Raw genomic sequence first — 144,179 nt, 5'->3', positions numbered from 1 at the left:
CTAATTACTTTGTTCTAACCTCAAATTTACTTCCTCATGCAAAGATTTTATAAAATTAGAAAAAACTTCACCTTAAACACTTCTCTTCACTAGCAACATCCCTCAAATCTGATATACCTCTTGGTACTATTCTTGTAACAATCTAAAAAGGTGTTTTCCATGTACTCCTATTCACATAATTACTATATGAAAACTCGGGTTGTGCTAATACCATATCCCAATTACTCAATTTTTCTCCAACTAAATATCTCAAAAAATCACCAAGATTATATTCGCAACCTTTATCCATCTTATTCCACAAAGTCCTCCAAGGGGAACCAACAAACTTATTGAATCTATTAGAAATGATACTTTTTGGTAATCTATGTAATCTAACAATCTCTTTAAAGAAAATATCAGTAACATGCACAAGATTTGATTTTTTTTTACACGGTAAGAAATGTGACATCTTAGAAAAACTATCGACAACAAAAAATATGGAATCATACCCTCTTGTTGTCTTAGGTAATCCAATAAAAAAATCCATACCGAAGTCACTCCAAGGTTTCTTAGGAACAAAAATAGGTGTATACAATCTAGTATTCAGACTTACACCTTTTTTAACTTGATGTATTCCACAACTCCTTACAAACTTCTCAACATCCTTATACATTAATGGCCAATATTACTTATCCTTAAGCAAACTCAATGTCTTGTCGATTCAAAAATGTCCAACAAAACCATCAAAATGCTTTTCATTAATCAAATTAACTACGTAAAACTTATTTCTATACACAATTGAGTTTCTTTGAGCAACATACCTTATCTAATGAAATACTTATCATACTTACTCATTTGTCTTCATAGATTTGGTCCTCTGCATTCTCTCCATGCCTAAAAAAAAATTAGGGTCAGTATCATACAACTCCTTCATTTCATCAAAACCAAGAACTTCATCCTTCATCTCGATCAAGAAATAAAATCTTATGCTCAATGCATCAACAACTTGGTAACTCCACTTTTATGCTTTATCACAAATGTGAAACTCTGCAAGTACTCAACCTACTTCATATGTGTCTAATTCAACTTATGTTGACTTCCCAAATATTGTAAAGCTTTGTGATTAGTATACAACACAAAATCCTTAGGAATGAAAGAATATCTCTATTTCTTCAAGGCTTGAACAATAGTATAAAAATATTGATCATATACATAATACTTCCTTTTAGCATCATTCAACTTCTCACTAATGAAAGCAACACGTTTATCTTCTTGACTCAACACAACTGCTACTACACTGCCACTTTCATTACATTCAACTTGAAATACCTTATTGTAATCAAGAAAAGCTAATATAGGTAACTCAACAACCTTTTGTGATCATGCAAAGCTAATGTAACTAACCTAAACCAAAATAGAAAGAGGATGCTAATGTGAGAATAGAGGAGAACATAATTAAGGATAAAGTAGAGAGTAGAAAGGAAAGTGAACAACCTATAGTTCCCTCTACTAGTCAAAGTGAAGATATCCACCTAGATTTATCATTCTGCTCCTCAAAACCAATTTTATTATCCAAGGCCATACAACTAAGGAGGAGGACATGCACCACCATGGAGATTTTTGATATGCTCTTGTTGGGTCAATATTTTACAATTCCATGTTGCTAATATAGAAGCCCAAAGAATTTCATGTGTGATACAACATCTAGTCAAAATTTAGAAGGCACAAATTGTGGTTCCTTCTATTTAGGCAAAAAATTTCCCCATCACTTAAAAGGACTATAAAATTGAAGAGATCAATTTTAGGAAGGACCAATGAGAGGGAGGTAAATATTTTGCATCTATGGGCATAAAGAGATTATTTAAGTACATGGATTTTGATAAAAATGAGATCCAAGCCCTACGGAAGAAGAATGAATCTTTAAGGAATTTTATCACTAAGATAGAAGGTCTAATTGACCTAACTAATCTAGATGCAGCACTAAAGTTTTTTTCAAAATGTAAGACCCATCATTATTTCTAAGAACCATTTCACAATGAAGGAAATAATTTCCTATTTTTGGATAGAGTGTATAGGAGAGACTATGTAGCTATTACAGTCCATTTTTGAGAATTTGGCTAAACTAGGAGCATTAGTTGATGGAAAAGATAGTATTATGGACGAAAATAGTGACTATGACATAAAAAGGTCCAACCTGATGGGGACACGACCCAAGCACAAAATGGACACAATAGGAAAGGGAAAATTTTATTAACTATGAAAATATGCTAGTACACTTAGTGCAAAGAAATAGTTTCATGTCCCCTTTTCAAATAATTAAAAAATAATAATCTTTGCTAAGGCAGGTAGGCCCAAGAAAGTGAAGTTTCAGAAAAAGGGGGTTAATCTTTGGAAACCGTTGGACTAATAAATAAAAATTATTATTAAAATATGTTTCATTAACCTCTCTTGGACATGAGTTATGGTTATGCCCTCTTTTAAAGGGTTTGGAGGCATTTTGGGCTGATTCCAGAACTTGATTTTGCTCATTTCTTTGTTATTCTTCAGAGGCTGCCAAACTTGTGGAGAAGGAGACCCAAGAATGGGAGTTTACAGGTTTCCAGGGAGACCCAAGAATGGGAGTTTGTAGGTTTCCAAGAAGGCTAAAGATGGGAGTTTGAAGCCATTCCATGTGCATGCTCATACAGAGTTTGCCTTTGTGCTGAACAGTGCAGATTTGTGAGTTTTCGGGTGTGTTTTTTGTATGAGTTTGGTGTTTTCAGTTGAGTATTTCATATCAGTTTGGGTTGCTGCTATATTTTAGACTTTAAGGTGTTAAAATAGAGCTGAATATATGTATTGGGACTTGATTAAACTTTTGAGATAGATTATTAGTGTTTTTGTGGTGTTTTCGAGCATTTTTGTGTTAATTTCGAGAGCCCGATGAGCATAGTTTTTGTCCTACATTTGAGAAATGTTGTGTAAAGGCTATATGGATCTGGAAATGTCATTTTTTAGGCTGTTATGATACTGAAATTTCTATAAAAATTTCCACTTTCAGATTTATTAATAATAGGTGAAGCTGTGAAGCTTTTGGCACAATTTCTGGCATACCCGATTTGGGGTTTCTTGAGAAATTTGGTGGATCTTTGTGATATTAGTTGTTTGATATTGAAAATTTGATTAGAGGTTGGAAATATCATACAAAATAAGAAAAGGGAAATTTTAGTGGTATCAGAGCCATGATCTTGCCAGCCTGAGGGTTTGTAGAAGCTTGCATGTCAGTTTTGACAACTACCCATATCTTGCATGTCATAATTTATGATTGCATGTTGCTTCTAATTAGCTACATGCCAAAATTTATGGTTGCATGCCACTTCTAATCATTTTCATGTTAGTTCTTAGTGAATTTGGTGGTTGTAGAAGTTTGCATGTCAGTTTTGACAACTACCCAGATCTTGCATGTCATAATTTATGATTGCATGTTGCTTCTAATTAGTTGCATGTCAAAATTTATGGTTGCATGCTACTTCTAATAATTTTCATGTTAGTTCTTGGTGAATTTGGTGGTTGCATGTTGCTTCTAATCAGTTGCATGTCAAAATCTATGGTTGCATGCTACTTCTAATCATTTGCATGTTAGTTCTTGGTGTTTGAAGAAGTTATATCCTATTGGGGTTACACTCTACTTTATCTAGAATGGATAGGTATAGTACAGAGTCTCAGAGGACATGATCTTGGAAAATTGATATCCAGAGTCAAAATAGTAGAAAGGATGGTTATTTAGACATTCGAGATAAATTTATGAAAATAAGCCATGACATGTTTGAACAATTGATTGAGCACCACCGTATAATGAATGACATGTTGTCCAACCCAGGTAAGGTGGATAAGTTGACTGGATTTCTATTTGGCAGATTTTTTTCACAGGACAGATGACACAATTCCCAAGAACTTGCATGAGGAGTTTGAGAAACTAGCTGATAGCCAGGTAGAGATATCAGATTCTACTCTGCCACAGGAGGTGGTGGGAAAGGATATTATACAGATTGATAGTAACGGTCAACTTGATACTCAAATTGAGACAATTGTTTATAGGTCGTCAAAGGGTGATGCCACAGGTATTTAGGATGGTATAGTTACAATAGGCAGTGACTACAATGTAGTGGGTTCAGATGATGATTATGAGGATGTTGTTGTGTAGGATGGTGAGATACCTGGTAGAGATGAGCAAACATTGAGCATTCATGATTTTGCTGAGAAAGAGTACCAGGCACAGTTAGATGCTTCATCACATGAGGTTGAGGCTGGTAGTACTTCACATGATTTGTCCAGCCAGCTGAAGGTGAGTGAAGATAGTATTGTGACTACATTATCTCATCATGACAGGTATGTGAAATTAGTTGGTATTGGTCATATTACTCAAGTGAAGATTTTTCTTGAGTTACCAACTAATTATAGTTTAAGGATATGGACTCAAGATTGTTATATTGGCATTTGCGATTCAGTTGACTAGAAATATTTAACACTTTTTGGTAGCAATGATTGTTTGGGTGCTATCATGGATTTGATTAGCAGATTGCACGGTGTTGTCTTTTCTTGTACCAGGAGCTTATCCGATATTGGTATTAGTTTTTATACACTTGTGTTGGGCTTTGTTCATATATCTAGTCGACCATACTTGCTGGAATGTGTTGATGATATTTCATATTTGGCAGTGTGTATAGATGAGTCCCAGGATCATATTGGCATTGATGACATCTAGGAGGATGCAGTGGGTAGTTTTGAAGACTTAGTTTCCTTGGGTATAGAGGAGTTGGACAGCAATGCTAATGTTTTTGATACTCCGTATGTGGATATGAGCTTTAGATTTGATTCACAAGATATGGATGGTAATACCCTAGAGACTAGTAACTTTGAGGATACTCCTTCAGACAGTGCATCAGAGGAGGTTTGTAGGAGACAGTCAAACCAGCGCCATCATGTGTCTAATCAGTTGAGAGTTAGTGACCAAGACATTGCTATCACTTGCCAGCATTTCGATGCTACTCGTTAGTTGTTAGCAGTTTATGGATGGGGTTCTCCTACTAGTGATGAGCAGGGAGGCAGTTATCTTTCCTTGACAGAGTTCCACTCTTTATGGGAGGCTATTTGGATTTTGAGACAGAATTATATGCAGTTGGTAGCTAACAGAGATTATCTTATGGAGTGGGGCAGTACAACATATGATGCATTTTTGGCCAAGGAAGATGAGGTGAGTGAGCTTACTGAGCAACTTGAGGTGATTTCTAAGATTCTTGAGAGTACACAGTTGGCTTTCAACGAGTCACAATTTCATTTGGCTAAGGTGACCATGGAGTTAGAGCGACTACAGTCTTTACCTGATTCTATACAGTCACAAGCTGTGGTGTTTGGTGATCCGAGGATGTCCATGGCCAAGATTGTCAAAGATAGTGGAGATGGGGATGCATCCATCCTTGGTACTAACATTGTCATATCAGGTTCATTCCCAGTAGAGTTAGGTTCAGTTGATTTGGGTGTTGTAGCAAATTGTTGTATGCTTGACATGGTGGTGGCCTCTAGTATTGATGGCATGAAGACTAGAGATGTATCAAAGATCATGTGTGATGTTGGTGAGTCGGCAGTTGGCATGGTTCCTACTAGTAATACTACTCCCTTGGTGATATCTTCGGAGGTAGTAGTCAGTTCCAACATGGTTAATGATCAATTGTAGTTAGTTTCATCTAGATTATAGTCTGAACCACTGACTGAGATTGGCAAATTATATCGGCATTACACTGTGAGGTACGCTCATCAATTTACCTTTGATGACCATGTTGATGAGATGATGATACAGAGATGTACTTTGGTTCCTAGTGCTTATCATCAATTATGGGACTGTTTGATGCCTCAAGATGAGAGTTGTGATGGGCATGACATGGTGATAGGTTCTGCAGTTGACAGCTTGATAATATGTGACTTAGAGCAGGAGTTTGGGAGTGATGCTTTAGTGGGTGTTGTTATTGATTCTACTCCTTTGGCTATGACATCTCCTGACTTAGCTAGTGATCAGTCACAGTGGGTTGTATCACTTATTCATGGTGAGTTATTGACTGAGGTTGGTTTTTTTAATCAACATTATATTGTAGGGTATGTACATCAGTTAGCATTTGATCCTTGTTTTGAGGAGTTGATGGAAAGAAAATTTGGTTTGGATTCCATTTCTTACTCTTTATCTTGTAATGTATTTTCACCATCAGCAGTGCATGGGAGTTATGGTTATGAGATAGTGGCCAGTGATTTGTAGAGTTGTGTTGACTGTAGGAGTTGTATAGTGTGTGGATTCTCCATACTTGGTACAGTTTCATTCGAGAGCATTCACCATTGTTGCAGAGTTGGATTGTACATTCCATATAGGCCAGTGGGATGCATTGATGGTATTTACTATGTTGGTAGTTTGATTTGTCCACTTTACTTGGGTTCTAATGTTCTAAGAGTTTGTGTCTCATGGGTTTTTGACTATGGTAGTGGTGATTTTGGAGTTTGGTTGAGCTATAATTGTCAGTTTGATTATGGATTCCTCTTGGTCATATTGCAGAGGATATTGCAGGAGCCTGTGTTAATTGGTAGTAGTATAGTTCATGACTACATTTGGGATCCAGGTGGATTGATTGGTTTATTGTTCAGCCATTGCTTGAGGAAAAGAAATGTTTGGGAGGGGAGGACTTGTCATGTCCCCTTTTCAAATAATTAAAAAATAATAATCTTTGCTAAGGCAGGCAGGCCCAGGAAAGTGAAGTTTCAGAAAAAGGGGGTTAATCTTTGGAAACCGTTGGACTAATAAATGAAAATTATTATTAAAATATGTTTCATTAACCTCTCTTGGATGTGAGTTACGTTTATGCCCTCTTTTAAGGGGTTTGGAGGATTTTGGGCTGATTCCAGAACTTGATTTTGCTCATTTCTTTGTTATTCTTCAGAGGCTGCCAAACCTGTGGAGAAGGAGACCCAAGAACGGGAGTTTATAGGTTTTCAGGGAGAGCCAAGAATGGAATTTTGCAGCTTTCCAAGAAGGCTAAGGATAGGATTTTGAATCCATTCCATGTGCATGCTCATACAGAGTTTGCCTTTGTGCTGAACAGTGCAGATTTGTGGGTTTTCGGGTGTGTTTTTTGTATGAGTTTGATGTTTTCAGTTGAGTATTTCATATCAGTTTGGGTTGCTTCTGTATTTCAGACTTTAAAGTGTTAAAATAGAGCTTAATATATGTATTGGGACGTGATTAAACTTCTGAGATAGATTATTAGTGTTTTTGTGGTATTTCCGAGCATTTTTGTGTTAATTTCGAGAGCCTGATGAGCATAGTTTTTGTCCTACATTTGAGAACTATTGTGTAAAGGCTATACATATATGGAAATTTAATTTTTTAGGCTGTTATGCTGCTGAAATTTTTATAAAAATTTCCACTTTCAGATTTATTAATAATAGGTGAAGCTGTGAAGCTTTTGGCACAATTTCTGGCATACCCGATTTGGGGTTTCTTGAGAAATTTGGTGGATCTTTGTGATATTAGTTGTTTGATCTTGAAAATCTGATTAGAGGTTGGAAATATCATATAAAATCAGAAAAGGGACATTTCAAATAGACTCCAAAAAATGCCCTATGGGCTTACAATAGCATAAATCTGGAGATAAATTCTTCTCCCAGTACCTTCTCTCAAACTCCACTCTAAACTGCCTTTTACAATGCTAGAAATGTTCTTAAATAGACCCCAGAGGGTTAAGGATTAGGAATACATTCTAAAAAATTCTAGTTAGCATCCACCGACAGATGAGAAGGCTCTAGAAGTTGCATTAGAAGTTAGCACAAAGTTAGAAGAATCCAGAAACGGTAACCAAACTTTCGGGAGGCATAACTTTTGAACCGTAGCTTCGATTGACGAACCATTTACATTTTCGAAAAGCTCTCAAAGTTCTCTACAGCCCTATGGAAAATCTTTGCTCATCCCCCATTTTGGCCCTTTTTTAAGGTCATTTAATGCCCCTAACCTGACTTTGAAGCATTCTTAGGAGGTCTCCAAAAATTGAAAAACTACAATAACTTTCAAACCGTGGGGCCTTTTGACCTGATTCTTTTTCTGGAATGCTCTAAATTACAATTACATTCATCTGGCCAATTTACACCTTCTAGTTCACCAAAATGATGGCTCAATTACATACTCCTTTTTTTTGACATTTACACATATCCCAAGGTGATTAAAAACTCTAACCTAGAACACTAATAGTGGAACTGTGAGAGTTGGAACCTTTATTTGACCCAAATGGGTATCTAGAAATGAAAACACATGAAACTAAAACTAAGTCTAACTACTTTTTTTTGGATGACACAGGATTGCCCTTATACCTCTGGATGCTCCTACATTACAACCTCTAGACAATCAAGAAATTTATTTATAGTAGGCTTCTAACATTGTATGATGGAGCTAAGATTGATAAGTTTAATGAGTGAATTTGGGTTATATTTATTAGATCTAAGAAGCTACTAGAGACATTTACAAGGATAAATGTTACTAAGAAATAAGTAGCAGAGAAGTTGATTAAGAGAGATCACCTTTCTAGTAAGGTGAGTCATGAAATGTTTAAAGATGATTAAAGTACTTGATTATACTTAGCAGGGATATTAGATCAAAATTTCCAAGTCTCATTCAAATCCATCATCACTAAGGATAAATTTTTAGATGATATTCAAGAATGCATAAGTATTCAAAAAGTTTGACCCCCAAATCAAAAGCTTCAAGGTTTTTACAAAATGAGTGTGATAATTTCACAAGGAATAAGAGAAGGAACTTTACAAGTTGGATATTCTAGAAAAAAATTATTTAATTAGGATGATAAAAATATTCAAGTTTGAGTATTTGGGGATGCTTTTGGAGGCATATGTAATAAAACCCAAATGCTAATTTTTGAATTTTGATGATGGAGTCAAACTTTTCTAGTTTTGTGAAAAAATAGTGGAGCTCCACAACTCTGCAACTCTACAATCTCCATAACTCTACAAGATTTCAAATTTGATGGATAATCCACACATAGAAGAATTTCAAGGCTAGAATTATAGATGCAAAATTAAGTTCTAATGATTTTTGTTGATGATGTGTTTACACATTTTTCATCGCCTATTTTTAGAAGCCTTCTCATAGTTTTTTGAGGAGATAAGGCCTATTGGAGTTAAATTATGAGTTTCTCATGGGTAGATCATGTTTTCTCTATAAAAAGAAGTCATATTTTGGGAAGTGGAGTTTGAATAACACCTTGAATAATAGTTTCAACTAGAGTCTATTCTAGTTTCTTCAATGTTTAAAGGAATCATGCACATACTGAATGTATAAAAAAATAAGTGCAAGATATTTAGCAACATTGCAGGACTTAGGCACTACTAGTAAAGAACTAACTAATGCAATGAAAGAGCTAGTGTAAGTTTACTATGTTTTATTGTAGGTTTTGGTTTCCAATTGGGGTTATTCACTTTGGTTTTTTTGCTAGATGTTTGGCAATTTTTCTTTTCTATCCTTTTTACTATATGTTTGAGTGTATTTAGGTTCTAGGTCCTTGTAAAACCCAGTGGGATTTTTTCTCATTTATCTAGCTTTTTTTTGGGTTGTATGGGGTTTTAGGTCCTCTAACAACCTATTTTTACCATAATACAAAACATTATAGGATTTAGTTTAGCATAAGTTATATTTAATTACAATATTTCTCATATTATCTACATGGGAGAAACCCTACCTCAACTAATCACAAATTTGACTTTGGTTCTCTATATAGGCATGACTGTATATTGTAATAAGGATTGACATTTTATATAATATATATATATATATATAATTGAGTTGAATACAATTATTTAATTTTATGTTGTCTTTGATATTGCACTTGAATGTCAAGCCTTTACCAAGCAATCAATGTCAACCATTCTCACTTGGGCATTGAAGGAAGTTTCATGTGTATGCCAAATGTTCTAAGAAAGTTTCTAGGTAAACAATGTTAACTAAGTTCACTCGATTACCAAAGGAAAGTTGGCATGAAACTAGTGTTAACCGAACTTACTTGGTTACCAAAGGAAGTCTAAAGGAAAGTCTTTTATGAGTTAGTGTTGACCAGTTGGGTTAGCTAATGAGGGATTTTCCTATATCAGCATATTGGATTTGATAGTTTTGTTGGTTAGTTTTAGCCAACTCAATGAATGAATATTATTTTTTTGAAAGTGTATTCAAGGTGAATTGATAAGCTAAATCATATAAATATAAGGTTAAGTTGAGGATTGAATTATAAGAAGCATGAGATTGAAGAAGATAAATTAAGGAAGTGAATTGGAAGGATATCAGAGTATTTGAGTTGATTGAGCTACAAAGAACATTATAATCAATGAGGATCAACTATTCAAGACAAAACTAGGATTTGAAATTAGAAAAGTTAGTTGCATCAATAATTAGGTCAAGTCATTATTACTCTCTAATAATTGCAGAAGTGAATCAAATCTCTTAACAGAGTTAGCCTAATAAAAATTTTGTAAATCATATAACAAGGTGGCATTTCTAGATTGAAGTGTCTGAAGGCCTCTAACAAGACCACTCCTAATAGGGTGAATTAAATCATTTAATAGGGCCACAACTAACAGTGCATTCTATAACCCTTTAATAGTATTGGCTCCTAATAGGGCTCAATTCAGAAGAGTGAAAAATAGTAACTAGTTGCAATTGGTGGTTTTTCCAAATTGGGTTTCCCCATTAAATCTTGGTGTCTCTTGTGTTTATGTTATTTTCTTTATGTTTCTATAACTAAGTTAATTAAGGTTAAACACACTAAAAATCTTAAGAAGTGATTATTTTAGTGTTTATTGAGTGACAGTAATCTATAGTGTAAACTAAGTGTTCCTGTGTTAACCAAGTTGCAATACTATTTTAGCTTCAGTGGAGTTTTAGTTTCCTATTGTATTGACATCTTAAGGGATCTTGGATTTATTTTTTTGGTAACTGATTCACCCCACCCCTCTTAGTTACTCCTCTTATATTTCCAACAAATTGGTGCCCCTATTTTGGGTCTAGTTATTCCTACTAGAGTATCTTCATGAATGAGTGATTCATATTTATAAATGATGATAGAACTAGTTGGTTATTACATGTGATTCTTGTTTATTTTAGATTTTTGGATTTTGTTATATTTTTTGTGAATTCCTTTTTTGTAGAAAATTGGAAAGGAAATTTTTATTAGCATGTTCATAGTAATTTGTCTCATATGTGCATAAATATGAGCGGCTACACAATTCAATGAGTTACAAAAAAATAATAATCCTCTAAAATGTTCATTTGATGATTGCATTTATGAAGTTCTGGTCATAATGCTTTGGCCTATGTGGGTTTCTCCTCTTTCCCTCAAAAAATTAATTCACAGTGTTTTAGTAATGACTTATATCCATTCAAGTTTTATCAACTTTTACAAATTTTCTTATGCCTCTCGTTACCCTACTCCCTTTGCATTTTTTTAGATAATTTGGTTAATTAGGAAATTCAATATGTTTGCACATCATAAATTTCATTCATAAAGAATAGAAAAATACAAAACATTTGAAATTGTTATCTTCTCATTGTTTACAAGTTTCATGATTTTAGTTTCTACAAACTAGCAAAGGCTTCCCAAGGAAAAACCATATTTATCTCATATTGAGCTACCTAGGTAGTTGAAAAATAACCTAAAGTAACCTTGGCATTGATTTAAAATATCTTTTCAGTAGAGAAATTTGCATCAAATTTCATTCATTATCATTGCATAAAATTGATCCTCAACAAGATTGTTGGCAAAATAGGGTTAGTTGTATCTCATAAAAAATAAGGGGATTTTAATGTTATATGAATTATATCATTCCATCACAAAATCAAACCTTTTTGTTGAGTGGGGTTTTATTACATTTTAGATCCTCTATATGTGGGATAGAGTAAGATGATGACTCAACAATGATGTGTTGAGAAAAAATGAGACTTAAAGGAACATGACAAAGAAATATACCATTCTTTTTTTTATATGATAGGAAAGTGGTATGAAAAAGTGACATTAGTAAAGAATACAATTGGAAAAGATCGATCAATCCCAAAAGAGAAAACAATATTGAGAGGATATCATGGCATGATTAAGATGTTTAAATAATCTATCAAAGACAACTCAAAAATTCTCAAAGTATGCCAAACTATGTGCAAAAGGGAACCATTGGTATTAGGGTAAAAAGGCCTAATTTATTGTACATATGAAACCAAGCCTCTCACTCACTAGATATCAATTTCAATGGTAAAATTCCTTTCTTGTAAGAAGTCACATCAAGTATATTGAAGTCTCCATACAAAACCCAAGTGGTTGGAGGAAATGAATCAAATATCCACCACCAAAGGTAAGCTCTTTCCACTAAATCAATATGAATATAAACATTAATAATTCCAATATAATGATTGGTAACTTGCATAAGGAACCAAAATAATTTATGCATGGGGCCATCACCATGACTACCAATATCATCTTTCCAATGTGACAAAATAAGGGTAACCATCCTTCCATGACCAACTTCCTTGTTGGAAGAAAAAATAGGATTTCTTGGCCAAATTACGCAACATATTGCAATGAGACAAAAATAGCTATTTTGAGCTCTTAGAGGGAAAAACATCAGTATGAGGAATTTTATGATGACAATATTGCATCAAATACTTACATGAGATGTCTATGATACCTTAAACATTTCAAGAGATGAAATTTATTGTAAGTTATCATTCATGATATCCTCATCCCAAGAGAGGAGAAACTAATTTGAAAAAATGAGAATTGAAGTGAAAAATAAGATTCAAGTCCCTTGGGCTCACTTTTATTTTACTAGGCCCTTCATATTTAATGGCATCCCTCCAATGAGGGATGGTATAATGACACAAGGAAGTTGAAGAACCAAAAACCAAAGAAGTTGGATGCGGAGAGTAAACTTCTTGTGAGTGCAAAACCAAATCATTATAGTTTTTGGGAAGAGATTCACTAGCTAGTGACAAATTCCCCTAAGAAAAAGGTTTTAAACATCACCATAGGGAGAAACGCTCTTAAACACTTGAGATGATATTGAATCTATTGGAACTCAAAATTCAAGCACTGATTTTGAGTACCATTCTAAAAAGTAAGTCAAATTAAGCCCCTATAAGTGATTTTCATGTATATGTACTCGACTTTAATTTTGAGGCCTATGATGTGTTTCATATTTTTAACACCTTTTATTTAGTACATGCATGCATCTTATGATGATAACTTGTCATTCTGAGTCATTTTGTGAAGTTTTATTTTGAGCATTAATCATATCTGCATTTTTGCCTAAGTGTCAAATAGTGATAGGAAGCCTAGTTTACAACTAAATATCCTACATGCGGTTAAATTTTATGACTTGAAACTTTGGGTATTTTTATTATACATATCATATAGCCTATGTTTTAGATTTTAATTCATTTTGATATGTTTTGACCAGGTTTTGAATCACTCAAAGTTGGTTGTTTATTGTTGTCATGCTCATGCATATTGTTCATAATTTTGAGTAGCCCTATTTGAACATTCATAGCTTTGACACAATTGACCAAATTCTGAAAATTATCATTCCATTGAAATATAGGGATCAAATACATGCTATGTGCTAGATTAGATCATATGACAAATTTGTTTGACAAGTTTTCAAATGTGATTCCAAATGCAATTTTTGAAGTTTTACTAGTATCTAAAAGTATAGATTGGTTAGTAATCATGTTTGGGATTTTATGACTTTGAAAATATAATATATTGAGCCAAATGGATTGTACCACTATGTTCTACTCTAAAAAATACTTCAAGTGTTCCAATTTTCAAGTCACGATGAATCCGTCAGGACACTTTCCCAGGTCTATTCTGTTTGTGAAAATTGTTATTCTGCTAGTGTTTCTAGTTCTGTAATTTCAAAGAGCCAACTTTGAACACCTACCAAATTTTCCTAGATATCAGTCATGTTTCCAAATCATGGATTCACACTCTTCACATGACAATAAACTAGTGCCCCAAATTTCGTGCCTCCAAGTGATCATACGATCTATTTTCAAAGCCAAAAGCGAATGCACTTTTATGTTTCTAATATGTTTACCTGTAGGATGGTTCAAAGATGAAAAATTTGATGGTCAATGTCTTTTTACTTAGATTTAATCATAAGGTAAAATCTAATAGGGTGAAGGTGTATGGATTAGGAAATATGAATGCAAAGTTTTAGGGTTAGATTGCTCAATTTCATTAGTTTTTAAAGATAGCTTGGATGCCTCCTAGCACAAAAGTCTCAATTTGGAAAATGGTTAGAAGTGAGTTCTAATTCATCAACCAGTGCTTGAATTTGAATCTAATTAGTGTAACAAGATCATTTGATCTTTTTGAGTGCAATTGTTTGAAATGAATTTTTTTTAGCTAGACCCAATTTGGGGGCTAACTAATTCCATCAGAAAAATAAAGTTTTGAAGGTGGAAGAATATTCTATTGTATTGGAAGATGGATACATAGTGGAGACTATTCTTGATGGCCATAAGATGGATATGCATCAATATACAATTCTTCCAAGGGAGGATGACATTTTGTTAGACTCATTTAACAAAAGTTTCTTGAGAGTTGGTCTACCTCTCTTCCTAGAATCAATAGATAATGTGGTTAAACTATTCTCTAGAATGGAAATTGATTTTTTAGATTTGAAAATGGCAAGTTCACAAAAGATAAGTTTAAACATATGATGCTAAGGGAAATATTTATGTGGTTGGTCAGGAAAACTTTGTGATTCATAAAAATCAACAAATTAGGAGTTAGTAGAATTTTTGGAGGCAAATCAAACAACTCTGGTCATTTTGATGGACCAAGTCAAAAGGTAATGTTTTTTGACAACTTCGATCTCACTTTTATACCTAGTATATGTGCATTATTAGTTAGTGATAGGGGAAACTTGATGATTTGTTAGATTAAATTGTTGCATAGTGAATGCATTCAACATTTTGGATTAGGAACGCATTGGATGATACCAATCACATAATGTTTGATTTCATTTCTCCTTGGTCTCATTGTCATGTTCTTTCTATAGCCCTATTTTATTGCTTGAATAAGAAGGTTCCATTTTTGAACATTCACCAGATACAATTATTTGCAAGTTATTGTAAAACTTTGAAATGGGCATGGAGTGTAGATTTTTCATGTGCAGAGCCTATAATTCTTGTCTTAGGTAGTGATGATGGCAAGGTTGAAGTATGGTGCATGAATAAAGATGCAAGTGTTCTCAACATAGATTATTGTAAACATCCACTCGTATGGGCCATAAATTTTGATAAAATGGTGAAATCGAAGGGATGCATTGTCCCACATTGATAAGGTGTTGATTTTCTTAGTTTTTTTTATGTGAAAGAACACAAAACTACTGTTTCAAAAGCTTTATGTCTTATGAAAAAAGAGACAACTCATGTTTGGGCCCCAACTCAATTCGGCACCTAATTAATTTTGAACAAACCATGGAAATGACATCAATAGTGATTGGACCAACCAATATATGAGAACATGAGACATGGATACCTAGTGACCAATGATAGAGTGCCATGTGAAACACACTTCAAGACATTGCATAGATTTTGAGGCATGTGATGCAGTAGAAGAGCGCACGTGTCACAATGTTGCTATGTGATGATGATGTGGTAGGATTGTTGAATGACATAGTGACATAGAAATAGGTCTCCATGTGTAGGGGTACTAAGGTGGAAAAACTCAAAATGAATGCACCATATTGTGCAACATGGCATAAATCAACGATTGTCACTAAGTCACCATGGGAAGTTGTTCACTAGTTAAGGGTAGAGACATGGTGACCCAATTAGAGGTTGCCATGTTGTAGTGGGCCTAGTCAAAGGTGGTGATTTGTGGACCAATCAAGTGGTGTCATGTGGTTCCTAGGTGGTGGAGGTGTCTAGCATGTCTGATAGAGTAGGTGATTGTGTAAGGACCAACAAATAGAATTATGACACATGTCACAGGTTGGTCAACTCATGTTTGACCCAAGTAGAAAAGAGAGAAAATTCAAAGCTTTCAATAAAATAATTTATTATTATTCTCCTTTTTGAACATAAATGTATTTTAAATGAAAATAATTTTTATTTTATAGTTCAAACTTTGTCATAAAGGGAAACATATGCAAGAAATCGGGCTTGTGAATTAGTCTTAAACCTAGAACTTCTTGTAGTGTTCCTAGGCATCTTTTAAGAAAGTATAGGCTTATCTTATATCAATGGAAACTTGTCAGAGTCTAATTTCTATATTTTCCATTAGTTTTTTCACAAGTTTTAGTGGGTAAAATCTATACTAGGTTTTTTCTGAAGTTCTTATTATGCAACTACATTCTAGTAGGGGTAGTTCAAAATCAATTTCTTGAAAATTTGTGAAATGGATATTCACCAAATTTGGAGAAGTTGTTAGTAGTAGTATTATTTTGTCTCCAAACTATTTCAATGTGGATTTTGGAAAGTTTTGACATCAAATATAATAGTTCATTAGAAAGGAGCTTTCTCATAATTCTGGAGATATTTTAAGACCTGGTTGGGCAAAATGATGGATTTGATCTAGTTTTCATTTTTAGAGAGAAGAGAGAGACTTTGGAACAACATTAGAGGGAGAATCAAGTGGAAAAGTTGTTGATTCTAGATCAGATCCAAGATTCCTTCCTCATCCATATCTTTCTTTCTTCTTTCATTGTACAAGAGGTTGGCCCCAAAAATTTTGAACAAGTTCTCAACTGGGTTTCCACCATTCTTTCAACATTTCTCTCTTGTATGAACAACGGAAATAAAATTTTAGTGAAATTTTTGATTAATGAATACAAAGAGTAGAAAAATATTTACTTTCATTCTAAGTCTTATCTCCCACCTCTGTTATTTGCAAAAATTTTTGTTATGTGGACAAACAACATAGGTCCAATTACATCTCATTTCGAGTTGTATATCTTGATGTATTTCAATTTTTTTTTAAAGAATTAAGTAAATGCTTGATAAATTTTTATAGGGTTGCATATTTCATGAGAAGGGTGTTTGATATGTATGAGGTTCAATATGAACGTTGATGTCTAATTCACAAAGTGATGGGATAGATCTAATATCTTGATGTATGTGGTAGATCATTGATATCCAAGATGCATGTTGTGATTTGTAGAATACCCAATGGATAGGGCACTGATTAGCTACATGATCAATTTAGTTTGCTGTTGCACATGGGGTTTTGTAAATTTCTATTACATACCTTTTTTATTGCATAAGTATAGGAGAAATGAGGGTTTAATCTGCATTGTATAGATTCATATGTATTCTTTGAACTGGTACCATGTGTATGAATCTAAAGGTCTACCCACCTAGGTTTTACATAGCCTAAAGTAGAAGAAGGAGTTCAGCCTTATAGTTGGCTCAGGTTCTTGACTAATTGTGTCCATCATAAGAGATGGCTACCCTTAGATGCAATCTTTTCTTGGCTACCTAATAGTTAAAATTGATGTTATATCAGGAGCAAACATAATCCTTGGGTGGCAAGGTAGAGGAAGGTGAATCCTTCTTAGGTTGAAGGGCATATGTGTGGTTTCATTTTCATACTATGGTTGTCCAAATGACATCTTCTTGAAAGAAACAGCATCCAACAACCAAAATATCAAAAAAATTATTGACATAAAATTTTACACCCTTACCTAAAGTTTTTACCTAAAGGAAACCTTGTGTGACATGGAAATAATCTATAAAGTGTGGGAATTTGCAATTGGAGATTGAGTCTTCGGAAAAGGCTAACTTCCTTAGTATTAGGGTGCATCTAACTATTTCTTGAGAGGAAAAGAGAGAAGGAATGTATGAAAGAAAACTACCTATTCTAATCTAAGAAGGGGTAATACACCAAATAGTATTTTTTAATCTTGTCCCTACCTAAGGAAACATAGTTCATCAATATGATCCTTAGATATATAGATTCTATATTAAGTTTGGATCAATGATCATACACAAATCAGAACTCAATGAAATGATTTAAGGAAGAAACTTCAGTCTATATCATTCAAAGATAGACATATACAACATATAACCACATAATGAAAGTGATATATTGATATAAGGAAATAATTTTTTGCACAATATATTAATGGAAGAAGGAGATACAATTGAGAATTATATCCATACACAAGAAAAAGGAAATTATAGTAACAGAGCATAAAATACTACTACTACAAGAAAGAGTAAAGATCAACACTTGGAAGAGTCACAAAAATTTCTTTTATAGTTCAAGCATATTTGAGATAGCTTCTACCCTAAGACTTAGCTCAACTACTATCATTAAAGTTACAAAGAACAATCACTACAAATATGGGAAAATATGATCATGGTGCACATATAAATGCAGGAAAATCATATCTTTCATCAAAAAGAACCCCGAGAAGATAGAAATGATGGCCATTAGTACATGGTTGAGTAGATGGATAACTCAAGGTAGTAATGGAGTATCCTTTTCATTTACTAGGTGTGAAGAATATCAGAAAAAGGTGGTAAATGATTGAGAAGATTTGATTTTCTACTAAAGAACTTCTTGCTTCCTTCTCGACACACCAAATTAGATAAAAGAGAAAGTCAATAATTTTCAACCTCTACCCTGTACCTTTCTTGATATCTCATTGGTTGAAGGTGTCATTTATATTTTCCATCTTAGAAGGTGAAAAGTCTCTTTCATATTTTGACTTTAGTATTACGATCTTATTATTGCCACCCTATCATATGGTTGAGGGACCCTTTAAATTCTTTTATGATATCACAAACATAGGGTTGTCATAACATGGGAAGAATTTCTTGCTTGCCTTTTTAGTGGAATGAATGTTAGTTGAATGAGTCAAAGTTAATCTGATGAATTACCCCTTAGAAACTAGCTCTTGTGATGCTATGACAATAGGAACTAAGATACTAGGCCCACCTAGACATGTGATTGCTTGTCGTATTCTCACTTTGGCTAAAGACTTTGCAACTTAAATATAAGAGAATACAAAAATCATTGATCTCCCAAGATCTAATGATTTTAAGAAAACTAAAGTCCCCCTACATATTTTAGACTTTGGCAAATCAAGAACTACCAACATATCAACCATTGAATATCCTTTTCTTTTGTAGCTTCACCACCTAGGCCTGCAAGGATACGTGTCCTTGCATCCTATTCTCACATTGGCTAAAAACCTTGCAACTTAAATATGGGAGAATATGACAATAATTGACCTCCCAAGATCTGATGATTAAGGTTAACTCATACCATACTCATGTCCCTATATTGGTAACCAATGAAAACCCACTAGCTGGAAACTGACAGTGTCAATACTCCCTTTGATACTTTTTGTTATGGATAGGGCCCAACATGACATGTGGAATTATGTCACTTTCTCGCATTGTTTAAACTTCTTCCATATCTAGAAATGGAGAAAGAAAAAACCCTCTAATCTTGGAGAATTTAATGGTGAAGATCAAAACTGAAACTGGTCCACTTTGAACCTTATGAACATGGCCCACCTTGACATGCGATAGCTCGTCATACTCTTGCTTTGGCTAAAGAGCTTGCAACTCAAATATGCAAGAATATGACTATCATTGATCTCTTAAGATTTGAGGATTAGGAAGATTGTGTACCCTTTGAGATTTAGACTCAGGAATATAAAAGATATGCTAAGGTTTTTTGTCATATTCTTATTATGCATGCATGTTGATTTATATTTGAACAAGTCAAACTTGACCATTAGAGATGTTCTCCACTCTAACATTCAAATTTTGGTGGGGGGGAGGGGGTGGTGGGTGCCAAAAGTGGCTAACAATATTGGTGACTCTAAGGGGATGCTATCCTGCTAAGCATGAGATCAATGGCCTTAAATATCTATTGGGCTGCAGAGTCACAAAGAATGGAACACTCTCCACACAGCTAGAAAGACTGCAACCTCTGCAACTACAAAAAATTTGCTTCCTCTACAAGTGAAAAACTCAAAACTTTCTATCTCATAGAGAAACAACCTATTATTATGCACTTCTTTGAAAATTGGAAAGAATTAGAAAAACATCTACTCCACTATGTACAAAAAATTACAAATAGAAGGTCAAACAAACCCATTGGTTGGTTTGTTGAAATAGTTTCCTTTCCTCACTAATTGGTTTCTCCTTTAATGAATGTGGGAAGATAAAAATGAAAGAAAGAATGACAAGCATACTACTACATGGAAAACCTCCTTCCTAATGCTGAAGATGATAAAGCTCTCCATCATTGGGACACCTTGTTGAGCAAGACTTACTTGCTCCTCCTTGTGATTTTCATCCTCATTTTATGGAATGAACTATTGGAACCATGAATTCTAATGATATTCTTATGGGGAAGTATTGTAGATATGTTACTATGATGATATGTTACATTCATCACTAATTTTGTCATTGATGTCAACATTGTAGTCTTTTGTGGTATCTAACAGAAGAACAATGAAAAGATCAAGTTGGTACGAATGAGTAGTTGGGCATTTTAACTACCCAAGGTTATGGGAGATACTTTTGAGTATCTAGTATATGTAGTTAAGGTTGGAAGAAGAAATGATAATTCTAGAAGAAGTTATGTAAGTTTTGGTGATGTCTATTCTAAGATAGAGTTTACAAAGGCATGTTTTGATAAACTTGTTATATCTCTTACTAGAATTGTTATTTTGAGAATCAACGTAAAAGATATGAAGAAGACATGTTGGTGATGACATGGCTAATTTCAATAATCATAATATTAAGTGTATAGAAAGATATTTGAGTTGCAAGGTAGAATATTAATGTTATTGCTAAGTATAAATGTGTTCTTAATGTGGTCTTATAATGATTAATTGAGAAGGTCTAATAGTCAACTCAAGGAATTTTTTTATGGAATTGGTATAAAGGATGGAAATTTTGCTTTATCATGAGGTATGGAATTTTATTGATGTGAAGTGATTGCAAGAAGTAGAGAGAGCAGAATGTGAAGTTGAGTAGAGTAGAGTGAAAGTGAAGGAAACCTCATTGTCGAGGTTTCCTTGAGTGATCCAAGATTTGATATTTGGATCTAATGTTCATGGCCGAGTCTACAAGGTATAACAATGACTGGTTCTATTTACATAACAAAGGAAAGAAGAACATAATAATAAATTGCATGTTTGAGTAGTGAGCTCTTCTTGTAGTTGAAATTGCATATTTGGGCAATGGGTACTTCTTGCATACATTGTACCACAACTCCTAGTAGTGTTGGAACAACTCCTAATAGGGTTGGATTCTCTTAATAGGGACTCATATGTACTAAATTGTGTAATAGACTCCTAATAGGGCCCATCTTCTAACACAGAATATTTATATTAGTACATCATCTTGTGGGCATCATTTCCACTGGGGTTTTCTCTCTAATCAAGGGTTTCCCTAGTCAACATATCTAGTCTAATTGTCTATGTGCATCTTATTATGGTTGTTGTTTACTTTGGTTCAATGGTTAAGTTTGTTTAAAGAAGATAATTTTTTTAATTTTTGGATAAATGATTCACCCCTATAGTTATCTTGGTGGACTATTCTTTCTAGCAATTGGTATCAGAGCATCAAGTCCTTGAAGATAAAGTTTAACAACTTTGGGAGATCCATGGCAAGCATATTCAGGAAAGATAGTCCAAAGTTTGATAAAAAAAACTATGATAGCTAGAAAGAAAAGATGAAGACACATCTATTATGTATGGGTCTAGGATATTGGATCTTGACAAAATTAGCAAAGATAATAATTGCTAAAAAGGATTTGGAAACTTGTACCAAGGCAGAAAGAGATCCTTTTATGTGTGACATGAGAGCTAGAGAAGCATTGTTGATTGCACTTCCTGAAATTGAATACAATTAGTTAAAATAACTTGCTACTTGTCATTTTATTTGGAAATATTTGGAAAATAGTTTTGAAGGAGATGAACACTCTAAGAAATTGAGGCTACAAAGTTAGATTTGTGCATTTCAAGATGCTAAAATGATGGAAGATGAATCTGTAACATGTGTAGGTAGAATATCAGAAATTATTGTAGGTATTAGATCTCAAGAAGGAACCAAAGAAGATGACAAGGTTATATGGAGGATATTGAAGAGCTTAACACCACCATTTATGCCATCAGTTCAAATGATATAGTTGTTTATATCTTGTACCAAAGATTTCACAAAGTAAACATTGCTTGGAAGACTTGAAGTAATTGAGAATGAGCTTAGATAGTCCAAAGAATTGACCATTAAAAAAACATCTTTTAGTGCCTTGAACATTCAACCTAGTTTATCAAGAAGCACAAGTGCTAGAGGAGACATTGCTAGCAGTAGTAGATCCAAGGAGGATATAAATATTGAAGGAGTAGCCCTTTTGGTAATAAGAGAAAAATGAGGTAAGAAAATCTTTAAATGTTAGACTTGTGATGAATATGGTCATCATGGATCTAAGTGTCCTAAAAGAGAGAAAAAGTATAAAGGAAATTACAAACCTAGAAAAGATAGAGAGTGTTTATATGCAAATGAAGAAAATAATTCTAATGAGAAAGTAGTGAGTTCTAGTGATGATGAAATAGGATTTTTGGAAATTAAAGAAGCAAGTCCAAAAAAAGTAGCATTGGTGTCATAGGTTGAAAATAAATCTAATTGGATAATTGAAAATGGTTGTTTAAATTATATGACTAGTGATATGAACAAGTTTGTTGACTTCAAAAGTCAAGGAGGCATTCTTAGAGTTGGAAACAATGTAGTATGCCAAGTTAAAGGTATTAGATCTATAAATCTTGATGGTAAAACTAATAGTGTGGATGTATAATTTAATGATGGTTTGAAGCACAATCTTTTGAGTGCTGGACAACTAGTGGACAAAGGTTATCAATTGTAGTTCATAGAGAAGACATGCATGATTAGAGACAAAGATGGAAATGTAACTAGAACGAGAACCAGATCTAGAGGCAATGTATTTTAGTTGAATCCTATTGAAATGGCATGTTTGGTTGTAAAGGTAGATGATAGTTGGTTATGGCATAAGATATTTTTTCATCTAAACTTTGACAATATTGTGAAGACTATTAGTACGTTTGTAGTTAGAGATTTACCTAAGATTGTAAAGCCTACCAACACAATTTGCAAGGAATGTGTGTTGGAAAAGCATAATAGAAATTCTTTTGCCTACAAGAAGTTTACTACTATAGTAAAATTAGAGATTGTACACACAGATTTTAGTGGTCCTACAAAGACTAAGGGATTCTATGGTGAAAGGTATTTTATGATTCTATTTGATGACTTTTCTAGAATGATGTGGGTTGAATTTCTTAAAGAGAAATTTGAGGCATTTGATAAGTTCAAGATATTAAAGAATAGATTTGAGAATGAATCTGGTATGAAGATTAAATGTCTAAGATCAGATAGAGGAGGAGAATTTACATCAAATGAGTTTAACATGTTTTGTGAAGAAAATGGAATCAAAAGATAGTTATTAGCTCTAAGAAACCCTAAACAAAATGGCATTGCAAAGAGAAGGAACATGTCAGTTACAGAAGTAGAAAGAGCTATGTTATTTGAGAATGATGTAAATAAGATATTTTGAAGAGAAGCTATGAATACAATAGTCTACAACATGAACAAGATGCAAGTCAGGAAAGACACAAACAAGACCCCTTATGAAATGTGGTTTGGTCACTCACCTATAGTTAAGTATTTCAGAATTTTTAGTAGTAAGTGTTATATCCAAAAGATGATGATATTGGTAAGTTTAATGCTAGAAGTGATGAAGGTATGTTTCTTGGTTATTCATTGAAAGTAGGGCTTATAGATGCTATAATCTAAGAACTAAGACTATTGTGGAAAGTAAAAATATGAGAATTGATGAGAAATTTAGGATACAAGAAAGAATAGTTGATTAGAATTTTGATGATGATGTTGTTACTAAGCCAAGGAATGATGAGGTATTTCTTGAGACTAAAAATGATTTAAAAAATGAAGGAGGGTTGAGGTAGAAACAAAGCTTGGAACCTTCAATAGGACTAAGAGTTGAGATAGAAACTCCTACTCTAGGAATGAATATGATAAAGAATCACCCATCTGAGAAAATAATCAGAAGAAGAGATAGAGGAGTGATGACAAGAAGGGAGTTAATAACTATGTTTGATATCTCAAGTTGAACCTAAGAATGCAGATGAAGCGTTTAAAAATGATCATTGGAAAGAAGCTATGAAAGAGGAATTAGATCATATAATAAAGAATGAGACATTGGAATTGGTCCCTAGACTAGCTAACAAGAATGTGATAGAAACTAAATGTGTATTCAGGAACACGATGAATGAACAAGGTGAAGTTGTAAGGAATAAAGTAAGATTGGTATGTAAAGGTTACTCACAGCAAGAAGGAATAGACTATGATGAGACCTATGCTCTAGTGGCTATAATAGATGTAGTAAGATTATTCTTAGCCTATGAAGCACAAAAGAAATTCAAAGTGTATCAGATGGATGTTAAGTCAACATTTCTGAATGGACAACTTGAAGAAGAAGTGTACATTGAGTAGCCTAAAGGTTCTCCTTTGATAGATGATAAGGAAATAGTATACAAACTAAAGAAAACATTGTATGGCTTGAAGCAAGCACCCAGAACCTAGTATGCAAGGTTGGAAAAGAATTTGACAATGCTTGGATATAGAAAAGGTATGGCATATACTAATCTATATTTGAAAGTGTTGGTGTAAATAAGTATTTACTATTTACACTTACTTAAGTTTGCTTAGTTTAATGCATTATTTAATTATTTTGCATTATTTTATTATTTTTATTTGTGAGACACTTAGGAGTTTGCACACCTTTTGAGTTGTCATGTTGACAACACAGGAGTATGCAAATTTATTTGAGCACATGGTGTCTACAACACTATTTTGCATGTCCCACCCTTGTAGGCTTATCCTCACATCACTGCATGTACTTCCATGCTTAATGGAGGATAATCCATATCTAGTCGACATGTGCTTGGTTATATGACACTTCATGGTGCTAACTTCTATGCATTCTAGAAGCTCTCCTGAGGCCTTTATATTCAGGTACTCCTAGTGTACTTTTTGTATCAAGTTATTGAATACATTGTTATTCTGATCATACTCTCTCCATTTTTGGTCTACAGTTGTGCTTGTGTTTGAGTTCTTAGTTCTTGGGTGAATTTTTCCCTTAGGAAAATTCTTACATGGTATCAGAGCAACTTGGAGACTTTCTCATCATAAGCCATTTGAGACCTCTTGCTTGCTTCATCACCTCAGCCTGAATCCAAAGTGCAGCAAAAATTGGGAGAGTCTAGCACTAGATCTGACCTCACCATTGCATCCATAATGCCGAATCATTGAAAATCAACTATAAGCGTGCCTACCTTGGCTCAAAGTCGACCATGAGGAAATTTTTTTTTGCAAATCAGAACTCAGAGGCCCTGATTTGCAATAGGGGTATGGTCCTATACATAGATCTATGATTTAATTTTATTTCAGATCTAAATTTTCTTTGCATTTCCATCATATTTTTTGGTCAAATTTTTGAAAATTATTTCGCTTGTTGGGCACACGGTAGAGGAAATATTTTTTTGATAGACCTGAGCAATGATGTCCCAGATCTGCCATTATTGGAGATATTTTATTTAATTGCAGGGTGTTTATACATATTCTGTGGGCTCTTTGATAAATCGGGGTCATACTGCGTTTGCGCATTCTGGTGAGCATTACACTGGTGGCATCAATTTTTGGCATCGATTACCAAAATTGACGACCCAAGTACCCTCACAGCAGACTTGTTTGGTTGTAAAACTCTATGACATTACTTTTAAACAACCTTTGTAGCACCCACCCACCGAATGTGGGACTAAAGACATTGAAACTCGGTGAGAGATTTTGGTTTCTGAAAGCAGCTCGTAGACTTTGGCGATCTTAGTTTCTGGCCCCATTCTATGCTTACCTTCCTGTGCATACACAGAATCTTCATGTTTCAGCATCATTTTTGGCATTTACAGTTTTAAGGCCGCGCGAATTCCTGTTACTGGAACCGACTATCTGTTTAACTCCGATGGGTTTCGGATCTCTGCCTGCGTTGGAGGTTTTCGGCCTATGAGACATTTTTTGGCTAACATTTGCAATCTCTGGTGCTCGATCTCTAAACATTTTGACCCCCGCACATCCAAAGATTTCTGATCACCGCTGATCATATCTTTCGGCACAAGATTGTACTTTTTGGGCATTGTCAACGCAGAAGAAAATCTCATGCATCCACCGCATTTCCAGTGCGAAAGTCTTCTTGTGTTGGAAGTCTCCAGAAATGACAATATTCTTTCCAATAGTCTATTTTAAAACCTCCTGCCTAGCCGTGTGGAGCAGACTACTGCCCCACCATGCGGCAGTATGAGGGACCCGTCAGCTCACTAACACGACTGCCCATTCAGACCTATCTTTTAACACCGACATGCAGGACTCATCCAAGTTTGCCAAAATTGCCACATAAGCCTAGTGGATAGCTGGTTTTGCAATGTCAATCATAAAATTTTTTTCCACGTGTATAGTTTCGTATAGTACATACTGCGACACATCTTGCCATGTCAGCACTGGGCATAGTTTTCTTGTTGATGTCATCTTTTTGCTTGCTTAAATTTAACACCCATCTGAACGTCATTCTTAGGCATTTTTGAACTGCTTTGATGGCCATTTGAGCATCAAATTTAAACTCATAGTTTCTCCTCGAGACCCCTCTCCAGATTGCTCTTGAGTTTGGCGGCCTGACTTTGTGAGCTCATATCTTGGATATCCAAACTTTGATTTAGGTGCAATTTTTATTGAAATTAGGTAAAATTTCTTGAATTTTTTAGTGGTGGTGTTTTTTTTTTGGTTTTGATGCACAAATTTTGTAAAAGTTACATTTTTCAGTGACTATACCTACATAATCTTGCATTTTGCAACTTCAAAAGTTCCATACAGGCACATTTGATCACTTTTTCAAGTTTCATTTTTTTTGAAAGTGCATGGTTTTTTGTCTACTTTCCATATCTAAAGTTAGATTCTAGGGTTGTGTTGACCAATTTCTCACTTTTAGAATTAGGCCTTCTTTGGCATTGCAAACCTTTGGTTCTTTTTCAAAATTGTTGTAAAACTAAGCTATAGTGCTTAAGTGATAGATTTAAGCCTCATAAGGTAGTTGTAAAAGAAAAATCAAAAAGTTCACTTTGTTCATTTTGACAAGTGGCCCATTATAAACGCACTACTTATAAAGTGCCAATAGCATCTTTTTTGGGGGTGTTTTTTGATTGAGTGAAAAGGGGGAGTGTGTATTGGGTTTTTGTGTCTCTATTTTGTGCTCTTTCATTTCTAAATCATGGGTTTTAAATGTCCTCCTCTAACTTCATGCAACTATTCTACATGGAAAGATATTGCATGGAGTAGATTAATGGAAAAAGGACATAGTTTATATGTTGACAGTACTATTACCAAACGTACTGATGCTAAAGAACTCACTGATTGGACAAATCAAGACCAACAATCTTTAGGTATAATTAGAAGTTGTGTACATAGCGATCTTCTCTTCCAGATTAAAAATTGTTCAGAATCTAAGGAAGCTTGGGATAAACTTGAACAGTTATATGGTAAAGTGGATGAAGAAAAGAGATTTCAGATTGAGGATGATCTACTTCTCTTAGATCCTAAAAATTATGACACAATTCAGGATTATATCATCAAAGTCAATGAGTATAGGGCACTTCTAAAAGATTGTGGAAATCCCATTAAGGATGATAGGTTGATACATCACATCCTAAAGTGGCTACCTTCTAAGTATGCTAACTTTGTTTCAAGTTTTAATACTCACAAGTTGACCATGGGATCTACTTACCAGAAGCCTTCCTTTGATGGATTTGCAGACATGTTGATTGTTGAACAATCTCACTTGGTGGATTTTGGACTTCTCAAGTCATCTAAGACCAAAGCCTTAGTGGCTAGTGATAATTAGAAAACTAGTCAAGGGGGAAAAGGCAACAAGAAGAAGAAGTAGTGGAAGTAGAAAACACAATCTGAGACACAACATGACTCCTCTCAACAAGGTGTTTCTTCTTCAAACAAGAAAGGAAGTAATGAAAAGAAGGACAAACTCTTTTGTGCATACTACAAAAATCCAAATCATGACGAGCGTCATTGCAAGACAAAAAGAATCAATGAGTTAGAAAATCTACTCAAGAAGAACAAGATTCAAGTGCTAGGTACTTCCAAGGATTCTACTCCTAACTCTTCAAAGGGAAAAGGTCAAGCACTTATGGCCAACACAAATTCTTCTTCGAAATGGATACTTGACTCAGGTGCCTCTTACCACATGGGTTCTTCAAAGTAAGATTTTTCTTCATTGAAGCAATCAAAGGTACCACACATCTTTAGGGGAGATGATTGTAAGATGGAAGTTGAAGGGAAAGGGCATGTAGAAATGGAAGATGGGGAATTCAAAGATGTTCTCTATGTTCTAAATCTAAGTTCCAATCTACTATTAGTTTACCAAATCACTCACCTTGGAGATGGTCATAAGGTTGAGTTCCTTCCCGATTCAGTGATGGTGCGCAGTCTAAAGGATGATTCATTGGTAGCAGTGGGGAAAGTCAATGGTGTCAGGAGGCTTTATTCCTTATTCCATTTTGTGCCTAAGAGTTCTTCTCAAGCCTTGTTAACTAACTTTAATTCAAACATCAACTTATGGCATGAGCAGTTTAGTCACCTTGACTTCCGCTCTCTTCAGAAACTTTTCTCAAAACACATGGTCAAAGGTCTACCTAACATTAACTTTTCTAAGGGAGATTGTTCATCTTGTTCAATGGATATGAATCTCAAGGAGAAGTATGATAAAGGGAAGTCTTCTCAAGCTCTAGTTGTTCTTCAGCTTGTTCACATGGTATTAGTAGGACCATTTGCAGTGACTTCAGTTAGCCAAGGCCACTACATACTCACATTTGTTGATGACTTTTCAAGATTCACTTGGGTCTTCTTCCTTCATCACAAGAATGAAGTAGTTCATAAGCTTCAAGCCTTCAAGACTCATGTTGAACACAAGTCAAGGAAAGCCATCAAAGTATTAAGAGTGGACAATAAGAATAGATATGTTGACAAAAGACTTAAGAACTTTTGCAAAATTGAGGGGATTGATCTTTAGAACTCACCAGCATTCAGTCCGCACAAGATAGATGTTGTAGGTATAAGGATTAGGACTCTCAAGACCATGGAAAGTTGCATGATAAAGGCCAAGTCTCTTGATCCTACACTTGAAGTTGAAGCCATTAGTAGTGCTACTTACATACTTAATAGGTCTCCTCATCTAGCCTTAGATGGCAAGACTCCTTTTGAGGCATGGTGCGGTAGAAAACTATTTATGAGTCACCTTAGATTCTTCGGTTCTTCATCATGGGAAAACCTATCTTCCAAGAGTTGCAAGGAACCATCACCTAGGCCTTGTACCTTTATTGGTTATGAAGACAATGCAAAAGCTTACAGATTGATGGATCCAGAGACACATGAGATTTTTGTGGAGAAGGATGTTCACTTTGAGGAAAGTTCTCCCAGCTTGTCCTCTACACCTCTCTACACTTCATACATAGTGGAAATGGATAGCGACACCAGCGATAGTGCTTCAACAGGTTCAAACATGTGGGGTTTTTTTGACAGTTGTAGTGAGAGGTCACATTAGTCTAGTCTACATGCTTATATTGTCACAGTGAAAGGTCCATCTCAGCATGGTACATCTTGTCTTCTAGCTCTAGCTTTAGTTGACTTGGGAGACAGACTTGAGGACTTACATCTTCTCATTGATGATGATACTTCTACAGTTGTTGTGAGGGCTCACTCTGACCCTCATGTCCATTCTCTACATGATCAATCTGTACAGGTTGGCATGATTGTGGATCCTTATGAACAATAATTAGTGGATGTCTCTTTTTTAGTTGAGGAGACAGATGGTTCAATGGAACAGGTTCAACAAACATCTTTGACAAATCTGCATTCATTCTTTTTAGCACAGTTGGAAGGGGTGAACTTCAGCATCAGCACAGGGATACTTGAGCAAGTTTTTGGGCCAGCACACATCTTCAAGATAGTACCTTGGGTATTTTTTCTTCCTAAGAGGAGGAACACCTTTCTGCATTCATGGACCAACTTCTTCATTGGAGGAGTTTTCACTTGTTGGCATTCTTCTTTTGGGGGGGGGGGGGGGGAGCCTATTCTGTCTCTCTTCCTTCTTTCATTCTCTTATGTATATACTGGATGTATATCATAATTGGGGGGGGGGTCTTGATTACTCCATCCATCGATGCATCCTCTTTCATCTCTCTTTTTGGGGGAGGGTTTTTCCCATGAGGTTTTCCCTCTTTCCCCGCTTTATGGGAGATTGCATTTTCATTATGTACATGGGTACCTCATATGGCCTAGTAGTTGGGACCCATCCTGCATCTTCATCCTAGTTTGTAAGATTAAGGACATTCCCCTAACTTGCACTTAAGGGGGGATGTTGGTGTAAATAAGTATTTACTATTTAAACTTACTTAAGTTTACTTAGGTTAATGCATTATTTAATTATTTTGCATTATTTTATTATTTTTATTTGTGAGACACTTAGGAGTTTGCACACCTTTTGAGTTGTCATGTTGACAACATAGGAGTATGCAACTTTATTTGAGTACATGGTGTCTACAACATTGTTTTGCATGTCCCACCCTTGTAGGCTTATCCTCACATCACTACACTTACTTCCGTGCTTAATGAAGGATAATCCATATCTGGTGGACATGTTCTTGGTTGTATGACACTTTATGGTGCTAACTTCTATGAATTCTAGAAGCTCTCTTGAGGCCTTTATATTTAGGCACTCCTAGTGTACTCTGTGTATCAAGTTATTGAATACATTGTTATTCTGATCATACTCTCTCCATTTTTAGTCTACAGTTGTGCTTGTGTTTGAGTTCTTAGTTCTTGGGTGAATTTTTCCCTTAGGTAAATTCTTACAGAAAGAAACTGATGATGGTTTGATATTTTGATGATATTTATTGATGATATCATATTTGGAGGAAATGATGATGAAAGTGAAAAATTTGCTGAAGAGATGAAGAAAGAATTAAAAATGAGTATTATAGGAGAAATGAAATATTTTTGAGGATTATAGATTATACAAAATAAAGAAGCAATCTTTATTTCTCAAATTGAAAGATCTATTTGTTGGATACAATTCTCTAATTCTGTGTTGTCTTTGATGTTACACAAATGTCATATCAATTGCCAGTTAGTGCTTACCAAGATCACTTGGTTAGCAAGACAATTTTCCTTTTCTACCAAGCATTATTGAAGATTACTCTATGAAGACAGTGTCTACTGAGCTCACTCAGGTGTTGAAGGAATTTAGGCAAGAAACAGTGTTAATTGAGTTCACATGGTTAGCAAAGAAAAGTTAGATAGAGTTAGTATTCATTGAGTTCACTCAATTTCTAAAGGATATTTTTGTAAGTTTGCAATGTTAACCAAGCTTCTATTGGTTAACATAGGAAATCATCTCAGAACTAGTGTTTACCAAGCAAGGTCGCCCAATGAAGGATTTTGTTGTTTTGGCATAAGAAGCTTAATTATTGTAAGTATTATTTCTAGCTAACTATGGTGATGATTATTGGTTATTTTACTTTGAATTTGAGCTGACTTGACAATCTAGATGGTATAAATAAAAGCTCAAGTTGAGATTTTTAGTGTGTGTGCAAGTGTGTTGAGTGAATTGAGAAGAAAAGAGTGAGAGAGAACTTGAAGGATAAGTAGGTATCCTTGTGGAGAAAAAAAGTGTTATTTGATCAAGAAGGATCAAGTATGAAGAAAAATAGAGATCTACAATTATCAATTTAGTTGCATCACAATTAGGTTATTTCATTGTTACTCTCTAACCATTGTAGCAATGATCTAAAATCTCTGAATAGAGTTGGTTTAACAACTAGTTGTAAATCCTCTAACAAGGTGGAAGTTCTATTGAATTTTTTTAAGACCTATTGCAAGGCCACTCCTAACAAGATGATCAAATCCTCTAACAAGGTCGCACCTACCAGTGTGTTTTGTAACCTTTAACTAGGTTTGTTCCTAACAGAGCTCGCTTCAAAAGAGTGAAAAATAGTAACTAGTTACATTGATTTTTTTTTCCATATTGACTTTCCACATTAAATCTTGGTGTCTCATGTGTTCATGTTATTTCTCTTATGCTTTTAAATTAATCACTATTAATGTCTAAGATTAGCTAAAAGTAAATCACACTATGCATTTACCAAGTTACAACATTTTTTGTATGTTTACCAAATAACAATAGCAGTCAAATTTCTCAATTTAAATTTTATTGATGACATCTAAGAGATCTGAGATATATTTTAGTGGTAATTGATTCACCCCCCCTCTAAGATACTCCTCCTATATATCCAAAAATTGGTATTAGAGATTTTGGTGCTTCCAACAAAGGTTTCAAGGACCTAAGCTAAAGATCAAGATGCCTTACAAGAGAGAGATTCCAAAGCTAAATAGAGTCAACTATTCAACTTGGTAGGGACTAATGAGACTTCATCTGGCCTCCATTAGTGATTTAAGATTGAAATAACTTGATGAAGAATCAACAACCCCTACTAGTACATTATCTGTTGGATATATTGGTAAGAAAAAGAACCATAACATCATGATGATTGATATTGCATCTTCTCTTAGATATGATGAATTTGATAAGATCAAGGACTGCAAAACTACTTTTGATATGTGGAACAAGCTAAAGGATATCTAAGATAGTGATGAAAATGTGAGGAGAGCCAAAGTAGGAAGTCTTAGAGGATAGTTTGATCAAATGAGAATAAGAGAAGATGAAAATGTTGCCAAGTATGTGGAAAGAATCAAAGCTAGTGTTAGTGCAATCAGAGCTTCTAGAGGAGAAATCAAGGAAGAAACTATTGTACGTAAAGTTATCAGAACATTGCTTCTATCTATGCAGTTATAGTATTTTTTATTCAAGAAAAGAGGTGTGAGCCAAATCACAAGATAATTTTGGATACCTTAATAGGAAGATTGACATCTTTTGAGCTAGACAACTATGACAATTATGTTCCAACTTCCAAGAATATTGAATCTATATTTGAGGCCAAACTTTTACTCAAAGAGAAAGGCAAGAAATTAAAGGACATTAAGTCAGAAAGTGAAGAGGAAATAGAGGAAAGTTCTGATAGTGATCTTGAATTTGTTGAAGCTTTACTTGCAAAGAAATGTTCTAGAAAGAAAGGAAAATACAAAGGTAAAGTTCCCCTAGTCTATTTTTCATGTGAAGAAATTGGTCATATTTTTGCTAGGTGCCCAAACAAAGAAAGCAAGGATCAAAACAAAATTCACAAGTACAATGGCAAGAAGGATTTCAAAAAATCACAAATTATTCAAGGACAAAGATAAGAAGACTTTTTTTATGGATAAAGATTCTAATAACAGTGAAGAGGAAATAGTATATACTGTTGTGAAAGATGAATTTGATGGAGAAGAAGATAGGATGGCACTTATCTCTTATATTAGTAAAAATGATACATGGATCATAGATAGTGGATGTTCACATCATTTGACTAGAGACAAAATAAAGTTTGAACACTTTAAAGACTATGATGGAGGTAGTGGTTTGGAAACAATGAACCTTGTTGCATAAAAGCGAAAGGTTGAATCTCATTAACTAAAAAACTTGTATGTGATAATGCCTATTGGGTTGAAAGACTAAAACATAATCTGCTGAGTGTGGCATAGCTAATCAACATTGGATTCAAGGTAGAATTCATGCATGGCAAGGCAAGACTACTAGATGACAAAGGTAATCTGATTGGATCAAACAAACAAACAAGAGGTAACCTATTTTATCTTGATCTTGGTGATTGTTCATGTTTTATTGCTCAAATGAAAGAAAGTTGGTCATCGCATAGAGAATTATGTTATGTAAACTTTGATAATAAGGTCAAGATAAGAAAATTCAAAAAATTAAGAGGTATTACTAGTTTGAAGAAACCAGATGTTGGTTTATGCAAGAATTTTTAGATTGGCAAGATGGGAAAGACTAGTTTTAAGAGCAAAAACTATCAGTCTGAGGATGTCTTGGAAATTGTGCATACTGACCTATGTGGACCCATTGGAATAGAAAGCTATAGTGGATAAAAATTATTTATTCTTTTTGTTGATGACTATTCTAGAATGATGATTGTTATGTATCTTAAAGAAAATTCAGAAGGATTTGAGAAATTCAAATGGTATCTAGAGAGAATAGAGAAGGAAACATGAAAAATATTGAAATGCTTAAGATCAGACAAAGGTGGTGAATTCATCTCTGATGAATTCAATAACTTTTGCATTGAAAGAGGAATTAAAAGATAGGCATCAGCCCCTAGTACTCCCAAGCAGAATGGAATAGTTGAAAGAAGAAATAGATCCATCATGGATTGTGCAAGAACTCTAATAATTGAAAAGAATGTTGCTATCAAATACTGGAAGGAAGCCATTAGTATTGTAGTTCATACTTTGAACTGAGTATAGTTGAAGAAGGATTCATATAAAACTCCCTATGAATTATGTTATGGCTACAAACCCAACGTAAGTTACCTAAAAGTATGTGGAAGTAAATGTTATATCTTGAAAGAGTCTAGAAAAGGCAAGTTTGATGTGGAAGGTGATGAAGGTATATTCTTAGGATATTCTTGCAGAAGTAAGGCATATAGATATTTGAATTTGTCTACTCATAAAATCATAGAAAGTGCACATGTGAGAATTGATGAGTTTGTAGAAAGGACTAAACAAGAAAGAAAAAAGGAACCAGAAGGTTTTGTTGATCCAGACAAAAGGGACATGGTCTACAAATTACTCAAGGCACTATATGGTCTAAAAAAAGCTCCTAGAGCATGGTATGAAAGGTTGTACAACTACCTTATACAGGTTGATTTTCAGAGAACTAATGATAACATTAGTTTGTATATCAAGGAAGAACCAAATAACAAGATTGTATTGGCAGAAATATTTATGGATGACACTTTATATACAGGGAATGATGATCCATGCAAAGAATTTTTAGAACAAATGAACAAAGAGTTTGAAATGTCCATGTTTAGTGAGATAAAATTATATGTTGGACTATAAATATAGAAAAGAAAGAATGGTATCTGTTGGTGTTTGAAAATGTTACCCATTTCCAATTACCTTGATGAGAACAAAATGCATCTAGGGGTAGCTAACTCCCATTATCAACAAATCCATTCAGACACCAGGCCAACTATAAGGCATGACCCTTCTTCTACTTCAGGCTCTGCAAAACCTAGGTGGGTAGACCTGTAGATTCTTTATATGGTACTAGTTGTCAAAGCATACACTGAATCTAATATGAAGCAGATAAAACCCTTATTTCTCCTGATAACTTATGAAATAACATATATCTGCAGTAGCTAGATGCAAAACCATAAAATTCATAAGCTGAGTGAGGGCATTCTGTTTATAGCTCTTCAACATGAAAGGGAAATTAATTTGATTAAAGATGTTGATTCAACAAAACCTCAAAGATGCAACAGTATAACCAGTGATCCTATAAATGATCAGTGCCTAATCCATTGGGCAATTCCATGAATTCAAAACATACATCTATGACATCAGGACGTATCTCATATACCCAGACATCATATCTATCCAACCACCTTGTGATTCAGACATCAATGTTCATTCAGGTCTCATTCTCACAAAATATCCTTCTCAAACAACCAGTAACCTTTTTTAAACATATCGAGCATTTACTTGGCCCTTTGGTCCAACAACAAGATACATTAAACATACAACCTAAAAGGGATGCAAATGGGTCTCAAATCTTTGTTCCAAAACCACATAAGACTTACAGATTGTTGAGACAGGAGACAAGAACCATAACAAAACTAGTGAGATTGTTGCTCATATGTATTCATTTCCTTGAAACTATACATTCAGATGCATAAAATTAAAACATGAAACAACCTAATATCTCAGAACTATCTTTATTATCTCTACAATGCTGTTCACATGAGAGTTCTGCTGAAGAAAAATGGTGTCACAGTCATGGAAACATGTCAAAATACTGGAACCAATGGTCTCACAGTGCAAAAACTAGGATCCCAAATGGTATCACAGCAATGAACTTTTTTCTTCCCAGAAACTGGAACCAACTGGTTTCTCAGTGACCAAAACTGGAACCTCTAAAAACAATGAAAGATAAAAAGATATAGCAAGAAATGAATTCTCGGATCTGATATGCAATTGCCAGGTGTCCACTTGAAATCCAATCCTCTGTAACTGAAAAACCTCTTTCTTCTTTCATCCCACCTGATCTGATTTTGTTTCATCATTAATCTGTAACAAACTTGCAAAATATCCTTACTTAATGATGAAAACCCTTTACTTGCCAAAATATCTGATTACCCCATGAAAAAGCCAGTGAAATTGAGTTTTTACTGAGTAAATCAGAACAAATTTGACCCTAACTGCATTTCCATTGCCTTCTACTAATATCCAGGTCATTATCTTGACAAAAAACAAATTTGAACTTCCTGGTATGAATATGGTTGCACTTTAGGTACCTGATAGAAAACCTCGTGTAGCTCAAACTAACTGATACCTGTGCAAAAATTGACTCCAGAATTGAAAATTTCGTCTTCTCCCGATTTCGGCGATATATAACATCGCCTATTTTGCCTCCAGGAAACCCCGAAAAAATCATTTTGAAAATGACTCCTCTGACTGAAAGTTATGTTTGCCATTTGATTTTTTATAAAACTTGACGTGGGCATTTTTAATCAAAAAATAACAATAAAATATTATTATTTTTAACTCTACAAATTTTCCTGACCCTTTGAATCCGTGGTCAACCTTGGTTTGACCAGTACCACGTGTCACTTGCTGATTGGTCTGCCTGATTTGCACCATTCGCCACATGTTGTCTTCTCGCTAACTCGCTATGTTAATTGTTGTGCATCTTCCACTTGGCGAGTAAGCGAGGACTGCTGGATGCACCACGTGTCGCGATCTCCTTGAATTGCTCTAAACTTGATACATCCCCTCTTGCTCGCTGCCACTTGTCATGATCTAATTCGGTGACAGAACTAACATGGACTCCACGGTACATTTTGGATCTCGCCAAATTTTACGTTTTTCTGGCGACCTCGCTACTTCGCTAGCCGAAATTCTGAGAAATTTCTAGCTAGCAAGGTAGCAACTAGCCGAATTCCTTATTTTCTCGATCTCCACTCCTGTTGATGTCATTGGCCTCCTTTGAATTGTGTGGTACTTCAAAATTATGCTTTGTTTGAAACTAGCTGACATCATCACCTTTTTAGGTTGGATAGGAGTCCACGGCACGCGGTTGCCTTTACAAAAGCCTTTTTGTCTTAAGACATGTTAAAGTAGAGGCGTTGGAGTATTTCAAGAACTAAATGTTCCCCACCACAGTACATGTGGGAAAAAACTTTATAACACTTCTGCCCTGTGCAAAAAAGACAACGACTTTAATTTTAACTTCAATGGCGGCAGATTTCCTTGTCTTCAGCGTGTTCTTCTTGTCCATGTGGGTGTTCTGCAGGTTTGTTTACATGGCATGAGAGCTGATTTGAAATGTGTGTTGCTCTTTGATTGGCATCGACTCCTACTTTGTTTGTGCTGCTGGCGTTTCTTTGAAACGCTTGCTACTTTTTTGGGTTGAAATGCATGCGTGGGATCTTCTTATATGATGGCGCCTCCTTAAGTGTGGGCTACTTCCTTTTACCTATCGCTGCCTCTACAGCTTGGCTTAGTGTGGAGAGTCCGTTTCAAATCAAAACATTGGTCTCTGCATTTTCATAGCTGAAACCTCCTCCTTTAACTGGCCGGCCCCCTTTGGAAAACGTGGGCACTTTAACTTATTCTAGAAGCTCTTTCTTTTCATCTCCCTACTACTTTTAATGAAGACGGGTCCTCCATCTTTATACACTGCCATTTACTCCACATCTGCCTACTCTGCCTTCTTTACTGTGGACCTCAAAATTATGAAAGAACCTTTAACTCTGAGCATTATAGGCTCCAATATCACTGACTTTTCCTTTGAATAGCATAATCTGAAGGCATATAATGATGCAAACTTGAATGCAAGTTCACTAGAGTCTATAGTAGGGTTGCCCCATCTATAAAAATTGCTCTTATATTCTCAACTGGATAATTAATCAATGAACTTAAGTTGCATGGCTCTTTAAACCCTTTCTCACTGGCTGAGATAAAACCTGAAGGTATTGCTTGTCCAACCATGATGTTTTTAAATAGGAATGTCCGGTTACAACCCTTTGATAATGGTTCAATACATTCAACAACCCTCCCACATTGACCTTGACCACCACTTCATTTCTTATGAAGATAGTCAAATTCAACATGTTTTGTGATAGTTCGACAAAAGTTGAGTTGAAGTTCAATAACTACAGCTTAAACTTTATATCCCCTTTTAATGCACTCCACATAAATGCCCGAATGGAGCTCTCCTATGCCAAAAATGATTGTCCCAAATCTTACCTCTTCTAGCTTGAATGCCAGGGCAACCGGACTGTAGGAATTTTCAAATCCCAATGTCTTTATCAATTTGATACTAGCCAGGCCCCAAAGCGGGTCCGGCTTTGAAAATTTATTTTCAAACAACTGATATATCAAATTGATCTTCTGAACGCCTGATACTAATTCAAATCAAATTTGACCACAAACAATCAAATTTAAAAACTCATTTAAACTCTCTTTTGCAAACTGTCAATTTGGTGTTCGGAGGTCTATTAACTACCTTTAAAAATTGACCCGAACACCCAATCAGGATCTAAAAATTGACACATTGAATCTTTTCTCTGCATACTTCTACCCTATCAGATCTCGTCTCATGACGAATTCCTAGTCAAAAGATATTCGCTATTAAAGTTGACCTTTCAGAATTGCCTACAAGCAAACATGTTAGAAAACACTAAACTGGCTTTGGATTCAGCTCGGAAAACTGGGTAAACTGACACTTGGGAAGACAAAAATTGGGGCATTGGTTCTCTGTCATCAGGACAATGTACTTCTGTGATTTGGGCTCATGACGAATCACGAGGCTCAAATGGTGATCAGTCAAAATTGGCTACCTGGATTTTGCAAATTGGAAACACTGACTGAAAGTGATTTTTACAAAAGGACTGACCTTGGAAAAGTGTGAAGACGGATTCATCAAGACTTGAAAACTGGCACACTTATAGTATTTTCAAAGGATAATACAGTGGTATAATCCATTCGATCTTACCAATCATGGGTTAGGAGTTATGACACCACGAACAGGGCTACTAATCAATCTGTAAATGCTGACACCAGTAAAAAGTCAAGAAATTGCGTTTGGAATTGCGTTTGAAAACCACTCAAACGGATTCGTCAAGAGTTGAAACTTGAAACATAATAGGTCTCTGATGTTGAAAATATAATGCAATAGGAATTTCAACGCTTTGGTCAATTGGTCAAAATTTATAGTACGTCAAACAGGCCTACCCAGAAATATGCGCAAAGTGCAAAATCATGAAAAAAGGAACTGACCAACTTCAAGGGATTCAAAACCTAATCAAATGGATTTGAAATGATTCAAAATCTGAAATATAGGTTCTCAGGTATGGAAACTAGACACTCTCAAAGTGGAAAGTCACAAAAACTTTTTTGGATGCGAAATATTCAATGGCAAACACAGCCTCCTGTCGCTGTTTGACACTTGGGGAAAAATGCAGATTTGAAATGCACTCAAAACAAGACTTCGCAGAATGGTTCAAAATGATTCTTTAACTTCATGGAACACTTAGACGCACTAAATGAAAGTTGCTAGAAGCATAAAACACCTCATGGGGTTCAAAGGTATAGCTAGGTACATAGGCTTCACAAAGCATTTATAGGCCTCAAAATTTGGACTACAATTTTGAGCGCCAACAGTGGCTCTGTCTGGGGATGCATGCCCCTTGCGGGAATGACAAGGATTCAAGTCTCTGGGAGAAGCAGACCATTCAAAACTCCCTTGAACAGCAAAACTTTCTCGAACAACTTTATTGAAAATAGGAAACTACTCTTAACTATGTACAAGTGATGGCTGCAGGCCACCAAAAAGTTTCAGAACTTTTTACCTCTGTCAAACACCTTATTTTCATTTACGTTCTCCTGAGGCAAACTGAAACTCTCATCCTTATTTGCTTCACCCATCATATCAATAGTTTCAATTACTTTGTTAGGCAAAACAAAATTGCTAATACCATCTTCATAGTGCATATAAAAATCAGACAAACTTTCTACACCTTGCTCACTATGAAAATATGAATTAGTGTGATCATAATAACTGACATCAGACTGAAAGTGAAACTGATCACTACTGATTGAGTCATGGATTCCTTCAATCGGAAACACAAAAGCTTGATATTCTACTTCATTGAACGAGTTACATGAATCCGATGGTAACTCACCTTGTGCCTCTAGCTGTGAAGAGTATTTGGAATCCGATTGTTGCCTACTTGCAGTCTTATCATTTACTAAATCAGATTCATCTTTCACTGTAACCTCTTCACATTCAAAACATTGATTAGTCACCATACATGAAAATTCATTCTGAAAGTGTTGTTCCAAACTATGCTGATCATTATCATTTTCTTCATTAGATTGAATGTCGGAATAGACCTTGAACTCATCTTTACAAGACCTATCAGCATATAAAGAAAATTTATAATCGGATTGACAACACTCACTATTTTCCACTTCACCATATGAAACATCAAAACAATGTTCAGCAAGATCAACATTAAAAGAATCTGAAACAGCATTAACCTTCCCTTCATTAACATTCCCTACATCCAACAAATCGTCATGTGCAAAAACATTTGAGGTTCGGTTATATACACCTCCAAAGTCCAACAAAGATTGTTCGGATTCTACCTCCTTTCCCACATCAAACTTTGGCGAAATGATTTGACTGAATGAGAAAGTATTATGATAGAACATATGAAAATCCTTAGAGATACTTATGTGCTTTTCAAACTCACAAGCCAACAAAATAGAGATTTCATCAGAGCTCAAGAAGATTGCCTCACAAATCTTCTCCTGGCTGTGATTGTCATCTGGATAACATGAAGAACTTACAATAGGCAGATGATTAGTATAACAATCTGGAAAATCAGAATTATTACAATATTCTTTCTTATCATGGCAATCATCCCCCTTACTGCTGTTACAACTTTCTTCAACTTCATATGTACTGTAACTTAATTTATTTTCTCTTTTATATTCATCTTTTTTATGCTGATTGCTATTACCTGATTCATTAACATTTGAATCCACCTCTTCACAATCGGAAGACATATTATCTTGCTCTACAGACTCATTGTATTCATTACTACCTTGGCTTTCAGCACACTCATTATCATTAGGAGATATTTCATGAAATCTGTAATCACCACTTTCCATCTCATCAATGAACTTTTCAGTCCACAAAATTATTTGTAACCTTATAGGTGCTGGCCAATCGACTGAATCGGGTACTAGAACATCAAGGAAAAAATTAGGCAGTGAAGATTCCTCAGGTCTACAATGAAAAGGCATCTTACTGATTACTTACTTAAGCCTTAAATAACATTGTTCGACACTTAAACCTTGAGTACTGCCTACCTCAATTCTTATAAGATTTACAATCCTTTTGTAAACCATTGTATTCAACATAGTAATGTTATTATTCACGATTTCAAACTCTCAGAATTCGACAACCTAATCTCAGATCTGAGATCTGACTCCATTATAAAACAAAATTTCTACCTCTTCTTTCTAGTGCTGAAAATCACTGAATAGAGGCAACTTTTTTAAACACTTGACTTGCATGAAAAGAAGCATGAAAATCAAAATACCTCCAATGCTGATGTTGAACTTCGATCTGCTGATTTGGCACAGGTGTAAGACTAGAATTCCTTCACACCACTGATCAAACTTTGTAGAGTCGCCACCTCTTTGCAAGAGGAATAAAAATAATCACTGCTGTGATCTACTTTTACATTTCAATTATTTATAACAGCAGATAGCAACCAGCACTTAAAAACTTATCAAGAATTTGAAACTCCTTTTCAAGAAATTACCAAAAGCTTCAGATCTGCCCATACAACTGAAAGTCTTTCAAAATTTTGCAATGAAATCAACTAGGAAAAAACTGGTACAGAGATTTGAGAGTCGCCACTCACACTTGGTGAGAAATAAAACATAATTTTTCACTTGACAAATCTGAACCAGACCTTCAATGTAGGAGAAACTTGCAGATCACTGACATCCTGAAAATAATTTACACTTTATAAATGAATTCTTGACTCTGAAACTTTCTCAACAGTATTGGAAAACTAGACTGATTGAAGATAGACCTATGACAGTCATAGAACACAATTTTCATCTAGTTTCAACATACTGCTGATAATGAATAAAGCTTAACTTGGGGACATGAAACTTCAGCAAGGAAAAGGAACACATCTTGCTACTGATATGATATATCCAATCTGTTTCATGGCAGAAATTTTTATTCTTTCTATATGCAAATCCCTAGCAGAGTCACCATTTTTTTGGTGACACGGATGGGCCAAACCCAACTGAGAGTAGGACTGAAATATTCAACTTACACCAGAGAGTCTTGTCCTTCTAACAATGAATTTCTTCACTATCATTCCCCAACAGAGTCGCCATTTTGTTGGTGTTTGAAAATGTTACCCATTTCCAATTACCCTAATGAGAAAAAAATGCATCTAGGGGCAGCTAACTCCCATTATCAACACATCCATTCAGACACCAGGCCAACTATAAGGCATGACCCTTCTTCTACTTCAGGCTCTGTAAAACCTAGGCGGGTAGACCTATAGATTCTTTATATGATACCAGTTGTCAAAGCATACATTGAATCTAATATGAAGCAGATAAAACCCTTATTTCTCCTGATAACTTATGAAATAACATATATCTGCAGTAGCTAGATGCAAAACCATGAAATTCGTAAGCTGAGTGAGGGCATTCTGTTTATAGCTCTTCAACATGAAAGGGAAATTCATTTGATTAAAGATGTTGATTCAACAAAACCTTAAAGATGCAACAGTATAACTAGTGATCCTATAAATGATCAGTGCCTAATCCATTGGGCAATTCCATGAATTCAAAACATACATCTGTGACATCAGGACGTATCTCATATACCCAGACATCAGATCTATCCAACCACCTTGTGATTCAGACATCAATGTTCATTCAGGTCTCATTCTCACAAAATATCCTTCTCAAACAACTAGTAACCTTGTTTAAACATATCGAGCATTTACTTGGCCCTTTGGTCCAACAACAAGATACATTAAACATACAACCTGAAAGGGATGCAAATGGGTCTCAAATCTTTGTTCCAAAACCACATAAGACTTACAGATTGTTGAGACAAGAGACAAGAACCAGAACAAAACTAGTGAGATTGTTGCTCATATGTATTCATTTCCTTGAAACTATACATTCAAATGCATAAAATTAAAACATGAAACAACCTAATATCTCAGAACTATCTTTATTATCTCTACAATGTTGTTCACATGAGAGTTCTGCTGAAGAAAAATGGTGTCGCAGTCATGGAAACATGTCAAAATACTAGAACCAATGGTCTCACAGTGCAAAAACTGGGATCCCAAATGGTATCACAGCAATGAAATTTTTTCTTCCCAGAAACTAGAACCAACTGGTTTCTCAATGACCAAAACTGGAACCTCTAAAAAAAATGAAAGATAAAAAGATATAGCAAGAAATGAATTCCTGGATCTGATATGCAATTGCCAGGTGTCCACTTGAAATCCAATCCTCTGTAACTGAAAAACCTCTTTCCTCTTTCATCCCACCTGATCTGATTTTGTTTCATCATTAATCTATAACAAACTTGCAAAATATCCTTGCCTAATGATGAAAACCCTTTACTTGCCAAAATATCTGATTGCCCCATGAAAAAGCCAGTGAAAATGAGTTTTTACTGAGTAAATCAGAAAAAATTCAACCCTAACTGCATTTCCATTGCCTTCTACTAATATCCAGGTCATTATCTTGACAAAAAAAAAATCTAAACTTCCTGGTATGAATATGGTTGCACTTTAGGTACCTGATAGAAAACCTTGTGTAGCTCAAACTAACTGATACCTATGCAAAAAATGACTCTAGAAATTGAAAGTTCGTCTTCTCCCGATTCTGGCGATATATAACATCGCCTATTTTACCTCCAGGAAACCCCAAAAAAATCATTTTGAAAATGACTCCTCTGACTGAAAGTTATGTCTGCCATTTGATTTTTTATAAAACTTGACGTGGGCATTTTTAATCAAAAAGTAACAATAAAATATTATTATTTTTAACTCTACAAATTTTCCTGACCCTTTGAATCTGTGGTCAACCTTGGTTTGACTGGTACCACGTGTCACTTGCTGATTGGTCTGCCTGATTTGCACCATCCACCACGTGTCATCTTCTCGCTAACTTGCTATGTTAATTGTCATGCATCTTCTGCTTGGCAAGTAAGCGAGGACCGCTGGATGCGCCACATGTCGTGATCTCCTTCAACTGCTCTAAACTTGATACATCCCCTCTTGCTCGCTACCACTTGTCATGATCTAATTCGGTGACAGCACTAACATGGACTCCATGGTACATTTTGGATCTTGCCAAATTTTACATTTTTCCGGTGACCTCGCTACTTCGCTAGCCGAAATTCTGAGAAATTTTTGGCTAGCGAGGTAGCAACTAGCTGGATTCCTTATTTTCTTGATCTCCACTCCTGCTGATGTCATTGGCCTCCTTTGAATTCCGTGGTACTTCAAAATTACGCTTTGTTTGAAACTAGCTGACATCATCACCTTTTTGGGTCGGATAGGAGTCCACGGCACACGGTTGCCTTTACAAAAGCCTTTTTGTCTTAAGACATGTTAAAGTAGAGGCGTTGGTGCATTTGAAGAACTAAATGTTCCCCACCACAGTACATGTGGGACAAAACTTTATAACACTTCTGCCTTGTGCAAAACAGACAACGACTTTAATTTTAACTTCAATGGCGGCAGATTTCCTTGTCTTCGGCGTGTTCTTCTTGTCCATGTGAGGGTTATGCAGGTTTGTTTAAATGGCATGAGAGCTGATTTGAAACATGTGTTGCTCTTTGATTGGCATCGACTCCTACTTTGTTTGTGCTGCTGGCGTTTCTTTCAAACGCTTGCTACTTTTTTGGGTTGAAATGCATGCATGGGGTCTTCTTATATGATGTTGCCTCCTTAAGTGCGGGCTACTTCCTTTTACATATCACTGCCTCTACAGCTTGGCCCAGTGTGGAGAGTTCGTTTCAAATCAAAACATTCGTCTCTGCATTTTCATAGCCGAAACCTCCTCCTTTAAATGGCCGGCCCCCTTTGGAAAACGTGGGCACTTTAACTTATTCTAGTAGCTCTTTCTTTTCATCTCCCTACTACTTTTAATGAAGACGGGTCCTCCATCTTTATACACTGCCATTTACTCCACAGCTGCCTACTCTGCCTTCTTTAGTGAGGACCTCAAAATTATGAAAGAACCTTTAACTCTGAGCATTATAGTCTACAATATCACTGACTTTTCCTTTGAATAGCATAATCTGAAGGCATATAATGATGCAAACTTGAAAGAAAGTTCACTAGAGTCTATAGTAGGGTTGCCCCATCTGTAAAAATTGCTCTTATATTCTCAACTGGATAATTAATCAATGAACTTAAGTTGCATGGCTCTTTAAACACTTTCTCACTGGCTGAGATAAAACCTGAAGGTATTGCTCTTCTAACCATTATGTTTTTAAATAGGAATGTCGGGTTACGACCCTCTGATAATGGTTCAATATATTCAACAACCCTCCCACATTGACCTTGACCACCACTTCATTTCTTATGAAGATAGTCAAATTCAACATGTTTTGTGATAGTCCGACAAAAGTTGACTTGAAGTTCATAACTACAGCTTAAACTTTATATCCCCTTTTAATGCACTCCACATAAATGCCCGAATGGAGCTCTCCTATGCCATAAATTATTGTCCCAAATCTTCCCTCTTCTAGCTTGAATGCTAGGGCAACCGGACTGTAGGAATTTTCAAATCCAAATGTCTTTATCAATCTGATACTAGTCAGGCCCCAAAGCGGGTCCGGCTTTGAAAATTTATTTTCAAACAACTGATATATCAAATTGATCTTCTGAATGCCTAATACTAATTCAAATCAAATTTGACCACAGACAATCAAATTTAAAAACTCATTTAAACTCTCTTTTGCAAACTGTCAATTTGGTGTTCAGAGGTCTATTAATTGCCTTTAAAAATTGACCCGAACACCCAATCAAGATCTAAAAACTGACACATTGAATCTTTTCTCTGCATACTTCTACCCTGTCAGATCTCGTCTCATGACGAATTCCTAGTCAAAAGATATTCGCTATTAAAGTTGACCTTTTAGAATTGCCTGCAAGCAAACATGTGAGAAAACACTAAACTAGCTTTGGATTCAGCTCGGAAAACTGGGTAAACTGACACTTGGGAAGACAAAAATTGTCGCATTGGTTCTCTGTCATAAGGATAATGTACTTCTATGATTTGGGCTCATGACAAATCACGGGGCGCAAATGGCGATCAGTCAAAGTTGGCTACCTGGATTTTGCAGATTGGAAACACTGACTGAAAGTGATTTTTACAAAAGGACTGACCTTGGAAAAGTGTGAAGACGGATTCATCAAGACTTGAAAACTGGCACACTTACAGTATTTTCAGCAGTGGTATAATCCATTCGATCTTACCAATCACGGGTTAGGAGTTATGACACCACGAACAGGGCTGCTAATCAATCTGTAAATGCTGACACCAGTAAAAAGTCAAGAAATTGCGTTTGGAATTGCATTTGTAAACCACTCAAACGGATTCGTCAAGAGTTGAAACTTGAAACATAACAAGTCTCTGACGTCAAAAACATAATGCAACAAGAATTTCAACACTTTGGTCAACTGGTCAAAATTTATAGTACGTCAAACAGGCCTACCCAGAAATATGCGCAAAGTGCAAAATCATGAAAACAGGAACTGACCAACTTTGAGGGATTCAAAACCTAATCAAATGGATTTGAAATGATTCAAAATCTAAAATATAGGTTCTCAGGTATGGAAACTAGACACTCTCAAAGTGGAAAGTCACAAAAACTTTTTTGGGTGCGAAATATTCAATGGCAAACACAGCCTCCTGTCGTTGTTTGACACTTGGGGAAAAATGTAGATTTGAAATGCACTCAAAAAAAGACTTCGCAGAATGGTTCAAAATGATGCTTTAACTTCATGGAACACTTAGACGCACTAAATGAAAGTTGCTAGAAGCATAAAACACCTCATGGGGTTCAAAGGTACAGCTAGGTACATAGGCTTCACAAAGTATTTATAGGCCTCAAAATTCGGACTACAATTTTGAGCACCAACAGTATCTACATTACTCAATCTATGTTTATCAAAGAGATAATCGAGTAATTTGGAATGGAAGATTCTAAACCAGTTGGAACCCCCATGTGTACTGGATTAAATATTACCAAAGATGATGATTCAAAAGAGGTAGATCAGACCTTATATAGATCAATGAACAATAAAATTACAATATGTAGTTCATACAAGGCTTGATATTGCTTTAGTGGTTGGGGTAGTGGAAAGACTCTTAGCTAAACCCAGAGAAAATCATATGATGTCAATCAAAAGAATTTTGAGATATCTAAAATGTACTAAAGACTATGGTTTATGGTGCAAACTTGGAGGAAACTTAGACCTAAAGGCATTCACTGATGCTGATTGGGCAAAAAATCTTGATGATAGAAAAAGTACAAGTGGTGGAGCATTATTTCATGGAAAAAGATTGGTATTTTGGACAAGCAAGAAACAAAACTACACATCCCAATCTATAGTAGAAGCAGAATATGTTGCAAGAGTAGTAAATTATTCTAACAGTTTTTGGTTTAAACAATTGTTAGAAGGCATGAAGGTTGAGATCAAAGAACCAATGGTCATGTATTGTGATAACACTAGCACAATTAACATATCAAAGAATTCAACGATGCATTCCAAAACTAAGCACATTGCTATAAAATTTCATTTTGTCAAAGAATTGGTAAAGGACAAAGAAATCAGATTGGAATATATTCACATAAAAGAATAGATTGTAGACATATTCACCAGGCCATTACCTAAGGATGCATTCCTATATCTAAGAGATAAGTTAGGGGTCATTTCCCTAGCTAAAGCTCACTAAATAAATTTTTAGTGATGCATCAATAGGAGCCAAGTTGAAGATCAATTAGTTGATGCAATATAGTCAAAGGGAATATTGCATATGAATCATTACTCAAGGCAAAATGATACTAATTTGGTATGTGTTGTCAAAGAGGGAGAAGATTACTATCATATCTTTCTAAAATTTGTTTATATCTTTTTGATGAGAGGTATACTATCATATAAGTTATGTAATTCCTTCATAGAAGAAAATTTTACATGAAAGAGAAGAAGATTTTGTTGAAAATCTAAGAGGGAGAAACTTTCTATCAGAGAAATTTTTGCTCTCAAATTTCATTATGCTATGACATGTTGTGTTGCCATCAATGCCAAAGAGGGAGATTATTGGATACAATTATCTAATTATGTAAATTAATCACTATGAATGTTTAAGATCAGCTAAAAGTAAATAATGCCGCATTTATCAAATTATAGCATTTTCTATGTGTTTATTGAATAATAACAACAATTTGATTTCTCAGTTTAAATTTTATTGTTGACATCTAAGAGATTTTGGATATATTTTAGTGGTAACTAATTCACCCCCCCTTAGTTAGTCCTTCTATATTTCCAACACTATTGAAAAGGTTTGGTTTGGAAACATGCAAACCCATTGGAACACCTATGGTAACTGGACACAAATTATCTACAAAGGATGAGCAAAAGAAGTATAGATCTATGATTGGAGGATTGCAATATCTTACTCACACAAGGTTAGATATAGCAAATGTAGTTGGAATTATTTCAAGATTCTAAGTTGATCCCAAAGAAGCACATTATGCCGCAGTCAAAAGGATATTTAGATATCTAAAAGGAACATTAGAGTTTGGATTGTGATATGACCGATCTAATGATTTTACTCAAAGTGCTTATACTGCTGTTGATTGGATAGGCAATATGGATGATAGAAAAAGCACTAGTGGTGGAGCCTTCTTTCTTAGAGGAATATTGATTTCTTGGTTAAGCAAGAAGAAAGATTGTACATCACAAAGTATAGTGAAAGAAAAATATGTTGCAGCAGCAAACAATTGCAATCAAGTTGTTTGGATGAAGCAAATATTAAAAGGATATAAGGATAGAAAATAGTGAACCTATTATCATACATTGTGACAACACAAGTATAGTAAATATGTCTAAGAATCTAGTCTTTCTTTCAAAGACCAAGCACATTTCTATTAAGTATCACATGTTGAGAGAGAAAGTTGCAAAAAAGAAAATTAGATTGGAGTACGTGAGCACTAAAAGTAGATTGTAGATATATTCACTAAGTCACTTCCCAAAGAGACTTTAGGGTATTTGTGAGGTATGATATGTTGGAATGTCTTAATGGAAAGAATGCTTCTGAAAGGGGGGGGGGGGGGGGGGGGTGAATCAGAAGTATTAGCTTTTGCCTATTTTTAAACCCTTTAATAACATATTATTGAAATGAACATGCATGCATATCAACATTAAGAAATTATGAGAAACACATATGCATCATCACATAACACTTGAGATTTTGGTAACTCAAAAACCCTCTAGGAATAAGAAGGTAAAATTGGGGTGGGGATGATACCCACAAAATCACTGTAGCAATAATGTTTGACCACGTCTGATGGTCTGCCCTGTTAAAGGCTTTACACTGTATCAATAGTGACCTAGTTAAATGATTTACAAAAACTTTACATGAAGTGTTACCCTATTAAAGGATTTAATCACCTATTTAAAGGATCTAAAAAATAGCTATTAAGCTAACCTATCTCCATAGGGTTTCGTTTTCTAATACAATTGCTAGAGAGTATTAGGTATAATAAACCTGATGGCTTACAATCCTTGATTGCTGAATTCAAGCACTTGATCTGCTTTCTCTGATCTTGATTCTATGAAATATGATGTCTATTTGTATATCTTGCTTAGTTCTGATCAACTAAATATTTAATTGCTGCTCTCTTCCTCTAAGTCTTTTATTCTTAATTCTGAACTCTACTTGATTTTTCCATTCATTCCTTCATCCATCTATATATGATTCAATGAAATTTCATCTTCCTTATAAAGACATTCAAAGACTTAGGGTTAGACATTGATCTACGATCCATATTGTATCTTAGTTTCCTGCTCCTTCTTTGCACTTATTAATATTGGTTGCATGCCTTCTCCATTTTTCTTATTGGCTGCATGTGGATTGCATAGGAAATATAAAAGATTCAATCTTATCACTTAAATCTTTTGAGATTTGTCATATGTTGGCCATGAAAATGGTTTACATCTTAATTAGTGAAGTTACAAACTCATATGTGCATTCTGTGTTACTTGGCACTTACTGATTTATGATGCTCGACATCGTCTATGACTCAGCACCTAAACGTTACTCAGTACTTGTATCATGCTCAATGCCTGAAGTCACTTGGCACTTGATCTTCACTTAGCACCTAAAGTCTGCTTAGCACCTGAAGATCACTCGGCACCTAATGGATTTCCTGACTTGACACAAGCTGTGACTAGGCATACATAGTGTACTTGGCTTCAATGTAGAAATTGGTTAAGTTTTGTTGGCACTCAAATGTCAAAACCATTCTGAGACTAACAATCTCCGCCTTTGACATGAGTGGAAAAAACACTTAATTAAGCATTATTCATCTGACCTTGTGAGTACATTCACTAATCTACTCGGTATATATAGAGGTTAAAGAAAACTTGATCAAAATTTTGTAATAATATATAAACCTCAAAATTATTGTAACTCCCCCTGAGTTGATTGTGCCATTATATGTGTTATCTTGGTAACCAAAATTTTATGCTATGTTGTATATCATGCTCCTCTTTTTATCTTGTCTCCCCCTATTAACTTGTCTCCCACATTCATCTATACTATCTCCCCTTTTTTGACACTTATGTCAAAGGGCACTAAGGGTTAAGACCATATTTTGCCAAAAATGTACTATTTACATCCATAATCATTTTGAGAGCTTCATCCCAATTATTAAAAGCAATTTCTAATGCCTTGTGCTGAATGGCAGTCTCTGCAGCAAGGTGAACAAGTCTGTCTAAGGTAGAAAGATTAGGATCTTTCTTGAGAATAGTTTCAGCATAGACATAATGGAAGATTGGAGCTGCATCAGTTTGGCCTTGATGTTAGCCTCTTTTGTTGTTATTATAGCTATTTCCCTTTAGGTGTGAAGCATTTGAGCAAAATGCTTCTCACTTTGAGCTAGATCATCTGGTAGCTACATGCTTGAAATATTCAGATTCCTCTCCATGCTCATTATTTTTTGGCTTGTCTCCTGTGTGAAGTATGAAAAGTCACACAACTTTTTGTATAATGAGAATATATTCTCAAGTACCTTTTTCACTTTGTCTATTACCTTGGCCAATTCAACCTACGAAAGTGCAATTTGACTAGATATTTTCTCATTTACTTTTCCTTGGAATTTTCTTTCAGACCATTCCATAAGTTTTGCATTTGTCTCCTGGTCTAGATTTTTCACCTAGTCAACAATATTTGTCAATTGTTCCATTATATGCTTGGACTCATTTGGTGACTACTAACTAAAGGCATCCATAAAGATGTCTTTAATCTCATGTAATGTTTTCTTTTGTTTGTACTCCTTCCTTAGTATCTCCTACCTCTTTCTTTTGTTCAATGCTTCCTGCACCTCATTGATTTGATCAATGGTTATTGTTTTTGAGTCATAAATTGGTATGACTATTTCCTCATCTAATTTAGGTTCTCCATAATGAAGCACCCTTGCAACTTTTTTAGTACTTAACTCTGGTGCTGACATTTGTAGTGGCATTGGAACATTTCTAGGCTATTTAGGAGGAGTCTCAGAGGTAGGAAAATTTACCAATGTTTGTATAGCCTCTCGCTCTTTGGGGCTTTTCTCTTCTTCCTTCTCCTCCTATCAGCTACTTTGATCAATAATAAGAATGTGAGGAGGTACACCTTGTGTTTGTGCTATAGGATCATAAACAACAGTCTGTCCTATTTGTGCTATATTTTTGTCTCCTTCTGCACTCGGCTTCTACACTGTAGTGTCAATTGTTCCTGATTCAACTTCTGTTGGCATTTGAAGTTGACCACTAGTAGCTATAGAGATGATGGAAGATGTTTCTTGTGGTTTCACCTTATCTCTAACTATTTTTTCTACTAACTTTTGTAAGTCATCCACACTGACCAAAATTGGACTTGTACATAATTTTGCTTGTAGAGTTGTTTGGTCAAGGATCTTAGCGAGATCTTCTGTAGTTAATGGGTTGATGTTCTAACATGAGGTTTCAACAAAATCCTTAATTTTAATGAATTTTGTAGGTGTGGCAGTAGAGTGAGGAGGACTAGGAGGTGGAAGTTGTGTGTCTTGCACATTTTGAGCTTCTTGCTACTCACCAGTACCCCTGTCTTCATCTTTTCCTTCCTCCTCTTCAATCTTTTTCTCTACTTCTATCTTCTCTTCTCTCCTTTTTCTTCTCTCTTATGGTGGAGTAGTGGCTTCTTCCTTGTATTCTTCTTCAAGAAAATATTCAACCTTTTTGTACAAATTCTTCCATGATTTTGTTGTTCTTTGTACAATTTCTTCCATTTTGTTTTGGAGAATGAAGAATGCCTTGTACTTAGGTGTAAACCTAGTGTTATGCCTTTTGACTACTTTCTCTATTTTATCCTTAGTCAAATCAGGCAGTATGCTTGCTAGGGTTGATTCTCTCATCTCCTTCTCCATTTTCAAACAAAAGTGCCATCTGTCTTCTACAATTTTAGACGGTTCCTTTGGCAATTGTCCATCTAGTTCAAGAGGAGTATACTTGAACTGTGCCACCATTCCATAAATTGATTCTTCTATTTTATTTTGTTCCTCTTTAGTGAACTTATTGAAATCAACTTTATTCATGTTACTTAAGTCTCCATTACCAATCTTTTCACATAGTGTATCAACTGAAGACTTAGGAGAATGGCTTACCTTTTCAGATTGATCTTCCTCATCAGTATCAGGTTGAGCCACATATTTTCTTCTTTTCTTTGGCTCTTCCTATCTTGTCTTGATTGTTTTCTTCTTTGTAGCCTCCTCTTTAGCCTTTTGTGTGGAGTCCCTTGTTGCAGCTTTGGTTGTTGGCTTTTGAGGTGATGGCATGGCAGTTTTCTTTGGTTTGGTCTAAGCTAGAGGCTATTCTGTTGCCTTTCTTTTGTTTGGCTCGGCTTGAGTTGGTGTTTTCTTGGCTTCTTCTTCCTCAGCACCTTCCTCCTTGTCTTTACACAGACCCTGAGTTAATTCCATTGGGCCTTGTTCTTGTTCATCCTCATTGTCATCATCATCTTCTTCATCTTCTTCTTCTGCATCAATTCCTTTACCAAACTTCTTTATTTTCTTCACCATTTTATCTTTCTTCTTGATTACAGAGGCAATCTTTAATTCTATTTCAAGCTTGGATTTAACCATATCATATGTGCCAAAAGATTCGGTAGACTTGTTTATTTCCTCTGTAAGCAAAGCAGTGATAGCTGCAGATGCTTCATCCACATCTAGTTCATAACCAAATGGCCTTAGCCATCTCACCCTTGGAGTTGCTACTTGGATATAGGTGAAATCTATATCAACTAGGAAACATATGTCATTGATGTGTTTTTCCACTAAGGAAACTGGTATTCTTACCCTTTTCCTTATAGATTTCTTGAAATCCTCAAAATAGCTTGTCATTTGGGCTTCAAAGTTATCACCCATCTGATCAATGAAATCATTAATTTGTGTTATTGCAATTTTGTTAGGGTCCCAATTCACCTTTCCTATAGAAGGAAACTCTTTCATAACATAAAATAATATACACAAAAGAACTAAACCAAATTTGCATTGAGCACCTTTTGATCTCCTTATAGCTCCTAGGTTTTCATTTATCTGTTGCAAGATAAGTTCTAACAAATCATATGTGTGATCTTTCTTTACCAATTTGTATGCTACATCAATAGCTATGCATGGCACACTGTTCAATTGGCTGGATTGGTAGAATTTTTGGGCAATGATTCTAATAGAAAATTCAACAAGAGGATCCTAGATGGTGTGAATTGTGATCCCTCTTTTATTCCATTGGGCAACTGTGTTTTTCTCAATAACCTCCTTGGATTCATTGCACAGGGTCTTAGTTCGATATAGAGTTGGGAAACCTGTAACCCTATGTACTATCCCTTTTGTAATATTAACTAGACCTATTTCCAACCATAAACATCCATTATGGATTCTGCTTAAAATAATTCATATCCATTCAATTTTGAATACTATAGGATAAACTAGGGCATTGGTCAAACCCTTTCTCTCGACTATCTTGTATCCATCCTTCAAAATCTTATTCTCGCATAGTTTGTCATAGGCATGGAAAATTTCAAGATCACCTATGGTGCCAATTTTACATGTATAACACTTCCTTACATCCTGCACCATAACTACTTTGGATGGGATAATGGATAATGCACTGGTAGGGTTGTTTTTGTACTTAACTTTTGGAATGGGCTTGAATATAGGTTGTTTGACTTCATTACTGACTAGTTATAATTCATGACTTTCCTTCCCTTTAGTGGTTCTTGACCTAGATGCCATTGTTTTCCAAACTAGGGTTTTAAAATATAAACAAGCTTTCAAACTCTATGTAGCTTGGCTCTTGAATGAAATACCTTTGATCGATGAGATTTATGCTTAATCATTGTTGAAAGAAGTTAAAATTTATTTGGAACATTGGATTCTCTACTATGAAGTTGCTTTTCTCTTTTCTTCTCCTTTGCTTCTGGTTCATGATGAAGAAAAGTGATTAAAATCATGATAATATACCCTATTTCCATCACATTAAATGCTCAACTGCACACTCAGCCTTTGAAGGAACATTACTCGGCTTGCACTACAATTCCACTTCATTCGACTTCTATTGGAGTTATTTAACTTGGCATTGGTTATCAACTCGATCGCTGATAAGAACTCAACATTCACTAAAATTTTACTCAGCATCTAAAGACAACTTGGCATGATCATTTTAAAAATTTTTTTGGCATCTTGTTTCATTCTTATTTCTTCTTTTCAGTACTTCTTTGTCTCGGGACTGATGTATGATGTAACTTTGCATATCAGTCCCATACACCTCTCTTATGCTTAGTTTGATGAAGTGTGATCACTTAACCCATTGGGTGAAGTGATCCCTCCACTTGATGTGTTGCACTCATCTTTATTATTCCAAGTCTTATTCATTTGTCTTCTTATTTTCTCGACATCAATATTTTCTTTTCCTTTGTTGGATTCAATTTTTGGTGCATTGGACCTTGTAGGACAGTTTCTGCTGATATGACCAATTTTCAAGCAACTAAAACAAATGGTTTGACTTAGCCACCTTCTATAATTCCCTCTTAAGTGTGTCCTTATACAATTTTTAGGGATATGTCCATATTCCTAACAATAATGAGAGCTATATCTGGTGTTATAATCCTAATGATAGTGACTTTCATTCCCTTTTTTTTTTGCTGGTTGATTTGATGTCCACATAGGCTTTGATCTGCATTCAAATGCTTTATGTCCATACTTCTTACAATTATGATAATGTCCATCAAATATTTGTGTCTTGGTGACTTTGGATCTACAATCTTGTGTCATATGTCCTTGCATGTTACACTTGTGACAATAACTCTTGCTTTTGGGTGTGTTTAGCTGATTGATTCTTCTATTCTTGCAAACATTAGCAGTATGCCCCTTTTTATTATAGTAATGACAAGTGGGTTTAGAATCCTTACCTTTGTCACTTCTTTGTTAAACACTCTTTGATGATTCCCCAACTTTAGTGCTATTGTATCCAAGTCCTGATGTATCATGGGTTGATCTTGGAAATTTCATCAACTGTTCAAAGTACTTGATGGCTTCACTTGACTTGTTGAGATTCTTTGCTATTCTTTTTCTCTATTCAATTCATTTTTCAATTTTTCATTTTTTATCCTCAAAGTAGAGATCTCAATATGAAGGTTCATCATTTGGGCAAGTGTATCCATCTGCATGTTTGAGATCCTTGTTAGTTCAATACATTTTCTTCAAGTTTGTTTGCAAGATTTCTTTTGTCATCTTCCATCATGACTCTATCCTCAACTGCTCTTTTCTTTTTTTCAGTGATTTCTTATAACATTATGGCCTATGGTTCATGTTCCATCTTGAGAGATCTTATCTCATCTGCTTGAACTTTGTTTTTCTCCATCAGTTTTGCTATTGCTGCATCAAATTCTTTAGTATCTCCATTGGCAAACAATTTTGTGGTATCAATCTCCTTATAGTTTATATCATTTTCAGCTATGTCTATATCCTTCCTTCTTTTCAAAGATTTTCTTAGTTCCTCCCTTGCTTCCTCTACTTTGTGTAGAGCCAATTGCACATCAATCACTTGATTGTCAATAATATTCCCAAGTTTGAAGACTTCCATATTTAGATCTTTTTCTCCAAGCTATTAGACTTCTCCTTGTGAGAACCTTACTGCTCTAATACCAATTTTTGGAATGTCTTAATGGAAAGAATGCTTCTGAGAGGTGGGGGGGGTGAATCAGAAGTATTAGCTTTTGTCTATTTTTAAACCCTTTGATAACATATTATTGAAATTAACATGCATGCATATCAACATTAACCAATCATGAGAAACACATATGCATCATCACATAACACTTGAGATTTTGGTAACCCAAAAACCCTCCAAGAATAAGAAGGTAAAACTGGGGTGGGGATGATACTCAAAAAATCACTACAGTAATAATGTTTGACCACTTCTGATGGTCTGTCCTATTAAAGGTTATACATTGTATCAATAGTGGCTTGGTTAAAGGATTTACAAACACTTTACATGAAGTGTTACCCTGTTAAAGGATTTAATCACCTATTTAAAGGATCTATAAAATAGCTGTTAAGCTAACCTATCTCCATAGGGTTTCCTTTTCTAATACAATTTCTAGAGAGTATTAGGTATAATAAACCTGATGGCTTACAATTCTTGATTGCTAAATTTAGGCACTTGATCTTCTTTCTCTAATCTTGATTCTATGAAATCTGATGTATGTTCATATATCTTGCTTAGTTTTGATCAACTGAATATTTAACTATTGCTCTCTTCCTCTCAGTCTTTTACTCTTCACTCTGAACTCTACTTGAGTTTTCCATTCACTCCTTCATCCATCTATATATGATTCAATGAAATTTCATCTTCCTTATAAAGACATTCAAAGACTTAGGGTTAGACATGGATCTATGATCCATATTGAATCTTAGTTTCCTGCTCCTTCCTTGCACTTTTTATTAGTGGTTGCATGCCTTCTCCATTTTTCTTATTGGCTACATGTAGATTGCATAGGAAATATAAAAGATTCAATCTTATCACTTAAATATTTTGAGATTCATCATATGTTAGCCATGAAAATGGTTTACATTTGAATTAGTGAAGTTACAAACTCATATGCGCATTCTATGTTACTTGGCACAACTGATTTATGATGTTTAGCACCATCTATGACTCGGCACCTAAATGTTACTCGACACTTGTATCATGCTCAGCACCTAAAGTCACTCGACACTTGATCTTTACACAACACCTGAAGATCACTCAGCACCTGATGGATTTCGTGACTTGACACAAGCTGTGGCTCGACATACATAGTGTACTCGGCTTCAATGTAGAAAGTGGTTAAGTTGTGTTGCACTAAAATGTCAAAACCATTCTAAGACTAACATGATAAGGGTTATGCCCCTTCTTGCATCAGAGTAAATGATGCAAGAGTGCATCAATCCAGTGTAGCAAAGCACCATTATTGTTTGAATTGAATGTTGATGCTTCCTGTATGGGGAAGTATTTGTGATGGACAAAGTCATCTAGGACTCTTGTTGGATGTTGTTTTGAATAGTGTATATGGACACTAGAGCTAAGTAAGAATCAATTGTTGCTGAGTTTGATGGTTGCTAAAACCTTTGACATTGATGTCAGTGGGGGAGAAGTTCGACATGAAAAAAATCATGAGGAAAACCATCATGAGAGAATATCATGAGGAAGAACATCATGGGAAAAAAAAAGACAAGCAAGAATAGATACAACATGTTTTAAGAAGTACAACATGGAATGATAGTTCAATAGAATGTACGAGGTATATCAATGGGGGAGAATGATAAATGAAGAGGATTTGAAAAATAATATTAACAGTCTTGTTGGTATTCTTAGAACTAGATGTTTTTAATCTATGTTTCCATCAATGCCAAAGGGAAGATTGCTAGAAGCATGAATGCTGATGATATTTCTATGGGAGATTATTGTAGATATGGTATTATGATGAGTCTTCTATGGTAACTAACAGAAAAAAAATGAAAAGATCAAGTTGGTATGGATGACTAGTTAAGCATTCTAACTATCCAAGGTTATGGGAGATACTTCTAAGTACCTAGTATATGTAGTTAACATCAAAAGAAGAAATGATAAGTTTGAAAGAAGTTATGTAAGTTTTGGTGATGTGTATTCTAAGATAGAGTTTATAGAGGCATGTTTTGGTAAACCTATTATATCTCTTATTAGGATTAATATTTTGAGAATCAAGGTTGAGGATGTGAATAAAACATGTTGGTGATGATTTGGCTAAGATAACTTGCCATAATACTAAGTGTACAAAAAGATATTGAGTTGCAAGGCAGAAGATTAATGTTATAGCTATGTGTAAACATGTTCTTAATGTGGTCCTATAATGATTAATTGAGAAGGTCTAATAGTCAACTCAAGGGATTATTTTATGGAATTAGTATAAAGGACAAACATTTTCCTTTATCATGAGGTATGGAATTTTATTGATACAAAGTGATTGCAAGCAACAAAGAGAGAAAAAGTGAAGGAAACTTCATTGCCAAGGTTTTGTTGAGTGATCCAAGGTTTGATATTTTGATCTAAGGTTCATAACCTGGTCTACAAGGTCAAAAAGTGATTGGTTTAGTTGACAAAACAAAGGAAATAAGACATAACAATAAATTGCATGTTTGAGCAGTGAGCTCTTCTTGTATTTGAAATTGCATTTTTGGGTAGTGGGCTCTTCTTGCATACATTGTACCAAAACTTGTAACAGGGTTGGCATAGCTCCAAATAGGGTTGGAACAACTCCTAATAGGGTTGGAATCTCCTAATAGGGACTCATATTTACTAAGTGTTGTAATAGACTCCTAACAGGGTCCATCCTCTAACAAGGAATATTTATATCAGTACATCATCTTGTGGACATCATTCCCACTGAGGTTTTCCCTCTAATCAAGGGTTTCCCTACTCAACATATTTGGTGTAATTATCTATGTAACTAATTCACCCCCCCTCGTTATCTTGGTGGACTATCTTGGTTTCTAACATGAACATGACTAGGGGAAACTTGTACTGCTATCGATCTAGATTCCTAATGGGGCATCCTCTTGATAGTTTTACATCTAATCAATTAGCCTCAACCACTTGGTTGTGTTCTACAACCTCTAAATCCTCTTGGCTTGTGGGAGCTAGCTTTGATGGTATGGCTAGTGGTGTGTTTTTTTCTTCATTTTTTAGTTGCAACATGTATTCCTCCTCAAGCCCCTATGAACCCTTGTAAACAAGAGGATCCACCTCTTTCACTTGTGTAGGATCTCATGGTGTGGGAGGGAGGGATGGTCATATCCCTTCCATCTCTAATGTATGACTTATCATGCTCATTAGCCTCTCTTGTAGCTCCTTCTCACACTATTCCTTTTGTGCAACCAACTCCCTTGCAAGAACTACTTCATGCTCTTGTTGTTGTCCCTCAAGCCTTCTTGCAAAATCTACCTCAAGATTCCTTGAAAGCTTTGTTTCTAGTTATTGTAACCTCATCTCTCCCTCTAGGGTGTGTGCTAGTTCCTAAGAAGCATCTCTTTAACTTGAGGCAATAGAGGCAAGGCTTCTTTCTTCATCATATTATTGGAGGCCTCCTAGTGCAACACATGATCTAGCTTTTCCTCCTTTTGCAGCAGGTCCTTAAGATCCATCTTAGGATCATAAGCTAATTTTTTTTCCTCATGAATAGGAACAACCTCTTCATTCGCCTCTTTCTTCTCCACCCTGTACAACAACTCAACATCAAACTAAGGAGTTGCAACCTTGTGATCTCCTTAGTAAGGAACATGAGTCTAAGGGGGTCTTTTGAAGCTAGGAATGGCATATTTTCTTATTGAGGGCTCCCTTGCTTCATTAGCAAAAAATTGGGAAAGCTTGAACTTTGTCTCTTGCTGATTTGTAGCCAACCATTATGCAAGATCCTCCTCAATCTAGGCCTTTCTCATATCCTACTCTAGAGTGTGAAGCAGAGTCAAAAAATTTGGCTCTATCTTATTATTCTGTAGAGCAGGAAGGATGATCTGCAAGAAGTGAAAAAACTTTCTCTTTGGAGGCTCTTGTGATGTAGCATCCTACATCATCATAGCTCTCCATATTTGGGAAACCCTAAGTCTTTTCTCTTTATATTTCTTCTATTGTCTTAATTCTTCCTCCTATTCCTACTGCAAATAGAGAATAACCTCTTGAGCCTCATTCAAAATACCAAATGCTTCAAACACTAAGGTGTGAACAACAGGATCATTCTCCCACATCATCATATCATCATTCAACTCCTTAAGCCAAGAATTCACAAAGAGCCTAACATAGGAAAAGTTTCCATAATCTTTCTTTGGGTATGGATTTTCCACATAGTTAAAAAACTTGGAAGATTCAGCAAACCTAGATTCTAAAACAATCAAATGATCCTGAAGTTCTAAAAGCTTTGAGTTGAGTCTAAGTAATTAAGTTGTGGCTGACATATGGGATGGTAGGGCTAAGGAATAGAATTTAATGATATGGGGGGAAATGGGAAGCATTTCTATGAAGGGGATCCATCATAAAGCATTTAGGGAAATAACTTCATAGACATATTGAGGAAAAATAAGAACTAAAAATTATACCAACACTCAGTCTATATGAAACCAAAAGATGCATATATTCACCATGGTGTTAGATGGAATGCCTCCAAAGTCTGATTTCACTGAGAATGACACCCAAATTCTTAATGAATGGACTTCAAAATGGCTTCCAATAGACTTGAATAATTGAAATAAATGTCCCACCGAGTGTGCCAAAAATTGTTGACATGAAAGTATGCACCCTTTCCTAATGTTTTTACCTAAAGGAAACCTTGTGTAACATAGAAAAAATCTCTAAAGTGTGAGACTTAACAATTGGAGGAAGGCCAAATTCCTTACTATCAGGTTGCACCTAACTATTTCTTAAGAGGAAAAGGGAGAAGGAATGTAGGAAAGAAAACTACCTATTCTGATCTAAGAGGGGGTGATACACCAAATAGTATTGTTCAATCATATCCATGACCAAGGAAGCATAGTTCATCAATCTGATACATAGATATATAGATTCTATCTTAAATTTGACTCAACAATCATATACATATCAGAACTTAATGAAATGATTTAAGGAAGGGACTTCACTCTATATCATTCAAAGATAGACAAATATGACATATAACCAAAGAATGAAAGTGATACATTAATATAAGGTAAGAAGGTGTTGCACAATATATTAATGGAAGAAGGAGATACAATTGAGAATTATATTCATTCACATGCAAAAAGAAATTATAGTAACAAAGCATAAAATACTACTGCTATATAATCAAAGAAAAGACTGACCCTTGGAAGAGTCACAAAACTTTCTTTTATAGTCCAATCATAACTAAGATAGTTTCTATCCTAAGGCTTAGCTCAACTACTATCATTAAAGTTACACAGAATAATCACTGCAAATCTGGCAAAAATTTGATCATGGTGTACATTGAGATGTAGGAAAATCATATCTTTCATCAAACAAAACCCTAAGAAGAGAAAAATAGTGGTCATTAATGCATGGTTGAGTAGATGGATAACTCAAGGCAATTATGGAGTATCCTTTTCATTTACCAGATGTGGAGGATATCAGAAAAAGGTGGCAAACGATTGAGAAGATTTGATTTTCCATTAAAGAGCTTCTTGCTTCCTTCATAACACACTAAATTAGATAAAACAACAAGTCAACAATTTTCAACCTCCACCCTGTACCTTTCCTGATATCTCATTGGTCAAAGATGTTTATATTTTCCAACTTAGAAGGTGAAAAGTCTCTTTCATACTTTGATTTATGTCTTAAGATCGCCACCATGTCATATGGCTAAGGGACCCTTTAAATTCTTTTATGATATCACAAACATAGCCATTTTGTAACATCAAAGACTTCCTTGCTTTCCTTTTCGGTGGAACATTTTTCAGTTGAATGAGTCAACCTTCATTCAATGAATTACCCCTTAGAAACTAACTCTTGCAATGCTACAATAATAGGAACTAATAGATTAGGCCCACCCGAACATGCGATAGCTCATTGTATTCTTGCTTTGGCTAAAGAACTTGCAACTTAAATATGCAAGAATACAACAATCATCGATCTCCCAAGATTTGACAATTGTAATAAAACTGAAGCCCCCTTGCATAGTTTAGACTTTGGCCAGTCAATAACTAACAACCTATCAACCATTGATTATCCTTTTCTATTCTAGCTTCACCACCTGGGCTTGTAAGGACATGTGTCCTCATGTCATATTCTCACATTGGCTAAAAACCTTACAACTTAAATATGCGAGAATAAAACAATCATCGATCGCCCAAGATCTAACAATTAGGAGTAACTCACACCATACTCAGGTCCCTATATCAATAACCAATGAAAACCCACCATTTGGAAACCTACAATATTAGTACTCCCTTTGCTACTTTTTGTTATGGATGGGGCCCACCATGACATGTGGCATTATGTTTCTTTCTCGCATTGTTTAAACTTCTTGTATCTCTAGAAAGCGAGAAGGCAATAACCCTCTAATCTTGGAGAATCTAATGATGAAGATCAAAACTGAAACTAGTCCACCTTGAACCTTATGAACCTGGCCACCTTGACATGTGGTAACTCATTGTATTCTCTCTTTGGCTAAAGACCTTGAAACTCAAATATGTGAGAATACAATAATTGGTGATCTCCCAAGATTTGACAATTAGGAAGATTGTGGGTCCTTTGAGATTTGGACTTAGGAATATAAAATATATGCTAAGGTTTTTTGTTGTATTCCTATTATGCATGCATGTCAATTTGTATTTGAACAAGTCAAACTTGACTGTTAGACATGTTTGCCACTAAAATTCAAATTTTGATGGTGGGAGGGGGTGCAAAAATGGCTAATAGTTTCCTTGAGTTCATTAGCAAGATCAATTTCCACACAAACCCTTTTAAATCAAAAACATGGAAAAAATACTATGCCTCCATGCAAACTACTTAACTAAGGGTTTGGGCAATATTTTATAGAAATAAACAACACAATAAGGGAAAATTGGGAAACTTAATCCAAATGGGACCTTAAGCTTCTTCTTGTTAGAGATGGAGATATCCCAAGACCAAGGTTGAAAAATGGAGAAATGAATGGACAAACAAGGGGTTATTTATTATGAAACTCTATACATGAGACGAGTTCCTAAATGAGAACAAGAAAAAGCCCTTGGTTAGATTTTGCACATCATCTAGGTGGATACTATAAGGGGTCCAAGCCTTGCAGACCCATTCCTGTAACACACTTACATAAGGAACATGCCCAATAAAATATCTTATCAAAGTAAAATTTTCAAGCCAATCAAAAACATTACCAAAATCTGACATTAGAAAAACCACATCAAGGTTAGCAAAACCCTTACCTCATGGAACACCTACATGAAAAATTTGTGGGGACACTTGCTCAAAGGAACCATGATCTCTCGATGCCAATACTTTAGCACTAGTAGCAATTGTGGTGGTAAAGCTAGCCAGAGCCATAAAAAAGTTATATAGATTTCCCACAACAAATGTAGTAACTTATTGGACAATGAATAATATAGAAACCCTAACAACAACCTAACAAGGAAACACTACCATAGACTTGGAGCGACAATTTTAAATTTATAATTTCATAAAAAATTAATAAAATTCTAAAATAATTCTTTAAAAATTAATTGAAATTAACATTTATTAGTTTTAAGTCTCTTATTTTTTTAAAGTGTCAAAGTTAAGTGAATACAATTTTGTAATTTATTTATTTAAGCAACTAGAAAATATAATATAATTCTAAAAGAACTGGTCTGATCATTATCTTTAAGAAGCATTAGGAAAATATTGAAAATGATATACATTTTAAAAGTTACTTTTGTGAAATATCTAAATTTATTAGGATGACAAATACAATATAGGAAAAAATTAAAGTAATATCATATTTTAGAAAATAGAAATATGGTTGTTAGATGGTGGACTCAAACAATATATTACTATAATTAATATTTAATTGAAATCAATTTAAATTGCAATCTTCCAATCACTTTATCATAGTTGAAACAATATAATAATAAAAAGAAATAAAATAATTGTGTATTCATGATATTATATGTTGTTATATAAAATAAAATAAATATTATTATTTATATAAAGAATTTAATTATATTTTCACAATATTATAGTTTATTATATAAAAATAATAAGATTGATATCTATACAAGTCAATTATGTCTATTTTAAGAAATGCATCTTAGCTTACATGTTAGTTAAGACAATATTTTAGCTGCCCTTAACATTGTCTCTAACACGTAGTTGAATCCTACCAAAAATAAATAAATTGATGACCAAAAAACATCAAACCCATTGCCAAATTATATGAATCAGCCAAGAAAATGGTTAACACACAAAAAAATAAAAATTTAATTATACTTTGAATAAAGTAATAATAAAAATAAATTCAAGCTTTTGGAAGACATTGGACAAGTGTATGAACAAGAGCTCTTAGAGAGTTGGAGTCCCTACTTCTAGGGAAACAAATTGGACGTAATATTTAAAATTATGGTTTTGAAAAGAGAAGTTATAAGTTTTAGCAAATTTAATTTAGATTTTTAATTAATATTTTAAATTTTAGTTTTATAGAATAATGTGGCGACTAGCCATTGTCTAAAAATATACAACTTAATGTAATGCATTGTAAAATCATGAGATTTGAATTAATAGATTTTTAACCAAGAAATTTAATTTTTTAGAATTTTATTACATAAGTTAAGTTTAGAAATTAATTATTTTTAATTTTTTTAATTAATATTTACTAAAGTCTATATATATATAAAGCAATAGAACTCTTAATAGCAATAACATATTTTAATTAAAAAAATTAATTTAATAATTATTGATTTATATAAAATTAATTTTTAAAATAATTTAAAATATATTAACATTTTTTAAAACTATTTTGAAAACTAAAAATTGTGATATTAATATTGATAAGACATTATTTTTGTTGTGGAAGATAAAAATGTGACTTTTTTAGAAATCTAATGAACTTGTGACAAATATATATGCAAAAGATAAAGTTGTAATTATTTTATAAATCTAATGAACTTGTGACAAATATGCAAAAGATAAAGTTGTAATTAATAATGAACTTGTCACAAATATGGAAAAGATAGAGTTGTAATTAATAAATTCATTAATGCATGTTAGAAAATATTGTATTTTTTGAAGTGGGAAAATAAAATAAACCCCACCAAAAATACAACAGACCAATTAGAAAAAGGTAATAAATCAATATAAATTAATTTTAAAAATATAAAGTTTGTTGAACTTTAGAACTTAGTATTCTTTTTGGGTTGCACAAATTAGGAGGGGGGGTAAACAAAAACATTAGTACCCTGCCTATATATAGGCAGGGACTAATAAGCACATGAAGGTCCTATTACGTAACATGTTTTCAATTTTTTGTCAGGTGATCCTTTCATTTATTTATTTTATTTATTTAATTTAAAGAGGATACCTTCAAGAAGAATAAGTTTTTATTTTGTAATCAAATATTTTAGTTATTTATCAGAGCTTTATGGGTGACAATGTATAATTATCTATAATAGGCGAATTGCCAAAGTTGCTAACTCGTATATATAGAGAGGGACTTTTCAAAGAAATTCCAAAAAAAAAATTGAATATGGACACATACATCTACACTATTTACTTTTTTTTTTCAGATTTTTGGAAGAAAAAAAAGTTTTTTTTTTGGAATAAAATTGACTTTGTCATATTTGTTAAAAAAAATGAATATGGACACATACATCTACACTATTTACAATTTTTTTTTCTTCAGAATTTTGGAAGAAAAAATCTTCTTCTTTTTTTTGTGGGGGTGGGGGGGGGGAATAAAAATAACTTTTTCATATTTGTTAAGGAGAGATGGAGATTTTAAACATAATCATTTTACTTTAAATGGTCAAAATGGTATCTCATGGACAAAGATCTATAGCCTAAATTATTCGAATCCTGAGCCTACCAACAACAAAATAAGAAGAATGGGATACATTGGATTGAAAAGCTATGTGTTTCATTACATTATACTTGGTAGATTCATTTTTATTGAATGTGCATGAAGAAACTACCATAGTGAAACTTGGAACAAGTTGGGTGAGATCAAGTAAACTAAATTTTTGGTAAATAAGCTTTTCCTAAGAAATATGTGTATTGAAAGTTTTAGTTCTATGGACAAACATCTAAATAATTTCAATATTATATAACCATTTAGTTACATTGCATAGGAGAGAATCTTAGGATCAAACTACATCGAAGTAGGGACAAATCAGCATTGCAAAACTTTTAAGCCAATTCAACAATTGATGACTTAATCATATACAACCATAAACCATAATGCATAAAACTAAAGAATACATCAAAGAAGTACTCACAACACCATGATTTGTTCTTGAGGAATCATAGCCAAGGGAAATCCTGGTGGGATTGAACTCACAAAATTATGCTCTACCTAAAGTTTCTATGTTAGGAGATCTGACCTTTAGGAGTCACTATATAGCATTTATTACAATACTCCCTATTAGGAGATAAGACCTTGTTAGAGGTTAGAGGTTTTCAAACCTATTAAAAGTTGAAAAAAAAAAGGAAGAGCTCATGACTCAATAATGAAGGCTACATCTACCTTTTGAACTCATTGTCCAAATACAACAAAAGTATTATATCAAATTGAACAATTGCATAACATCAAAATGCTTGATTAGTTCCATTGAAGCTCGTATACTCTCTAATCCAACATTAAGGCTTGCACATAGCATCATGTCCCCCATATGTGTGCTCACATGTCAAGGAATTCTTTCCTTTATACCCTTACAATTAATTAATTTAGCTAGCTTAACTACCCTTCCCATAACATGTCCATTCAACTATCAAAACACAAAATTTGACCACATTGTCAAAGAATTAAGTCCTTGGATGTTATCCGATTATTTCAAAGTAATTGAATTGACAAGGCAACCCAATTTGCTAAGCCAAATTACTGATCTCATAAACTATCTTAAAACTCTTTCATACTAGACCCACTCTACTTCACATCACCCAAACACATGTTATACCCCATATTAATGTAATTGATCATTCTACTAGCTCATTAACATTGTATATACCATATTCCTAAACTTTTAGCCTCTTGTGATAACTATGTTGTCGTCGTTCTCAAAATTATCCAATTGTATTATGTATTACCTTCCTAGACTTGAGCATTTTTCACATACTTATCATAGAAAAATTGATTGGTAGACCAAGTGATCATACAAATTAGATATGTTTCCATCGATGAAAGCATCTAACTACTCACTTAACAATCACTTGACAATAGCGAGGATGGAGTAGGAGGATTTGTGCATGGATTTGATATGTTTTTTGTTGGATTCATGGGCCTTCCTTATTGTGGCTATTGGAAGCATTATGATAGTCAAAAGATGAACCTCTTTTAACAAGTAGGAAGAAGGCTAGTCTCTCTTAAAAATATGTGGTATTTACTAGTCTTAATTAGTAAAACAAGTTTTCAAGGGCCCATGAAACCCTGTTATTAAAGCCCATGTAGAAAAACATAACCAACAAAAAATAGAGCTAGCCATAGAACAAAGGCTAGATATGAAAGGATAGCAACTAGGTAGACAACCAAAAGAAACAAAATGAAAAAACAACCACCAAGAAACAAAATTGAACAACTGCCCCATATTCTTAAGGAACTCTACAACCTACAACTCTAACTAATCCATCTTCTAAATAACATTTTTTATTTTATTTATGTTAGTGAACTAGAAGTGGTCATCTTTCTGGTGCTCACCCTAGTCCTCTTCCCAAGCCCATCCTGACTATACATGAGACCTCCTTAATCATAAAAGACTTTAACTATGGCATTATCTCTAGCCAAATTCTCCATCTTATGGATAAGAATTTGAATGTGCTTCTTGGATGCCTTGAGGATTTTGTAACTCTAATCAGCAATACTTCTCAGAGCTTTTCAATGCTTGCCACCTTGTTGACCAACTCCAACACCTTAGCTTCCAATTTAGAAAAGGAAACCATGTCATTTAAGACACCCATATTTGGGGTCTCCTTATGAACCATCTCTGATTCCTTTTGATTACTCACCTTACTCTCTAGGATCACCATCCTATCATTGATGTCACTTATCTCATGAGACAACCATTTTATGGATCTAAAAATTTCCAATAGAGTGTTCATGGCATTGTTCAACACATCCATCTTAATCTCTTTACTAGAATCACTAAGAATCGACATAGAGTGATCAATTAAATCTATAAGATCAACTTTTCAAAGCTCCTCTCCACCAACCATAAAGTCAATTTTTTTCCTTGGCAATACCCAAACTCACAATCTTCATGTCCAATTTTTTTAAAATAGTCTTCCTCATCCTAGGTCAGGTGTCAATCAAAAGGGGATGAGCAATTAAGAAATAGGAAATACTAGGAAGGGTGAATCACTATTCCACCAACTTTTTCCCAACTATGGATATCTTTAACAACTTTATAATATGCACATGTGAATATACTAAAAAGTAAACATATAAATAACACAATGCAACTCATAACACTATAATTTATTAACTAGGGAAACCCTATCCAAGAGAAAACCCTTTTGGGGGTGATACCCACAAAATTATCCACTAATCAAAAGTATCTTGTGAAAGATATTGAGCTGTTAGAAATCCATTACATTTGTATAGTGTCTCGGTCCTTGTTAGAGGACTAGGCCTTGTTAGAAGTCTTGACCCTATTAGAACTTGTTATTACAATTAAAAAATGTATGCAAGATGATCCCACTTCCAAAATATGCAATTATAATGATACTATGTAGACAAAATGAATGGATATATGAACCACTTAACAATGTTGATATGTACAATATCTAATTTTCCCTTTGCAGCTCATTGCACATAACTTTGCATATACTAATCTTTCTTTGTTCTAGCATCATGTTCCCATCATAATAAAATAGTGTTTCATCACAAAAAATTACACAATACTTACATAACTTTGAATCCAAAATTATGTCCTTTATACCAAGTAATTTTGTCTTCTTAGCCTTTATGTCTTCACACAAGCCCCAAAAATCAAAACTAACTCTTGCCCACTTAGGGTTAACATTTAGGAGGTCATTCTTAAATAGTCAAGTAAAAATTTTGATAAACAAAATAATTCATTGACATATATTGCCACATTCCTTAACTCTATCATTTTCTACACATATAGTACTTCAACAGATTAAACATCAATAACTTCATTTCTACTACTCATAATGACTTGTGTTCCTGCATGTAGGATCATCATACCCTATTCTTGCTTCCCTCAAGGTGCAAATTTTAGTTATTTTATATGATCTTTGAAAACCAAAAAAAGTGTTGGCAATATGGCTAAGTAGGGTAAGTTGGAATAGTATTAGAGTTTTCATTTATGGAAACATATACTTGGTGTAAAGAAGATATTATGCATAGATGAAGATCCCACAATTAGACATGAAAATTTTCTAAGTATCAGATAGATATCAAGTAGAATAGAGATAGTTTTGATGTGTATAGGTGATAGAGGCATTATTGGCATGTGCACAAGTTGGTACAAATAGTACACAGTGTCAAGATGATGTATGTAAGTGCAAAAATTAGTACAAATAATATGAAATGAGTTATGGACTAAACACCAGTAAAGGCATCATATAAAACATATAACATCATAATAGTAAATGGGAAATTACGAGTTAAGGAATTATATTGGTTATGAAATAGTTACCTAACTAATTAGGGATGACATCCTAGACGTTAACCTGAAGAGAGAAAGAAGTAATTTTATATTTTTCCAAGTGTGTGAAAGCTTGAAGGCCAATTGGATAGTTTTGTAAAATGTAAAGGTATATATAAAAAATTATGATATGTGAAGTGATGTGAGTGTTATGAATAATATGTGAACTTATGTGAAGTTTATATCTATGATATGTGAACTATATGAGATGTGAATTCTGATGTATGATCAAAGGTATGTAAAGGGAACCAAAGGAAGGATTAGATATTGAAGATGTTAGTAGTAAAGAGGCTTTTGTATCTATATCTTTTGTATGAAGGAACTATATTGTATGTTGCATGTGTTGGTGTAAATAAGTATTTAATATTTACACTTACTTAAGTTTACTTAGGTTAATGCATTATTTTAATATTTATTCATTAGTCACCTAGGAGTATATGCACTCTTGTGAGTTGTCATGTTGAAAACACAGGGGTCCGCACCTCTTTTATGCACATGGTGTCTACAAAATTGGAGTTAGCACACTAATTAATCACATGGTGTCTACAACCTTCTTAATCGTATCCTCTCATCTACAATGATGGATAAGGTGTGTGCTTAGTTGTCATGATGCTTATCTTATCTCCTGGTTATTTCTAGAGACATTCTAGGTGCTTCCTAAGAGGCCTTTATATACAGGCACTCTTAGTGTGTTTTCGTATCATATACATCATATACTAAATAGAGCAATCTATTAGGACATACTCTGATTAATTGATCATATCCATTTTTGGTCTACAATTGTGCTTGTGTTTGAGTTCTTAGTTCCTAGGTGAATTTTGCCCTTAGGCAAATTCTTACATGGTATCAGACCTTTTGGAGAATTCCTCTGCACAAAGCTGTTCGAGACCAACATCTTGCTTTGTCATTGCAGTCTGACTTTGGACTATCACAAAAATTGGGAGTGTCCAGTAATAGATCTGACCTTGCCATTGCGTCTGAAATGCTGATTTGGTGAAAATTAGCTATAAAGTTGCCTACCCTAGGCCAAAGTCGATTGTGAGGCAACTTTTTTGCAAACTAGCACCCAAAGGAATAATTTACAGAATTGGTATGATCATTTTAGATCTATACATTTAATTTTCAGATGTGCACTTTTTTTCATCTACATCTCTAAAAAAAAAATTAGATCTGCATTATTTTCTAGAAATTTTTTGGCCATAGGGCCATAGAATAGATTTTTTGTAGTTGAAAATTGAAGCTTTCTAGTGCAAATCAGATATTTGCATCACATTTAGAAGGTCAAAAAACCCCCAAATCAAATTTTGTTTCACCCAAATCAGACATCTGAGGCAAAATTTAGAGCCATTTGTTTTTTGGAGGCACAGTGGCGATTCAGAAAAAAAATAACAGCAACAATTTTCAAATAGTGATATCTCCCTCATACGAACTCCTTTTTCCGAGCAATTTTTTTTGTTTTGGGGTAGAATTTCATGATCTACACATTGGTGCAGGTGGTTTGAGATCTCTATTCTTGAATTTTTCCACAACTTGCAAATCCCATTGTTTGCCACTTAAAATGCTTAGTATGGGCTCATCAAGACTCCAAATTAGGTTCCATTTTTTTTTTGAAAGTGCATATTTTTTGGTCTACTTTCTAGATTTTTAATCATATCATAGGTTTTGTGGACAAAAATACTACTTTCAAAAATAGGCCCTAAATTGGCAAGTGGCTATCAAGTGCCTAAATCATTCTTTAGGGGGGGTTCTTTGATTCTTTAGAGGTTTCATTAATTAGTCCATCATGGAAGAGGATGATTTGATCTATTTGCACCTAGACAACTATAAGGAATGGAGTCAAATAGATATCAAAAATCTTAGTCAACACAATGCACTACCATATGCAAGAGGACTTAACTATGATATTGAGACTTTCAACTTCATTACTTGTGTTCTCTTTCTATATACGGATATGGACATTCTGGATTCACTTATTGACCTTAAGGAAACTGATCCATATGTTTATTAGATATATCTTTGGGAAACCTATGGAGATCCAAACATTCCTCCATTCCTAGAAGATCTTCTACCTCCAGTTGTAGTTGACTCCTCTTCAAATGAGATCACACCTCTAGCTCCTATTGTTCCTACTAATCCTATTTTAGCCATAGCTGATTTAGTGCAATAGGATCCTTTATGTCTTCCTACTCTACCTTCATGCGATGACTTCCTTCTCACCCTTGAGGGCATGTTCATGGAGTCTCACATTGAAGATTTGGGAGACATTCTTGATGGAATTTAACTTCTTTTTGAGGTAGATACTTCTTTTTTTGTAGTGATAGATTCATGTACTTCAACAATGTAGGGTACACATGGTCTTCCAGGTGATGATTTCTTGCCAAAATTTTTAGCTCTCTTCTTGGAGTCACGCATAGTGTATATGGAAGACTTTTGTGATGATCTCTCACTCCGCTTTGCTAAGGATGGCCCTTCTCCAATTATAGTCCATTCTCTACATGATCAATCTTTCCAGGTTGACGTGATTATGGATCCTTATGTACAAAATCTGCAGGAGGTCTCTTTCACATTTGAGAAGACTGTTGGTTTTTTGAAGTAGGTTCTTCATCATTCCTTGTTTGAACTATTCTTCTCTTTAGCAGTATTGGAGGAAGCCATCATTAGTATCGACACTGGGACACTTGGATAGGTTTTAGTGACATTGGTCATCATAGAGATTTCTTCTCCATATAGGGGATGCATCTCATAGGTACCCTTGCATTTGTTTCTGCCAAAGGGGAGGAACATCATTCTATGGCCATAGATCAGCTTCTTCATCGAAGCATTTCTCACTGATTGACACACTACTTTTAAAGGGGGGGGACTACCTCATCTCCTCCTTCTCTTTTTAGTGGGGGAATTTTTCCTCTTAAGGGGGTTTTGTCCTTCTCCTTTTTTCTCTTGTATATACTAGATGTATGTCATAATGGGGGGGGTCTTGATTACTCCATCCATCCATGCATCCTCTTTCATCTCTCTTTTTGGGGGAGGTTTTTTCCCATGAGGTTTTCCCTCTTTCCTCACTTTATGAGAGATTGCATTTTCATCATGTACATGGGTACCTAACATGGCCTCGTGGTCAAGACCCATTATGCATTTCATCCTAGTTTTTGTAAGCTTAAGGGCATTCCCCTAAGTTGCACTTAAGGGGGGGTGTTGGTGTAAATAAGTATTTACTATTTAAACTTACTTAAGTTTACTTAGGTTAATGCATTATTTTAATATTTATTCATTAGTCACCTAGGAGTATGTGCACTCTTGTGAGTTGTCATGTTGACAACATAGGGGTCCGCACCTCTTTTATGCACATGGTGTCTACAACATAAGAGTTAGCACACTAATTAAGCACACAGTGTCTACAACCCTCTTAATCTTATCCACTCATCTATAATGATGGATAAGGCATGCACTTAGTTGCCATGATGCTTATATTATCTCCTGGTTACATTCTAGGTGCTTCCTGAGAGGCCTTTATATACAAGCACTCCTAGTGTGTTTGCATATCAATACATCATATACTAAATAGAGAAATGTATTAGGACATACTTTGATTAATTGATCGTATCCATTTTTGATCTACAATTGTGCTTGTGTTTGAGTTCTTAGTTCCTAGGTGAATTTTTCCCTTAGGCAAATTCTTACATGGTATCAGAGCTATACCAAATTCTTATAGCATGTTTGGGTAGTGGACTCATCTTGCATATATTTTTTAATTGTACAAACAAAACCTAACAAGGTTGAGGCCTTTTAATGGGGCCTAGTCCTCTAACAAGGACTAAGACACTATATGTATGTAATAGACTGCCAACAGGGTCAACGTCCTTAACTAGATACTTGTGTTTAGTGGATCATTTTGTGGGTACCATCCCCAAGGTTTTCCCTTGGCCAAGGTTTCCCTAGTTAATATAATATGGTGTTATGAGTTTTCTTTGTGTATAGTTATTCTTAATGTTCAATAATGTTAGTTTACTTTCATATGCACATTCTAAAGTAATTAACAATATTCAATTTTTAACAAAAGTTTGTAGAATAATGTTTCACCCCCCACCTTGGTATTTCTTATTTCTAACAATTGTTATTAGAGAACAGTTACTCAAAGAAGCTTAACATCTTGAGTACTTGATCCCTATGGATAGGGAAAAATTGCAAAAGAATCTTGAAGAAGCTCTTAAGAAGATTGATATTCTTACTGAATAAAGAAATAACCTAAAAGAAATATATGAAGATGCAAAAGACTATATTGGAAAATTGTAAGTGTTATGAATAATATGAAAACTTATGTGAAGATTATATGTATGATATATGAACTATATGAGATGTGAATTTTGATGTATGATCAAAGGTATGCAAAGGGCACCAAAGGAATGATTAGATATTGGTGATATCAGGAGTAAAGAAGTTTTTGTATCTATATCTTTTGTATCAAGGAAACATATTATATATTGCATGTTTGGGAAGTGGACTCATCTTGCATATATTTTTTAATTGTATGAACAAAACCTAACAAGGTTGAGGCTTTTTAATAGGTCATAGTCCTCTAACAAGGACTAAGACACTATATGTATGTAATAGACTCCTAATAGGGTCGACATCCTTAACTAGATGCTTGTATTTAGTGGATCATTTAGTGGGTACCATCCCCAAGATTTTCTCTTCATGTATGGTTATTCTTATTGTTCACAATTTTTAGTTTACTTTCATATTCATATTCTAAAGTAATTAACAATATTCAATTTTTGGTAAAAGTTTGTAGAATACTGATACACTCCCCCCTAGTATTCCTTATTTCTAACAATTGGTATCAAAGCATAGTTACTCAAAAGAAGCTTAACATCTTGAGTAAGATCCCTATGGATATGGAACAAGTGCTAAAGAATCTTGAAGAAGCTCTTAAGAAAACTAATATTCTTACTAAAGAAAGAGATAACTTGAAAGAAAGATATGAAGATGCAAAAGACTATATTGGGAAATTGAAAGACAAGATTGATCATCTCAAATCTAGAAAGGAACCTAAAGGTCAGACTAAAGAAACTAATAAATTATTTAAGTTCAAGAAAGAAAATGATATTCTAAAATATGAGTTCAAGTTGGTTGAAGTGAAATTAAGTCTAAAGAAAGATGATAGCAAAGCTTAATTAGATCTAAAATATAAAAATTTAGATCTAAGGCCCCATCTTACAAAAGTGACATCTAAACTTGAAAATATCAAGATAGAGCATGCAAAACTTGAGAAGTACAATACTATTGTGAAAGGAGAGTTAACCCAAGATAAGATACAATTAGAAAATTTGTATTCTAGTAGTGAGAAAATTCATGAGCAACTATATTTTTTAGAGACCTTCCTATGATAAGACTGGTCTTGGATACTTCATTGGAGAAAAGTCAACAAAGAAATTTGAAGAAAGAAAGGAACTAGATCCAGTTGCTAAACATCCTAAACATAAGAAGGATGACCAAGATAAGATCGAATCCAATCAATCTAAAGATGCACCAAAAGAAGTTGAGCAAGCAAATCAACCTAAGAAAAGTGATGAACCCAAGTAGATAGGGAAAGTTGAATCACCTAAGAAGGTAAGTTATAAATTCAAAGGTAGATGCCTAATATGTAATGAAGTTGGTCATATGAAGAGATACTATACATGTAAGTCATTCAAACCTATTACTAATTTTTATTGTTATAATTGTCATGGTTTTGGTCATAAAGAAATTGATTGTAGAATGTTTAGAGATACTAACCCTATAGGTAATAAAAGAAGAAAATCCTTTAGTAGATCTAATGAAAGAGAAATATCTAATGGAAAAAGGAGTAACATTGTGTGTTAAAAATGTAACAACATTTGACACATCGCCAAAAAATGTAGAGAACTAGTTAATTAGAATGGACCTAATCAGAGAAGAAGTACACCAGTATGTCATCTATGCAACAATTTTGGCCATATAGAAATATATGTAGAATGGACATGAGGAACATCAACATGAATCCAAATTTTAGAAGGATCAATAATAAAAACACCAAAAGGAATGATAGCAACAATTATAGTTAGAAAGATGAATTGAGAGAACATTTGGAAGAATTCAAAGAGTTATTTGTCAAAGAAAAAGATCCATCAAGTTCACATGTGGTATTAGAAGATTTTGGTGCACCTAATGAAATATTGATGTCAACTATTGTATGTGATTCATCCTATTTGAATTAAGCACCTTTTATCAGAGATCAAGATTCAAAAAGATAAAATTGAGGTTAGAGATTGAGTTAAGAGTTAAAAAGTTAATATTACGTAGAAGATGATGTGTGGAAGATATAGTTAAGTGCATATATGATTTTGAGATTGCATGAAGTTATATGAAATAAAATATGTCAATTGGTGAATAGAAACAACCTTTTACAGATTGAATAATTGTGTAATCAATGCAGAGATTATTTTGGTGAGATATAAGCCATGCAAGAAAGATTATGTGTATCATTTGATCATGTGAAGAGTTAAGAAGGAGTTAAAAGTGACTTGATAGTGAATTGAAGGTGAATTAAAGTTTTTTGAAGTGTGAATTGAAAGAAGCCCTAGTTACACAAAATTAAGGCATTTTTTAGATTTACAGTTATGTTTCAAAGCTTTTAAATCAGTAAAAATGGAGAACCCTACAGTTTGTGATGTGAGTGAATGGCCAAGGTATAAATTCAAGAAGTTCCCTTATTTTTTATTGGAAGATGTTCCACTAGGAGCATTTTCATAAGTTTCACACAATCTATTACACATAGAAGACATTAGGGCATATATACATTGCAAGTTTGAGAGTATTGGGGACAATGACATTCATAAAGACCTAGATCTAGTATGTAAAGGTGATTGATCACTAAAGAAAGATTTTGTGCACCTGAATAATTTGGAAATTGTTAATAATATGTTCTACATAGAATTTGACAATCATGAGCTAAGTAGAATCATCTTAAGAAGAATTCATGAAGGAATATTATGGGTAGGAGACATCCCTATGATGATTGATAACAACATGATCCATAAGCTCACTGGTTTGAGAAATGAAAGTAGAAACCCAATCAATGAGAAGAATATAAAGAATATGGTTGAAAAAAACCTAAAGACAAAATCAGATTGAAGAAATATGAGGATTGATACGATAATAGATACCAATGTTAGGGTTATTAGTAAGATCATTAGCTACAAAATGAACCATAGTTATAGAGTGAACTCAGTACCAATTTTATTTATCCATGCAACATATTTGTGTTGGTATCTCTAAATCTAGTTATCTATTAGTGTCAAACACTTTTTGATATACTAGGTAGAGTCAGATAGTCATCACTATGACTAAGCTACTCTATATAGGCTGAGTCATATAATTGATTTGTAAAGAAACATATATATGTTGAGCTCTATAGGAGTCAAGAGAGTCTTTGGTCACTAAGTATTTTTAGCATAAGTTGAGCCTAACGATTGCTAAGAAATCTAAGAACATTGATGTTGAGTTACACAAAAGGTGTCCAGTACACTGGAGATTGAGAAACAACAAGAATAGTGAATGTCAAGTATCAAAGATAGTAAGTGTCAAGAAATGAAAAATTAACATTTAAATTAGGAACGATACAAACTTTGAGGTAAACCATTTTAGGCTGACACAGACATGCCATTTAACATTTATAGAGGTTATTATGCATTTTATGATGTAAATTGCACATCCCTATGAGCAATGATCAACCAACCAGATGAAGAGGAAAAAAAGGAAATCATTTAGAAAAATATTTAAGGAAAAATTAAATAGAGAAGATCAAAACCCTACTTTGAATATGGAAAAATAATGAGCAAGCTATTTGTATGATCACAGAGAAGATCAAGTGTGAAAGTGTGAACATTGCAAAGAAGGCAAAGGGTTGAGTTTTTTTTATTACAGAATAGTGGAAGTGACATTATCAAGAAGTGAAGGATAGTACAGATATATCAGATGAGAAATCAGATTAGATTGAAGGGATGAGATCCAAAACTAGCTACTAAATAAAATCGAGGATTAGGTATTGAATCATAACTTAGTGATAATCTCTTAACATAGTGGTTTTAACAGACCTTTTGTAAATCTCTTAACCAAATATTAATTCACTGTAAGTGTAAAATCCTCTCACAAGGTAAGACCTAATAGTCTTAATAGCCTTTAACAAGGCAAACCCCTCAAAGGGTAGATAATCAGAAGTGATCAACATTGTAAACCTAACAGGTTAACTTTATTAGTATAGTAGTGGAGATTTGTGGGTGTCATCAACACCCTAATTTTACCTTCACCTTAGATGGTTTCTAGATAACCACATATTTTTGTTATGTGTTTCATCTCATGCATGTGATTGATACTTAATTCTACATATTACAAAATTTGATTTTACAAGTTATGCATGAATTAGATATGAGATGAAAAATGTGGTGAATACATTAAAGTTATTTTAAGGTATAAAAGTTGTATAGATCTTGATTCACCTCCCTCTTGGTATCTTAGTTTCCCAATTAAGGCTTCCAACAATTAGTATCAAAACATTAGTTCTCTTGATAATGTCTAATAGCTTGGGAATTTAGATCTTGGAGATGGAGGCTTACAAATTGGGAAAGATTATTGTTGTGGTTTTCACAACACATGCCCCATTTCTCCTAGTAAATTTTTATTTTTCCTAGGCCCCTAGTTTGGGGTTTGATAGTTTTGTAGGGTTCAACCTAGAGTCTTGGTCTTTTTTTTCCCTCTACCTAAAAAATCCATGTGCCAAAATTCAGAGATTTTTGAAGAAAATGTGATTTTATAATAGAAGGAGCACACTCATGAACCTAGCACACATGCACACCTTCCAAGGTGTACTAGTGCACTAAGTCCACTAGTACAGAGCACTTCCCTTTGGAAGTGCGCACCTACACACATGCATAGGTGTGCACACCAAAAAGGTACACTCCATCATGGGCCTAAAAAATCTTGAGACCACTCCCTCTTTGACACTCATTATCTCTTCCAAACTATAGATGAGAACACCTCCACGCCCTTTGAGGTGTGCCATTTTCTCCATGTCCTTACAAAAATAGCCGTAAACACCATGGTTAGGAGGTACACACCTGCACACCTATCCAAGGTGCGCAAGTGCACACCTTTTATTCAAAAACCTAAAAAACTAAAAGAAAACCTAATTATAAGTTGTGCATATCTGTACCTTACAAAAAAAAACAAAGGACTTCAATATTGTGGTGCACACATGTGCACCCTGTCCAAGGTGTGCACATATGCACTCTGTCCAAGGTGCACATGTGCACACCATTTATTAACACACTAATAAATCTTTACATAGAATTAGGGTGCAAAAATGCAAATCCTTAGTTTTTTTAAATATTGTTTAAGCCCATTAGGTGTATAAGCCCACCTAGGGCACCCTCAAGGTGTGTAAGGTGAAATAAAAACTATGGAAAAAGGGCATAAAATAGGGTTTTAAAGTGTTTTTACTGATATGTTAGATTTCTAGGTCTTTTTTTTCATAACTAGAGATTGTTTAGGGTTTCATTTTCAACCTTCTAGACTAATGTGTTTATGTTATGAGTAGATAAAATGGCTTCCTCCTCATCCTCACTTGTAGTGAAGATTTATCCAAGACCAATTCTCTTTAAGTTTCAAGGTGTACAAATAAAATCATGCTTCTATGATGCACATTCAAGGGTTTGGGATTCTACAAAAAATTGAATGAGAGGTCCTTGATAATCTTGGCACTTATTAGATCAAGATTGGTTAATGTGGCCTCACATCCTACATTAGTGCAATCTTGAGAGCTTGTTATGGCCTTGGTGGAGACTTATTTGTTAGAGGAGATGTCCTTTTAGACCTAAGACCCAAGAATATTGAGAAAGTTTTCCATCTCACAAGGGCAAACCAATATGTAAGATTGACTTATCATCAAGCAAAAAGGTGGTATAGGGATAATGAACAAAAATCTATAGAGATCATTCAATCCTCATATTTGATTTATAGAACACCTATGGGATGAAGAGCTAGAAAATTTGACATGACTAGAGGGTACATGAACTATGATATTGGATATCCCATTGTGCTTTTGAGTAGAATCATAGGTTTGTTGATAGTAGAAAACTTGAACATATGGATGGTACATTTCATTGAGACCATCAGAGTGACCAAAATGTCAATTTATTGGACCACAATTCTTAGTGAGAATTCAAATGAACAATAGATGGTGGTCAAAGCTGATCTAAGGTTTTATATGACATATTATGTGGTGTATCTATTAGTAGCAAGGACTACAGATTATCGAGGATTTTTTAAGAGGGGAAGAATGCAAGATGCCAATGCATGGCCTTATGTGGTATATGCCCAGCTAGTAAAGAAGAAGCTCCTAAATTAGAGAAAAGAATATAGAATATTGAATGATGCTTTCATTTTTACAATCATCCAATTCATTGAGGGGGATTATGCAAAAAGGATGTTAGTAGAGGTAGCGACAAGGATTGCAGAAATAGATGCCTACTACATCCAATTTAAGAAATTCACCTACCTAAGGGTAGCAGGTACAATTGTGAATCCAAAGAAACTCCTGAAATATCTATCAGATAGGCTCATTTTACTAGAGATTGTGGGACAACTCTCATATGCATATGACAGAGTGAGGAAAAAAATATGAAGACCTAGGTATGGCCCATCACCATAGGTCCATTTAGAGTCAAGAAGAAGCAAGATATCATGACTTTTCAATCAGAATGAGATTAGTATCCCTTGGAGGACTATAACTCCCCTTGTCAATGTTTTGACAATATTGACAAAGTTCAATATTTGGTAGGAAAACAATTTCAACATGAAGATACCATAGAGGTTTATTGAATGAATGCAATGGATGACTATGATATCTAGATAAGGGACTATTATAGGATGACTCTTTATTTGGTAGGAAGTGCCTTAAAAATAAAGGTCCCATTAAAGGTTGTCCAACAAGACACTTTAGATGTCTTGGATCTCCTATATAATCAAGATAAGATATATGATCGGTCGATCATGAACATGGAAATTGAGAGAAGAAAATGTAGATATCAATTATAGGGAAAAGCATATCACCTAGTTGACCAAGGAATGGATTAAGAAGCCATTGAATTTGGACCCAATTCCTCAAACAATAGTCTTACAAGCCACAAACTACCTAGTAAAGGGAAAGGGGGTGAAAGTTATAGTACCAACATTCACAACCCAATCTCTAATCAGGCCATAAATGGTGTATCAACATGATAGGAAAGTTGGACACTTTAAAGAGAAAAAAGGAAAGAATAGAAGAAAAAGAAATTCTCCTCAACAAGCTGAGCCCAAAGTTGAAGGGACTCAAGCCCAGGAGGCAACTCAAGCACCTAAGAACCAAGAGTCTGAGAATGTAGAAGCTACTCAAACTCAGGATAATCCACAAGTGCCACTACTAGAATAGGAATAAGGACCTAAAGAAGAAGAAAAAGAGGTGTCCCTAAAGAATTTTCAAGAGGAAGAAGCTTCTCCATCAACTCCTAAGAGAAAAAAGACTAAAAATCCATCAAAAGGACTAGAAGATAGTGTAAAGAAAGCTTATTCCTATTCCTTTGGTCCTAGAAACCGTTCCTAAAAAGGATGAAGAAGATAAAGATGATAACCTTCCCTTGAGTCAAAGGACTCATCTATCTAGGGCTAATAAGGTAGAATGGAAAAGGAGTTCCATTGTAAAACAACCATCTATTCCCACACAACCTATTCAGGTTTCAACTTTTGAGGATGAGTAACAATAGTAGATTGATAAACAAGAGGGTGAAGGGAAAAATTTATTTAACATATCATATTTTGACTTCATTCCTATGGGTATTGAACTCATATATGATAAGATAAGGGATGCACCAACAAATCAGCCTTTGGAAGAAGATTGGAGTCAATTGCCACCTTTTCCACATGGACCTCTAGGTACCCCACCATCACCAAGTGAAGATTTATATTTCTTGGATAAAGGTTCAACCACTCCTTTCCTCCTATTAATGAAGAGAAAGTAGAAGCTATGCAAGAAGAAGAGACACAAAAAAGACCCGTTGATGAAGTATCAAAAGAGGGTCAAATATATGAAGAACCTCAACAAAATTCTCAAGATACAGAGGTGAGGACTATGGACTCAATAGACATAGAGATGCCTAATATGGATATCTCATAGAAAGAGAAGACTCTAGAGAGGAGTGATAAGGGAAATGGTCTAGTGGCACAAACCCCCTCTTCAACTAAGTATGTGTCTCCAATGGGAACTACTATAAGAAGGTTGAAGAGGGAGGTGTTGCTTAGGCATAAAATACAAATATATTATAGTGTGGATGAGGGAATGAAAGAATTAGTTGAAGCCCTCAAGAGACCTAACTGTGAATATCAGCCTTTATTATGAAGAACATAAATTAGGAATTGTTTGCTCATATTTCCATCCCTCCTCTACATGCAGATATTGAAGATCCAACCCCAAAAGATTATCAGATTAAAGAGGTCTTGCTAGAAAATCCCACTATGGATACTACTAAATTTTTGGTCACCATAGGAATTAAAGAAGTGTTTAGACATCTGGAACAAGATGAGTCTAAATTTGTGAGGCTCTAGAAATAGAATGAGCTTTTGAGAGGCTATTTGCATGGAGTGGTTGGTCTGTTGGACCTTGATCATCTTGAGGCAGCTCTAGGTGTGACACTTGATAGGACAAAGAACACATGTATATAATTAGATCCATTTTTGAAGGTATGTTAGGAATGGTGGGAAATTTTTGAGGAAAAAGGTGTGCATATAATACATGGAAACCTTAAACTATTGCATCATATACAAGTTAATTCAAACAAGATGGTTGCTATACTAAACCAGGATTTTTTATTTATGGATGAGGTACATACCTAGGGTAAAGACCTTCAAGAATTACAATCAATAAAGGGCCAAAGGTATCATATGCTTATGGATGTATAGTTGAGGAAAGAATTGGATAAGATAGATGATTGGATTGAGAAGATTATTGCTGGTAATAAAGTAATGTAGACACCACATGTGAATATTCATAAGCTCAAGGATCAAACCCAAGAGAAGATTTTGGAAGCTAAGAAGTATTACAGTGATGCTTGCCTTGACATTTTTGACGATGAGTCAAGGGACAAACTCATGTCTTTACAAATAGTTTTTGAATTTTTTTGAAATATCTTTGAAGAAGCTTCAATTGATGAAGATATTAGACAAACATTTAATTCAAAGGAGGCATTTCTAGAATTAGATGTAAAATTTGAAGACTTTTTAGAGACTCGCATAGAAGTTAGCAACTACCAGAAAATAGTAAAGAATAAGTATGATGCTTTGGATTTTCCAAATACATCCCAAGTGATGGAAATAATAGAGAAATTCAAGAGCAAACATCCATACATACCTTTGGTATAAAGGGGAAGAAAACTCAGAAGCTAGAATTTTAGTTTTGACACTTGGGAAAATTTTGGATTTTTGGACTTGTCACTAAGGTGCGCTTCTCCAAATGTGTGCAAGGTATGGAAGATGTGCTTATCCAAAGGTGCACTGATAGTTAATTGCCAGTTCTAAAGTTAGAGCTTTCCATGCACTAGAAACACATTTTGATACTAGTTTAACTCCTACAAACATCATGTAAAGGCTCATGAACCCATTAATTAATATAAATAAGGGTAGAGTCCTACTTAGCACCATTTAGAGAGTTATTTTTTACTCAATTAGTTTTATTTTATTAGTTTTAAGCATATATTTACATGAAGGAATCTCTCACTCTCAACACAAATTGAGGAGATGATTTATCTATAAATTGATAAATTAAATATGTTTCCACACTAATATTTTGATGCAATAATATATGCTTTTGGTGCTCTCATTCTCAGTGTATTTATTATTTTCAAAGTGTGTTATTTTTGTGGATTCTTGTTCATGATAATAATGGATATATTAGTCTTGTTGTGTGGACTTTATTGTGTGATATTTTAGTTTTGGTGTTTGCCACGTGCTGACAAACTTTGCTAGCATACAAAGTTGGAGAAGAGATCACCCTTTTGTTCCTACATAGTTTCTTATCTTGCATGAGCACACTCTCTATGGCCTTGCAATTTGATAAGAAGTAAAACATCTCTCAATTTTACTAAGTTTCCTTTGATGATTACATCAGTACATTTGAGGAGCACTACTCCTACTTTCATTGGTTTCCTACCTGATCTTTTCAATAATTTTAACTTGCATACATGTTATTATCATGGTTTATGGCTATTAAGAATTTCCCTTTCATGAAATTTAATTTCATCTCTTGTTTCCTTATCTTTTTTATTTTCTTTTCTAACTCTTGGTTAAATTAAGAATTCATATAGTTGCATTGTTGCATTCATTAAAAAATAGAAAATACGAAAAACTCTTTTTTTTTGTCATTAATTTTGAAACAACAAGAAGATTTATCATCTTATACAAAATTGGTACGAACCAGCATAGGCCTCTTTGTGAAAAAATATAAATATCTTGAACTGAGTGGATTCTAGTAGGTTACAATATCACCCAGAACCTTGGAGTTGATCCTAGATCATCTTTTCAAGAGAGGAGTTCAAAACACTTCTTGTTGTTATTCATCATGTAAAATTACAACTAAATAGAAGTGGTGCTAGAAGGAGGGCCTAACCATTTGGAATAGAAAAAAAAAATTGCAATTTCAAAATTTTGCAATTTTCATTAGTTCATAGAATTTTCTAAACTATCACTATTCGAAGGTACACAAGGCACACTTTTTGAAGAGGTGCTTCTATAGAGTTTCACTTTTTTAGAATTTGACACAAACTAGAAGACCATAATCAATCTTCTCCATTTTAGAGAGATTTAAGATCTATAGCTAGTGAAATAGAGTTCTTAGAACTCATTCATTTTTGTAAGCCTTGTAGTGACAAAGGATTTCCCAAAATTCTCTTACTTTTGTTCAACATTTCATCATCTTCCTTAATTCCACCTCCAAACCAACCACCTATTGTTCCACCAAATTCTCCACCAATGTATTTCTTGAAAAGATAATAGAATCACCAATCAACTTAATAGGTGTACTCAACCACCTTCCTAAGAATCTTGAGAAGTTTTTCCCAAGGTTCACCTATAGAGAAACAAGAATAGCTAAAGATCACATTAAGGTATTCAAGGAAATTTGCAATTGAAAGTAGATTTCTAATGAGAATGTGGTTCTTTGCTTATTCCCATACTCATTAGGAGAATTTTCCTTCAATTAATATGTCAACTTACCACTAGGATGTGTCAGGGACTAGGAAACTTTCAAAAAATTGTCCTTTGAACAATTTAGAACTTGTATCAACCCAATTGTAATACATCGTCAATTCATATCAATCAAAAGGGACCCAACTAAAATGGTTTCACACTTCAATAATCACTTTCACATGGTATACCATAAGCTAGAAACACCATACACTATACTAGTTGAAGCCACCTCTTCATATTTATCTAAATCCAATGGACCATCTCATGACTATTTTTCTAAGGAGACTTCCTTTTGCAAATATTGTTACATTGGATAAAGTCTTCTCGGAAGCAATTACTTTCATCAAACAAGCCAATCCTAATGGTTGAGGATTGATGCCCCTAGCACAAACTATTACTACAATACTAACATATCTTGTAGGAGCACCACTGATGCCTAGCCAATTCATACCAACAAATCCAACTCCATTACAATAGGTACCCACAAAAAAAGTTCCATTTTTAACCTACCCAGGATATGAACCTTTAAAAGTTTCTTTTTTTGAGCAAAAAACAACAATATCCACTAAAGTAGAGAACATTGTTGCATCTAAGCTTGGCCAAATGAAGAAGACCATGTCTGAAATCACTAATGAGTTGACCTAGTTGAGATTGTAACAAGGATAGAAAAATAGCTTTCAAAGAATAAATATTGGTCCCTACAACAAAAAATTATAGTAAGAACTACAATAGGAATTTTGGCAAAAACAACAATACGGGAAACAATAATAGAGGAACTAGCTCCAATCCTTAATCATAACAATGGTTTCTAAAGATAGAATCAACAATGGAAGTATTCCTACAAATAATAACAATAATAGTGCCTAGTATGTGGACATCAATTAGTATAACAATAATCAAAATGTACCAAACAATGATGGCTCATATTACAATGGAAATCAACAAGTAAATAAAAATCAAATGGGAAATAGTAATGATTCCCCCATGCAACTCAATTCCATTATGCTAAAATCCTATGATTCTTCACAAAACATAGGAGTAAAATGATCAGTCAATAAAGAATTATCTTTTCCATTCAATTACGAACTAGATAACTAAGCTAAAGAAAAATTTTCCTTCTAGAATGATAATCAAAATATCTACAATTTGTGAACTCAAAAGGAACCCATGACCAATGGTATTCCTCTTGCATTATAACCAACTCCTCTAGATCTGAGAGAAACTAACAATCTAGTACCTATCAAACCCCCATAAGGAGGACAACAAAATTAGAATCAAGGAAATGTGCCTACAATTTTGAAAAATCCTAGATGGTCTACTAAAAAGTATAGTGCAGTGGAAGATTTGAAATGAAAAAAGGAAAACATGTTCATGTTTGACATGCTGCAAAACTATCCTCATCAGTGAGAAGCACTAATGAAAAATCTCAATCATATAAAGGCACCCCATAATATTAATATTCTTCCTTAAATGACAATATCACAATAGGTCAATGCTTTAGAGGCCATGCCAACTACGTTTAAAGACAAGTTTGAGGTGCCTCCCTTTTTCTTAGCATCAAAATATATGGGAAGAATCTTCACAATTTCCTAATTGATTCAAGAGCTTCTTGTAATATTATGCCACTTTTGATAGCACAAAGGTTGGGATTCACTCCTCAACCATCTAATCAAATAGTGCTACAACTTGAAAAAATGGAAGTAAAGGTTATCAGTGTGTTGAAATATGCTTGGATACAATTGATAGTTGACCTCCAAATTCAAGACATCATAGATATATATGTGGTTGAAATTCATAAAGCATATGGATTTCTACTAAGTAAAGAGTGGAAAAATTTCTTAATAGGATGGTTTTTGACCAATTTTACCCAACTATGGTTACCTTGGAAAGGGTTGAATAATCAGATCAAAATTGATGTAGATACAAAATTGAAAATAATGATTACAAAATACTATGCATCGAACAAGGTGGCATTCCTACAATATGACTTAGGCTCTTACAAAGTGATGGCTTTCAATATAGTCTCACCTAAAACATCAAATGATCAAAATGAAAGATCTGTGATTCCAATCCCAAAATAAGAGATTGTAACACAATTCATAGATAGCATGGTAGTCAACTTACAATGTTTAGGTGAAGAAGATGACCCAAATATGTTTCCTATAATTCCCAGATTTTGTAGATTGCATAAAGTTAGTCATTCAAAGTTTGAATGTTCACACTACTAAGAAGTAGTTGCTTGAGTATTGACTCAGATAATGAAAGGAAAAAATGGCAATGTTCCACAGGAAGTACCTACAAAAAAATTTGTATATTTATTTGAAACCATGGGGAAGATTGTAGAAGAGGTAGAAGATCTTAATGCATCATATATTGATACCTCTTCAGATGGTGGGGCTCTACCTTCTCTTCTAGTAGGAATAGTTAAGATTCAAATAAGAAGACTACATAATTGATTGGGGAAATTCAAGATCAACAAGAGAAATGTACATTCCCCATATCAAAGATAAACAACAAAAAATCATCAAGTCCACCATAGGAGAGATTAAAGTGGATCCCTAAGAAACAATACTTTAAGCTACAAGTAAAAGAAAAGATAAAGATGAACAAGCATAAGTCTAGGAAAACCAAAGAAGATCCAATCTGGACACTTTGGTTTGACAAATCTAAGTTGAAATTAGGAGTCAGTGTAGGTATTGAATTAATCCCCAAAAGGTAGGTTTTTCTATGCATAATATTGATTATAGTTTAGATGTACTAACAAGGTTGTAGAGTATTAAGCCTTGATTTGAAGACTTCTCTTTGCATTAGAGAAGGGAATCAAATCTCTCATAATCAAAGAAGGCTCCTAGTTGTGACTAGAAAAGTAAAATAAATTTATTCTTACAATGATAGAAGATTACCCACTTATCAAAAGAGAGTATGGGATTCAATGGATGAGTTTGAAGCTTTGAACATAAGGTCCATCCCCAAAAGGAGAAAGATGGTGGCAAATTCCTTGGCAACTTAAACTAGCACATTACAACCCATTGAGAGAAAAAAATTGAAAAGATTTTCAATAGAATTGGTTGCTGCCTCATCCATCATACACAACATTACAAACTTCCAATATTTCCAAGATGAACAATACATACTTGATTTTATCATGTGCAACATCCATTTTAAGGGACAAGAGATTGATGACACTCTAGATGACAAACCTAAGGAGGAAGAACTTGAATATGAGGATGGGATTCTAAATTTGAAAACCAACACTATTCCTAAGGGAATGGTTGAGTTGGAGCACATTTTTGATCTTAATGAATTAACACTTAATAGGAGAATGATTAAAGAAAAAAGGATTGAAGAAGTTGATTCATATAATCTGGGTATTGATGAGGATCTCAAAATAGTAAGGGATGGAAAGGAGTGAAATGCTCAAGAAAGGGAAGATATGCTCAAATTGCTTAGGGAATATGAAGATGTCATTGCTTGGAGTTATGAAGAGCTCAAAACATATGATCCTAAGATCATCACACATGACATTTTGTTGAAGCTAGCTACCAAGTCTTTCCAATAAAGAAAAAGATCTATTAATCCCATTATTGAATAATTTATAATGAATGAAGCCAAAAAATTTCTTGATTCCAAGATTATCTTTCCCATATGCCATTCAATATGAGTGGCTAATTTAGTCCTAGTGAAGAAAAAGATTGGAGAAATCTGCCTTTGTGTGGATTTTCACAATTTGAATCTAGCATCTCAAGAGGATAACTACCCTTTTCCTTCACTTGATGAAGTATTACAAATTGCCAATGGATCCAAAATGATGTCTTTCTTAGATGGATATTCGGGGTATAATCAGGTGATTGTTGATGAAGAAGATAGGCTAAAGATTACTTTCATGATAAAATGGGGAACCTTCACAAATAGAAGAATGTCATTTGGTCTGCTTAATGTAGGGGCTACATTTCAACGAGCCATGGATGAGGATTTCAAGAGACTAATAAACAAATGTATAGTTATCTACATGGATGATTTGATTGTCTTTTCAAAGGATCAAAGCACTCACATTATAGATTTAAGACAAGTGTTCAACAGATGTCGCAAATATGGTATATCACTTAATCCAAAGAAGTATTCATTTGGGTTCACTAAAGGAAAACTCCTAGGTCATATTATTTCTGAGGCCATAATCTCCATAAATCCTAAGATAATTAAAGCTATTTTAAAGTTGTCACCTCCACATAGTCATAACAAACTCAAATCTTTCTTCAAGAAGATAAATTTTGTGCAAAAGTTTATAAGTGGATTTACTGAGATAGTGCACCCTCTTATTGATTTTATCAAGAAAGGGCCAAAAATAGAATGGGTTCTAGAAATCAATAAATCATTTGAGGACATCAAAGTGGTTATTTCTATAGCTCTAGTAATTTTCAATCTAGATTATGAATTTCCATTTAAAATATAAGTTTTTGCTTTAGAACACTCATGTGCTAAATTCTTACATAGAAGAAAGACAAAGAGGATGAAAGGCCCATTTATTTCATGAGTTGTCCTCTAAAGAATGCTGAGTTGAACTATTCTAATCTTGATAAATAGTATTTTCCTCTGATAAAGGTAGACAAGAAATTCTCGCACTAAATATTAAGGAGTAAGGTCTATGCGATTGTGCTTACTCCCATGGTTAAGACATTACTGATGCAAAATGAGATGAGTGAAAGATGAGAAAAATGGATGGTGATACTACAAGAGTTTTATCTAGAGATTAAACCAATGAAGTTAGTAAGAGGATAAGGGTTAAAAAAGATGATAGTGAATAATGAGATGAAAAATGAGAATCAATTCAGGTTTGATGATGAAAACAACACAAAAGATTAACAAAAAAATATTACACTATCTCAAGTTGATATTGATCAAGGTATAATAATAGATGTTTGGTATCAAGATATTGTTTACTACCTTTTACAAAATCAATACCCCAATTGGATGAATAGTTCCAAGTATAGAGGTCTCAAAATGAAGGTGAATCTTACATGCAACAAAGTAGAAAGCTATATAAAAGGAACTATGAAGGAATTTATCTAAAAAATTTGGGATGAGAAGAAGTAAAAGAGACTTTTTAGTAGTTTTATGATAAAGTATGGTACAGGACATGGGTCAGCAGAAGCTATGACCCATATGATCCTAAGATCTAGCTATTTTTGGCCCATGATCTTCAAGGATACTTTTGAACATGTGTGTACTTGCCACATTTGTTAAACTAATGCTAATAGAGAAAGACATCTAGTGATTCCATTGCAACAATTGTTTGAGGTATGCCCCTTTGCAAAGTGGAGACTTGACTTTATTGGTCTAGTAAACCCACCACCATCATTTGGAAACACTTTTGTTCTCATAGCTACAAATTATTACAAACACTTGATAGAAGCTGAGACTTTTAGAAATTACAAAGAAAAGGTGGTTATAGACTTCTTGGAAGAACAAATTATTACCAAATTTGGGATACCATTCTTTCTAGTTTATGATAATGGATCAACCTTTGCATCAATATTCCTTACCCAATGGGCACTAGATAATTAGGTTATAATTCAAGATCTCTTCAAATTACTATCCCCAAGGGAATGGTGTGGCCAAATCCACAAACAAGAACTTGATCATGGTAATAAGATGTTTGTTGAAGGAAAATCCTAAAGATTGGCATACTCAACTCAAATATGCACTATGGATAGATCGAGTCAGGGTCAAGAATACCTTGGGAACAACTTGCTTGTCTATGGACAAGAGCCAGTATTCCCTCTTAACCCCAAGATTCCTATTTTGAAATTCATGAGTGGGTATACTGAAGATGCTAACAAGCTTCAGATCAAGATGATGAATCTCTTGGAGATGAGAAATAGACAATTTATTTAGAGCATATGGGAAAATATTAGGTTGTTGTTAAAAGGTGGTTCAACAAGAAAGTCACCATAAAGTCTTTTAGAATATCTAACCTTGTTCTCCTGTAGGACAAGGCAAAAGAAAAGGTGGGCAGCAACACTAAGTTTCAACACTTGTAGATTGGTCCTTATCAAATTATGGAGATTCTGGGAGAAAATACTTTTAGATTGAGTTCCTTACAAGGTGAATTGGTTCCATTTCTAGTCAATAGGAAATTCATGAAACATTACTTTGAGGCCTAAGATAAAAAATAACGTTAAAAAAATTGCATGTGTTTTTATTTCTAGTTGAAAAACCCATCTGCTAGAATTCAAATATTTTTGAAGAAAATGTGATTTTATAGTAGAAGGAGAACACTAGTGCACCTAACACACATGCGCACCTTCCAAGGTGCGCTAGTGTACTAAGTCCACTAGTGCAGAGCACTTCCCTTTGGAAGTGCACACATGTGTAGGTGCACACCCCCAAAGGGTGCACTTCATCCCAGGCCTATAAAAGCCTAGGACCCCTCCCTTTTCTACACTCATTATCTCCTCCAAGCCTTAGACAAGAGTACCTCCGCACCCTTTGAGGTGCACCATTTTCTCCATGTCCCTACACAAACAACACTATACACCAAGGTTAGGAGGTGCACATCTATGCACCTATCCAAGGTGCATGAGTGCACACCTTTTATTCATGAAACCTCTAAAACTAAAAGAACACCTAAGTGTAAGTTGCACATATAAGCACCTTACAAAACAAAAACAAAAGACATAAATATTATGTTGTGCACATGTACACCCTATCCAAGTTGCACATGTACGCATCAGTTTTTAACACTTGAACAAATATTTACATAGAATTATATTTATTTAAGGTTATTGTTACAATTTCAAAATTTTGGGCATAAAGCATATGAATCTAAAAAATAGGCAAAACCCTGCTGGACAAACAATGCACCTAAGAAAACTTGTTGTCATTGTCACAAGATTAGATACTTGAATAAGAATTGTATGAATTGAGCACTAGTACCAACCAATGGAAACAAAAAAGGTAAAAGAAAAGTGGATATTGAACAAAAAATGAAAAGAGATGAATTAAACCTAGAAGAAAAAGGTGGAACCTAGAGGTAGTGGAATAAATGAAGTCAAGGTCACCCTATCCAATGGAGAAGGTGATCACACCACCTCCAAATAATCAAGAAAGGTATGTAAGTAACTATATATTTAAAGATATATCTTACACCAATTATTAACATAAAATGTGCTAAAGTTCATATCTGCATAATGAAAGATGAAATAGAACAAATCCATGAAAAGTAAAGAGGAATATTTATGCAACAAGTGTTGAACATTAGTAAAATGTCTATTGACCAAGAATTGTAATATGGACCAAGTACATAAATGTCAAACTAGTGTATAGGGCATGGTAGATGGAATAGACCAAGTTATATAGCAAAGACCAAGACCAAAGACACAATATTAAACAAGACAACTAGATTCCACCTAAAAATTATCAAAACATTAATGGATACACTAATACAAGAAAAAGGAAGCATATATTGGAAGTTTGAAGACATTTTTCACACCTTGTATTCATATTTTGAGAGCAAAGAGATATTTGAGTGACAAAGTGATTTGAGTGATCTTCAAAATTGACTTAAGGAAAAATATTGAACAAGTAAAAGTTTTAGTTGTTTTAATTTTTTTAGAGATCAAGGTTTAAAATTCTAATGAAGAAATATGGTAGTTTTATCATTTGTAGGAAAGAGCCAACGAGTAGAGCTAAGTAACATTTAATTGGTGAGAAGTGACACTTGTCCTCCACCTAAATTTATGTGTTGTTCTTGAGATTGTAATGAAAGGTGATTCAATGGGTGCATTATCATTGGCACCACCTAAAGTCATTATGATTCATGATGTATGAAGTTATTACATGTGTAAGATTGGAGAAGTTGGAGACTATGAGATTCGAGAAGCATATGAAAAATTGTCTGATGAAGGAGCTTTGAAGGTTAAATTCAAAATTGTTGAGAGGAAAGGGTTAACTCATGCCCTATATTTTCTAAGGAGGTTTAATATTGAATGAATCAAGGTTGTACTAAGAAGAATCCATGATATGAAGTTACGGCTACATAATGGTCCTGTCAAGAGAACAAAGAAGATGATTCACAAGGTTATAGGGTTCCTACATTGGATAAGAAGAATATTATACATTGTCTAAGAAGAGAAGAAATTGAGGATATCACAAAGGCCAAGTGGAATATATAAGGATCATCCATCTCTAACCTCATTGATCAAATGGTTGAGTTCGCAGTGAGAGTAATTTCACACAAATTCTATCAATAAAGTATACTGAACAATGTGCCATGTATGGTAGTCAACTATGCATGGAAAATTGTCATGAAGGATCATGAATATGATCTTGCCAAGTTCCAAAGATCACTATTGGGAGAAAAACCTAAAATCCATTAGAAAAGTAAATAATTTGATGTGTAAGTTTGGATCACTTGTTATGTGGATTTTCTTTTATGTTCAAAATTATTTTCATGGTATTGGTAACATTGTCTTGGAGAAAGGAAAGCCTATAATAAGACAAAGAAACAAATATATAACTCGGGAATTTTTTTGAGAATGTTATGGATATGTATTTTGAAGAGTTTAAAAAAATAATGAGGAAAAGGTTGAGGATCCTAACAGAGGTAGTAATGAAATACTAGAATGATGTATGCTTTATAGTAGATATAGATAACACATTTTCACATGCAGTAAAGACTAAGAAACCATGGATAAAAGAATTTGACTATGAAATTGATACTGACATTGTAAGTGCAAATATTGTTGCACTACTTAAAGAGGAAATTGATATAGAAGAAGAACCTTTTGGTATGTATGAAGAAGCTAAAGCAAGAATCATAGTTGATATCAAAATACCTTATAAGGAGAAGAAAATGATTGAAGACCTAGAGGAGAAACTAGGCATACAAGGAAAAGGAAAAGTACCTTTGTAGCTCACCCAAGGTCTTCAAGAAGATGTAGATAAAGATAGTGGTGATGAGGAAGATGAAGAAGAAGAAGATCAGGGTAAAGTCATAGTAGTGGTCACTCCACTTGAAAAGAAGGCTAAAACTATGAAGATCACAAAGCTGAAGGCAAAGGAGGTTGCAAAGAAGCCAGAAGAGGCACCCCTCTCTCCTCCTACACAAACCAAGCTAAGAACTAGGGTAGAAAGAGCTAGTGTTGAGAATTCAACAAAGAAAGGGGTAGTCAAGGTTACCAAACCAAGTGGCTCTAGCACATAAAAGAAGAAAACTCAAGCCCCTATGAGCTAGCCTAAGAAAATTCTACCAACTTAGTGCATGAATCTTTGCCAAATTTTACAACCTTTTTCAAAATTCTCATGCAAGTCATTGGTGGCTTATATATAATTAATACCTTACTAAATTTCTTGGCCCATGTAGCCTTTGTATCTAATGTGATAGTAAAATCACCAGTCTTCTTGACTTCAAGCTTTGGATATTCAACTATTTCTAAGAAAATTGGGGTTGTAAATATTTTTCTTAAGTTCTCCATCAAACATTGAATTTATTCTTTAGATAGTATATTTGGACTAGGTGGAGGGGTGTTATTGTCATCTTCAATTGTGACAATGTCTTTGTATTCATACTCACTCACAAGTTGTTGAATTTCCTCTATCAACATGGCTATTTCCTACTTATATTCATCTTCAAATTCAATAGCATATCAACCTTCCCTCACTTTTACAAATGCAGTAAACACTCTAAATGCTTCTTTCCATACTCAAATTCTATCTTTCTCGACTTCATGAGCTTTATTCTTCAAAACTTTGTTTGCCTTATCCCTCTGTAGATGCTTAAAATCATCCCTAAAGACTATATTAATTTATTAATATTTCTGATGACATTGTAATTAATTATTAATTAATTATATTTCTTACATTCTTCTACTTATTTGATTAAATCATTTTAATTAAATGAGTTCATTCTCATAAGTATTTAAGTTTAATTTAAATACTTCCATCCCTATTGTGTTAAATTTATTTAATACATGATCCTCCATAAATTCCCTTGTTAAATAAATCCTATTTATTTAATTCCTCCATCTCCATTAATTTCTTTAAACCTATGATTAAATTGAATCCTATTTAATTTAATTCTAATCCTATCCTAAAACCTAGTCTACAACCATCACTCTCATCCTTCTAAGCCTGCCCACTACTTAATCCCACTTTATTATCCTAAATCCCTTTCTAAACACCTTTTAGCCCCTAAGTGTTTTCTCACACATGTGTGAGAAGCTCTTGATCCAATAAAGCTTCCACTTCATTTATGACTCTTACATCTCTTACACATTTGTCCCCCCACTCCTTCCCCCAAGGTTGCTCACACATGTGTGAGCACACCTTGAGCCTCTTAACCATTAAAGGCTCTTTTTGACTTTTTCATGGCTTGTCCTATAACCCATGTGTCTCCCTTGTGACACCTATGTGCATGCCACATAGATGCCACCTCCCCAAGGCCTCTCTCAAGCCTATAAATAGAGCCCTTGTCTCAAGCATTTGGCATCTCCCATTATTGCATTGTTATCATGCCATTTTGAGTTTTGAGTTTTCATGCTAGAGCTTTCATTGTAGTTTGATTTTTCATAGAGATTTCTAGGTGCATACTAACCATTTGGTAGCTGGTTTAGCTTTCATTTTTGCATTGTTAGTTTAGTTTACATGCATTTTCTCATCTCCATTACATTTACATCTTAGTTTATCTTGCATATCTAGTTAGTTACTTTGTTGCATTTCATATTTTCATCATTGAATACTTTCAAGTATGGCTTTCTCCATAGCCATTTCTTGAAGTATTCTTCATTTCAAGCAGCTTAGGATCATATTGCATACTCACTCACATTTTCACATTCACTCAAGAGATTCACTCCATTGTTGTGTTTGGGAGAGCACACCAAACATATCCTCCATCTTAACACACCAACAAGACCTCTCATGAGTGCCTTTGTTGAGCTGTAGAGGTAGCTAGAAGACTTGATTTGTTGGCTACTTTGAGTTGCAAAACTCAAGCAAGTATTAGTTTAGTTTTGCTTCATTTTGATGAATTCTTGTTACATGTTTTGATTTGAACTAATGTTTTCTTGTTGATTCATGCTCTCAATAGGTCACATTTTCTAGCACACACCCTCAACATAAACTTTTTAAGAAGATATTTAAGGGCTAAAAACATGTGTATCTTCCCAAAATCTGACATAACTTGTGCCAATATTTTTTCTTTTATTTGTTTTTCAATGGATAATTCCCATTTCCACTTGGCATCCACTCTTTTGTAGAATCCTACTGGAAATGTAGTTCCCAATTCCAAGGGTGTCTACCTAAACTTGGTCATCATATCAATCATTTTTCCTTCAAGCTTAACTTGTTCATCATTGTTCAAAGAATCATATTGAATGTGTTTTAATTCCATTGTACTTTTTGATTCTATCAATTTTGTACAAACCTGATCCATAGTCATTGGAGGGAGTTTGTTCACTACTTGATGTTTGGTATGTTAGAAGTAATAGTTCACCAATATAACTAGGAGGGGGGATGAATCAATTACATATCAATCTTAAAAAATTATTACTTTATCAACCAAAGTAAACAACAATCATAAAGAAATACGCATACACACATACACCAGATATGTTGACTAGGGAAACCCTTGATCAGAGGGAAAAACCCAATGGGAATGATGCCCACAGAATAATGTACTAATCTAAATATTCCTTATTAGAGGATAGACCTTGTTAGGAGTTTGTTACAAAGATTCCCTATTAGGAGACCTTGTATCCTTGTTAGGAGATTCCAACCCTATTAGGAGTTGTAGATGGTAGCTCAACCCACTGTCCTAATAGCTTCAGGATCAGATTAATGAACCCATTGTCCAATTGATCTTAGTACTATTCCTTTCAGAATAATATATGTGGAACAATATCTTTTCTCTTTCTCTATCTAGTATGTTAGACTTCTTCACCTTTAGTTCATGTAAATAGATATGAAACTCATTAGTAACCCTTAAGGTCATTTCCATGTATTAGCAGATTACTCTACTCTTCTACTTCACAATTTGCAAGTCTTCTCTGCTCCTCAATCACAATGATGGTCTTTAGAACTTGTAAAACATCTTTCCTTTATACCATACTCAATTATTATTCTTTTTAGTTGGCTCCATATACTTAACATTCATTTGCGTTAGCTCCATATTTAATTAAATGAAATACACATTTAATTAATGTTGTCAGGTCATAGTTCTTCCCAAACTTCTACATGTGTGACTTCCATACTTATGCACTTGTTGACATCATTAGTTGTTAGTGTACTTCCTCTAGTTAACTACAATGTGTGATATTGATCATGAAACATAGACTATTTTCACAATGCTCTATTTTGCTACATGGTTCTTTGTAAATCATTAATATCTTTTGTATATTGGCAATTCAAGTTCTATGCACTTGACCACATGTAAAATACATGTTTTAGTATATTTTGTTAATTTTTCATGGGTAGATATGCATTGTGATGTCCTCAATACATAGATCTCAATCTATTGCTCTGTTACTCTTACTATGTTGTCATCAATGACAAAGAAAGTCAGTACACTATTCTGTGATGTTTCTTCATAGCATCAACATTCATGCTAACAATCTCTCCCTTTGGTATTGATGGGAACATATATTAAAAACATCTAGTTCCAAGAATACCAATAAGTTTTCTTCATCAATCAAATCTTGCTTCATGTAAGTCCTTCAACACTACTCACCCATAGTGCAAGTTCTCTCTAATGTGTTTCATATCACTCTCTCTCCCTTTCTAATGTAATGTTTTCTCATATCACTCTTTCCCAGTCTAATGTTTTTCATATCACCCTCTCTCACCCATTGACATTAATGTCAAAGGTAGTACAAGAATTGAACATATAATAACCTATTAGCATGACCACAAGCTAGTCTATTGCTTTAAAATCTTTGCATATAATTTTATAAACAACACAAGTATCTAAAGATACTATTGTATACAAATTACCTATTACCAAGAGCCCTTTACTGACTCTATTCACCACATATACTCCCCCATTGAGGAAGCATCAACATTCAGTCTAGTCTAACAATGGTGTTGAGTACCCTAGATTGATGCACTTCTACATCTTCTACTTTGAGCTAGGTAGGTGCATAACCCCAAGCATACCTCTCAAGTACTCAAATGTATTCTTTGGTAAAGTCTTTGTGAAAATTTTTGTAATCTATTCTTTAGTGCTGATGTACTCTAATATGATTTCTGTCTCTACAACTTTTTCTTTTAGCACATGATATTTTATGCCAATGTGCTTAATCTTAGAATGCAAAATAGGATTCTTAGACATGTTGATTGTACTTGTGTTATCATAGTAAATGATAACAAGTTTTGTGAATGTTATTCCAATATCCTTCATCATCTACTTCATCGATATGACATGATTGTAGTTGTTTTCTACTACAACATACTCTACCTCTGTAGTACTTTGCGAGGTACAATCTTCCTTCTTGCTGAGCTAAGAAACTAGTCTTCCTCTAAGGAAAAATGATCCTCCACTAGTAGTTTTTCTATCATCTCTATCTCCAGCCCAGTCAACATCTATATAAGTATAGAGATTAAAGTCATTACTTTTTTCATACAAATGCCATTATTTGATGTTCCTTTTAGATATCTAGATATCCACTTTACTGTTGCATAGTGATATTCTTTAGGATCAGCTTAAAATCTTGCTACCATTCCAACTACATTAGCTACATCTAGTTTGCTACGAGTCAACTACTACAATCCTTCAATCATAGATCTATATTTCTTCTATTCAATAGTAGGCATCTCATCCTTGCTTGATAACTTATGACTAGTTACCATAGGAGTTCCAATAGGTTTACAATCTTCTAGACATAATCTTTTCATAAAATCTTTCAAATACTTGGTCTGAGAAATAAAGATACCTTCTTTATTCTGAAAAATTTGCAATCCTAAGAAGAATTTCATTTCTCCTATCATGCTTATCTCAAACTCATTCTTCATATCTTCTGAGATCTAGTTACTGCCTTCATCATTTCCACCAAAAATGATGTCATCAATGAATATAATGATTATCAGCAAACCATCTTCTATTTTCTTCAAGTACAAGTTGTTATTTGCTATTCCTTTTGCAAATCCAAGCTTTGCTAAGTACTTGTCCAATCTTGCATACTAGGTTCTAGGTTCTTGCTTTAATCCATACAATGTTTTCTTTATTTTGCAAACCATGTCCTTTCTATTAAAGGAAAATCCTCTGGTTGTTCAATGTAAACTTCTTCTTCAAGTTCTCCATTTATGAATGTTGACTTAACATCCATCTAGTATACCTTAAAATTCTTGTTTTCCTCATATGCTAGGAACATTCTAACTGCCTCTATTCTTGCTACAGGTGCAAATGTCTCTTCATAATCAATTCCTTTTTGCTGAGGGTAGCCTTTGAATACAAGTCTTTCTTTGTTTCTTATCACTTCTCCTTGTTCGTTCATTTTATTTCTAAATACCCATTTTGTGCCAATCAAATTTTTGTCCTTTGGTCTAGGAACCAATTCCCATGTGTCATTCTTGATTATCTACTAGAGTTCTTCCTCCATTTATTTTATCTAGTGATCATTTTTTGATTGCTTCATCTGCACTTCTTGGTTCTACTTGAGATATCAAACATAGTTCTTCATTAATTTCGCTCCTTGTCATCACTCATTTTTCTTTACTCTGTATTATCTAATCTGTAGGATGATTTCTTATCAAGTTCCTATTTGGAGTAGGAGTTGCTACTTCAACTCTTATCTTAGGTATTGTGCTCTATTCTTCTCTCACATTTTCAATTTGAAAATTATTCTACAAGTCATTATTAGTCTTGAAAAATAACTCATTACTTCTGTTAGCCATTCTAGAGTGATCATCTCCATCAGAGTTATAGTCCATTATCTTTTCCTTCATACTAAACTTTTCATTAGTTTTAACATTTGCACACTCTACTATAGCTTTTGTTCTATAGTTGAAACATTTATAAGCTTTACTTTTCAATGAATAACCAACAAATATATCTTCATCGCTCCTTGGATCAAACTTACCAATATCATCATCTCTTTTGATGTAACATTTACTTCCAAATATCTTGAAGTACTTGACTGATGATGAGTGACCAAACCATAATTCATAGGGTGTTCTATTCATACCTTTCCTAATCTGCACTCTATTCATTGTGTATACTATTGTATTGACTACTTCTCTACAAAAGGTCTTTGGTACATCATTCTCAAATAACATAGCTCTTGCTACTTGAACAATTGATTTGTTTCTTCTTTTAGTAATCTCATTTTGCTCAGGTATATGGGGCGAGGGTAGTTGTCTCCTGATGCTATGTTCTTCACAATAGATATTGAATTCTCTAGAGGTGAATTCTCCTCCTCTGTCTAATCTTAAGTTTTTGATCTTAACTCCAGATTCATTCTCAACCTTGTTCTTAAATATCTTAAATTTCTCAAATGCTTTTGATCTTTCTTTAAGAAAAGCTACCCACATCATTCTAGTGAAATCATCAACAAAAATCATAAAGTACCTTTCTCCATAGAATCCTCTTGTTCTTCACGGACCACTCAAATTTATATGTACCAATTCCAACTTTTGTGTAGTACAAAATTGCTTGCTAGGAAATGAGACTTTTTCTACTTTGCCAAAATGCATTCCTTACAAATAGTGTCAGTGGGCTTAGATATTTTGAGCAAATATCTCACAACAAGTGTATTACTAGCCTTCATAATGTTATCAAAGTTAATGTGACAAAATCTTTTGTGCCTTAACCAACTGTTGTCAATCTTTGCTATTAAACATGTTATTTTAGTGGAGTTTAACTGAAATACATTACCTATGGTTTTTGTGCTAGTACCAAGTAGTTTCCCTTCCTTATTCTTAATAATGCATGTATCATTACCAAATTGCAATTGATAGCCTTTGTCCATAAGTTGTCCAAAACTCAACAAGTTATGCTTCAATCCATCAACAAAATAAACATCATTAGTATATTTTTTTCCATCAAGTGTTATAGATCTAATTCCTATAATAAGATAGGATGCATTATTCCCTACTCTGACAATATCTCCATCATGGCTTCTAAATTTGACAAACTTGCTCATATAACCAGTCATGTGATGTGAACAACCACTATCAATGATCCAATCTTTCTTTTCAACTTGTGAAATTGGCACACTTTCTTCTCTAATTTCTCTATCAAGATCATCCTCTTTTATAGCTACAAATCCTAATTCATCTTCACTTTTGGTTTGATCAGATTCTTCTTCATCTTCTTCTTCATTAGCATATAAACAATTTCTAGGTCTTCTAGATTTGAATCTACCCTTAAACTTCCTTTCTCTTTTAGGAAAATTAGATGCATAATAACCATATTCATTACAATTCCAACATTTAAAGATATTCTTACCATCTTTTTCTCTTTCCATAAGAAGAGCCACTCCTTCTTGGATCTTTTCTTCAATGGATTTGTTGTTGCTAGTAATGTCTCCTTGAATTTTTGTTCTCCTTGCTAAACTAGGTTAGATGTTTAATGCACTAAATGTTGTCTCAACTTTTTCCAATTCTCCAAACTATTTCAAATCAAATTCTATAGCTTCCAATCTACCAAGAAATGTCTCTTTGGTGAAATTGGTAGTGCAAGGTATCATTAGTTGAATCATTTGTGCTACTATCTTGAAAAGTGGTGTCAGACTTTTCGAGATCTTCCATATCACTTCATCATCAAATTTATTTCCATCATGAGATGTTATTCCTGCAACAATCTCAGATATTCTCCCAACATAGCTTCTCACAGATTCATCTTCCATCATTCTAGCATCTTGAAATGCACAATACAAATTTTGTAATCTAACTCTTTTTGCATGTGTATCACCTTCATAATTATCCTCTAAAGTTTTCCAAATTTCATGAGATGTTTTAAGTAGTTTTCCCTTACTGTACTCACTTTTAGGTAATGCTGAAAATATTGCTTCCCTTTCCCTTATGTTGCACATAAAAACTTCTCTTTGTTCTTCAGTGCAAGTTTCAAGATTTTCTTCTTCTATAATGTTTTTGGATGTCTTGGTCACAAGCCAATATCTTGAAACCATGCATAAGAGATGAGTCTTCATTTTATCTTTCTAGCTATCATAGTTTTTTCCATCAAATCTAGGACTTTCCTTTCTAAACATATTCACCATGGATCAACCAAATTTGTTAAACTTTCTTTCAAGAACCTGATGCTATGATACCGATTGTTAGAAGTAACAATTCACTAATATAACTGAGAGGAGGGGGTGAATTAGTTATGTATCAATCTTAAATAATTCTTAGTGTATCAACCAAAGTAAATAGCAATCATAAAGAAATTTTCATACACACATACACAAGATATTTTGACTAGGAAAACCCTTGATCAGAGGGAAAATCCCAGTGGGAATGATGCCCACATATTAATGTACTAATCTGAATATTCCTTGTTAGAGGATAGACCTTGTTAGGATTCTGTTACAATACTTAGTAAAAAGAATTCCTATTAGGAGACTTTGAATCCTTGCTAGGAGATTCCAACCCTATTAGGAGTTGTAGAAGGTAGCTAAACCCACTATCCAAACAACTTTAGGATCAGATCAATGAACCCACTATCCAATTGATCTTGGTACTATTCCTTTTAGAATAATAGATGTGGAACAATATCTTGTCTCTTTCTCTATCCAATATGTCAAAATTCTTCACCTTTAGATCATGCAAATGGATCTAGAACTCATCAATAACCCTTAAGGTCACTTACATGCATTAGCATATTACTCTGCTCTTCTACTTCACAATTTGTAAATCTTCTCTACTTCAAGATCATAATGATGGTCTCTAGAACTTGGAAAACATCTTTCCTTTATACCATACTCAATTATTAATCATTTGAGCTGGCTCCATACACTTTACATTCATTTGAGTCAGCTCCATATTTAATTAAATGAAATACACATTTAATTAATGTTGTCAGCTCAAAGTTGTTCCCAAACTTCCACATGTGTGACTTCTATACCTGTGCAATTGCTGACATCATTAGTTGCTAGTGTACTTCCTCCATTTAACTGTGCAACCCTTCATTCCAAACATAATGTGTTATATTGATCATATAACATATATTATTTTCCCAATGCTCTATTTCCCTATAGTTATCTACAAATCATTAATATCTTTTGTACGCTATCAATTTAGGTTTTGCACACTTGACCACATGGGAAAATACACAATGTGATGTCCTCAATACATAGATCTCACTCTATTTCTATGTCAATCTTACTATGTTTTGATCAATGAAAAACAAAGTCATAACACTATTTTGTGATGTTTTCTCATAGCATTAGCGTTCATGCTAACATGGTAGTCTCATTAGCATTGGTCTTTTCTTCATCTTCCTCCTCTTCTTGTATAGTGATTATCTTTTTCTTTGGCTTCATTTGTTCACCTTCCTATTTTTTATTTTTTGATGGACTTCCTAGTAATAGCTCAATAGGAGGTTGTTCTGACCTATTTCTAGTGATGATCACCTTGCATTTTGGCCTCTGGTGTAACCATGTCCTATACATCCTTCTTTAGGTTTGTCTACACCTTAGGTTCAATCATAATAACCTTCTTTTGTTTGGTGTCCCTTGGCTTGACAACTGAAAGCTCATTTACTTTTCCTTCCTTGGCCTCTAAGGGTTTTCCAAACTCTTCTCCTTGTTCTTTCTTACTATTTTCAGCAACCTTTCTTTTCCTTTTTTTTTTCTTTCCTATAATGTGTCAGATTCAGTAGTGAACACAAAAATAACAATCTTGTATGTACCAAACTACTTGATACTAGCTTCAATTTCTTATGCTAGGATTGTAGTAATTGTTGTTGTTACATCATCCACATTTACCTCATAGGGCATTGGCCTTAGCCATGCTACCCTGAGTAATACTTCCTATTCACACATAAAATCTATGTGCACAATGAAACATATTTTATCGTAATATCTATCTACAACATATTTTGGAATCCACATTTTGTTCTTCTCTTTAACTTTAAACTCTTCAAAGTAGTTTTCAATTACTGCGTTAAAATTATCTCCTTATCTATTTATTAGACCATCTAATTGTTCCACAACAATCCTATTTATTTCTCATCCAATCCTTGCAATGGTAGGAAATATAATTTGTACATAGAAAAATATACAAACTAATAGGGAACCAAACTTACAAGAGGTGTTCTTTTTCTTTCTCACTGCTTCTAAGTTATCTATGAGTTGGTGTAGTTGTAGCTTGGAAAGATCATATGAATGATCCTTCACCACTATTTTGTAACCTAAATCAACTAAAACATAAGGAATTTTATTCAATCTGCTTGATTAATATAACTTGTGTGTAATCAAATGAAAAATAAATTCAATTAATGGATCCTTAATGCCATCAATTGACATGCCATGACCATTCCACTTTGCCTTGTTTAGGTTTTAAACTTTCTTTCATGTTCCACTCCTTATGCTCTTTGGTCAATCCAATGCAGGATACCTGGTTACCCTTCAAAAGATTGCCTTGTTAATTTTAATCAGCCCACTTTCCAAAAAAAATTTCATGTCATGAACTCGACTGAGCACAATGTTGGTCCATTTGACCTTGAAAATTTTCATAAATCCTAGGGCACATGTAATCCCTTTGTCAACAATGATCTTGAATTCATCTATCAAAAATCCATGAACACATAGCTTGTCATATGTCGTCCTAATTTCAAAATCTTGAATTTATCTGATTTTGCATTAATAACACAATTTGATCTCTTTCATCATCAAGAATCTGGATTGACTTGATGATAATTCTCCCATATCATCAACATTTTTATCAATGTTCACTAAATTTCTAAAGTTTGGTGGTGGAATTCTATCATTCCTAATGATTTGAGCACTGCTATCCTTCACCATTTCACTTCTAGATGCCATTTCCAACTAGGGTTTTTTAAACAAAACTTTCACAAATATCTCTACTAAATATTTTACTTGGCACTAAAAATGATACTTACTTCACTTTACAAATTTGTTGATAATCTATTAAGATTCTTTTCTCTGTTTGCTACAATTGATTTGATCACCTTAAAATCTTCTCTTGAGCTCTTTGATCTCTTAATGAGTGTAAATGAATCAAGAAATTCAATAAATACCCTCAACCATTTAATTTTAGGTTTTCAAATAATTTCTTTGTACTCGGTTGGTGTATGACAACTAGCTCAGTTTGCAATTTAGCTCGATCAAGGTTATTCACTTAGTCAATATGTTATCTTCCTTGATAACTTGGTCTATACTACAAGGCCTTTTCAATATAGACTATACCATAAGTGTTTGGTACTTTATAACTTTCAATTTCTAATAATTCTTAATACATCTTCATTTATGCAAGCATGCCTTTACATCACTTCTTTGCTAGGAAATAATGTAAAATATAACATTGAGTATACAGTTCCTACATACCTCCCTTTTTTAGTGAGATGTGGTGTGATCACCTGATCTATTAGATTGGGTGATCATAGTCTATTTTTATTTACAACTTCTAGCTCTTACTATCTCTATCCATGTTTTCTTTCCTATAGTTTTTCATTTTTGCTACTTGGTGTTGGTGCTAGTGTTTTGGTTTTGCAATTCCTATTAATGTGTTCTACTTTGAGATAACTAAAACATACTATCTCTCCATTTAACCATTTCTTGTAATTTTCTTTGAAATTTTTTTTGATGTAATTCTCTAGAAAGTGTCCATACTCTCCATAATAGTGACAACTATACTATGTATTATGATCCCAATAGTAGGAATTGTCTTTCCTTGTATGAGTTTTTTTTTTAGGTGACTAGTTTGAATTCATCTTAAGTATAAATTCAAAAATATTTGTGTCCATACTTTTCAAAATTATAGAAATGAAATTGTAATTTAGATACCTTTCTATTTGTATCATTGTTCTTTGATTTGCATTCATGTGCTTGATGTCCTCCTTTCTTGCAATTAAAAAAATTACCACTTGGTTTAACTTTTGAAATTTTCTCACCATTTTTTCTTCTACAAATGTTGGTTGTATGACTAATTTTTCCATAGTAATGACATGTACATTTTCCTTTTGATTTTTTATTCCTTTTTTCTAAACTCCGGGATAATTCTCCTTCTTTAGTAGATGTACGTTGCTTGTTGTATCCAACTCTAGAGGTGTCTTTTGTTCTAGGTGACTTCATCATGTCTTCAAAGTGCTTGATTGCTTCATTGGGTTTCTTCATTCTCACCATGAGTTCCTTTTCATGCCTTAACTCACTTTTCAATTTCTCATTCTATAGCTTTAGATTTGTGATCTCCATATTTTTTCTATTTGCTTCTTAATTTGTAATTACTAACTAATTTATCATGTCTAACTAGTTTTTTGTAAGATATTATACTTCAAATGATCTTTCTTTAAGTCTACTAGCCATTTGCCTTTTTTCTTCTTCATTCATGAGCTTTTCTTCAATTGCTTTCTTATTTTTTTTTCAATTGCTTCATATATTGTAACTAATTAAATTTCTTGTCCTATATTGAGATTTTTCACTTCTTCCACTAGGTAATTATTCTTCTCTAGAAATTCTATCATTTATTCATTATTGTACCATTCTTTCCACTATCCAACAATTCTTTAGTGTCAACTTATATGTATTGGGTATCATTTAGTTGAATAGCTATCTCTCTTATTCTCTTTAGGGTTTTCCTTAACTCTTATTTTGTTGTCTCTAATTTTTACAATATGATCTAGATTTCAATCATTTAATTCTCAATGATCTTTCCCATCTTGTATACTTCCATCTCTATGATCTTATCCTCTTAAGATATTATGTTTTATAACAAGAGAACATGGATCTTATACTAATTATTGGAATAAGTATATGAGAAACAAGATAATGAGAGTAGGGATTAGGATCTCAAACTTTTGACTTCAAAACCAATTTCATTCATTCATACCTAATTCATCTCACAAATATATCATTAAAAATGAAATGTTGAAACATACATGAAATGCATCACATTTATAAAAAGTTCAACACATAACACAATAACTTGGTTACCTAAAAATACTTCAAGATGAAGGTAAAAATAGGGTGGGGATGAAACCCACAAATCTTCACTATTGCAACAATAAAGTTAACCTATTAGATTTAGAGCGTTTGATCATAAAATATGATCTAACCTATGAGGGTCATTCCCTATTAAAATCTTAGGAGACTATTAGGTCTCACCTTGTTAAAGGATTTTACACTCACAATAAAGTAAGGACTTTGTTAGGAGATTTACATAAGCAATTCATGACCACTCTGTTAAGAGATTTACCCTATCTCAATTAATAATAATGGATCCAATACCTAACTCTCAGTATGTTGATAAGAATTGGTTAATTATGTCTTATCTTTGATGCTACATAAAAAGTCATATCATTTTTAGTTAGTGTATGCCAATATCACTTGGGCATCAAGGACAATTTTCTATATCTATTGAGCATTCTAGCATTTTTCTAGTTTAGAAGATAGTGTCTACTGAGTTCACTTGGGAGACAAAGGAAAGTTTGTTGAAGATGAGTGTTAACCAAGCTCACTTGGTTAATGAAGAAAATTTTGGATAGAACTAGTACTAACTAAGTTGACTTAGTTACTAAAGGATCTTTGTGAATATATAGTGTTAACTAAGTTCACTTGGTTAACATAGAAAAATTGCTTTGAGTTAGTGTCCATTGAGCAGCATTGGCTAATTAAGGATTTTCTTGTTTTGGCATGTTTACTTCAATTGAATTGTTTTTTGGTTCTAGCTGACTGAGGAATGAATATTGATTATTCTAAGTTATATTCTAGTTGACTTGACAATGTGAAAGATATAAATATAAGGTCAAGTTGAGAATTAGAGAAGAGAGCATGGTGGAACATAATTGAAGATTTAATAATGCTAAGAGGAAGAAAATTTGAAGGATAAGAGGAATATCCTTGAGGATCTAAAAAGATACATTCAATCAAGAAGGATCAAGTATAAAATCCAAAATTTAGATCTATGATGAGAAAATTTGTTGCATTAGAAATTAGGTTATCTCATTGTTACTCTCTAACGATTGTAGCAGTGATCTAAATCTCATAGTAGAGTTGGCTTAACAATTATTTGTAAATCCTCTAATAAGGTGGCATTTCTATTGAATTCTCAAAAGACCTCTAACAAGGCCACTCCTAATAGGGTGTTTAAATCCTCTAGCAAGGTCACACCTAACATAGTGTTTTGTAACCTTTAATAGGGTTCGCTCCTAAGAGCACTTAATTTAGAAGAGTGAAAACCAATAACTAGTTATAATTGGTGGCTTTTCCCAAATTGGGTTTCCATGTTAAATCTTGGTGATGTGTTCACTTATCTTATGTGTTTGTAACTAAGATAAAGAAATATTAATCATTGTTAACATCTTAATATTTTCATGTTAAGGATTTTCTAAGTTATTTCAATGTTTATCGAGTTACAACATTTTTTCTATGTGTTTGTTGAACATCAACAGAGTTATTTTGTACTGACATCTAAGGGATCTGAGATTTATTTTAGTGGTAACTAATTCACCCCTCCCCTCCAAGTTACTCCACTTTAATTTCTAATAATTGGCATCAGACATTTTGGTACTTGCAAAGAAGGTTTTAAGGACCTAAGCTAAACATCAAGATGTCTTACTAAAGAGAGATTCTCAAGTTGAACCAAGACAACTTTGTACCATGGAAAGGACTTATGAGGTTACATATAGCAACTATCAATGATATAGGTTTTAAGTATCTTGACAATAAATACAAGACTCCTACTAGAATATTATTAGTTGAAGATATTGGTGAAAACAAAAATCATAACATCATGATGATTGACATTGCTTCTACTCTTAATTATACTGAATTTGATGAAGCCAAAAGTTGTATTGCAACTTATGATATATGGATCAAACTAAAAGAAATATATGGAGGAGATGAAAAAGTAAGAATATCTAAAGCTAAAAGTCTCAGAGGATAATTTGATTAGATGAAAATGATAGAAGATGAAAACATTGCAAAATATATTGAGAGAATTAAAGAAAGTGTGAGTGCAATCAAAACATCTAGAGGAGACATTGATGATAAAAAAATTGTAAGAAAGGTACTTAGAACCCTTCTTCCTATCTATGCAATTAGAGTGTCTTCTATTCAAGAGATGAGATGTGATCCAAATAGCAATATAACTTTGGATGCTCTAGTTGGAAGATTAACATCTTTTGAGTTGGATAACTATGATCCTAGTTCCAAAGACATTGAGTTTGCATTTGAAGCTAAGATTTTACTCAATAAAAGAGGTAAGAAATCAAAGGCCAATCAATCAATAAGTGATGAAAAATAAGAAGAAAGTTTAGACAGTGATCTGGAAGTTGTTGAAGCCCTACTTGCAAGAAAATATTTGAAAGGCAGAGGAAAGTAGAAAGGCAAGATTCCTCTAATCTGCTTTTCTTGTAAAGAAGTTGGTCACATTGTTGCAAGGTGCCCAAATAGAGAAAACAATGATGGAAATAAAAGTAATAAGTACAAAGTAAAGAAGGAATTAAAAAACTACAAGGACTACAAGGATAAAAGTAAGAAATATTTTTTATAGCTAAAGATTTTGATAAAAGTGAAGATGAAATGGTATATTGTTGTAAAAGATGAATTAGATTATGAAGGAGATAAAATGGCACTTATCTCTCATGTTAGCCAAAATGATACATAGATTATTGATAGTGGTTGCTTACATCATATGACTACAGACAAAAAAAATTGAGCACATAGAATATTATGATGGTGGTAGTGTGAGATTTGGAAATAATGAACCTTGTTGCATAAAAGGAAAAGGATGTATCTCATTAACCAATGAACTTATATGTGACAAATTCTTATTGGGTTGAAGGACTAAAGAACAATCTACTATGTGCGGCATAGTTGAATAACATTAGATTCAAGGTAGAATTTATGAATGGGAAGGTCAAACTACTAGATGGAAAAGGAAATCTAGTTGGATTTGCCAAACAAACAAAAGGTAATCTTTTCAATCTAGATCTTAGTGAAAGTTCATGTTTTATTACTCAAGTAGAAGAAAGTTGGTTATGGCACAAAATATTATGTCATGTGAGATTTGATAACCTAATTAGGATAAGAAAAAACAAAAGAGTAAGAGGTATTCCTAGCTTGAGGAAACTTAATATGGGTCTATACAAAAATTGTCAAATTGGTAAGACAAGAAAGACTAGTTTCAAAAGAAAGAACAATCATTTTGAAGAAGTCTTAGAGCTTGTTCATATAGACTTATGTGGACCTATTGGAATAGAGAGTTAAAATGGAGATAAGTTCTTCATTCTTTTTTTTGATGACTATTCTAGAATGATGACTGTAATGTATCTAAAAGAAAAATTTGAAGCTTTTCAAAAAATAAAGTCATATCTAAAAAGAGTAGAAAAAGAAATTGGAAAGAAGCTAATAAGTTTGAGATTAGAGAGAGGTGGTGAATTCATTTCCAATGAATTATATGTTGAAAACAAAATTAAGAGACAAGTATCAACCCCTGGTACACCTCAGTAGAATGGTGTAGCTAAGAGAAGGAACATATCCATCATGGATTGTGCAAGAACATTAATGATAGAAAAGAATGTTGCAATCAAATACTGGAAGGAAGCAATCAATATTGCAATGTATACCTTGAATAGAGTACAACTAAAGAAAGAATCAAATGAAACTCCTTATGAAATATGGTATGAGTAAAAACTTAATGTAAGTTACTTGAAAGTATTTGGTAGAAAATGTTATACCTTGAAAGAATATAGGAAAGGTAAATTTGATGTCAAAGGTGATGAAGGCATATTCCTAGGATACTCTAGTAGAAGTAAAGCATAAAAATGTTTAAATTTATCTATTCATAAAATAACATAAAGTACACATGTGAGAATTGATGAGTTTGTAGAGTGAAGAAGAAAGCAACAAACATCTTGAGGATTACAAAAGATTTGTTTACTACGAACCTGATACCCCACCAAATCTATATGGAAGATAGGAGGCTTCACCTCCCAAGTCCCCAAAATCTCCAACAACTACCAACTTGCAATCAGTGTAACCTAAGTCATATTCTAAAGTTCATGAAGAAACTAGTGAAACAAACTCAAAATCCAAAGTACCTATGCTAGCAAGATAAATCAAAAGGAATCATGTAGCTGATCAAATAATTGGGGACAAGTAAAATTGAATAATGAAAAGAAAAAAAATTAAAAGGCCAAAGATTCTTTGGATAATGAAAGTTGGATTAAGTAATGCATGAAGAAATAGAACAGATAGAGAAGAACAAAATATGGACTCTTGCTCCTAGATCCAAGAATAAAAATATAATTGGCACAAAGTGGCTATTTAGAAATAAGCTAAATGAAGATGGATAAATTTCTAGAAACAAAGTAAGGTTGGTATGTAAAGATTAATCTCTAGAAGGAGGTATATATTATGGTGAAACTTTTTCTCTTGTTGCAAGATTAGAAGGTGTTAGAACTTTACTAGCATATGCAACTCATGGAGGATTTAAAATTTATCAAATAGATGTAAAATCTACATTCTTGAATGGAATTCTTAATGAGGAAGTCTACGTAGAACAACCTAATGGTTTTTTAGATCCTAGAAAAAGAGGTATGGTTTGCAAATTACACAAAGCATTATATGGTCTCAAGCAAGCTCCTAGAGCTTGCTATGGAAAACTTCATAACTACTTGATATAGATTTGTTTTCAAAGAACAAATGATAACAATAGTATGTATATCAAAGAAGGACTAGACAAGAAGATTGTTTTGGAAGAAATATTCATCAATGACACTTTATTCATAGGAAATGATGAGTTGTGTAAGGCATTTTTAGAAGAAATGAGTAAAGAATTTAAGATGTTTATGTTTTTAGAGATAAAATTCTTTATTGGATTATAGATCTAGTAGAAGAAGGATGGTATCTACATTACTCAATCTAAATATATCAAGGATATACTAAAGAAATTTGGAATGGAAGACTCAAGACCAGTTGGAACCCCTATATCTACTAGACATACAATTTCCAAAAATGATGATTCAAAAGAGGTAGATTGGACCACATACAAACCAATGACTAGAAAATTGTAGTCTATAGTACATACAAGGCTTGATATCACATTAGTAATCAGTATGGTGGCAATATTCTCAAAAAATCCCAAAGAAAATTACATAATGGAAATCAAAAGAATCATGAAATATCTAAAAGGTATTGAAGAATATGGTTTATGGTACAAAATATGAGGCAATTTGGATTTAAAAGTATTCATAGATACTGAATGGGTAGGAAAAATTGATGATAGAAAGAGTTTAGAAGTTATGAAAGCCAACTTCATAGATCACCAAGACCATCTACATGCAAATAACCTACTAAAGAGAAACCAAAGAAGGAAAGCTAGGGCTTGGAGAATCTCAATAATATGAAGAAAATATATTCCAACAATGAAAAATGAAATTGCTATGTAAAAATACAATAGGAAAGCCTATTTATAAAGGCCTCTAGGATGCTTCTAGAATGAGCTAGAAAGTGCTAGGAGATAAGAATGACAACTAAGTATGCATCAACAAAAGGTGGATTAACATCCATGTAGATGAGAGGATAAGTGTGACAAGGTAGGAATAAACTCCTATGTTGTCAACAAGTCAACACATAAAAGTATGCTTACTCCTAGATGATAACTAGTAACTAATGCATTTATCCTAAGTAAACTTAAGCAAAGTGTAAATAATAATTATTTACACTAAAAAAGAGCACCAGTGGTGGAGTATTCTTTCTTGATAAAAGACTAGTGTCTTGGTCAAGCAAGAAATAGAATTGTATTTCTCAGTCCACAAAAGAGGAAGAATATGTGGCATGAGCAGTTAATTATTCTAATATTGTTTGGTTAAAACAACTATTGGTAGGTATGAAGATAGAGATCAAGGATCCAGTGGTTATATACAATGATAACACTAGTGCAATCAATATATCAAAGAATCTAGTGATGCATACCAAAACAAAATACATTGCTATTAAATATCATTTTTTGAGAGAATTGGTACAAGATAAAGAAGTGAGATTGGAATATGTGAATACAAGAGAAAATTATAGACATATTCACCAAGCCATTACCTAAGGATGCATTTCTATATCTAAAAGGTAAGCTAGGGGTCATTCCCCTATCTAAAGCTCACTAAATAAAGTCCAGTGATGCATCAACCAGAGCATGTTGAAGATCAATTATTTGGTGCAGTATTAACAATGGCATATTGTAAATGAATCAGTACGAGGTACATTAATATTCACTAAATATTTTTATTGGCATGAGATGTCAAAGAGGAAGAATTTTTTTGTCATATCTCATAGAAATTATGTAAAGAAAAAGAGAAAGAGATGTTAAAATCGAGAATGAACTTGGTCTGATATTAAAGATAGAGATTGCTATTAGAAGTTGTTGTAGATAGAAGTTTTATGATAGAGGGAGATACTAAAGGAAGAAAGAGTTTACACTAATAGAGGGAGTTCTCATGGATAAGAATCAAAATGAAACTAAGGATATGTTCCTTGCTTTATTCTTTCTCAAAAAATATCATTGCATTATGATATATTGTGTTGCCATTAATGCCAAAGAGGAAGATTGCCGATAATAATTGATCAATTGTATTGTCTTTGATGCTACCAAAAATGTCATATCATTTTCAATCAATGTATGCCAAGCTCACTTGGGCATTGAAGATAGTTTTCTATGTCTACTAAGCATTCTAGAGTTTGCCTGGTTTAGAAGACAGTGTCTACCAAGTTCACTTTAGAGACAAAGGAAAGTTTTCTAAAGATGAGTATTAATCAAGCTCACTCAATTAACAAATAAAATATTAGACAAAACCAATGTTAATCAAGCTCAATCAGTTACCAAAGGATCTTTGTGAATGTGTAGTGTTAACCGAGTTTACTTGGTTAACATAGGAAAATCACTTTGAGTTAGTGTCCACCAAGCAAGGTCAACTAACAAAAGGATTTCCTTATTTTGGCATATTGAGTTCAATTTAATTGTTTTTTGGTTCTAGCTGACTAAGGAGATGAATATTAATTATTCTAAGTTATATTTAGCCAACTTGACAATGTGAAAGATATAAATATAAGGTCAAGTTGAGAATTAGAGAAGAGAGCATAGTAGAACATAATTGGAGATTTAATAATGCTAAGAGGAAGAGAATTTAAAGGATAAGCATAATATCCTTAAGGAGCTGAAAAGATACATTCAATCAAGAAGGATCAAGTATACAAGCCAAAATTGAGATCTATGATCAGCAATTCAGTTGCATCAAAAATTAGGTCATCTCATTGTTACTCTCTAACCATTGTAGCAGTGATCTAAATCTCTTAATAGAGTTGGCTTAATAGCTATTTCTAAATCCTCTAACAAAGTGGCATTTTTATTGAATTTTCAAAAGACCTCTAACAAGGACACACCTAATAAGGTGTCTAAATCCTCTAATAGGGTCACACCTAACAATGTGTTTTGTAACCTTTAACAAGGTTGGTTCCTAATAGGGCTCACTTCAGAAGAGTGAAAATTAGTAACTAGGTTCAATTGGTGGTTTTCCCCAAATTAGCTTTCCATGTTAAATTTTGGTGTCAAATGTGTTCACTTTTCTTATGTGTTTACAACTATGTTAAAGTAATATTAATCACTATTAGCATCTTAATATTTTTATGTTAAGCATTTTTCAAGCTATTTGAGTGTTTATTGAGTTACAACATTTTTCTATGTGTTTGTCAAACATCAACAGAGTTAAATTTTCATAGAGTTGTTTTGTACTGACATCTAAGGGATCTGGCATTTATTTTAGTGGTAATTGATTCACCCCTCCCCTCTTGGTTACTCCTCTTATATTTCCAACATGGTATTCTCTATAGGCTAATATTGGGTCTCCTATTTAGATAACTTTGTTTAGTCCTTCACTGCTCTAATTTCTCTCTACTAGATCTATCTCTGAAACTTCTTGTTAGTCTTTCATTTGTGGATTCACATCTTAACTCTTCAAACACAAAAAATTATGATTCTATGGTTAAAATCCCTCTTAAATAGATTATTTGTGAAGTTTCTAAATCTTGATCGATGACTTAAAATTCACCATCATTTTCCATTTATTTCCCATTTCCTGATTGATTGAATTACACACCTAGGGATCAACATCTGATCTAGCTCAAAAACTATTAAATACCATATAAAAGTTGGCCAAAAAAGGTTTACATATGAGTTTTTTCAATTACAAACTAACATATCAAAACTGAAGTACTCGACACTCAAATGTATAAACCTTTATGTTGTTACTCAACTTCTATATACCTATTTTCTCAGCTCTTGATAACTCATCAATATGCTTAGTCTTCATTATATTTCTTAGATCGTTCATCTTCCTATTCACTACTGATTGCTTGATAATCACCATCTTTCTTGGTATAAGCTTTACGTGCTCGACCTTTACTAGATAACATGCTTGCATTGGTGGCATTGTAATATTTCCTAATAAATTAGTAGGTTTTTAGACACTAATTAGAAACATAGGCTTAGTGATCAACAGAAGATGATGTAGAGAAAAATGAACTAGAAGAACTAGGATACTACTAAGTTACAATTGTTGGATACAATTGATTAATTATATGTTGTCTTTGATGTTACAAAAATGTCATATCAGTTCACAGTTAGTGCATGCAGAGCTCACTTGGTCAGTGAAGATAGTTTTCCTAGTCTACTAAGCATTCCTAAGTTTACTCTATAATGAAGGCAGTATCTATCGAGCTCATGCAGGCAATGAAGGAAGTTATGTAGAAAAGAGTGTTAACCAAGCCCACTTGGTTAATGAAGGGAAAGTTGAACAGAGTCATTATTAATCGAGTTCACTCAGTTACCAAAGGAATTGTATAAGTTTGCAGTGTTAACTAAACTTCTGATGGTTAGCATAGGAAATCACTTCAGAATCAATTTCTACCGAGCTAGGTTGGCTACCAAAGGATTTTCTTATTTTGGTATGTAAAGAATAATTAATTTACCTATTGATTATAGCTAACTATGGTGATGAATAATGGTTATTCTAATATGTATTTGAGCTAACTTGAAAATCTAGAAAGTATAAGTAAAAGGTGAAGTTCTGATTTCTAAAGTGTGATATACAAGATGAATAAGTTGAAAGAGATAAGAAAAGGAAGTGAACTTGAAGGATAAGTAGATATCCTTGTTGAGAAAAAATGTGTTATTCAATCAAGAAGGATCAAGTATGAACCAAAGAAAAGATATGTAATCAGCAATTCAATTGTATCACAATCAAGTCATTTCATTGTTACTCTCTAACCATTGTAGTAGTGATCTAAAATCTCTTAACAAAGTTGGTTTAACAAGCATTTGTAAATCTTCTAACAAGGTGGCAATTCCATTGAATGGTTTCAAGAAATTTTGCAAGGCCACTCCTAACAAGGTGTTTAAATCCTTTAACAGGGTCACACCTACCAGTGTGTTTTGTAACCTTTAATAGGGTTGGCTCCTAACAAGGCTCACTTCAAAACAATGAAAAAATGTAACTAGTTACATTGGTGGTTTTTTCCAAATTGGTTTTTCATGTTAAATCCTGTGTCTCATGTGTTCATTTTATTTCTTTCATGTTTGCAAGAAATTATCAATAACATCTTAAGATCTTCTAAAGTAATCCACACTTTGCATTTACTGAGTTACAAATTTTTTTGTATGTTTACCGAGCATTAGTAGTAATCAATTTTTATTTGGAATTTGAGGGATCTAGGATTTTTTTTAGTAGTATCTAATTTACCTCTCCCCTCTTAGTTACTCCTTTTATATTTCTAAAAATTGGTATCAGAGCTTTTGATTCTTGTAGAGAAGGTTTCAAGGACCTAAGCTAAAGATCAAGATGTCTTACAAGAGAGAGATTCCAAAGTTGAATAGAGACAACTTTACAACATGTCAAGGACTTATGAGGCTTCACCAGGCTACCATTAGTGATTCAAGAGGCAAATATATTGATGAAGAATATAAAACTCCCATGAGAACATTATTAGTTGAAGATATTACTGAGAAGAAGAACCATAATGTCATAATGATTGACATCTACTCTTAGTTATGCTAAATTTAATGAGATCAAAGACTATAAAACTACTTTTGATATGTGGAACAAGATGAAAGAAATTTATTGAGGAGATGAAAATGTAAGAAGATCCAAAGTAGAAAGCCTTAGAGGAAAATTTGATCAAATGAGGATGAGAGAAGATGAAAATATTGCAAAATATGTCAAAAGAATCAAGGCCGGTGTTAGTGCAATTAGAGCATTTGGAGGAGAAATTAAAAAATAAACTATTGTAAGTAAAATACTCAAAACTTTGCTTCCCATCTATACAATTAGATTATCTACTATTCAAGAAAATAGATGTGATCTAAATAACAAGATAGGCTTAGATGCCTTAGCAAAAAGATTGATAGCTTTTGAACTAGATAACTTTGACAACTAGGTTCTTGCTTGTAAGAATATTGAGTTTGCATTTGAAGCTAAACTCTCACTCAAAGAAGAAGGCAAGAAAATAAAAGATAATCAATTAGAAAGTGAGGAAAAAACTAAAGAAAGTTCAGATAGTGATCTTGAAATTGTTGAAGCTCTACTTGCAAAGAAATATTCTAGAAGCAGAGGAAAGTACAAAGGTAAAATTTCTTTAATCTATTTTTCTTGTGAAGAAATTGGTAATATTGCTGCTAGGTGCCCGAACAAAGAAAGCAAGGAAAAGAAGAAAAGCCACAAGTACAAAGCCAAGAAGGAATTCAAAGGTTACAAATCCTACAAAGACAAAGGTAAGAAAACTTGTTTTATGGCTAAAGATTCTAATAACAATGAAGATGAAATAGTGTACATTGTTGTAAAAGATGAATCTGATGATGAAGGAGATAAGATAGCACTTTTCTCTCATGTTAGTAAAAATGACACATGGATCATAGATAATGGATCTTCTCACCATATGACTAGAGACAAAAATAAGTTTGAACATTTTGAACACTATGATGGAGGTAGTGTAAGGTTTGGAAACAATGAACCTTGTTACATAAAAGGAAAAGGTTGTATCTCATTAACCAATGAACTTGTATGGGACAATGCCTATTGGGTTGAAGGACTAAAACATAATTTACTATTTAAGCTCTACTTGTGAAGAAATATTCTAGAAGTAGAGGAAAGTACAAAGGTAAAATTTCTTTAATCTATTTGTCTTGTGAAGAAATTGGTCATATTGCTGCTAGGTGTCCAAACAAAGAAAGAAAGGAAGAGATGAAAAGCTACAAGTAAAAAGGCAAGAAGGAATTCAAAGGTCACAAATCCTACAAAGACAAAGGTAAGAATTTTTTTTTATGGCTAAAGATTCTAATAACAGTGAAGATGAAATAGTGTATATTGTTGTAAAAGATGATTCTAATGATGAAGGAGATAAGATGGCACTTGTCTCTCACGTTAATAAAAATGACACATGGATCATAGATAGTGGATGTTCTCACCATGTGACTGGAGAAAAAACTAAGTTTGAACATTTTGAACACTATGATGGAAGTAGTGTAAAGTTTGGAAATAATGAACCTTGTTGCATAAAAGGAAAAGGTCGTACCTCATTAACCAATGAACTTGTATGACACAATGCCTATTAGGTTGAAGGACTAAAACATAATTTAATAAGTGTGGCATAGTTGAAGAAAATTGGCTTTAAGGTAGAATTCATGAATGGAAAAACAAGACTACTAGGCAACCAAGGAAACCTGATTGGATCAGGTAGGCAAACAAAAGGTAACCTATTTTATCTTGATCTTGGTGATTGTTCATGTTTTATTGCTCAAGTAAAAGAAACTTGGCTATTGCATAGAAGACTATGTCATGTAAACTTGGATAATATGGTCAAGATTAACAAACTCATAAGAGTAAGAGGTCTTCCTAGTTTGAAGAAACCTAATGTTGGATTATGCAAAAATTGCCAAATTGGTAAAATGGGAAAGACTGGTTTTAAAAGCAAAAACTATCAGTCAAAAGATGTCTTGGAAATTGTGCATACTAATTTATGTGGACCCATTGGAATAGAAACTTATAGTGGAGAATTTTTTCATTCCTTTTGTTGATGATTATTCTAGAATGATGATTGTTATGTATCTGAAAGAAAAATCAAAAGCTTTTGAGAAATTCAAATGGTATCTAGCTTGAGTAGAAAAATAAATTTAAAAAGATTGAAATGCTTAAGATTAGATAGAGGTGGTGAATTCATCTCAAATGAATTCAACAATTTCTACATTGAAAGAGGAATCAAAAGACAAGTATCAGCCCTTGGTACTCTTGAGAAGAATGGAATACCTAAAAGAAGAAATAGATCCATCATGGATTGTGTAAGGACTCAAACAAAACTCCCTATGAACTATGGTATGGCTATAAACCCAATGAAAGTTACTTGAAATTATATGGCAGCAAATGTTATATCTTGAAAGAATCTAGAAAAGGAAAATTTGATGTAAAAGGTGATGAAAGTATATTTTTAGGATATTCTTGTAGAAGTAAAGCATACAAATGTCTAAATTTATCCACTCACAAAATCATAGAAAGTGCACATGTGAGAATTGATGAGTTTTTAGAAAAGACTGAAGAAGAAAGAAAAAAGGAACCAGAAGATTAAAGAAGATTTTTCTACTATGAACTTGATACATCGCCAAACACATTTCACAAAAAGCAAACATCATCTCTCGAGCTCTCCAAATCTCCATTAGTTACTGAGTCTAAAGAAACCAAGCCACAGATCGAAGGACCTAAGTCTAAAGTTTAGATTCAAAATGAAGACAACTCAATTCATTCAAAAGTCAAAGAACCTATATTGGCTAAATATGTTAGAAGGCATTATGCACTTGATTAGATCATTAAAGACAAATCAGACAGAACAATGACAAGAAAAAAACTAAAAGGTACATGTTTACTTGCTAAATTTGAACCTAAAAGTGTTAAAGATGCACTAAAAAATGAAAGTTGGTTTGAGGCTATGAATGAAGAAATAGAATAGATAGAAAAGAATAAAACTTGGACTCTTGTTCCTAGGCCCAACGATAAAAATGTGATTGATACAAAATGGGTATTCAAAAATAAGCTAAATGAAGATGAAAAAATGTCAAGAAACAAAGTAAGGCTACTATTTAAAGGCTATTCTCAAGAAGAAGGTATTGATTATGGTGAAAAATTTTCCCCTGTTGCAAGATTAGAAGGTGTTAGGAATTTACTAGCTTATGCAACTCACAAAGGATTCAAATTATATCAAATGGATATTAAATCTATATTCTTGAATGGAATTCTTGATGATGAAGTCTACACTAAACAACCAAAAGGTTTTGTTGATCCAGACGAAAGGGACATGGTCTACAAATTATGCAAAGCCCTATATAGTCTAAAACAAGCTCCTAGAGCTTGGTATGAAAGACTACATAACTATTTGATACAGATTGGTTTTTAAAGAAAAAATGATAACAATAGTCTATACATGAAGGAAGGGCCAAAAAAGAAGATTATGTTGGTAGAAATATTTGTGGATGATACTCTATTCATAGGAAATGATGACTTATGTAAAGCATTCTCAAAATAAATGAATAAAGAATTTGAAATGTCCATGTTTGATGAAATAAAATTCTTTGTTGGATTGTAGATACAATGGAATATAAATAGTATCTATATCACTCAATCTAAGTACATCAAAGAGATACTCAAGAAATTTGGAATGGAAGATTCAAAATTAGTTGGAACCCCCATGTGTACTGGACTTAAGCTTACCAAAGATGATGATTCCAAAGATGTAGATTAGACCTTATATAGATCAATGATTGAGAAATTATAGTATGTAGTACATATAAGGCTTGATATTGCCTTAGCAATTGGGATAGTGGCAGATTCTCAGCTAAACCTAAAGAATCTTGAGATATCTGAAAGGCACTAAAGACTATGGCTTATGGTACAAAAGTGGAGGAAACTTTTACTTAAAAGTATTTACTAATGCTGATGGGAAAGAAATCTTGATGAAAGAAGGAGCACCAGTGGTGGAGCATTCTTTCTTGGTAAAAGGCTAGTATCTTGGACAAGCAAGAAGAAAAATTACACATCTCAATTTATAACAAAAGCATAATATGTAGTAGCAACAGTGAATTTCTCTAACATTGTTTGGTTCAAACAGTTGTTGGAAGCAATGAAGGTTGAAATCAAAGAGCCAATAGTGATGTATTGTGATAACACCAACACAATCAACATATCAAAGAATCCAATGATGCATTCCAAAACAAAGCACATTGCTATAAATTATCACTTTGTAAGAGAACTAGTACATGACAAAGAAATTAGATTGGAATGTGTGCACACAAAAGATAAAATTGTAGATATATTCATGAAGCCATTACCTAAGGATACATTTTTGTATCTAAGAGGTAAGCTAGGGGTGATTCCCCTATCTGAAGCTCATTAAATAAAGTTTAGTGATGCATCAATAGAAACTAAGTTGAAGATCAATCAATTGATGCAGTATTGACAAGGACATATTGTAAATGAATCCATACTCAAGGTACATTGATACTAATTAGAATTTTCTTTGGCATGTGTTGTCAAAGAGGGAGAATTTTACTATCATATTTTTCTGAAATTTTGTAGAGGGAGAAGTTAAGAAGTTCCTCCATAGATATAGAATACTATAGGAGAAGTTTTCTATATAAAATCAAAGAGGGAGAAAACTTTCTAATAGAGGGAGCCTTGTTCTCAAAATTGCATTGTGCTATGACATGTTGTGTTTCCATCAATGCCAAAAAGGGAGATTGTTAGATACAATTGATTAATTATGTATTGTCTTTTATGTTACAAAAATATCATATCAGTTGAGAGTCAGTGCATGCCAAGCTCACTTGGTTAGTGAAGATATTTTTCCTAGTCTACTGAGTATTCCTAAGTTTACTCTATAAAGAAGGTAGTATCTACAGAGCTCAATCAGGCAACAAAGGAAGTTATGTAGAAAAGAGTGTTAATCGAGCTCACTTAGTTAATGAAGAGAAATTTGAATAGAGTTAGTATTAACCGAGTTCACTTGGTTACCAAAAGAATTTTGCAAGTTTATAGTCTTAATCAAGCTTCTATTGGTTACCACAAGAAATCGCTTCAGAATCAGTTTCTACTTAGTTGGGTTAGCTACCAAGGATTTTCTTATTTTGTCATATAAATCTTAATTAATTTACCTATTGATTTTAGCCAACTATGGTGATGAATATTGGTTATTCTAATTTGTATTTGAGTCAACTTGACAATCTAGAAGGTATAAGTAAAGGGTCAAGTTGTGATTTCTAAAGAATGATATGCAAGATGAATAAGTTGAAAGAGATAAGAAGAGGAAGAAAACTTGAACGATAAGTAGATATCCTTGTGGAGAAGAAAAGTGTTATTTGATCAAGAAGGATCAAGTATGAACCAGAGTAGAGATCTATAATCAGCAATTTAGTTGCATCACAATCAGGTCATTTCATTGTTACTCTCTAACCATTGTAGTAGTGATCTAAAATCTCTTCACAAAGTTGGTTTAATAGCCAATTGTAAATCCTCTAATAAGGTGGCAATTCCATTGAATCATTTTAAGACATTTTGCAAGGCCACTCCTAACAAGATGATTAAATCCTTTAATAGGGTCACACATAACAGTGTGTTTTGTAACCTTTAATAGGGTTGGTTCCTTATAGGGCTCACTGCAAAAGAGTGAAAAATAGTAACTAGTTACATTGGTGGTTTTTCCCAAATTGGGTTTCCATGTTAAATCCTAGTGTCTCATGTGTTCATGCTATTTCTTTCATGCTTGCAAGTAATTACTGATAAAATCTTAAGATTTTCTAAAGTAATTCACATTTTGCATTTACCAAGCTACAACAATTTATGTATGTTTACCGAGTATCAGCAGTAATTAGTTTTACTAGTCTAAATTTTATTTGACATCCAAGGGGTCTAGGATTTATTTTAGTAGTAACTGATTCACCCCTCCCCTCTTAGTTCCTCCTTTTATATTTCCAACAATAGTACCCAAAATAAAAACAAATATTCATGAGGTGTATGCCAATATTAGGAGCTTTTCAAGTTTATCCAGTTTTAGATTTGTAAAGTATGATGCATTGGATAATGCTATTAAAAATAAAGTAGTGGAGGCCATGATAGATATGATGGCTAATAATAAATTGGCCCCTACTAAATTGGAGAAGAAGATTCCAATTTATTTGTAATAGACTAGATAAAAGATGGCAACATGCATCAATAATAGAGAAAGATATAAGAGAAGGCACATTATTCAAGATTATGTCTGATTTATCAAAAGAGCATGAGACAACATTTTTTTTAGGAGTATAGGAACCAATTTTTTCCTAAATTCAAATTTTTTATGATACTTCAAAATAATTTTGAAGTTATAGTTCAGTGGAATGAGTTACTATGGAAGAGTATTTTTGGTGTCATCACTAAAGAAGTAATACATGAGAAAGAAGTCGATACTGTGACCATCTAGGATGATCAGAGTGATGAAGAGAGTTTAGTTGTAACAAGTCCACAAGGAAAAATTTCACCTATTCATGCCACCACACCTAGCAATCCAATTGTCGAGCAACAAAATCCCTCAAAGATAGAAAAAGAGAAGCAAGAGCTATAGGAATCAAATAAAGAAACAAGTGTAGAATTTTCTACCAAATGTCAAGAAGGACCAAATATGTCAAAATCTCAAATTGAGAAAAATAAGGAGTCAAATCAAGAAGTGATGAGAGCTACTATTGTTGTCTCAAGCACTAATATCAAAGAAAGACTGAAGGTGTAATTGGTAGACTAACTACTTTTGAGATGTCTAACTTTGATAACTCTACACCTGCTACTATTGAATCTTCCTTTAAGTCATAATTGGTTCTTAGCAAAAGGAAAGGAAAATATGTGAAGAAGATGATAATATTGATGAACTTGACGGCCTTATCGCAAAAATATTTGGAAGAGGAAGAGGTAAATGAAAAGATAAACTACCTATTATTTGTTTTTCATGCAACAAGGTTGGTCATATTGCTGCTAGGTATTCTAATAGAGAGGATAAGGATGAAAGGAAGGACAAAAAATACAAAGAAAGAAGAGATGACCAAGACTAAAAGAGAAACAAGCATGAAAAAGGTAAGGAATCTTGTTATATTGTTGAATAAGAAACTGACAATGAATCTAAAAGTAATGATAATGAATTTTTTTATGCTTCTATTAAAGAAGATTTTGATGAAGATAAGAAAACTGCATTAATCTCATATATATATAAAAAAGTGACAAATGGATAATTGATAGTGGATGTTCAAATCAAATGACTCATAATAAAGATAAATTTGAGGATATTGGTCCATATAAAGGTGGATGTGTCAAATTTGGTAATGATATTCCATGTGTTATAAAAGATAAAGGTACTAGTCAACTGACTGACAAGATAAAATGTGACAATATTTACTAGGTTGAAGGACTTAACTATAATATTTTGAGTGTTTGGAAACTAAACAAATCAAGTTATAGAGTTGAATTCTATAATGGAAAGGCCAAGATACATGATGTTGATGGTAAGTTTATTGGAAGTGATGATCAAATAAAAAGTAAATTGTTCTATATGGATCTATTTAATGAGACATGTCTATTTTCACAACAAGAAGATATTTGGTTATGGCATAAGAGGCTATGCCATGTGAACTTTGACAATTTGGTGAATATTAGTAAGATGAAGAAAGTAAGAGGGTTTCCTAAACTGAAGAAGCATGAAAATTCTATGTGTAAATAATTTCAATTGGGGAAAATGACCAAATCTAGTTTTAAGATAAAAACATATACTTCTATTGATAGTTTGGAATTGGTTCATACTAACCTATGTGAACCTATTGATGTTCAAATCTATTGTGGAGATAATTTTTTCATTTTATTTGTTGATGATTACTCTAGGATGATGACTATGATGTTCCTTAAATCTAAATCTGATGCTTTTCAGTTATTCAAGTGGTATTTAGCTAGAGTTGAAAAAGAAATAGGGAAAATTCTAAAGCCCTTGAGATCTAATAGAGATGGTGATTTCATTTCAAATTAGTTCAATACATTCTGCAATGACAAAGGAATTCAAATATAGATGTCAGCATGAAGGACCCATCCTTAGAATAAGATAGCTAAAAGGGGAAACAAATCAATAGTGGATTGTATGAGAACATTGATGATGGAGAAGAGTGTTATATCAAAGAAGTATTGGAGAGAAGTTTTTAGTGTTCTCTATGTTACTTTGTGGCAACTAATTAGGGAATGCTATACATACTCCATAATTCCTTAGTGGGGTTTGAGATGACATGTTGTAATTAATTTTAACCCTAAAGAGGCAAAAATACTTGTATAAAAAGGATTAGGGTTGGGGATTTTCATAAGATGTGATGCAAAAATTGCTTCTTGTGATAGTATTGAGCTGTGAGGGATTATAGATTGTAATCAGGTTGTAATTACTAGATTGTAATAATATTGGACTTTTTGTTTGGTGGACACAACCCAAGAATTCGGTGAACCACATTAAATCTTGGTGTCTTGTGTTCTCTTTTGTGTGATTTATTATTTTCTAATATGGTTTATATTTTCATGTAATTTTTATTTCTATCTATGGTTTGGTATCAGAGCAAGGTTATTTTCTAGTAATCTTCTATAGGAAAGTCTCATGGTTAAGCAGGTGAAATGGAAGATGAGGGTAAGCTAAAGGTTAACAAGTTTAATGGGAAGAACTTTTAGTTATGGAGAATGCAAATGGAGGACTATATTTATCACAAGAATTTATGGAAGCCTTTGGAAGGAAAAGCCAAGAAATAGGGAACTATGACATAAGAGGAATGGTGAATTTTAGACAGAAAGGCACTTGGAAGCATTCAATTAGGCCTAGCACCATCCCTAACATTTAGAATTACAAAGGCAAAGATGATGTAAGAGTTGATGGAAACCCTAGTAACACTATATGAAAAGCCCTCCTCTTCAAATAAGGTATTTCTCATGAAGCATATATTCAATATGAAGATGGCAAAAGGTGGATCTATTACAGATCATTAAAATAAGTTTAATAATATTACTAGTCAATTATCTTCTATGAATATTAATTTTTTTGAAGAAATTAGGTCTCTCTTGATTTTGTGTTATTTTCCTAAAAGCTAGAATGGCTTGGTAAAGGTAGTGAGTAATTTAGTTTCTAGATCTAATACCCTAAATTATGATAATTTGATTGGTGTTATTCTGAGTGATAGATCTTGTAGGAAAATCTTAGGCAAATCTACATTAGGAAGTACTTTGAATAGACAAAGCTGAGGTAGAATGACTAAGAGAGGAAATAACTTTGGAAATTGTTAGAAATCAAAAGTAAAGAGGCCTCAATCCATAGTACTAAGAAATTGTTGGTATTGTGGTTAATGAGGGCATAAGAAGAAATATTGTTGGACTCAAAAGAATAATGAATGAGATAAGCTAGAAGGGAACAAGGAGGCAAATGTGGTAAGTAACAAATCTGAAGAGGATGCTTTGCTTCTTTCTTTAAAAAGTGCTGATGATTCATGGGTTTTACATCTTGGACCCTTTCTTGGGTTTATGAAAACAAAAAAAATCTTCAACAACAAACAAATAGATCACTTGGAAGCACAAAAATCACCCTTTGCAAATAGATCTTCAAAAATTCATGATGATAAATGAATTTGATTTTTTTCCTTTTAACATATTTTCATTTTTCAATCACCATAAATGCTTAGTATGATCTCTCATTAGGTGATAGACTATCATCTTCTCAGTTCAATATTAATTCTTAGTAGAGTCATTCATATCTTGTTGTCCATGCAATATTTTAGTGTATCCCAACCTTGCTCAGTAGGGTCTTGCAACTTGACCTAGCTTGGTAAGGTCTTGACTTTCTTGCAATAACTTAGTGATTCTCTTGCATCTTAAATGTTGATGTGGATCTCTCCTTCTAGCTAGCTAAAATTGATATAAGATGTCTCCTTCAAAGTCTCAATTCTGATCATTTCTATGGGAGATCAAGTGGAAATGTTTGAGTTACCCAATTCTTGAGTGACATGTTCTTAATGACCCAGACTTGTATTCTTAGAAGATTTTGGAATCCATTGTTATGTCATCTACTTTTTGATATTGTTAGCTTTGGGTTTCTTTTCATCTTTAATCTTTCTAGTATTCATATAGTTCTTGGAAATATTTCCAAGTTTTGTACAAATAAAATATCTTCTAGAGGTGTCTATTGTCCTTATGTGATGTTTTACACAATTTTCTCCAATGTGCCCAAATTCTCCACAGTAGTGGCATCTACACCATGTATTGTAGTCCCATCAAAATATAGCTTTCACAGTGTACTAGGATAATTCAATGTCTTGATTTTGCATTTAGAATATTTTTGTCCATGCTTCTTACACTTGTGACATTTACCTTCAAACTTAGGTTTCTCCTTGCATTCACTTGCTCTATGACAATTTTTATTGCAATTGTAACACTTTCCATTGAATTTTTCTTTACCATTACTCCAACATTTTTTTGATGTATGACCTAACTTACCTTAATGGTTTCAAGTAGGCCTTTGATTCTTTTGAGCTCCTTGCTTGGATTATTCACCTTCTTTTGTGTATCCTATTCTTGCTTTTCCTTTCTGTATGTATTAACTTTTCTTATTCAACTAATTCCAGTCTGCTTTAGATTTCATCATCCTCTCATTGGTTTTCTTTTTAGTGTTTAGATAATTTTTCAATCTTTCATTCTCTAATCCTAGATTCATGGATTCTTCATTTGTATTAGTAAATTGATCAATGAAGTCTACCTGTTGAAGGGATAGATACCTTATTTCATTGTTCTTTCCTTCTATCTATTCTTTGGCTTTGTCTTTTTCTTCCATGACTTCACATAATCTTAATGAATGAATTTATTTTTCTCTTTTTAGCTTTCTAACTTCTTCTTGAAGATTATAATTCTTTTCCAATAGGTCTTTAATTGCCTCATCAAGTTCATCTAAATTTTAGATAGATATCTTCAATTCTTTCTTCAGTGTAGAGATTGTCATTCATTTGTACTGCAATATCTTTTCTTATTTTCAAGGATTGAGAGAGTTGCTTCTTTTCTTTCTTTAGTTTCCCAATAGCCAATTTTGAATCCATCTTTTCATTATCAATAGACTTGTCTAGCATGTATACCTCCATTTTCTCTGATCATTGCTCAAGCTATTAAATTTCTTCTCTAAGAACCACAAAGCTCGGATACCAATTGTTGGAAATATAGGATAGGCTAGGTTATTGAGAGGGGAGGGGTGAATCAGGAACCAATAAAACTTAATCTTATTACACCAAATAATCCTTCATATATATTCTAATCTAATTACATGCATGAAAGATTGAAAGCATTAGAACACATTGACACATGATATGGTGACCCATAAAACTTCCAAATTGAAAGTAAAATTAGGATGGGGATGATACCCACAAGCTTTAGCACTACAGTATAAAGTTGGTTAGTTAAGGCTTACAAATGATCACTTCTAATAATCTTTCCTATTAGGAGTAATAAGTATTGTTAGGTCCACCATGTTAAAGGATTTACAAAACATACAATGAAGTATGCACTTAGTAAAGAGATTTGCTAAAGACTATTAAGTCTACCTTGTGAAAGAATTTAACTAATACACCTATTAGGATGAACCAATGGTTGATCTCTAATTTGTAACTTTGATTTTCTAGTTGAGATTCCTTTGAAGTGTAATGATCACCTTATTGTGATAGATAAATCTTTGTTGCTCCTTATACTACTTGTAGCCTTCTTCATTTGCACTTATGATCATATGATTGCTTTATATATTCATTTCTTATTCTTTGTATGTGATACAATATATATCCAAATTATAATTCATCAAAGTTTCTTATAAAACATGTTTCATCAAAATACACAAAGTTGACTCAACTACTAGCACTTGGGTTCTAAAGACAAAATTGATGAGGTTCTGATACTTGAAGACCAATGTCAACACTCAACATTTTTATTCTCTTGGTAGAAATAGAAGCTTAGTTCATGCTAATCAATTTCAAGTAGTCTAAACTTAGTCAACACTGGTGACTTGGTGAACACTATGAAATTTAGTATATAAACTGAATCTCTTGGTTGACACTGCATATCTTAGTCAACACTAACATTGCAAGCTCAGTATATATTGAATCACCTGGTTGAAACTTCCTAGCTTGATCAACATTAGATTCTCACCACTGATACTATGAACTCTGTAGACATTTGAGACCATGGTTGACACTGTGCAACTCGATTAATACTATGAAGCTCAGTTTATACTGTTACTTATCAACTTGGTAGATAATACTCAGTGTGAACTAAATATTGATTTTGGAACTTGGTAGAAACTACAAAACTTAGTAGAACTTGTATTACTTTCTTAACACTAAAAAATTCAAGATAATCTTGGTAGCTGCTAGCCATTTAACTAAGTGTGAGTGGCTAATAAACAAACTTGACTATAATGTCATTGCAATAAACTTGGGCACATGAGTGAGAAAGGTATGAAATTACTTCATTCAAAGAATTTGTACTAGGTTTGAAATGTGTCAATATGGATTTTTGTGGAAGTTGTGTGTATAGAAAATAAAAGAGAGTGAGTTTTTTGAAGAGTGGGGAAGAAAACAAAGGTGAGAGATTAGACCTTGTACATATAGATGTATAGGGTCTAGCTCAAGTATCTTCCCTTGGTGGCTTTCATTATTATGTTACATTTATTGATGATGCAGGTAGAAAATTATTAGTTTGTTTCCTTAGACAAAAATATGATGTATTTTAAACTTTCAAGAAATGGAAATACTTGGTTGAAAATGAAAAATGTCTCAAATCTGATAATGGTGGTGAGTATTTCAGTGATGACTTTGAATATTGGGTTGCCCTTAAATATGTAGTTGGAGGCTATAAATACTCTTTTATATTTGATTAATAGAGGTCCTATTGGAAATATGGTTAGATATATGTATTGAGTGTTGTCATCTATGGCAACATATATTCAGCACCTCGTGTATGCATTTAGAGATAGAAAATTGTCTTAGTGTTAGATAGTTTGTAGCAACACAAAGAGAAGACATGATGTGTATGTATGAATCATTGATAGTGAGATCATACATAGTTGAGGAAATTTCTATGATAATTTCATGATGATGTATAATAGTGTGCAAGTGTGTACGGACAATATGACATGAGTTATGATTGAAATAATAGTAAGAGTATTTAAATAGTGAAAAAAAAAGAATAATAAAGAATTGGATTGTACAACTTGAAGAATTATTTTGGTGAAAAAATAATTACTAAGTTATGATGAGCTGACTATGTAGATATTATTCCATAATTCATTTCATATTATGCCAAGTATGTGAAAGCATGAAGGTCAATTGAGTAGCAAATTGTGAATGTGAGAGGTATTAGTAAAGATTCAATCTTGCCAAGATAAGTGTGCGATATATGATGAACTATGTGACATTTTTTATTTATGTGAAGTTGATGATATACACACTATGTCTGATGTATGATTAAAGAAAGTGTGAAATAGGGCAGACAGAAAGTATTGTATGTATATCTATTCTTGCGAATAACTAAATTGTATAATTGCATGTTAGGGAAATGGGCTCATCTTGTATATATTGTATTTGATCCACCAACTCCTAACAAGGTTGAATAAACTCCTAATAGGGTTGAGGCTTCTAACAAGGCCTAGTCCTCTAACAAGGACTTAAAACACTATATGTATTTCATAGACTCCTAACAAGGTCAATATCCTTAACATGATCCTATTGTTTAGTGAATCATCTAGTGGGTATCATCCCCACCAGGGTTTTCCCTTGGACAAGTTTACCTAGTTTAAAAATAATGGTGTGATGAGTTCTCTATGTGCATGGCTATATTTATTGTTCAACATTTTTGGTTTACTTTCATATGAAAGTTATAAAGTAATTAACAATATTTATTTGTGGGAAAAAGTTTGTAGAATACTGCTTCACCCCCCCACCCCAGTATTATATATTTCTAACAATTGGTATCAGAGCCTAGTTACTCAAAATAACTTTAATATCTCCAGTAAGATCTCTAAAGATATGGAACAATTGAAGAAAAATCTTGAAGAAGCTCTTGAGTGGAATGACCTTCTTGCTAAAGAAAGAGATAACCCGAAAGATATATATGAAGATGCAAAAGTCTTCATTGATAAATTGAAAGACAAGATTTATGATCTAAAATTTGGCAAGGAATCAATTGTAGAGGCTAGTGAAAATGATGAAGTAGGAGATCTTTACAAGGAAAGTGAGATTCCAAAACAAGAACAAAAAATCATTAAACTTAAGTTGAGTCTGAGGAAAAATGGTGGCAAGAATGAACCTAAATTGAAAACTGAGAATCCAAATAGATCCCAATTGAGTCAAGTTACATCAAAAATAGTTAATATCAATATTGATCATGTATAATTATAAAATTACAATATCATTGTGAAAGGAGAATTGGCACAAGCTGAACAATAGTTAGAGAAACTTTATTCCAGTCATGAGAAGATAGATCAATAGGCATTTCACTAGAGACTGGTGCAAGACACCCATCCAATGCAAGGATAAGGAAAAAATGGTATTCATCTTATTGGAAAGTAGTATTGGCATCATCTTTATTTTTTTGGTGATTGGTCATATTAGGTCTTGGTCACTTGTAAAGGAAAATGCATTAAGATGTTTCATAAATCTTGTTTGTATTTGTCCTATATGACACTTAGTTAGGAGTTTTTATTTTATTTTGGTTGAATAAGTCTAAAAAGTTTAAAGTATGGTTTTAAGTATATTTTTAATCTTATCTTAGTCATCTAATAAGGTTAGGAGTTGGTTTTTGTTGTAAGAAGAAAAACTGCACTTTGTTGTAAAAGTTGTTAACAACTTTTTGACAAGCAGTTACAAAACTTGGAAAACAACTTCCAACATCCAAAATATTATTTTATCCTTGGGATGGAGGCTATATTATATAGGTTTCATCTCTCTCAAGTTAGAGAGAACCATTGTACAAAACAGAATTTTTGAAATCAATAATATATACCTTGTTTCTATGTTTTCCATTGTAACTGTAATTGGTACAGATATGTACAAATGTTATAACATCTGTAGGTTCCATGTATGGGTAGAGGGGAGAGTTATCATCCATTATAATTGGTTTGAAGTAATTTCATCAAATAGGAAGAAAGTTGTGCTGATTTTTGTAAAACTAGTCTATCAAACCCTTAAATCTAGGGTATTCATCAAAATAGAGCCTTAACTTCACTTCCCACTAGTGAATTTGTATGGCCACATGGAGGGATCAAGTTAGGATGATAACTAATCATATTCCAAAGGCAAAAACCCAAGGGATAGAGTTTTTAATTTTTCCTTCCTTTCCCTAGGTTAAATATCTCAATGTATTTAACATCTCGTGATTGCATTTGAAGGATCAAATGGATAAATAGTATTGATTTGGCTAGGTGAGGGTGGATTGTTGGAAATAAAATGGGAAAATTAAAATTTGAGATGGGGTGGGGTGAATCAATACTTTACTTCAACCATAAAATCATTCACCACACATCCATCTCACAATTGTGCATGTAAACTGAAATACCAAATCAAGTATATACAACTATAGCATGAAAAATAATAAACATTTCATACATATGAAACAAGATATGATTACCTAGAAACCCTCTAATGATAAGGTAAAACTAGGGTGGGGATAACACCCATAACTCTTCACTACTGTAGTTGTAAAGTATATCCAATGACAGTTACAATGTTTGATCATGAAACATGATCTATCCTGTGAAAGGTCTACCCTATTAAATGATTACATGATTGTTAGATCTTACCCTATTAAAGGATTTCAACAAATTTTTAGAGGTGTGCCTAGCTAAATGACTTCAAATTACAATAAAGTAAGCACCCTATTAAAGAATTTACAACAACCTACTAAGACTACTCTATTAAGAGATTTAACTGATTCACTTGTTAGAATGTCTCAAAAATGCTCTTGTGGTTAGCACTTTGTTGCTAGGAAACAAATCACCTCTTTAGATGTATCCTTGATCCTCCTCTAATCAAATGTATCTCTTCTATCCTCTACTTCCTTTCCTCTATTTTCCTCTAACTAATTCTTCAATTCATACACTATGATCACTCTTCCTTAGTCACACCTAAATTCTATGTTTACACATGAAAAATTCTCTTTTCACTCACACCATGTTGTAATTCATCCATCTAGCCACTTAATTCATCCCTTTAACTAATTGGCTACATGTACTACATAGGGATTCTCAATTAATATTTTTTCTTATCATCTAGGATTGTAAAACAATTTTTAAGTTGGCTCCAAAAAAATTTACATAGTACTTTATGCCATTACAAACAACTATGTCAATATTGTTTTACTTAGCATTAGAAGTCTTTGATGCTCAACATCAACTACAACTTCAATGTTGTCAGAAAACATCTAAATGACTTGACACATATTAACTACATGACACTTGAGTGACTCGACACTAATTGACTACTCAACACTTGACTGTGTCAACACTAACTATTTACTTAGCACTTACTAAGTATCTTACTCATCATGCACTCTCTAACATGTTATTCTTGGCATGCATAACTTGTAAATGTCTTAAGTGTATAAACACTCATATGTCAAAACCAATGTGAGATCTATTAGAAACAATAGTCCACCAAGACAACTAGTGGGGGGTGTGAATCAGTTATCAAATAATTAAAACACTTATCTTCTTTTAAAAAACTTAACCATTCAACTAAAGTAAAAAAAAAACCACATAAAGATGCACATATACAATTACACTTGATATGTTGACAAGGGAAACCCTTGATCAGAGGGAAGACCCCAGTGGGAATGATGCCTAGAAGATGATGTACTAAGATAAATATTCCTTGTTAGAGGATAGACCCTATTAGGAGTCTATTACAAAATTTAGTACAATGAGTTCCTATTAGGAGATTTCAACCCTATTAAGAGTTGTGGTACAATGTATGCAAGAAGAGCCCACTACCCAAACATGCAATTTCAACTACGAGAAGATCTCAATGCTCAAACAAGTAATTTACTAGTATCTTCTTCTTTCCTCTATTCTTTCCTCTATCTTGTCAACTGGATCAATTACTGTCAAACCTTGTAGGCTAGGTCACAAACCTCAAATCAAAATATCAAACCTCAAATCACTCAAAAAACCTCAGCAATGAAGTTTCCTTCACTTTCGCATTGCTCTACTTAGCTTCGCATTCTTCACTATTTTTCATTGATCATTAAATCATATCAAAACACCACATAATAAAGGAAAATTCCCTTCCTTTATACCAAGTCCATAAAAAAATTTCCTGAGTTTTCTATTAGTCATTCTCAATTAATTATTATAGGACCTTACTAAGAACATGTTACACTTAGTGATAACCTTAATCTTTCACTTTTCAACTTGAATAACTTTTTGTACATGCAATATTATGATGAGTGAGCTTAGCCACAACATCCTTAACATGTCTCCTTAATGTCCTCAAGCTTGATCCTCAAGATATCAACTCAACTAGGAGATATAAAATGTTTACCAAAACATGCCTCTATAAACTATAACTCAGAACAAACAACACCAAAACTTACATAACTTCTTCTTGACTTGTCCTTTTAGCTTCTGATGTTAACTATATATACCAAATACTCAAAAGCATTTCCCATAACCATGGGTGGTTATCATCCTCAACTAGCCATCTATACCAACTTAATCTTTCCTCTATTCTTCTATCAAATACCAAAGAAGACATCAAACATGCTATGTTGACATCAATGACAAACTCAATCATGAATGTAACATATCATTGTCAAAAAAATCTCCCAATCTTGTCAATATTCCAACAATCTCCCCCTTTAGCACTGATGGAAACATATATGAAAAACATCTAGCTCCAAGAATACCAAAAAAAGACAAATAGTCTTCAAATTCTTTTCATCAATCATACTCCCCCATTGATATACCTTAATATGCTTAACACCAAACTATTATTAAAAATTCATGCCAAACTTCTCCTTTTATATAATACTTTCTTGCAATAATTCTCCCCTATATTATAATGTGTTTCATGTCACATTTCTCCCCCATTGACATCAATGTCAAAGGTTTCTACAACTAACATCTCTGCATCAAAAGTGTCAAAAGACACTATTCAAAACAACATCAACAACATCAACAAGAGTCTTGAATGACTCTATCCATCACAAATAATGGTGCTTTATTACTCTAGGCTAATACACTCTTGCATCTTCTACTCTAATGTGGGGAAGGGGCATAACCCCAAGCATACCTCACAAATACTCAAAAATCTCTTTGGGAAGAGGCTTAGTGAATATATTTGCAATCTACTCTTTAGTGTTCACATACTCCAATGTAATTTCCTTTTCCACAACTTTTTCTCTAACTATATAATACTTAATAGAAATTTTCTTCATCCTTGAATGCAATACTAGATTCTTAGACATATTTACCATGCTTGTGTTATCACAATGTATAACAATAGGTTCACTAATTTCTTATTGATCTCAAATTGGTTTTGACAAGTGAGTGTCAACACACTCAAGCCATTTACTTAGCTCATAAAAAACTAGTAATACATGTCAAACACAACATGTAAATATTAGACCATGCCGAGTGATTTAGGAGCTCAGTAATGTAGGTGTTGAATCACAATATACAAAAAAGTGCATGCTGAGCATCAAAGACTTCATATGCCAAGTGAAACTATTTTGACATATTTTTTTGTACTAGCACAAATAACTATCTAAACCATTTTTTAGTTGACTTAAGGATAGATTATGATCCTTTGAAGATAAGGAAAAATCTATATTTGGATTCCCTATGCAATTTCATGTAGCCAATCATAAAATGGGAAGGTTTAAGTAGAAAAATGGATGAATCTCAGCCATAGATTCATACCTAACCCTAAGCCACCTAAATCTTCTTAAGGAGTATGAAGCCCTAAACTCTTAACAAGTGGGTGAGTGATAGAATTGGAGGAGTAAACAAGATAGTTTACAGAGCATTCAAGGTGACTTAGAAGTAAGAGTGAATTGTAGAATTAGTTAGATAAGAATAGAGGATATAGAGAAGGATACAACATTGAGGCATTTGATTGTCAATGATCAAAAGGACATTGTGCAGAGGTGATCTATCATCAAGTAAGAAAGTGCCAATTGAAGGGTCTATGCTAAAAAAATTTAATAGATGATTTTAGTTTAATCTCTTAATAAAATAGTCCTAATAGGTTGTATGAAATCCTTTAATAGGGTTCTTACTTAGTTGTAAGTTGAAGTCCTCTAATAAGGCACCCTTCTAATAGGGTGTTGAAATCTTCTAACAAGGTGAGCCCTAATAGTATTTTAAGCCTTTAATAGGGAAGACCTTGTTCTCTAAAAGAGAAGCTTTGTAGCTTTGAGGAAAGATCTTCAAATGGAAGTCTACAAGTTGGGAAAGACTATTGAAAACTAGGAGAATAAAATACATCTCATACTACATCAACCAAATGAGGGAAGAGAGGAACTAAAGAAATCCTTGAAGAAAAGGAAAGAGATTGCTATTGCAAAGAATGACACACTATAGAAAGAGATAGACACTACTAAGCTATTTGTAGATGGAGACTACAATGAATTTGATAAATACTTGTAGATCTAATGGAAAAGAAAATAATCCAAGCTAAGGAAATTAGAAATCTCAAGCTAGAGAAAGAATCACAAGCTATACTACTATGTGAGGTGATTGAAGAAAAGAAGAAAGCTATAGAAGAAAAATCCATGGTTGAAGAAGATAAAAGAATTCTGGCAAACAAACTGGAAGAGAAATCAACAGAGCTAACCAAGATCTCCAACATGTAATTGGATACTCTAAGTCAAATGATGAATTCCAACTATGAATTTAATGTCAAGGACATTGAGATAACTACATTAAAGTTGTAGAATGAACAATTGTAGAGTGACTTGAAAAAAGAAAAGGAATTTTCTAAAAATCTCAATAAGTCAAATGAAGCCATCAAATACTTTGAGCAATTATTGAGATCCCCTAGATCCAATAAAGATACATCAAGATTGTGTTACACAAGCTCTAAAGAAGGAGAATCATCCAAATTAATTGAAGAAAGGAACATCAAAGGTAAGAAATCAAAACCTACTTGTCATAATTATGGTAAGAGAGAACATACTGCTAATATATGCAAGAGAAAGAACACAAATCAGAATGTCAAGCCTAAGAACATAACTCATTGTCATAAGTGCAATAAGAAAGGCCATCGGGCACATGAATGCAGAACTAGGACCATGCATAAACAAAGATTTGAAGGTTATTACTACAAATATTAGAAGTATGGACATAGAGTTTTTGAATACAAATCCAAATCCATGTGGTCTTCAAACAAGCCAACAAAGGTAAGAAACAATGGAAACTTTGATAATTAGGATTATAATATACGATATACCTATCATTATTGTAAAGAATATGGACATGTTCTTGAGAATTGCATTAGGACACACTTCTATGGTAACTACAAAAGGTGGTTGAGTCAAACTACATGTTTTAACTATTTGAAGACTTGTCACATTAGTAAGCATTGTCCAACTAGGTCAAAGGAACCAAGTTGTGACTTTGATAAAGGTAAAGGAAAGGTAGATATTGAACACATCAAAGATGAGATGAAAAAGACATGGAAAAAGAAGGATGGATGCAACACATCAAATGGAGCAAGGATCACTTCACCCAATGGGTCAGGTGATCACACCTCATCAAACTAGGCAATCAAGAGGTATGTGGGATAATATTCAAGTGATATATCATACATCAATTCCAAAGGAGACAGTACAAAAAAACTACATTAGCATTAATAAAGATGCAAGATTTTGTTGAAAATTCAAATTAAATCTTTAAGATTTTCATATTGTTGCCGAGCATAAAATGTTTATTATGTGTACTAAGTGGAACGCTAGTTGATACTAAGCTACAAAACTATCTCATTAATGCCAAGCTCATAGTAGCTACTAAGTGATGGAAATATCAATGGATGCTGAGTGATTTTGAAATTGGTTGATGCCAAGCTTACAGCTGTCCAAGCACTCAACATTAAATCCAAGGTTTTTGAAGGGTATATGATTGTTTTTTTCTCATTATTCATCATTTTGAATTCAAGCAAGAGAAATCATAGCACAAGGAAATTTAGAAACCTATCCAAAGCATTTGCAAAGATTTTAGCAATGATTTCACATTAGTTTATTAGATTTCACAAGTTATTTATCACAAGTCAAGCTACACAATTTACTTTTGCATAAACCCTAGTTTGAAAACATGGAATCTAGTTCAAAAAATGTTGAAAGGAAGGATGTTTTGAATGTCCACCTTGTCAATAATGAAGTTAAGAAACCCATATTTAAAGCCATTCCTTAGATAGCCTATAAACAAGATCCTTTTGGTGCATTGTCAATGATCTTGCCAAACGTAATTATGGTGCAAGATGTGAGGAAGTGTTACAATTGCAAAATAGGAGGTATAGGAGGCATGGAGATAAGAGATGCATATAATAGATTGTGTGAGAATGGTCTTTTGAAGGAGGAATAAAAAATCGTTGAGAAAAAGAGTTTGACATGAGCCCTAGATTTTTTGAATGTGTTTGAAGCTGAGTGGATAAGAATTGTACTAAGGTAAATTCACGATGGTTCTTTATGGCTAGAATGAGGATTGATCAAGATCACCAAGAGGATAATTCATAGGGTTACTAGCTATCGAACCCTAGATCAGCCAAAGACACTTAGAAGTGACTCCAAGGAAGTAATTGAGAAGAACACTATAGCAGTTTGGAATAAGAGAGGTATGACTATAGATACCATCACTGATCCACTGCTAAAATTTGTTGTAAGGGTAATCTCACACAAATTATATCAATATAGTAGATTGAATAGTGTACCCTACATAGCTATGGATGTTGTCTATAAGATTGTAAAGAAAGATCATACATATGATCTAGGAGAGCTACAATTACAACTTATGGAGAACCTTGGAGCTATCAAAAAAATAAGAGTGCATAATGCAAGATTAGTTCAATACTGGTTTGCATATTGTTTTATGTAGAGAATACATTTCCCTCTTTTGTTACTATAGGGTGGAAGACCGATAGGTTAGTTATAGTGTAGATCAATGATTTCATTGAGTAGATGAGAGAAAACTTTAAAACCTTGATGACAAGTTATTCTGAAGATTTCAAGAAATCAATGAAGGAAAGAATGATGATACCAATTTCATTGGTTGAACAACACTATAATGACATGTTTTCTTGTTGATGCTAATTATAGTTTTGTACAAGCTACCACACTAGGGATAAGATGGTTAAGACCACTTGGGTATTAAATTAATGGTAATTAAGCCTTAATATCCATCACAACACTACTAGCAGAGGAAATAGATAAAAGTACAAAGATATTTGGCAACTACGAGATGGTAAAGTCAAAGATTACCATGGAATTGAAAACTACATCAGCCATTAAGAAGAAAGATAAGATAGTGAAGAAACTAAAAGACAAATTTGGAGAAGGTGCCAAGGAAGAAGAAGAAGAAACACAAGCTCAAGCATCTCTTGCATTGACCCAAGGCATGGGAGAAGACAAGAAAGAGGAGGAAGCCTCTACTCTTGCTGAGCCAAAGAAGAGGAAGGCTTAGGCATAGCCAACGGCAAGGGAAAAGAAGATTGTCAACCCTAGCCCAATGAAGCCCACTGCTCCTACTACTAGAGCTAGCACACATGCTACAACTCAGAAAGCCAAAGAAAAGACCAAGAAAATAGAGCAAGGTGGGTAAGAGCAAAAAAGAAAAAGAAGAAAATATGTGGTACAACTAGATTCAGATAAAGAAAGGACAAAATTAGATGAAAATAACCAATTTAAAGTGGTAGGTCACAATCCCCTATCAGATCTTGAAAATTTATGTGAAAATATCAAAAGCAATATAGATTTATTTGGTTTAAAACATATTGATTTTGATCAACTAGGAAAAGAAGAGAAAAATCAAGTGGAACAAGCATTATATGCTATGATGTCTAAGTTTAAGAACACTCCACTAGAATTTGTCAACTCAATACCAAAAGGTTTATATGATATTGTTAGGAAAAAATGGCATTACTGCTTGAATTTGGAAAAGCAAATCAAGGAAACAACATTAGCTCAAGTGATGCTAGAGTTTACAAAGGGACATATTGCTAAGGCTATCAAGAGATATGTAGTTAGGTTCACACCTAAATATAGAGCCTTCAACATTCTTCAAAATAACATTGAAGATGTGGTCAAAAAATCAACTCAAATATGGAAACTTATCTATGGGTTGACCACCATGGAATAAGGAGAAGTTGACCCTTTAGAGGGTAAACAAGATGATAAGGATGATGAAAATGATGATGAAAAGAAAGATGATGATAGGAAAGATGACGGTAAAGATAATATAGTCAGGGGAGAGACAAATAAACAAGATGATGACAAGGCAACAATTGAGCAACATCAAAATGAATAGAGTGTGTAGGACACACAAATGTCTAATGTCAATCCTCCTCATGACACAAGCATGACAACTGTGACCATAACTATTAAGGATGTTTCTAATGCTTCAACTCAAAACACCAATTGACTTACTTAAAAAGACTTGAAGAAGATTCTAGACCAATCAACACTCCAAGATAAAATTTTAGAAAATCTAGTTTTGGTCAGTGTAGAAGAATTGCAAAAGGAAGTAACTAAGGTCACAAAGAAAAGGTGAATCCACAAGAACCACCTTCTATCATCCCTTCAGTTACTAATGTACAACCTTTGGTTCAAACAATAGTAGATACATCTACTAAGGTTAACACAAGTATTAAAGTTGATATTATTGAGAAGAAGGTAGAACAAAAAGCTACAACTATAGGTCAATAATAGAAAATGGGATAGATAGATTCATTTGTACCTAAAGTAGAAAAAAAAGGTGTTATTCAAGTCATAGTGAGAGATTAGGGAAAGTCTAAAGGCTATAAGTTAAGACCTAAGGTGAAGGAACATGAATCCATTCAAGCACTTGTAGCCTTACCAACATCTATCACTCCTCTTACACAAGCTCTTCAAAAGCTCAACATGTAAGTCATTCCATTACAAATCTCAGTGCCACACCCTAGCTCATCAAAGGTTGATAAGGTAATTCACTATGAAGACATAAGCCTTGATGAAGAATTTTTAATTCTAAAATTTGACTATGACACTATGAAATTGGAGCAAATAGGCATTTTGCAACAAGCCTTAGAGAGGAAAAAGCATCAAGAAATTCTTAGTGGAGAACATAGGCAAAACCAAGAACTCCAAGATATAAAATACATCTTTTTAGATGTGTTCAGCCTACCAACTCTTGAAGAGACCAAGCTACTAATAGAAAAACTAACAGATATAGTGGAAATGGTCAATATTAAAGACCTTGATACAACTGCAAAATTTTTAGAATGGTTTGAGAAGAAGTTTAAAGGAAAGGTGAATGAGAAAATATATAGTGAAATAGCACTATCTCAAGTTGCTTTGGCAACAAAGGTTGAAGATGTGAAGACGATACTTGAGAATATATTCACTATACACAAAGCAATGTGATCCTACACCATTCACTGAAGAGACTAGGAGTCATATTTTGAGTCTAGAGAGAAACCTCAACATATCAAGTACTAAGCTACCTCAAAACCTAGCTCAAAGTGAGAAGAGTTTTAGAACATTGGTTTAGACACAAAGTCAATTAGTTGCTCTAATAGTAGATGATAGCATAAGAGCTAAATTGACATGTATATAGGCATCCCTTACCCCACACATGGAGATACTACACAAGGAACTAGGTTATGTTGAGACTCTACTAAAGAAAGATCTCAATCTTTCTACTCTAGATGGCCTAGTGCACCTTGCTACCAAGCTTGTAATACAAATTAAGTCACTAGATGTTGCATGTGACAATTGGGATGTAGCTCTCAAGATCATAATGGATGTCCATAAATCCTTTTTGGACAAACTCACTATATGTGTATATCCCATTTGACATAAGTGTCAAAAAGAGAGAGAATAAAGAAATAGGGAGATATAACAATAATTGGGGGAGAATAAAGAAAGGGGGAGATAGAAACAAAGAAAGATGAAGAATGGGGAGATACATCATAGAAGAAAGAAACAAGTGAATAGATGAGCATATAAAATGAAAGAGTATTAGATAGATCACATTGAAGTCAAAGGGAGCACAGATTTTGGATAAAAATTAAACACATTAACTCAGGGGGAGTTATCAATTTTGAGGTATATAGGTTATTGCATAATTTTGAAATTTTGAAGCTTTGTATATAAGTTGAGTCATGGATATGTTATGCTCGAGAATATTGAAGTTGATTATGTATATTCAAGTTTTTTTGATACTTATGTCAAAGGGGGAGATTGTTGATCTCAAATTGGTTTTGACAAGTGAGTGTCAACAAACTTAAGCCATTTACTTAGTTCATGACAAACTAGTAATACATGCCAAGCACAACATGTAAATATTAGACCATCTCAAGTTGCAATGAATGCTAAGTCACTCAAGTGCCAAGTAGATAGATCATGTTGAGTGCTTTAGGAGTTGAGTAAATAGTGGATGTCAAGTAATATAGGTGTCGACCATTTTTGAGCCAAGGATAGATTATGATCCTTTGAAGGTAAGGATGAATCTATATTTGGATTCCCTATGAAATTTCATGTAGCTAATTAAAAATTGGAAAGGTTTAAGTGAAAAAATGGATGAATCTCAATCATAGATTCATACCTAATGCTAAGCCACCTAAGTCTTCTTAAGGAGGATGAAGCCTTAAACTTTTAACAAGTGGATGAGTGATAGAATTGAAGGATTAAACAAGATAGTTTGCAGAGTATTCAAGGTGACTTAGAAGTAAGAGTGAATTACAGAATTAGTTAGAGAAGGATACAACATAGAGACATTTGATTGTCAAGGATCATAAGGACATTATGTAGAGGTGATCAGTCATTAG

This window comes from Cupressus sempervirens, chromosome 4 (assembly GCF_028749045.1).
Source record: "Cupressus sempervirens isolate cs-2001-9-10 chromosome 4, ASM2874904v1, whole genome shotgun sequence".
Lineage (NCBI taxonomy): Eukaryota > Viridiplantae > Streptophyta > Pinopsida > Cupressales > Cupressaceae > Cupressus > Cupressus sempervirens.
This window is presented reverse-complemented; position numbering follows the sequence as displayed.